The sequence below is a fragment of the Hydra vulgaris genome, chromosome 07 (assembly GCF_038396675.1).
Source record: "Hydra vulgaris chromosome 07, alternate assembly HydraT2T_AEP".
NCBI lineage: Eukaryota > Metazoa > Cnidaria > Hydrozoa > Anthoathecata > Hydridae > Hydra > Hydra vulgaris.
In genome coordinates, this window is record NC_088926.1 from 6,651,529 (window position 1) to 6,795,707 (window position 144,179).

General features: G+C 27.6%; 7 protein-coding genes across 8 annotated transcripts in view; 4 read left to right on the top strand and 3 right to left on the bottom strand.

The window, feature by feature from the left end:
* The window catches only part of LOC105849944 (synaptophysin-like protein 1), a 44,155-nt gene extending 28,798 nt beyond the window's left edge, over positions 1 to 15,357 (bottom strand). The window contains exons 1-3 of the mRNA XM_065800895.1: positions 15,159 to 15,357; positions 9,197 to 9,352; positions 1,407 to 1,577 (exon numbers count right to left, since the gene is read on the bottom strand). Of these exons, the coding sequence (XP_065656967.1) occupies positions 1,407 to 1,577; positions 9,197 to 9,352; positions 15,159 to 15,224 (393 nt within the window). The 5' untranslated portion in view covers positions 15,225 to 15,357. The remainder of the gene's footprint in view (positions 1 to 1,406; positions 1,578 to 9,196; positions 9,353 to 15,158) is intronic.
* A 6,816-nt stretch (positions 15,358 to 22,173) lies between these two features.
* Positions 22,174 to 79,721, top strand: LOC100212234 (thioredoxin reductase 1, cytoplasmic). Of its 2 annotated transcripts, none has more exons than XM_065800897.1 (12): positions 22,174 to 22,292; positions 44,430 to 44,560; positions 48,751 to 48,811; positions 53,358 to 53,575; positions 65,166 to 65,307; positions 66,088 to 66,397; positions 66,481 to 66,706; positions 67,320 to 67,489; positions 74,613 to 74,769; positions 78,175 to 78,378; positions 78,903 to 79,037; positions 79,133 to 79,721. In XM_065800897.1, the coding sequence occupies exons 1-12, from the start codon at positions 22,250 to 22,252 to the stop codon at positions 79,193 to 79,195; spliced, it is 1,860 nt and encodes a 619-aa protein (XP_065656969.1). In that variant the 5' UTR covers positions 22,174 to 22,249; the 3' UTR covers positions 79,196 to 79,721. The 2 variants fall into 2 exon arrangements, with proteins under 2 accessions (XP_065656969.1, XP_065656968.1); XM_065800896.1 differs by lacking the exon at positions 22,174 to 22,292 and adding an exon at positions 38,054 to 38,449.
* LOC136082268 (uncharacterized) lies at positions 67,821 to 70,341 on the top strand. The gene is made up of 3 exons (XM_065800898.1): positions 67,821 to 68,324; positions 68,591 to 68,807; positions 68,989 to 70,341. Exons 1-3 carry the CDS (start codon positions 67,909 to 67,911, stop codon positions 70,195 to 70,197), a joined length of 1,842 nt encoding a protein of 613 aa, XP_065656970.1. The 5' UTR covers positions 67,821 to 67,908; the 3' UTR covers positions 70,198 to 70,341.
* Positions 72,532 to 73,969, bottom strand: LOC136082189 (uncharacterized). Its single transcript, XM_065800705.1, has 3 exons — positions 73,727 to 73,969; positions 72,603 to 73,576; positions 72,532 to 72,549 (listed from the first exon to the last, which is right to left on the bottom strand). The coding sequence occupies exons 1-3, from the start codon at positions 73,941 to 73,943 to the stop codon at positions 72,532 to 72,534; spliced, it is 1,209 nt and encodes a 402-aa protein (XP_065656777.1). The 5' UTR covers positions 73,944 to 73,969.
* Positions 79,722 to 80,255: 534 nt separating the features above from the next.
* Positions 80,256 to 86,146, top strand: LOC100215831 (small ribosomal subunit protein mS25). The gene is made up of 4 exons (XM_065800899.1): positions 80,256 to 80,474; positions 80,621 to 80,727; positions 85,275 to 85,365; positions 85,799 to 86,146. The coding sequence occupies exons 1-4, from the start codon at positions 80,347 to 80,349 to the stop codon at positions 85,974 to 85,976; spliced, it is 504 nt and encodes a 167-aa protein (XP_065656971.1). The 5' UTR covers positions 80,256 to 80,346; the 3' UTR covers positions 85,977 to 86,146.
* Positions 86,147 to 95,992: 9,846 nt separating this feature from the next.
* LOC100200213 (store-operated calcium entry regulator STIMATE) lies at positions 95,993 to 102,666 on the top strand. The gene is made up of 6 exons (XM_065800900.1): positions 95,993 to 96,158; positions 96,277 to 96,325; positions 97,819 to 97,917; positions 100,585 to 100,706; positions 100,808 to 101,007; positions 101,128 to 102,666. Exons 1-6 carry the CDS (start codon positions 96,047 to 96,049, stop codon positions 101,371 to 101,373), a joined length of 828 nt encoding a protein of 275 aa, XP_065656972.1. The 5' UTR covers positions 95,993 to 96,046; the 3' UTR covers positions 101,374 to 102,666.
* Positions 102,667 to 129,185: 26,519 nt separating this feature from the next.
* LOC124806498 (aquaporin-9) lies at positions 129,186 to 131,061 on the bottom strand. Its single transcript, XM_065800901.1, has 6 exons — positions 130,909 to 131,061; positions 130,518 to 130,644; positions 130,305 to 130,442; positions 130,060 to 130,166; positions 129,762 to 129,979; positions 129,186 to 129,602 (listed from the first exon to the last, which is right to left on the bottom strand). The coding sequence occupies exons 1-6, from the start codon at positions 130,990 to 130,992 to the stop codon at positions 129,416 to 129,418; spliced, it is 861 nt and encodes a 286-aa protein (XP_065656973.1). The 5' UTR covers positions 130,993 to 131,061; the 3' UTR covers positions 129,186 to 129,415.
* Between the last annotated feature and the right edge of the window lie 13,118 nt (positions 131,062 to 144,179).

The following is a 144,179-nucleotide window of genomic DNA, read 5'->3' on the forward strand; positions in this document are numbered from 1 at the left end:
GCTTCAGTTGTCATTCTTACATACTCATTATAATTAAGGTTACTTGTTTCTGTTTTAAATACTAATTAAAATTAAAAAACCCACTCACTAAACATTATCAGCAATATTGTGAATCACTTCTGCTTCCTACTTAAAAGTATTTTTAACCTTTTTAGTTGATTTCTATCTAATTAATTTAATTTCTCCAGTAACTCAATGATTTAATTATTTGATTTGTTCATCTAAGAAGAATTGCTTCAAATGTGTTAAAATTTTCACGCGGAACATAAAATTGTTATTAAAAAGTTAACTTTTTTATTTATAAAATAATTTAGCTTAAATAAAACTTAAGCTAGCGTTAGTTTTATTAGAATCTTGTTAGATTTTTTGGGGCTGGGGGTTATTTTTATATTGGAGGCCTTTTTATGTGCCAGAGCGTAAAAATGATTAAAAAAAAAAGTCTTTTGACTATTTCGGGACCCGTAACATTTTGGGGCCCGAGGCTATAGCCCCTTTTAATCCCAACCATCCTTAATCCAGCACTGGAAATAAGACACTAGTATATAAACAAAAAATTATATTAAACTCTTTAATAAATAAAAGAACATTTGTTTCCTTATTAAGCAATGGTAAGATGTTACTTTATATAAAAAATGTCGCTTAATTTTATAAAAAAATTTATAAAAGAGCGATGTTTCGAAATTATTTGTTCTAAACGTAATTTATTTTGCTTTAATTTTTTTCATGTTAGAAGTTATTTACTTTTTCTAGTTTATTTTTTTACATAATTTTCTCTCATCGGTCCAATTAATCTTTTTTGCGCTTTTTTTTTGTTTTTTGAAATGTTTTCAAAACGACTAAAAAATCTGGCCATCTGTTCGCAACTAAATATTATTCCCGTATTCAGTTATCTAGAGTTACCCTGTATAAAGAATAAGTATAGAAATAGTCAATGTGGAATAGACTTGATACATATTTTACGGGTCATGATTACACATATCCATTATTAGAAATATTTTTAGGTATTTCCACAAGTTTTTCAAACTTTTTAAACCAAATATAATTAGTGGAAATTTTAAATATTATTTAGACCAGTATTAATATTCAAACCGCTGATAAATATTATATATATATATATATTATTTTTCTACCGCTTATTAAAAAATACTGAAGGTATACATGTAAAAATGGTTGGTGTGGAATAGTCCTACCAAGATCTCTATTTTATGGGTTTGGCCAGCTAGTACTCATCAATAATCAAATAATGAAATGAACTAATATAGTGTAGATGCTTTTTTTTTTTGTTAAGTAAACTGTTATCATCCAATCATTACTTCAAATATATTAACATGCTAATATGTTAAAATAGAAAAAAAAAAATAACAAAAAAAAATTAAATTTAAAACAAAAAAAGTTAACCGACTCACTATAACGGGCAGAGAAAGCATTCCTGTCGCAGTGCTTGATTGAGCATTTTCCTCTTCAAACATAACATAGTAAACCAAAATAATCAAGCAATACAAAAAGCAGAATACACCAATGACAACAAAGAATTCTGATGAAGATCGTTGGTTAAAAATAAGTTCTAAATTTGTAATCTATAATAAAAAGAACTTGTCTATAACACTACATAAAAACACTATGCCTGAAACTATGACCTACTTAAATTACACAGCCTGATTTGTTTCATTTTTTGCTAAAAAATAAAAGGTCAGTTTTTTTAGTTGTGTTTGCACTACAAATGTTTTATTCTTATTTTATCAAAATGGTTTTATAATAGTTATTCTATTATTTTGCTCTTATAATATGTTATTCTATTATTTTGATTATATTTTATTTATATAATTTTAGATTTTATTTATAAAATATGTTATTTTATTATTTTGCTCTTATAAGATGTTATTTTATTATTTTGCTCTTATTTTATTAAAATGATTTTATAATAGTTGCTGATTCCATCAACAGCTGAAAAATATCAAAGTATTAACAGTGCCATGTTGCGCATGGATGGTGTTCCTGTTTGTACTTTTGGTGTGCATTGCGGAGGCCACATTTGGAGCCCTTTGTTATGGCTTAAGGTTTATTAGTAGTAGTAAGGCAATTGCTTGGGCTATTAAACAGTGTTCTGAGTACTATCTATGCTTTGAGTCAAGTTCTTCAATCTAATTTTAAAATGAATAAAGTACCAAAAACTATAAAACACAAAAAACCATCGTCATCACCAAGTTCTCTAAACCTATCATTCACTAATATTCGTGGTTTTCGAAGTAACTTTTCTTCTGTTGAGACTTATCTCTTGCAAAGTTCACCGGACCTACTTGCTCTTTGTGAGACTAATTTTAGTTCAGCTGTCTCATCTTGTGATCTTAGTGTTGATGGTTATCTTCCTTTAATTCGTAAAGACTCCAATAGTCACATGCTTGGTATGGCCATTTACATTAGAATTTATAGCATTACGTAAGAATTCACCCATTTGTCGTGAAACTAGGTTTGAATCCACAAACTATTCTTTCATGTGCTTTCGTTTAGCACCACTTCAATCTATCTTCTTTCTCTTTGTTTTATATTGCTCTCCTTCATCTCAAGACTGCACTCTTTTTGATGTTATTTCTGATCATATTGACCAAGCACTCTCTCTTTATCCATCAGCTAATATACTTGTTGTCGGTGACTTTAATGCTCACCACTCTGAATGGCTTGGCTCTAGTGTCACTGATTCTCCAGGCATTAAAGCCCACAACTTTTGCCGTTCTCAATCCCTAACTCAAACAGTCAACTTTCCAACTCACTTTCCAGACAATCCGAATCATTTACCTTCTCTACTCAACTTATGTCTTGTTTCTGATCCTAGTCAGTGCTCAGTTTCTCCACATTCACCCTTAGGTGCTTCTGATCACAGTTTGATCTCTCTAAAACTAATATCTCATTCTTATTCATCACCTGAATCCCCCTATTATCGAACCTCTTACAACTACAGTAAAGCTGACTGGGATTCTTTTCCATGATTTTCTTCATGATGGCCCTTGGGTAGAAATCCTTTGTCTTCCTGTCGACAAATGTGCTTCTTAAATAACTTCAAGGATTCAGGCTGGTATGGAATCTTTTGATTCCTCTCGACGATTCCAGATCAAGCCTCACTCTCCTCCAGGGTTTTCCTCACACTGTGCTGCTGCGATTGCCAATCGAAACCGTTACTTCCATATTTATCAGCAAAACAATTCTCCAGAAAACAGACGTCTGTTTATTACTGCTAGAAACCATTGTAAAAAGGTTTTGTCTAACGCCAAAACCCGCTATTCTCAGGTTATGAAATCTTGTATTTCATCACAAAAATTAGGCTCTCGTAACTTCTGGAGAATCTTTAATAATATCAATAAATAAACAAATCTTTAATTCCACCTCTCTTGTATTGTTCAGACTTTGTCACCTCACCTAAAGACAAAGCGGAATTGCTTGCTAAAAATTTTTCATCAATATCATCTCTTGATTCCACTAGTTGCGTTCTACCTGATATTGCCAACAAACAGGTTGATCCATTGCTTGACATTCGTATCACTCCAGCTTCTGTATCTAAAGTGATTTCCTGTCTAGATACTTCTACAGCTTGTCGCCCGGACAACATACCTGTTATTGTCTTGCAGAAGTGTTCTACAGAGTTATCGTCTATACTCTCAAAGCTATTCAACAAGTGCTTATCAGAGTCTTGTTTTCCAGCCTGCAGGAAAGCGGCATCTGTTATACCTATTTTCAAAAATTCTGGAGAGTGATATGATTTTTTAAACTACTGTCCCATTAGTCTTCTTCCTATCATAAGCAAGGTTTTTGAATCTTTAATCAACAAACACTTAATTTCTCATCTTGAATCTAATAACTTATTTTCTGATCATCAATATGGATTTCGATCTTCTCTTTCTACAGCTGATTTGCTAACAGTAATAACCGATAGGTTTTATTGTGTATTAGATAAAGGTGGAGAGGTTATGGTCATCGCTCTTGACATTTGAAATGCTTTTGATAAAGTTTAGCATGCTGGTCTTCTCCATAAGGTTTCTTCTCATGGTGTATCTGGCAACATCTTTAAGATTATTGAATCCTTCCTTTCCAATCGTAGCATAAAAGTTATCCTCGATGGACAGCACTCTTCTTCTTATTCTGTAACTTCAGGGGTTCCTCAAGGTTCTATCCTTGGCCCTATACTCTTTTTAATTTACATCAATGATCTTCCAGATATTCTCACATCTAAGGTGGCATTGTTTGCTGATGATACTACCATTTATTCTTGTCATGATAAGAAACTAACACCCTCTGATTGCTTTGAGGGGGCATTTGAGCTTGAAAAGGATCTCACTTCTGCTACAGCATGGGGTTCGTAGTGGCTGGTGAACTTTAATACAGATAAAACTCAATTTTTTTCAGCCAATCGTTATCGCAATAATTTAAACTTCCTATATTTATGAACAGTGATGTACTCGATGAGTCATCTACTCTTCATCATATAGGATTAACTCTTACTTCCAATCTTTCTTGGAAACCATATATCAAATCAGTTGCAAAATTAGCATCTGCTAAGGTTGCATCTCTTTATCGAGCTCGTCACTTTCTTACTTTGGATTCTTTTCTCTATCTCTATAAATCTCAAATCCGGCCTTGTATGGAATACTGTTGCAATATCTGGGGCGGTTCTTCTAATGATGCCCTTTCTCTTTTAGACAAGGTGCAAAAACGCATTGTAAACATAGTTGGACCTGCTCTTGCAGCCAACCTCCAACCATTATCACATTGTCGTAATGTTGCTTCTCTTTCTCTTTTCTACAAATACTATAATAGGCACTGCTCTAAAGAGCTAGCGTTTCTTGTGCCATATACTAAAATTCATTCTTGTGTTACTTGTCATTCAATTAAGTGTCATCCTTTTTCTGTAACTGTTCCTAAGTGCTCCAAAAGCCCTTATTCGTCTAGTTTTTTTCCTCGAACATCAGTTCTTTGGAATTCGCTTTCTTCATCTTGCTTTCCTAATTCATATAATTTGCAATCCTTTAAGCCGTCTGTCAATTGTTATCTTGCTCTACAATCTTTATCTTTTTCCTTTCAGTAACTTCCAACTTTAATTAGTGGCTGCTTGCAGCCTTGTTGGAAGCGAATAGATAGGAAAAAAATATATTTTTTTTGAGTACTTACATTTTTTTGTGCTGGATTTTTCACTAACTGATTGTCTGCTTTAGTTTATTCCAATAACATAGAATACTGTAACAGGTTTAAAGATAGCTATATATCAACATTGTACTAAAAATAAACTTATGTTGCTAAGATTGCCTAAAACTCTCCATTGAAAATAAAATCAAAGATTTGTAATTTTTTATTTATTATAATTGAAGTTAAAAAAAGAAATACATTTTTACTAGGAATATTTATTCGGTCTTTGACTTTTTTTAAATTCTTTCACTTGCTGAATATGTCATTTCTTTTTGATAATTATTATAAAAAATATTATTAACAATACAAAATCTATATTTGATACCCCCCTTTTTAGTGATTTTCACTAGTACACTGCTATGCAAATCTTTTTTACAACATTGCTATAACAAATCTTTAAAATTTGTTCTTTAAATTTTTAATTGAAAAAGAATGACTGCAAGGTTTGATTAGAATAGGAGAAATAATATATAGAATACTAAAAAAATGACAAATAAAATCAGACAGAGGTTGAATTGAATATATAGGTTTTCCTCTGCATAAAATAACATTTATCATAAGTTCAACATCCAAATTTTTTTTTTAATTTTTTACAAATGTAAATTGCTATAGTATATATATCTATGCTATCTTCAGAAAGTTAAAACTAGCATTTATGCAGACAACTGAGCAGTATCTTGCATAATATGTTTTAAGGATTATCAAATGTCTGATAAATAATTTCTCAGAAAATATTATAGTGCAGACTTCTGCCAAAATCTTTTCATTATTGTATATTTCTAAGACTCACAAAAAATCTACCACTGGTCATTTAACTATACTTACCTAGCTCCAAAGAATCAACAAGTAAGAACAAATGTATAGACATTTTCAAGCAAATCATTCATAACAGATACAGTAGCTCTTAGTGTTGTAATTAGAGCATGAGAAGTTTGTTTGGTTAATGCAAAATATTTACATTTAGATCAAATTTCAATACAGTTAGCTGTTTCTCTATAAAGTATGGGTTTGTTATTTCACCTTTCACAAGTTTCACAGTTGATTGGGTGAATTGAGTTTCTGCTTTAAATTAAGTGTGATAAATAACTTATATGACAATGATAAGCATTATTTATTTCAGGAAAATAAATCAATATTTCATTAAACATTGTTAATGTAAGGTTGACAACTTGTTCATTGTTTCCAAGATAAGTGACTTGATAATTAATTTTTCTTGCCTGTTTAGTAACTGATCTTTTAATAAACTATATGAAATATATTCTCTGCAATCTAACCAGCAGTAACACTCAACAAGTTGTTTCTTACATTTTTTATAAAACGAAGTATTTCAAATAATAATTATGTTTTAAATGCTCCTTTTCTAAACTGAATGATTAATAAATAATTTTCCATCTCTAGTATATGCTTTATGAAACTATGAAAATGCATTAACATTGATAGAATGGTTATCGGTAACTTATTTTAAGTTCAGATTGGTGCATTGAGGTAATATTCTCATCAATTTATTCTTTCAAACATAAACCTGTTGTGCAAAGTTTAGGTGGGGAATTCACAACATAAGAATAAAATTTTGAAACCCTACAATCATAAAAACAAAAACAACTTCTTTATAAATACTATTTTCTCAATCTTCACCAAATTATTTACAACTTTGATACTGGGCTGCTTTTTGCAAATACATTTTAACCACAAGAAGCAGGCAATTACTTATTACACAACTTTCGTCAATGATTTTTCAAACATACTACAAGTTTTTAATTTGTAATTTTCATCACTGTGAAGCTATTTAGGTAAAGAAATATGATTGCGTTTATTAGACAATGAAAAATTAAGAATTTTATTAACAGCTATTGACTCAAAAAACAGTTGGTATGTCTGATGTTGCTTCCAAAACAATTGGTATGTCTGGTGTTGCTTCCAAAACAGTTGGTATGCCTGATGTTGCTTCCAAAACAGTTGGTATGTCTGGTGTTGCTTCCAAAACAGTTAGTATGTCTGATATTTCTTCCAAAACAGTTGGTATGTTTGATGTTTCTTCCAAAACAGTTGGTATGCCTGATATTTCTTTTAAAACAGTTGGTATGTCTGATATTTCTTCCAAAACAGTTGGTATGTCTGATACTTCTTCCAAAACAGTTGGTATACCTGATACTTCTTCCAAAACAGTTGGTATGTCTGATATTTCTAAGTCTACTGTAAATAAATGGCCTAATTTGTTGAACTTTAATTGATGCATGTTTGAAACATAAAGCATAATACTATTATTTAATATTCAAAAAAAAATCCATGTTTTATTTCTAATAACTGCAATTATAATAAATAAAAAATTACAAACCTTTAAAATTATTTTCAATGGAGAGTTGTGGATAGTTTTAGCAACATCTAAGGTTATTTTTAGTAGCATGTTGATATATGTTGATATAGCTATCTAAAAGCCTATATAAGTATTCTGTCTTATTGGAATGAACTGAAGCAGGCAATCAGCAAAAAATCCAGCAAAACATAGAGTAACTACTCATAAAAATATTTAACTATTATTTAATCATTTTAATAAAATAAGAATAAAACAATTATGGTTAACACAACTCTTAACCATAACAAGAAATCAAGCTTTTATGCATTAAAAAAACTGGCCTCTTAATTTTTTATAGAAAATGCAACAAATCAGGCTGTTTAATTTAAATAGGCCATGCTGAAACAAATAGAAAATAGTTGCTTTTCCACAATAACTCCCTTGCAGCTTCATTTCTTTTCATTTTATAAAAGATAATATATATAAATATATTTTATAGGAGTATTTTTTGCAGAATTATGTAGAAGTCTCAAGAAACTTTTATAAGGTATAGAAACTTCTATAAAATTCTTGGCCAAATGTACAGAAATTTTTATAAGGTTCTTGGCCTGTCAAATAATAGTCACAAAAATATAAAAGCTAAACTTTTTTATTGAACACTGGTTGTGAGGAAGTCAAGCAAATGTGTAGTCTTGAAGTACTTGGATTGTCAGACACAAACAATGAATCATTGTTTCACCAAGACTTCAGCCAAAAGCTACACCAAACAAACGAAGGTTGTTATGAAACTAGAATGCATTGGAAAAAAGATGTTGTTAAACTGCCAAACAACAGGAATCTGGCTATTAAAAGATTGAAAAGAACAACAATTTGATTGGAAAAACTTAACAAACTAGAGCAGTATAATGATATTATGATGGAACAGATCAGTGAGGGAATTGCTCACTACATTCCTCATGAAAGGAAATAAAATAAAATAAACAAGTTCTAATGTTCTAAAATTAACCTTCTCAATTTACCTAAATAATCCTTTCGGCTATGGGAAGGTTAATAATAGAAAAAAAACGTGCATAGACAATTTATAAAGACCAAATCAATTTCCATTATGCAGTCTTCTCCATTTAGCCAGCGCTTTCGCGCTTAAGTATTTTTGCGCTCACCCACACATCCGCAAAAACTTTAGCGAGCGCATAAAAAGCGCTTGCCAAAAAAAATAAAAAAAACTTTTATTTTAATTTGCAACAAAACTATTTTGTTTATTTATTCAACTTTTATGAAATAAGGTTGTTTTTTTTACCAGTTCTTTTTAATTATTTCATCTAGCATTTATTCAAAGCAATATTTTCGTTATTTTTATTTTAATTTAAATAGCAGGAAAAAAAAGAATTTTTTAAATCACGCAGGCTAACTTAAAAATGACCATTCTGCCAGCACTTTTTTGTGCGCTGGCATTAAATTTCAAACGGAGAAGACTGATTATGTATCTATGAAATTGTTACATGGATAAGAGGTCATTAGAGATTTTTAAATAGTGTCATTTCTGATAAACATTCAGGGTGGTTTCACAAAATTGTCTTGTGTATGTACGTGTAGAGTGTATATAAAAGATTAAGAAAGAAATGTATATGAAATATTAAGAGAGTAGTGTAGAAAAAATCTAAAAAATACAAATTCCAAAAAAGTATAAAAAATCAACTAAACCTACATATGCAATATAAACAAAAAGTATACCGTATCATTATATTTCAGTGGTAGATCTACTTTGGTATCAAACGGATAACTAAACGTTGTTTTTGCACTGTATGGTGAACCTGCCCCAAATTCTTGAATAACTTCAATATGGCCTCGGTAGCCTGTAGCGCAAGAAAATGCAAAAATGGCTAACAACTAGAAAAAATTATTAAACATTTTTTAAGTAGAATACTTGTTCTAAAAGATGCATAGGCCATTTCAAAGAACACAATTTTTTTTTAACAATCTTTGATACTTTATCTTAATAAATAGAATTTAATATAAATAAAAATGAATTTAAGCTATCTGTAAAAAAATAAATAATATTTCAACATTTGAAGTTTTTTGAATTGTTTAAATTTTTTATGTTGCATAATATGCCATTATATACACTTAAGTGTAATTATATACACTTAAGTGTAATTATATACACTTAAGTGTAATTATATACACTTAAGTGTAATTATATACACTTAAGTGTAATTATATACACTTAAGTGTAATTATATACACTTAAGTGTAATTATATACACTTAAGTGTAATTATATACACTTAAGTGTAATTATATACACTTAAGTGTAATTATATACACTTAAGTGTAATTATATACACTTAAGTGTAATTATATACACTTAAGTGTAATTATATACACTTAAGTGTAATTTAAAATAAAAGCCCCAGTATCCATACTCACTAAAAAAAAATTCCAAGACTGTTATCAATTTTTTTTTTCTTTCTAGGACAGAAGGATAATTAACTCCGGGACATTTTCAGGATTAAAAAAAAAAATTAAATTTCACAACAACTTAAGACTTATCACATTATCAAATGTTAGTAGTGTATATAAATGAAGATCAGTTTTAAGGTGTCCTAACATGTACAGCTTCAATCAATTTTTTGCATAGATACTTCCTGTTAAATGTTCTTTACTACAATAAACGCAATATTGAAATACAAAAATTTTAATTATGCATGCGAAGTTATCATCACACAACTAAATATTATTTTTGTGAATTGTTGTTCAGTGTTTTTAAAAGGAAGATGCAGCAAATAATCCAAAATACCCATTACCATAAAACTGAGCCATTATGGTGCAGATAAAACTATTCTTAAAACATGGCTTAAAAAAATAAGACTGATTACCTAGACTGATTAGGTAATTCTAGAATGGCAGGAAATTTAAATGGTTCATTTAAGGAAGGTTAATAAATCATGACACAATTAAATCTTGCTAGATTTCTTGCCTACAGACAGAAAAAAGAAAAAGTATGAACCCACAAATGACATCACCAAGTAATAGAGAGTTTTAAAACAAGACATCAAAGCAAGTTGATATGTATATGATGGATTCATTTCTTCTAGCTTTTTAGTAAAAACATAGATTTTTGAAGCAATGGAGCAAAATTCACTTCAGATGCAGTAGTGGTGTCATGGTAGAGCGCTCGCTTTATAAGCAAAAGGTTCAAAGTTCGATCCCCACCACGTCCCTGGTAGTACTGCGCTCAACTTGTTTCTCCACGCAGCGGCCTTGTTCGTCGAGGTTCGTGTTTCAGAGTTATAGAGTTGAGAGAGGGTTATAACCACAATTAAGTAGTCTCCTCGTCTGTAGTGGCTTTCTCGGCCTTGGGAAGGTGAATTAACAAAAAACAAAAAAAAAGATCAGCACTCTAAAATTAACTAAAACCATTTAAAACAATTCATGTTAAATGTGTCAAGCAGTGTGACCATGGTCAAGGCTGCTAGAACATTGATAAATAATATTTCTTTAAAAAAAAATATTAAAAAGACGTAGTTACGCGTGGCTTAAAAATACGATTGGGAAACAATTATGCGATTGAATGACCAATGCAATTTGTGTGTGACCTGGAAATCGATTATAAGGCAGAGAGAATAATTGAATCTAAAAAGAATGCGGAAATTGGAGAAAAAATGGAAACCCTAAAAAGAGTACAGAAACGGGCAAAATTAGATGCAAGACAAAAAATCAGTTGCATCATAGAAGACAAGATGCCTGATTAAAGATGAAGTCTCAGCTTTAATTGGGGGAGTGTGTTGTAAATTACGCCTTACAAGAAACTAGCAAACAATTAGCAGTTGTATCTTAATATTAACATTAATGTGTTTGTAATGATGCGGTCTTTGTTAAGGTATTGGGAAATTATTATAACGTTATTACATGTATTTAAAGTTATTAATATAATATTTTGTGGTTCTGAATTTAATATAAAAAGGATGATATTTGTAAATAATATATTTGCAGTCATATGATAATAAAACAATTATAAACAAACGAGTGAATTCATTAGTGTCACTGGGAAATGTTTAATAATTCCCCACAAACCAAAGCTTTTTTGCTTTTAATATTTTAAATAAATATGAGTAGGGGAAGAAAAGAGGGTTGATTTTGTAAAAAAGAAGTGGGGGAAGAATGTTCTGAATCAGTGGTTTTATTGTGTATGTACTTTATAGATGCCCCCCCCCCCACACACACACACACAAACACACATACACACAAACACACGATGTATAACAACACCTTAATAAAAACCTTAAAGTTGAGTTTAATATCAGCTATTATTTTAACTAGATTATGAATATTTAAAATATTCTAAATTGTATCTAAAATAAAATTAAAATGGATGAGATATTAAAATGCCTAATTTTTTAGAACTATCTGCGTGTTTCCTCAAAATGAAAGGTTTTAGTTCAGCAAGAGCACACTTGGCCAACTGTTAGGCAAAAATTATTTTGCCACAATTATAGTTATTTCAGGTCAGAATTAGACTTAACAATGGATATGCTTTGCAAAGATTTGTTCATTTAATGGTATGGAATAACCTGACTTTTAAATGGATAACTTTCTTTTTGAAGCGACTAAAATTCATGGAATGAAGCTGTTCTCTTATTTAGCAAGGAATTTCAATTGAAAGACTAAAATCAAAAATCCTTTTAAAACCTATATCCTACCAGCAAGCTTCATCTATAGCCTAGCACATATGAAGCTTATTACATTGTCTTTTGTATAGGATTTTGAAAACTGGATTTTATTGACTCGACTTATGGGTTTTGAGTTGCATTGCCTTTTCGGTATTGGCAAGGCAACTCCTTCTGTTAACACTTAGTGAGGAGATTGCTTTAAAACTCAGTTTAATTGTTCTGAGGCTGGATGGTAGTCAGGTTTTCCAAACTCTGTGATAGCTCTAAGAGAGGCTGATTCCATAAAGTACTGTAAAATATCATTGCATTAAAGTGGCATGTTGCACATAAAAGTTGTCATTGTTTGTGAAAGCAATATAAGGAGACAAGTTTGGGTCACAAATATAAGGTCATAGTTTTGAATTGATTAGTGAGAAAAAGGCAACAGCATAGGGGGTACAATAGGACATGGGACCATCTCATACTTTTTGTCAAAGGATTTTATAAAATCGATGTCAGATTCACCATACAATCACACTTCTTACAACAACCTTAAGTCTAACCAAGATTCTTTTCATGATTTTCTTCATAATGGTCCTTGTGTTAACTGTTTTGTCTTTCTGCAGGAAACTGTGCATTCTTTATAATATTATGGATTCAGGCAGGTATAAATGTTTTTATTTTAAGTTCTCAGGTTCCAAGTTAAGCCATAGTTTTCTCCTTCTCAGGGATAGTAAGTAACCAAGGTTGAAATTTGACTGGAGCTGGGTTTGATAAAAAATAGCAAGGACTGGATGACACATGCACATGCCATCTGCTCCTCTAAACAGCATTTAATGAGAGCTTTCAATTTTTGGGCAAACTTTCTGTTTATTTATTAAATAAATTGCTTATAAATACAAAATTTTACTCTTGTTACAACCATTTGCTTGTTTAATGTTACAAGCATTTGCTTGTAACATTAAAAAAATCTTTAGTCAAGCATTTTCTTTAGGTTTTCACACTAGCTACTCATTGATTCAATTGATTCCTTTACTTCCTTTACTAAAAATAAGCAATCACATTTTGTAATCAAAAAAAATCAATCTGGAACTTTTTTTTTGTTTATTTGATGTAGCTTGCACAAGAATTTTTAACTTCTCTAATCAATATCTAAAAATAGAGAAGAAAAGGAAGCAGTTTATATTTATGAAAAAAATTATACTTTTGCAAGAGCCGTAAATTGCTCTCGTAAACTGCTTTAGAAGAGTGTGCACAAGTGTTCCTCAGTGGGAAGCAAAAAGGCAAGGTCTATATATAAAAATATATATATATATATTTATATTTATATATATATATATATATATATTTCAGTATTTAGTAAATAGTAAATGTATGCATAAACTCATAATATTGAAGATATAATAAATATTTTTCTAGCCCCAGCTATCAACCCCTGCTGAACCTTATAATTCTACTGGGCCTGGCTGTTAAAAGTTTTATTTTCAGCCAGGGCCAAGACCCCGGTCACTTACTACTTACTGTCACAGCTTTACAAAAGTATTCTCCAGATTTTTCCTTATTACTACACACCTTATTTAAATGCTTATCAAGTGCATAAAGGAATCTTATTTTCTTGAATTATAAAACTCTAGAAATCACTCTGAACTTTATAGCTATAAACTTTTCAGTCTTCTTACTTTTATTAGCTGTCTAACATTTTATTTAAAGTCTTTGATTAACAAACTTCTAATACATCATCTTAAGTCTAACAACTTACAATTGATTTTAATTCTCTTGCTCTACTGCTGACTTTTATAAAAAAAAATGTTTATTGAACATTAGATGAAAGCGGTGAGGCAAGGACAATTACTCTTGACATATCAAAGGCTTTTGTCAAAGTCTGACATGTTAAACTTATATCCATGAGCTCATTTTATATGCATGTGGAAAACTTTATATAACTTTTTGAATCAATTTTTCGTAACTGCAGTATTTAAGTTATCTTTGATGGATAACACTTGTGTTGTTCTTCATCTATATAGTGCTGATAATCATACATTCAAAGTGATTCTATTTGCTGATGATGTAACTATATACAACTTTTTAATTGCTTAGCACAGGCAGCATTATTAAACTCTCACCTAACATATCGCTATTTATCTTAGGGGAAAAACCCATCTAATTTAATACAAATTCATTCAATGATCTTCTAATCTTAAACTTTTACAACCACATTAAAATTGAAAACTGTTTCTTTATATAACTGGCCTAAAGCAAAAGCTTCCATTTTTTTTAATGGATGGTTTTCCTTAATAAGTTGCATGCAAAATTAACAAGGTATTCACATAGAGGTAGATTAATAGTTCCATCAATTAATACTAAGTTTTATAGCTAACCTTCAGTTGTGATTGGTTAAAATTAGCTAAAGTTATCTAAAACCAAGTTAAACGCATGTTTTTTTTTTACAATTCAAAAAAAACAAGACTTAAAAAACGCACTTAAATACTCTTTTATAAATCGAAAATTTATTTGGCTTTTATGGTGGAATGTATCTTTTTTATGTTTTATTTTTGTTTTTGTTATATCAGATGTATCATTAATTTTGTTTTTGTTATTCAGATATATCATTCTTTATAATATAAAATTTTTGTTTTTTTTCTTTTAACCCATTTTTTTCAAGTTCGAAATTGTTCTCCTTGTTTTACCCATGCTACATGAAAGTGAACCATAGATATTGATATTGCTTTCTTGTATGTAGACCAATGTAATAATTTCGCTGGTGATTATATTGTTGTTTTTGTATTGTATGTTGATGTATTTCGTGTGTGTTTGTTTCGTGATTGTGTGTGTGTGTGTATGTGTGCGTGTTTAGGTGTTTTTGTGTGCGTGTACATGTGCATGTTTAGGTGGGGTTTTTTTTGTGTGTGTGGTGTGTATATGTGTGTGTGTGTGTGTGTGTGTGTGTGTGTGTGTGTGTGTGTGTGTGTGTGTGTGTGTGTGCGCATTATATTGTAAGGTAAAAATTGTATCTAAGAAACCTTTTGATCAGGATAAAAAACATACCACTTCCAAAATTTTAATAAAACCTCTAGGTTCATTTAATACTCCAAAGTTGGGACTGTTTCTCATTTTTAGTCACAGGTCGTAGTATGCTCGCTGCGGTTACTACAGAGAGGATTAGCCGACAAATCTTCATCAGTTCATGGTAACAACAATTCGGCAATTTATAAAAATGGTTAATAATTGAAAAGCAGTAATTATAACTGTACCGTAAAACCGACTACAGCGTGCAAAACAGCTTCTTGTTTGTTAATGGCTTCTTGTTTTGTTTTTTGTTGTTGTTTTTTTGTTGCTGTTTTTTTGTTTTTTGTTTTGTTTAGGTATTGGCAAACGGGACTTTTTTAGGTGTTAAATATTTAAATAAGGAATAATCGCTGTTATTGCAGCGATTATTCGTTTCAACAATTTCAGTATTGTTAAGTACTTGCTGTTTTCGGGAAGTAGTCATTTTTCCTTTTATTAACGACCCAATATCATTTAAAACTCTTACATTAAAAAGTGCTATTATTGCCACATTACGGTTATTTAATGCCTATGTTCACCAATTCTTTAAAATACATGTGTATTTCTTTGCACAAATTTGAATCTTTTATGAAGTAGAGTCAGTGGTTTCGCTTGGTGTCACCCATAGCGGTAAACTTTTGATGTCACCCCTCTAGACTAACAGGTGAAACGTAAAACTAGAAAAATTCCTGTATACCTAAAAATTTCTAAAAAATAAATATATAAAGGCCTTTAAAAATAATTTTCTGCCATATTTGTTTTTTTATTTCTTTTAGAGGCCCGCACTCCGAGTTACGCCACTGAGTAGATTACTGTTAGGAAGTCTGAAAGACGTAAAAAATGACTCACTATGTTACACCATTTCCTGTTTGTCTCCTTGAGATTCAACGGATTGTAGGCTGTGAGGAGTAGATGGCGCTCCAATATTATCATCCTTCAATATTAACATTCTTAGTTACCAATTCCTGAGATTCATTTACACATTGTGCAAACAATTTCTTTGAAAAAAAATGCTTTATTAAGAAATTGTGTTATTAACATTATAGAAACTTGCAGACTAGTTTAGTTTTTTTCTTTTTAGAATTTGTTTTTTTTTTGTTTATCACTTAAAGAATTGCACAGCATCCTGGGGCACTTGTCTATTCTGAAACAAATTCTGAAGAAAATAAAACATATGTATTTAGAAGCAAGACATATTTTCGGGAGTTTAAACACCATGACAAATTAAAAATATCCATTGAAATAGGACTAGCTCAAAATGTTTAAAATTGTTCTAATAAATATATCAAAGATTTTAAAATAATCTCTGAATTAAATAATCCCAAAAATTTAATTAACTTGCCATTATCAATCATTTTATTTAAGAAATTATTAAAAGGGAATGACAAAAATAAAAGATATATTTCAGATATATATCTGTTTTTTTTTTGTTTGTTTTTTTGATTTTGAAAATTTCTACGAGACTGCGTGACAAAGAGTCTAAATATTGACTGTTTGCTACGTAAAATATATGTTGAAAAAATGCCCTGTTTAGAAGTCATCTAAATATAGGGCTTCACTTTCTACGTTAAACTTTTGTTAATATGAAGTCTAAACTATGAAACTCACCCGCTGTAATATATATATATATATATATATATATATATATATATATATATATATATATATATATATATATATATATATATACATATATATATATATATATATATATATATATATATATATATATATATATATATATATATATATATATATATTTATGATACTTTGCTAATATATTTTTTACTTTCTTATATAGCAAAATATCAAGCCACAAACAAAACAATCATGAATAAAGGGTCTTTAATCTGATGCTATTCATTAGTTATATTGGTATTATCAAGCGTCATCAGCTGTGTTGATTCATCTTAATGATTGGAAAATGTATTTTTCAGTATTTATATTATATGTATACATTACAGTATTTATATTATATGAATTTTTATATGATATTTTTTGTGTATATATATATGTGCTAAAATATAAAACAAATAAATTTAATTTCGATAAAAGTTAAATATAACATAGTGTAAACGTAAAATATAATGTTGAATCAACTTAAAATACAACGTTTTGCCAACGTAAAATACAACGTTTTGCCGACGTAAAATACGACGTTGAATCAACGTAAAATATTACGCAATGCCGACTTAAAATGCAGCGTTAGATTAACGTTGTTTTCTGGTTGTTGGCAACGTCGCATTCGTAACCAAAATGATATAAAAAAAAACGTTAGTGGTCGATGTTGGGCCATCGCAACGTGGAACATTGTTCTAACGTTTTATCAACGTATGTGTGCTAGTGAGATATGTATATATATAAAAATATAAATATATACATAAAATATATATATATATATATATAAATATATATATATATTTATATATATATTTATATATATATATATAAATATATATATATATATATATATATATATATATATATATATATATATATATATATGTATATATATATATATATATACATATATATATATATATATATATATATATATATATATATATATATATATATATATATATATATACATATATATATATACATATATATACATATATTTTTTGTATAACAGAATGTGATGAAATATAGGTTGATCTATAAATATTTTAAAATTTTTACAAGCAAGTTTGTAATCGTTACAAATTTAAACAACAGCTTCATCAGACCAGGTTGTTTTTTTTAATATATATTTTACCTTCAATATATTACAAGTTAATATAAATTTAATAATACATTATATAAATAGTAAGATTTTTACATTTTTTTTCTAATATTAAGAATGCGGAGACTTGTAAAAGACCATAAGGTCTTGTCATCGATAACCGCTAGAATGTTAAATTTAAATAAAATAAGATAGAAAGATAATAACATAAATAGGCTTTGACAAAGTAAAAATATCAAACAGTGGTCAAATTTGTTAAAATAAAAATGTAAGTTTAAATGTTTTAAGAAGCGATTAAAAGCAACTATTTTAAAATATAGAAAATCGCGAAAATGATTTTTATTAGTATTCACGAATAAAATCAAAATTTTTCAAAACTATTTCGCTCCATAAAAATGGTCAACGGAGTGGAATGCAAGATTTGCCATTATTTGATTTAAATTTTGGTTGGTGTATAAAATTATGATTTTCGCAATACATTTCTTTTTCTTTACATGAATATAAATCACCAAAAGAAACTGGACACGAGTTAACATGACATTTAAACATAAAAGAAAGTAGGTTGAAGATATTAACTTCATAAATATTAACTATGTTCATTTTAAATAAGAGAGGCTTTGCATGAGTAAAACGATCTTTTTTAAATTAATAAGACGTGCTACATGCTTCTTTAGACTATGTAGAGGCTTTAGCTTACATTTGAGGGTATTCTCTTAGATAAAAATGCCATAACTAATATATATATATATATATATATATATATATATATATATATATATATATATATATATATATATATATATATATATATATATATATATATATATACATTTTATCTTTACTTTAGGTGCACCACAAAGTCCTTACGGTCTTATCACAGAGCACTGCAGAAGAGCATTTGAAAGGAAGTTTACGCCCTCTTCCTTACCGATGTCATAAAACTTGCCCAGAGGTGGCGTTGAGCCACGGATCTCATGCTTCTGAGGCAAGCACGCTAACCACTACGCTACAACTGCTCAATGACAATCAATCAAAAAGTAATATAGTTGGTTTAAAGTTTGTCTCTTTAATATGTTTTTCGATTTTTAAATAATTGAAGGGCTTATTGTGAAACAATGACAAGCCACATTTTTTTCAAAAATGAGTTATTATCATTTTTATAATCATAAATAGAATACGCAATAGCCAAAAAGATATTAAGGCATAATTGTTAAAATTGGAGCTATAATTATAAAATCATCTTACTGTAAGCACTGATTATATAGATTTAAATAAAACTTAAAAGTCATTTTTCTAAAATATTGTCTTTGTGTCATTGTTTCACAATAAGCCTTTCGATTATATTTTTCAATTTTTCAAATCAGTAATTCTATTTTTAAATAATAATATGTTTCGATTTTTCTAGTTTTCGATTTTTGAATAATTCTAATATCTTTTGCAATTTTATTGTATATGTTACCAATGTGGTATTACCATGAAAAATTTTTATCTATAATAACTCTTAAAAAGTTTTTATACATGACAGTTTTTTTATGAATGTTATCAATGATAAGCACGGACATTTTACACGGTGGGATATGTTTTTTTGAAGCTGGGTGAAAAAGAATCCATTTTGTTTTTTTGATGTTTAACAAAAATTTTTAATTTAAACTATTTTGTTTTAATATGGACAAATATGAAATATTCAGGTCCAGAAGTAGGGGGTGCGTGGGGGTGGGAGGGTGTGACACCTTCCCCCTTAAACGCTAAAATTTGAGTCGGCACTTCAGTGACCTGAGTCGGCAATGGAATTGAGTAAATAAATTCTTTTTATAAATGATATTTTATACAATGTTTTTAGAGTTAAACTTATCAATATCAATAATATAAAAATAAAATTTTTTCGATTATAGAATATTAGACGATGTCTAACAACATTCTGTTAGCACTTTAGTAAGTGAAATCGAGCAGAAAACAAATAAAAGAACGGTAAAAAACGACCATTTTGAAATAAAATATAAACTAGTAGTTATATTATTTGACGTTTTATTTACTACATGTTATTTGACGTTTTACCAGACAGGATCAAGAATTTTGAGAGATAAAAAATAAGAAAACAGCAGTTTTAAACAAATTTTGTTATTGCTATCAAGACATAATTCCATAATATAAAAATTATTTGAAGAGAAATAATTTTAAAAATAAAATGTTACTTATCTTTATGTTGAATCATAAAATGAGTCTATAGACTTGTTAAGAGCTGACGTAACGGAAAAAAATATTGCAAAAATAAAAAAAGGCAGATATCTACTCAGTTATGGCTAATACCACTCCAGATATTTCACATCAAGACCAATTATTAGTCTGTATTGGATATATTGATAATAATGGTGAGGTATTAGAGAGGCTAATAGAAACAGTTGAAGATCTAAACAAAACTGGACTAGGCATAGCTGAATTAAAACTATTTGATCTTTTTGGTCACCTAATTCCATTTACACCATGCCCGGCCCGTTGGCTTAGTACATTCTTTGAACACAAATGCAATGCCAGTATTATTGTTGGAGATATATTTTATGTGTTGGAACAATTATTTATTATTTTTTCTTTAAGCACAAAAAAACTGGACGTGTACAAAAAGTGAACCATTGATTAAAAAAAACAACCTTTTCTAAAGTTTTAAAAAGCCTTACAAACCCATTCAAAATCTTCTAAGGCCTTGAATAACAAAGTAAATCATTAAATCTTTCAAAATATTAAATATAATATTAAATATTAATATTACAAAATTTAATATTAATATTACAAAATATTAATTTCTTAAAAAAAAAGCTCATGAAAATGAAATCAACTATAAAAATTGTTAGCTTTTAATTGAGTCAATTTTGAGACTTACCAATAAAATATGGGTTAAAATCTGACCATTCGACCAATCATGCAGTCTTTTATCTAGTGCATGAAACACTTAAACTCTTTGATGAAAAAAAAATACTTTAGGTGTATTATTGACCTAACCAAAGCTTTTGATAGGTAGATCATAATATTCTTCTTTACAAACTTACAGTCGTGGAATCAGAAATTCTAATATTATTTAGTTTAAGAGCTATTTGACAAACAGTAAACAATACGTTTTCATATTATAATAGTAAAAATTATTTAAATAATATAAATATATGAAATATTTATATTATTTAAATAGTAACAGTAAAAAGAATGTAATGACAATAACTTACGATGTCTTTTAATCAAATCTAGGGCCACTTTTATTTCATATTTATATAAATAACTTGAGTAAATTTTCAATAATTTTTTATTCCATTGCATTTCTTCATGATAATGACCTATTTTAATCTAATAAAGAAAGTATTATTTAATACAGTAATTAAAGAGCTTGAGAATCTTTATGGATGGTTTTCATCAATAGAATTTAACAAACATAAAGTACTCAATAAATTAATGTTCTTTGTATGAGTTTTGTATTCATTTAATATCAAAAGAATCTTATTTTCAGTGGCTCTTGTGTGCTTTGCAAAATGTTTCATAATGAAAATGAAAATATCAGTGTATGATACTGTATATCATTAATATAGAGTATATTTTGTTTATAGTTTACGACAATAAACTTTAAATTGGTTTTAAAACTTAAAATCAAAAAAAAACTATACATTTTAAATGAAGTTTTACACTCTCTTTATTTAAAGAAAATAAAGTGACAATCGTTTGAAATGATTATCATTCTTTTTGTTTTTTTTTATTTCAACTGGTGGTATTTTTACTTACCCTAAATGATTTTAGAACACAACTGAACTTTTAAAAATCTTTAAAATAATAAATCTTGAGACCAGCATTACGATAGATATGATTTGCAATCGTTTTCAAATTGTTCGTTTTCAAAATATTTATTAAAAAATTCTTTTTTTTTTCATGTTACTTAATCATATTTTCTTCGAGTATTTCTCAGCAAATTTTATAGCGGATTTGGAATAGTAGTTTTTTGTATTTTAGTTAGTAAGTATTTGGTTTTAGTTTGCTTTTTTAATCTTCGGTAATAAAAATAATTTTATTTCTACAGTAATAAAAATAATTTAACAAAAACAAGTTTTATATTTTTTTATTTTATTTCTATACCTTACACTTATTAGTATTATATAATTTTGCTTTACTTTTTGCTTTATAATATTTATGTTCAATTTTTTTTTATTCAAGTTTAACTTCGTTTTTTCTTTTTTTTTTTTTTTTTTTCATATAATTTTTATTAATATTCGATTAATACATTCGAAACCAAATTTTCGATTAGTTGAAACTTAAAACAAAAAATGTAGATTATCTATAGAATAAACGTTATCTAAATATATTTTTAAAAAGTTCTCGAAGACAGATTTTCAGTATGTCAATCTTTACAAGATTGGGTTTCCGACGGTTCCACATCTGTGAGTTAATATTTTAATCAAAAGTTCGTATTTAGTAAATTATAATTACATATTTTTAAAATATATGCAATATGACTACAATAAAATTAAAACAAACACTTTATTGTTATTAGGGGCGGATCCAGAAAATTGTCTGTGAAATCAAATTAAAAAAAAAATGGATAAAAAAAACCTGATTTTTTTATCCTCTTTTTTGCAATTTTATTGTATAAGTTACCAATGTGGTATTTCCACATTGGTAACTTATTTTTTTGATATCTATCCCTTTAAAAATAATAGATCTTTAAAAAAAATAGACCTTTTTCTATTGTCTATTGTATCACACCCACAGAGCTTCGAAACTCATCATTCAAACCATTAAATTGATTCTGGTGATCTCTAAGTTTGATAAAAGCATTTTTATTAAAGTGTTTCTATTTATTTTTATTCAAATAATTATGTTTGTATTAAACACATAAGTCGAAAGAAAGTTTTTAACAGTTCTTTTATTGATGCCTTAAACTACATTGTTTCATAACATAGGGGGAGGGGGAAGGGGGAAGGGGGAGGGGGACTGGGTGGGTCAAATTCTATATTTTTTGTTTAACCAATTATTCTTAATTAGTTTAAAAAAAAAAATTTAATAAACAATTTAGCTTTTGCTATTTTTTTGTGTTTAACCATCTAGGTAAGCCTACTTCAATTTTTAACATTTTAAAAATATTTTAAAAAACTTAAAAATTTTTAAAGAAAAACTTAAAAAACGTTTAAAGATACGCAACTTTATGTTAAAATTTATGCAATTTAAGTTTTGATTGGGTAACTTTGAATAAAAATGAATGAAAGTTGCGTTTAAGCAAAGATAATTCTTAACTTGTATAAAAATTTGTTTCACTAGCAAATACTTTGCTATTCATTTTGCAAACTGAATTCAGATACCGATTAAAAATGAAACTTAAATTAAACTTCTTTGAAAATCTTCTAGTAATAGACGAATTTTATCATACAAAGTTGCCTTTACTTAGGGTTTTTTTTGTATTTGTCTTTAATAAAGTCAACAATAAATTATCTTTTGGAAATTTTCATTAAATATGATTGACTGTTCAGTAGTCGTATAATCAGTTCATATATGCATCAAAAAACTTGGATGATTGTACCATTCTTGCAAATAGTTTAGCAAAATATAGCTATATTTCTTCAACAGAAAATAAAAAAGTATTATGGGTTTGGAAAAAGATGCAATAATGGAATAACTGATGAATTATGTTTTTAATCAGGTTTTTGCAATTTATAAAACAATTACAAATAACATTGAACTTTAACGTCAGCGTGGCACTCATTCCAATCGGCTTCGGATATGCCGTCGATTACAAAAATTCCTTGTTTTAAATATCCAAACTATTGTGAAATAAAGATTTAGGTAATTTAGAAATATTTCGCGAAATGTGTCTCATTGTTAAAAAACTTTAAAATATAAAGCACAGTTGGAACCAGTGACAGAAACAACTGCGACAGAGTGGGTTAGCAAAAAAAGAACTGCAAGCTTTCCATTACGCGTCCGAGAGACATTATATTTTATTTTGCTTAATATTACAAAGCAGCCCATTTACTTTCGAATTAGATGTCGTTAAATATATTGAAAAGAGAAAGGTCTGTTAAATCTCAAAAACGATTAATGAATAGGACTTTTATTTTAGTAATAATCAAAAAATAGTAGATCATTGCAGCAAAGATCCATTTTATTTAAAATCATAATTGTTGATAAAAATACAAAAAACGTCGTCTTATGTATACAGAAGAACTAGCTAGTAATTCAAAGTTTCTACTAAACTTGGTCTTCATAACAATCAACAATCACCTGCAATAACTTTTTTTTTAGTTGTTAACGTGCTTCAAGAAGAACTAAGCGTCTTACCATGGAAGAGCAATTTAACTAGAAAGTTTACACCTCCTTCCTTACCAATGACGGTTATCTGATCAATGCCAACATCGAACCTCAGACCTCTTTATTTTTGCAATCAAGTTATTTCACATTTTCACGAGTAGTTGTTACAAATAGTTTCTTATATGGAGTTATTTCATGTATAATGCCTAATTTTTTGTTGTATTTTTGACTACACATAATGATTATGTATTAATAAAACGAAAGGAAAAATATTCACCACGAATTTTAATTTTATGATAATAATGATTTCATTTAATTTAAAAATTGGTTGTTTTTTTCAAAATAATAACTTTTATTGAAATTTAAGTAGAAGGCCAAATATTTATGATGAAAAAAAAAGAATTAAATAATTCAAAATCAGAATAAAAAGTTAATTAAGAAAAAGTGGTTAAACTACACAAAATCAAAATAAAAGATAATTTTCGACACCCCTTAATTAAGAGTGCCCAAAAAATATTTATACTAACTTCGTATACGGATAATACTAAGATATTTTTTTCAAAAATAAACAGAAATAAAAATTCAAAGCTTAGCAAGTTTCGGAACCTTGGGAAAGCTTATCGGGAAAATTGATTGTCATTGGGACGCTGGGACATCTAAAATCGTACAATCCCGGACTTCTGATCACCTTACTCAATGCAAAACAGAAAAAACATTTTCAGCAGAGCTCTCTACCCTAATGAAACAAATGCCAATAGAAAAGAACATACTTAGTTTTTCCTTGGTTCACTAAATTTATCGTGGGAAAAGTGACCTAGCATGTTTTAACTGAGAAGTACGGGCATCAAATATCCTAGATTTTAGAAAGACATTTTCATTTTTTTTCCAGGTAAAAACCAAGAGGCTGTATGTCTCACTGTATTTAGTGTTTTATCTGTTTATTATATATTAATATTCGACTAGTGGAATGCATGTCCACTAAGATTGATCTAAAAATTAATAGAACTTAAGAAAATGTTTAAATATTCAGGAGTGAGCTCATTATATTACGATATATGTTTCAAAAGTAATATACAGGGCCAACGACACGGGTTTTAAAGTGGGGGGGGGGTACAATTGTCAATTTTTTGAAAAAAGTTTCCTATATCTAAAATTTTCTTAAAAAAATTATAAAAAAAGGTCCTTCAGAAAAAAAGTGGGGACACTGCACCCCCCCTCCCTCCGTGTCGTCGGCTCTGATATACTGTAATATAGTGTTTTAAAAGTTAAGATTTATAAGTATTAACAACTAATTATTTAATTATTTAATTAATTAAAGTCTTAAACTAATAAAACCTAATTAAATACTTTTATAAATATACTTAATTAGGTTTTTAAAAAATATATAGTCCATAAACTAGCCCAGAGGAGTGCAAAGAAAGCGAATGCTTCCCTTATTACAAAATTTAGAAATGGTGGCGTCGCTGTGGCGGAAGTGTCGCAAAATTTTTATTGTCGTAAATTTTTAATGTCGCAAATTTTATTGTCGAAAATGTAAAAAAGGAATAATGTCGCAAATTGTTGCATTATTGATTGTCGAATAACAGACTTAGGAATAGTATCGCAAAGGAGTTTAATGAATAGTGTCGAAAACAAAAAAAAGGAATAGTGTCGCAAATGAATTTAATGAATAGTGTCGAAAATAAAAAAAAAGGAATAGTGTTGTAATGAATTTAATAAATAGTGTCAAGTATAGTAAAAAGGAATAATGTTCTAAAGGAGTTGAATGAATAGTTACAAAAATAAAAAAATAATGATAACTATAAATCTGTATTTAGATAGAATGTCTTATGTCATACTGAAATAGCCTGCTGCCAGGGGCTTCAGTACATATATCGACTATCAAATAGCCTGACCCGTAAGGGAGTGCTGCTACATCGACTGAGGGTTTGGCATGGGGCAGCAATCTTTTCTTTCTCTATTCTTTATTTTTTTTATTTTTTTTTAAAAAAAAACAATGAAAGAAAAGATTACAAAATGAAAAAGCAATTGCTGAAATTAACTGTTCGGGACACTATTCCGCTTTTACTATTTGCGACACTAATCCTTTTTTTTTGTATTCGACACTAATCATTAAATTCGTTTGCAATATTATTCCTTTTTTTTATTTTCGACACTATTCATTAAATTCATTTGCGACTCTATTCTTTTTTTTTTGCTATCGACACTATTCATTAAATTCATTTGCGACACTATTCCTTTTTTTTGCGACATTAGGCCTTTTTAGTATATTTGGCACTATTCTAAATTTCATTTTTCGACATTATTCCTGTCACCCGTGGCGTCTTTTTGAAATTGAGTGACTTAACGCTTTTATATTTTAAGTTTTAAATAATATGTAATACTATGAAGCACTGTAAAATAGGGTCAGTATGCAGGGTCGGTTTAAGTACGTTTTTTTCCTCCCAGCATTTTAAGCTTTCTGGCCCCTCGTAGTCTTATAGTATTCAAACTTAATAGCCGTTTAAAATTACAAAATATTGTATAATTCTTACGCTAAGGCTTTCAAATATGTTTTGCTTTTGTATTTAAACATGCACCGCATGTTATTTTGTGTAACTCTACAAGAACAATCACTCTTACGAAGCTAAAAGAGTGGGTAGCACATGGAACAAACTCGGTGAGAGAATTGATCTTTTTGATTCTTGTTATATATTATTTAACGATGTAAATGGAAATTTATTTACGTAGTAATTAAATGGTAATTGTTTTTTTAATGTTACTAACACTTTAAAGAAACAGGAAAGTATTTTATCATATTTGGCTGGGCAACCAGTTTGTGTTCTACTCAGTTTAACAAACAATTTTATTTTGCTGTAATTTGTATCTACTTTGAAATTGTCTGGTAAGTCAAACACTACACAATGCAAATGCAATGTAAAGTATTAATTGTAATGTAGTAATTTTTCAGAAGTTTTTTAAAGTTTTTGCCCTATATTTTCTATGATTAATAATATTCTCTATAGTTTCCTATATGCTTTATTTTGTGTTTTATCTAATTTAAAATTAAAATAAATGAATTTTTTCTGTTTGTTGCTGGACATTTGTTAGGTAGGCCTAACAAACAAAGTTATTTTTTTCTAATTCAGAAAAACTAAATCACTGTGTTACTGACTGGTGAAATATATTTTACAGGTCAGGCAAATAAATTAAGGGGCCTTTTCAATATAGATATATTGATGCCCCGGTCCGCAACTTTCCAAAAAAAAGGCAATAATATGAAGGCTGAAATCACAAACTAATTAATATATAATTAATTAAAGTATAATAAATTTAGGTACAAAGTCATAAGGCATATCAATAACTATTCTTTAAGCCGATCGCTCAATTCAGAACACAAGATGCATATCTTTGAAAGATTGTACCACACTCAAAGTTATTAAATACACTTTTCTTAACAGACATCAACATAAACGACTTCAAATGGTAAGAATTTTGCAATCTCGTCATGATTAATTTTAACTTTGAAAATGAGCTTTCACATTTAACTTGTGTTACAGAAATAATATAGATAATCTTATAAATGTAATACAAATTGTCATAGAGTTTGTCATAAAATATGATGCAGAGGTCTAACTTTTTTCAAAAATTTGCAGGTAGGAAAAGGTTGTCAAAATAGTGTGAAATTTCAGGAACGACATGAGCAATGTCTTAGTTTAATGGCACGTCTTTTCATCAAAGTTTCCTGCTTCACTTATAAATGACAAACAAACTGAAAAATACTTTCGAAAATGGTTCGAAAACTGTTCAAAATATCGTTGTTGCAACATTTTATTTACAAGACCACCTTGTTTCACCAATCAATTTCAATCGTTTCATCTTTTCTATTCCAATTTGTGTTTCAAAAAGTTTAACTCATGTTGATATTTGCTTACCCGACACTTTTATGAGCGTTGCAAAGCGTTTTGCAGAAGGCTGACAAATTAAACCGTATGAATGTTCAAAACTGGGATTAAACAAAAAAAGTAGATAACAAAGTCCAAAGTCAGTCAGGGTTAGGGTTAGGGTTAACCCTAACCCTAACCCTAACCCTGACGGACCGGTGAGCCAGTCACAAATAGCTCTTGCAAAAATTACACATAGTGTGCCTATATTATTACACAATTAAAAAACTTAGACTATGTTTTTTAATAATTTAAGCTAAGAAAAAATAATTTTGTAATTTCGAAAACGAAAAAAAACCCTCGTTTCTAATCGTCATTTTGTTTGTCTGTACGTATGTATGTGTGTATGTATGTATGTATGTATGTATGTATGTATGTATGTATGTATGTATGTATGTATGTATGTATGTATGTATGTATGTATGTATGTATGTATGTATGTATGTATGTATGTATGTATGTATGTATGTATGTATGTATGTATGTATGTATGTCTGTATGTATGTATGTATGTATGTATGTATGTATGTATGTATGTATGTATGTATTTATGTATGTATGTATGTATGTATGTATGTATGTATGTATGTATGTATGTATGTATGTATGTATGTATGTATGTATGTATGCATGTGAGAGTACATACAATTGAGAATGCTCCGGTAATCTCAATTATATGCAAATGTTCCTTATTTGACATAAACATAAACTTATAACTGTTTGGAGTGTGCTCCATGTCTGAAAGTTACCTCAAACAACAAAAAAAGCTTGCTACGGGCCTGCATCTTATTAATAATATTCTTAACTCATTTGATTAAAATAAATATACTCTAGTCGTTTTTATTTCTCTGAGCAAAGTTTTGACACTGTCAATCATTATACTTCATTACCCAAACTAAAAAAATTACGGTAATTAACATACAAATTTAAAATGGTTTAAGAGCTACTTGTGAGATCGTCAAAAATATATTTTTTACAACTCTTGGAAAACTAACAATATGCAATATGAATATAAATACTAAGACCGCAGTGACGGATCTAGGGAGTATGAATGGGGGGGGGGGGGGGAGGGGGTTTATCTAAAAGTCCTGAAATATCTTAAAAATGGAGAAAATTTTTTTTTTATTATTATTAGGGGACGCAAAGGTGGTATAAAACACAAAAATGTTTCAATATCCTCCCCCTACCACCACCACCAAGGTTTCCTCGATCCGTCATTGTAAAACCTGTCTTGTTCCTATTATATATTAATAATTAAAGTAAATCTTGTAAGGTATTAAACACAATCTTGTTTGCTGATGATACAGATCTATTCTATGCTTATAATGATATCAGTAAATTGATTAGAAATCCAATGTCTTGCAGGATTGTTTAGAGCAAACAAATTGTCGCAAATTTAACTAAAACAATTTTTTCCATCGTTATTATGAACGAGACGAAATTCCTTTAAAACTTCCAAATAATTTATTAATGATTGCGATATAAAAAGATTAGTTTCACTAAAACTCTTGGCACTTTTGACAAAAATACAATATACAAAGCTCACATAAAGTATCTGAAAAGTAAAATCTCGAAGATAATTTATCGGGCTTCCGTAACCTTACGTAAATCCACTTTGTTTAAAAGTCTTTTATATGCCTCCTTTATTCACTGCCATCTTGATTACGTTAGGATTGTTTGGTGCAGTAACATATCCAGCGTAAACTACTTTACACGTTCTTAATCACTCTTTATAAAATTAAATATACCAAATAAATATTTATTATCTTCTAATTTTTATGTGCAAAATAAATAAAAATGTTAGTCGTAAAATTTCTTCTCCGTTATTTAAAATAAATCAGAATAAATACTTAACCAGGTATTCAAAAAACACCTACACACAGCCAAAAAGGTATTTTGGCGCTATATAATTTTCAATTTCAGTTAGAAGACCAAAGGTCCATACCAAATAAAATATTTACAAATGAACTTAAAACAATAACGAAGTTAGGGCGAAATTAAGACAGTGATTACTAGTAATGAAATACTGCAAAGCAGTGTTTTAGTAATAATTTCTATGTTAGTGTGAAATAATCAAATAATTTCTAAGTTAGTGTGAAATAATCAAATAATTTCTAAGTTAGTGTAAAACAATCAAATAGTTTTAAAGTTAGTGTGAAATAATCAAATAATTTCTAAGTTAGTGTAAAACAATCAAATAATTTTTAAGTTAGTGTAAAATAATCAAATAATTTTTAAGTTAGTGTAAAATAATCAAACAATTTTTAAGTTAGTGTAAAATAATCTAATCATTTCTAAGTTAGTGTGAAGTAAGCTTCTGATTATCAGTGACGGATCCAGCATATTTGTTGTTTGAAATAGCTAACTTCCAGACATAAAGCAAACTCCAAACATTTGTATATTTATAGAGTAATTCCATGTCAAAACAACCAGGCCATGCAACCCTATGTCCTTGGATTTTGAAAAAATCATTTCTGCCAAATACATAGTTTAAAAAATAAATGAAAAATATTACAAAAAAAGCAAATATAGTATATTTCCCTTATCGTAGTATTCAAAATAAATAAAAATGATGCATCCTTGAATTGATATACAATTTTTTATAATTATCCATTAAAAATTATTGATTTACAAATATATAATTATTAATTTTGTTAAAGTCGTATTTTGAAAGATCGTATTTGTCTGATATTATTGTTGGTGCACTTATTAATGTTATTTCATTGGTGATTGGTATCCAACAATGATCATCCCTTTTCAGCCAGTAAAACTGTTCAGATGGACCGTGTGGATGCATAAATTTCATTTTTATATCATTATATTCTTCATCTTTTTTCTTCGACGACTGCAATCCACCAAAACGAGTCATATGTACATGCGTAATATTCGAAATTTATTAAACTTAAATTTTGGTAACTTGATTTTTTAGTTATATTAATAGATTTTTGATTTAGATCGTTACTAGTTTTCTTAAATAACATAGATGCTTTCGAAACTGGTATGCAATGGTGAAATCCTCGAGTTCCTGGTATTGTTTTTCCCTTCACAAATCGTTTATTTTGCGTAGCTCTAACATTAACCATAGTTTCTTTATCAATTTTAAAGAACTTTATTGTGAGCATTTTTTGAGTGCAAAATTCAAACAATGCATCGATTGTTAGTATTTGATTTTTCTTTGGACGTTGCAAACTTGCTTTTGCAACGTCCAAAGAAAAATTATTCGTTTTACTGTATCGCCTATTGCATCACAAGAAGATTTGCCGTGACTGGTTGCAAAAAGTATCCATTCCGCTTTCAATAAAAAATCTTCTGATGGCATAGATTTAGAAAATTTTTATAATTTTTATACTGTCCTCCACATCCATCAGAAAAGTAATACAATTTGAAAATTAAAGGAAGGGTTTCTTTGATATAGTTACATAAAATAGTCTGAATTTGATAGACAAAACAGGTATCTTGCATCGTATCGTCAGACTTAAAACAAAGTGATTCGTGTAAAATAATGCCATTTACTTTATAGTATAAAACAACTGGGTGAAGGGTGCATCCAGATTTACACCAATGATAACTTTGGATCTCATCTTGCACAACAAATTCATAAAACTCTTCTGAAAAGTCACAAATCACGATACACTCTTCTTCATTCAATTTGAGTTTTAAATCTTTAAGAAACTTTGTTTGGCATTTAGAAATATACGAGTGAGCTGTTAGTTCATCAATACACTTCACTACTAACTCTATATAAGTTTCAACAGTTTCAGTTTGTGTGACAATTTGGATCCTGTCAGTACCTTGCCATTGATTAAAACTTAACTCGTCATCAAAGTCAAGTTTTTCAAGCTCTTTAAGAAGAAATAGCTGTAAGGCATCTGTTCCTGGGCAACTCAAACATCTATGAACCATACACTCATTTTTTGAAATGTCACAAACCACCTAAAAAACAAGTTTATTTATCATAATTTACTATTAAATTTTCTATTATAATCATTTAATAATTGTAATAATAACTAAAATCATGATAATAATAATTAAAAGTAAAAGTAATATTAAATTTTATAAGAACAATGGAGACAACAATAAGTGGAACACTTTTTCCAATTTTGTCCAATGGGAGTGAAAGTATGCCACTCTCCTGTTTCATACGACGTGCTGTTCGAATAGCATTCACACTAACTTCAAAGTAGTTAGAAGCATAGTCTCTTGACCAAGATTCGGGATTTAAAGTGAGAATTTTTAACTTTTTTTAATATTCAGAAGCATTTATCTTTTCTTTCATCAATAGTGTCAGTTTATCCAGATCAGATGCTTTATTTTGATCTGTTTTCGAATAAGACGTAGTAGAATTATCTATAAAATGCGAATTATTCATTCCATAATGGGCTGCTAAATCTTCACCAATCTTTTTTATTGATTTTTTATATTTTTTCATTGCAGATGCAACACGTTGATGTAAAGCAACAGAATGTAAATTAATAGAAGATTCTCCTAAAATTTCCAGAGATAAATTAATATGAGTAAATCGTTCATCTTCTTCTGTCGATATTTCATCTATTTCATTTTCACTAGGGTGTTCTACTGATAAAACTGCCTTTAACTTACAGCTAGTACATAACTTCCACCCAGGTAAAACTCTTAATCCTAATGACTCAAAGTGTCTAGCCAACATTAAAGATATTTTATATTTACCTAAAAAAAAAAAGGATATTTAAGATACGTGTTGTATACTTTTACAGATAGTATTCATTTATTTGAAATCAAATTACCTTTTATTTTTTTTTTTATGCACTTTATAAACATCACAACAATTGCCATTTTTCTTTTCAAATCTTTTTTGAAAGTAGTGAAAACGGTGATTACAAATGCTGAATAGTTCTTCACAAGCACACAACTCAGATCTCCATAAAATGTTTTGACTAGTATCAGTGTCTAGGTCATGTAGTAAAAAAATCTCTTTATTTCTAGAATATGTGGTTTTATGGAATTCTGACTTCAAAACTTTACCAATATCACATAAAATCATTTTGATAATGAATTTAAAAATGTTATACTTGCAAATTTAAAAATGCATAATGTATTAATTACATTATTTATGTAGGATTAATTGAAACATTTAAATTAGATGAATATGTCTGAATTCAGCAATAAAACTTTGATAATTGGGAACTACAAGGAAACAAGGAAACAAAAAGGAAATAAAAAAACACATTAAAAAAACATAAGAAACACTTCGATTTAGATAGGAATTATCATTTTTCCTAAAGTACTATGACAATTTATATACATTTGTAGTACAATATTTACAAAACTAAGTAAAATATTTACAAAACTATGTATTTGGCAAAAATGATTTTTTTGCACAATGTTCTTCAAACATACAATGATCTAACTTGAAATTTTAAGTTTAAAAAATTTACCGCGCACCTAAAAATTTTACTGGGGCAGATGTCCATTGTTTTAACAATTATAATTGAAATTTAGGTATTTTTTAATTATAAAATGAGCTTTTTATTTATATATTCAAATTCCTCACCTTGAGATTAACTAAGTCACTTATTTTTAGAATTCACATGTTTAAAGACTTGGTTTTATAAGGAGAAATGTAAACTTAAAAATGGCGGAAAATGACCAAAACAATAATAGTAGCCAAAATTAAAACAACCATTACTCACGAACCGATGGGAGTTAGACCTTGAAGTTTTGGGATTCATCTTATTTTATAATGTACTAACTATGGTAAAAATATATAGAAAATCCAAGGACATAGGGTTGCAATTTAAAAAAAAAATTGGTTGTTTTGACGTGGAATTACTCTATACTTATGTCAAATAATGTAGTACTATTTTTCAGCGTTCAAAAATAATGACCATATAAAGTTAGTTGAGAATAGCAAAAAATTATTTTATCAACCAGATGTTCCCAAGTATGATATATTTATATGGCAAAAAAAAAAGAAAAAGTTAAATTACACGGAACGGGCGGCATATTTTGAAACCGTATACAGGCTCAGAATAGGCAGAAAAATGAGCAATCTGATTCGCTGATTTTGAAAGAGAGGCAAGTGCAATTTTGTTGAAAAATATAATTAAATTCAAAACAAACAGATTTTTGAAATAAATTTCAAAGAAATGATATACTAAGTTTATCAATACAAGTCACGTGTTACTATCAACACAGAAAATTCATTTTATTTTAGCACTCTAGAGTATTTAAAATGTATCAAAATCTATTTGTACAAGAAAATTTTCACTCGTAAAAATGTCAATAAAGTTTATCTTGGTGATGAAGATTTTATCTATTATTTAACAATAGATAAAATCTTAACAATTTTAACAATAATATTAACAATTTGTTAATTTTAAGAAACGAAAAAAAAAAGATGTGTTGAAGTAAATTTGAAAAAATCTACAAATGTGTTTCTCTTAAAATATGCTCTTGGCCTTAAAGCATTCTCAAATACATAGTTTATATAAGAATGTTGTACGAGACTAATAATGAAGCACTTTTGCATACAAAGTTTATACTGGTGAAGAACTTTATTTGTAAACTGATTTACATGTTTATTATAAAGAGTTGAAAATTAGAGTTTTTTAAAAAAGAAAGTTTGTACAATTTGCAAAACTAGCTCACATGTTCCATGTCAATACATGATCTCTGAGGAGATTTGGTTTTCATGCCTTTCTATAACATAGTTTGGAGGAGGCTGATATATTTTTTTATTACGTAACTTTAATAAAACATCGTGTTAAACCATTAAAAACTTTTTAAATTTATAAAAATTTTGGCAGGCTACATTAAGTTATAAAATGTTTGAAAATTTAACAAAAGAAGTGATGTTTATGTTTGTCAACAGAACAGTAATTTTTGTACAGTTACATGTAAACACTGACATTAAAAGCAAGAAAAAGTATTGAAGTCAAATAACTTAACCAAATAAAAGTGGATTATGGCATAAATAAAAGTGGATTATGGCATAAATAAAAGTGGATTATGGCAAATGATTGTGGCATTTTTTGTATTGTATTAATGAAAAAAAAAAAAGATTTAAAAAACTAAACTAAGTGGTTAAAATCAAACGTTTTAATGAAAAAAGAGTAATAAAAAATTATCAAAAAAAATTATCAAAAAAAACAAACAAAATATGTTGTCATGCTATGAATATTTTTGCTATTATAAAATGTGTTTTGTATGTATAAACTCTTGAAATATTTCACTTGAATTTGCATGTGTGCAATTTTGCAAGATTTCTAAATGTGTTTCTCATCAAATATAATGTCCATGTTCTATAAAGCATGCTCGATACAACTTTTATATGCAATTGCACCAGACTACTGGTAAAGTACTTAAAATATGCAAAGTATAAATTTTAAGCTGAGGCAGAGGTTGTTCTAAGCTTGTTACTGCATCTTTATACCAACTTGTTAATTATAAACAGTTTAACATTTAAAATTTTGGAAAAAGAAAATTTTTACAGATGTTTTGCCAAACTAGCTTACATGTTCCATATAAATCTACGAACCCTGAAGAAGTTACTGCTCAACCTAAATTTTGAGAAGGCTGATAAGGCATACATCAATATTTTTCTATATATATATTATAATGGATGAACATTGGATATAAATCTAATGGAAATAATTTGAATAATAAATTGGATTATAATCTATTGAAAAATTTAACAAAAAAAGTGATAATTGTTTTTTTACTGAACATTAAAACTTTACTGAGTATTAAAGTCAAAAAATTTAACCAAATAAAGGTGAATTATGGCAATTTTTGTAAAAAAAATAACTTCATCAAAATTAGCTTTTACATTTTAAAAAAGCAAGTTTTCAAAAAAATTATTAATATTACATCAAAATAAAACATGACGCATCTCTGTTTTTATATTAATAAACAAGAGATATTCACAGAAATTTAAAAAAAGAACACTTGTTTTTATTGTTTATACCAAAAATTACATAATGAAACTATTTATAAAATTTGTAAATATGGAGTACATTTTATTTAAGGTTTTTTTTCTAATTTATTTAGAGCAGACTTTTGGAGTATAAAATGTAAAATAAATTATTAGCATTATAAATATATAAAATTTATCAAAGTTTGCTGCTTTATTTAATATTATTTACCATCAGTTGCTATTAAAGGATACACATTTTATAATAATTATAGAATACAATAGCGAGTATTTTGTTCAGGTTTATCAATTTGTTCAGGTTAAAAGCTATATATCAAGAAACATGAATTGAGTTTTGAAATTTAAATAAACAACAATATGAACTTGCATGTTTGCAATCTTTCTTGTTTCTACCTTTTTACACTTAGTTTTTCATAAAGGTGTGGTAAGTTGAGAGTTATTGCTTTTGTTAATCAGTTTACTATATCAAAACACACTTGTAGACATCAGGTTATAGATTTTTTCTAATAGCTTATTATTATTATTATCTTTTATTACTATACATTACCAAAGGATATCTAAATTCACTCTTGCCTACAATTGCTTTTAATTTAAGAGTGTTGCAAATCATCTGGGCTAGCTATAACAACAAATAAGCAATATTCTCAAACTTTTTTAGTGTTCTATATAATTTATATATGGGAGTAATAGGTGTAAAGTTCTAAAAAGAAATTAGGCTATTTTTTCAAAATACTTTTCTTGCTAAATGATTGGATAAATGGGAACTTAATTTGAAAAAAAATTATACCAAGTTAATAATAGTCTATTGATATTAGTTGGTAAATTTTATAACTGTTTTAAAAAATCTACCGTATGAGAATCACAGCACAGTCAAGTTTTACCATCTGGTTTATAGTTAGTTACAATGGTTGTCTTTTTTATCTTAGAATTATAAAAACAATTAGAAAAACAAACTAATTTTTTTAAACCTTTATTTTTAAGAAAAAATTCTGAAAATCACGGATGTTTTGAGTTGTGAGGGTTTGAATAAGTATTTGTACTATATTGCACAAAATTGGATAGAAAAATCATAATTTTTTTTGCCATTATTATTTGGTTTTTTATGAAATTACTCGAATTCACTTTTATTATTCAATACGTTTTTAGACATTTGTTTTGATTTAAACATACGCGCAAAAGCCTCTCTTTCAAAATCAGCGAATCAGATTGCGCATATCTCTGCCTATTCTGAGTCTGGATAGGGTTTCAAAATATGCGAACGGGCGTGTTCCGTAATCCCATCAACAGCTAGCCGTGCTTGCTCGTGCGAAATTCCACGGAAGATGATGTGCTGTAGTAGCACTGACAATTTTGTTTAGCAGTGTGTTCCACTGGTGAGCGACGGGGTTATTAAAGAAATTATAACGAACGAGGCGGTTGTTGTCTATTTCACGATAAAAGCGCTTGCGATGACCATAGCTTGGTGGGATGTTTGGTGGATCAATATGCCAGCTAACTGAGTCAATATTGTTTTCAATTTTGTATTTTTGTATGAGGTCACCGCGTAAACGTCTATTTAGTAGAGAGCTGAGGCCAAGTTTGATGCATCTTGTCTTGTAATCGAAGCGCTTTATTTCGTGCGGTACTTTGGTCGCCCGATGCTGGGTGCGTTCTATGACATTTATATCTTTTTCAAGATGCGGGCACCAGGCAGTGACTGCAAAACTCAAGATGTTGACGTATATAGGTGGTGTAAAGTTTTTTCCTCATTTTGGTGTCTCTGCTGATAAATGAGTTTTTCAAGATTTCAAGGACTTTTTTGACATTGGCAGCGACTGTTTTTACTTGCTTCTTATGCTTTAAGTCGTTAGAGATTTGAAACCCTAGGTCTTTTTTGGATGTTGACAACTCGATATCATATTCTAGGAAAATGTCACGTTGGGGAAGAGGAGAAACAAACAAACAATTAGTAAAAAATTTTTAACCCGTCATACTGTCTAATAATTAGAGATCCGATAAGGTGCTGAGGTCCGGTATGATGTTTTTGCGCACCGTTTTATAAATAACAGTTTAAATGCTTTACAAACGGAAACATGACATGATGATTTTCATGACGCGATGAATTTCGCAGTCATTTTGTAATGATAGTTCATAAATGTTTTTTTAAAGAATATTTTTAAAGAGTATATTCAAATTAATACGATATCTTACAAACAACTCAAAGTAAATAAATATCAAGTTCTTTGTGTTAATCAGATAATATTTTAGTCTTATAACTTTAGGTAATCTGTATAAACTTTAAAAGCATATTTAAATGGAAGAGCACCTAACCTTATGTTTCTTCTAAGATCGCTTTCTACTCGGGTACATAAACGACTTATACCAGCGCATTTTAATTACAAAAATAAATCAGCTTCAATTTATCCACGTAAATTATTAACTTCGTGTTATTTATACACCAGAGGTTCTGCAATCTTAAGTAAGTCACCAAGTTGTAGTTACATTTCAATTTTTTTTATATGTATAGTTTTGTATAGTGACGTTTTGCATTAAATAAAAATGTGCAATACCAGTAAAAATATAATATAATGCATAAATATATAATATATAAAGTTCTGATCTGATTGAATAACTGAATAAGTAAGTAGGTAAACATAAAGAAGTATTGCAGAGCATATTTAGGCTATAAAGATAACTGGCTTATGTTAAAATATTCATATATATATATATGTATATATATATATATGAATATTTTATATATATATATATAAATATATATATATATATATATATTATATATATATATATATATATATATATATATATATATATATATATATATATATATATATATATATATATATATATATATATATATATATATAATATATATATATATAAAATATTCATATATATATATATATGAATATTTTATATATATATAAATATATATATATATATATATATATATATATATATATATATATATATATATATATATATATATATATATATATATATATATCTTTGTGTGTATGTGTGTATATATACACACACACATATATTTTCTGGAATTCTTTGATCTCATAAAAGAACTTCAAACTTCTTATTCATAACTTAAAGTAACTTAAAAAAAGTTAGTTCTAAAAATAATGCATTAAAAGATTTTTAGGAAGACATGGAAAAATAGTTTCAAATGTTTAAATTTATCATAAAAATTATATTCCTACATAAAAAAACTTTATATATAACATTTTTTGTTAGTTTACACATGCATTTATGTAAACAATCATTGTAATTATATGGTTTTATTTAAAGCCTAAAATAAAAAAAAAGATCAATTAAAAATTATTCATAAGATAACACTTTTTATTGCATTTAAATTGTTAAAACATCAAAAATAGCTGTGGTCAACTTCTAAAGAAAAAATTATAGCGTGATCAGTTACAGAGCGCGATCGCATGCCATTCCTGTCCAAGCCTGTGCGCTCCTGCAATTATCCAATGTTTACTTCTCTTACTCATATCATCAAAATCCATTTTTGGTCGGCCTTTTATATTTTGTGCCAATTCCAATGACAAAAAGTGTATTTCAAACTGATTTAACTATTTTTCGTGTTTCTTTTAAAAAAAAACTGTGTTTCTTAATGAATCTCTCCAAAATCTTTGGTAATTCGATTCAACTCCATTTAAGTTTTGTACCAAGTTTTCTTTTTTACCATCACTCATACAAACTCTAGAAGTTATGAAAAGTAAAGCATAGTTTATATTTTCTTCTTTTATTGAATATTTGAAACAGCTAATATTATCTTTAGTTGTAAAATCCATTTAATTTTAGTAGAATATATAACTTTTTATTCTTTCAACAAAAAAGCCCCAAATATTTAGTCCCAAGCGTGAGAGCAACAAGTTGATGAAACATTTTTTTTTTATTTTCAACTAGACTTATATTTTTTGTTCCCAAGCTCCAATCATTGCAATTTTTTGCAAAGCATCCTTATTTGACATAAGTATAAAATATAAATGTTTGGAGTTTGCTCAATGTCTGGAAGTTTGCTATCTCAAAGACCAAAAAATGCTTTGGGCGCCCCTGGATATAACATTTAATTTACCGTAGGTGTATTGAAAATCTTGAGCTAGCCAATTTTCATTACTTCTCTCAAAATGAGTATTATCACTGTTTGCAGCTATTAGCTTTTTACATTATAATTTAATGAAGTTTTTACTCAGAATCCTCTAGTTTAATATGAAGAACCTAGAACAGTTAATATCAATGAAAAGAATGGTATATCATTAGGAACTAGTTTATTTTGCTGTAAAAGTCTGTAAATGTCACCAATTTTTATTTTATTACTAAGCAAAAAAGCAAAAAAATTGTTAGGTAAACAGTGCAATTTGTATTGAATTAAATAACAAACAAAATAACATGTATTTTTGTTTACAAGAAATAAAAGTTGATTTCAAGCAAACAACATAAGTTACAAGTCATTGTTTTAAAATGTTAAAGAAACCCAAAAGGGGAAGTTAGGGGCAATGTATTTAGTTCAAATAGGTTGTATACATATTATATTTACTAGTTCAAGTATTTAATATAGGTTCTCGTAGGTTCCCTAAATTATATGACACTTTTTGTAGAAAATAAAAGTAATAAGTGTTAAAAATTCACCTCGTTATTTTAAAGCCAAATTATAAGTGTATTATAAAGACTGATCTTTACTTTAGATTTTTTTCGAAAAACTTTACGGTTAAATATTTTAAATATATAAACTAATTCCGTAAGCTTATAAAATTTTAAAAGTTACTGTTTATTATAGCTATGTATAAAAAAAAAAATATTTAAAAGATACTATTATACTCAAAACTTTAAATTACAGTATTACAAATGTTTTAATAAATGGTTTTGAATATAATAAATATTTATTTTTTAGGTTTTGTCCACCACCTGGCCCACTGTGCATAGTTGCAAAAAGTTGCAGCTAATTTTTTAAAAATAGACTCAATTCCACGTTATTTAATAATAGTTTGGACGATACATTTTGATACTATATTTTATGCGAGTTCACGGAAGTTGGAAAGTGTGATTACTTGGGCCCAAATCAGAGCCAAAAAATTACTTTAAAAGATGTTAGAAAAATTCAGTTAAAAAAATATACATTTCTTATTTTTTTTACTATGAAAAGAAAGCTTTCAAAAAAATAAATAAACTTTTAGAGGAACGTATTTTATTTCAATTTTAAAAAGAAAATAGTATTATAATAAGCAGTTTACTTAGAATTTTAAATAGTATTTAAAATTGTGTATTAAAAAAATAATAACTTTAAGATTCTGAAGAAAGCATCAATAGCAGTTGTCACAATGTTTAGTATTTAAAATTGTGTATATGAATATTGTAATGTAAAAACATAAGCATTTCTCCTGTTTCTGGAGTTAACCTATTTCGTCTTGAAGAGTAAACTTGTCCTCCACAACTGAAGGAGGGCATGATAAATACTTCTGAGCTATTGGAGCTAATTGCTTGAAGTTATTTCTATTTGCTCTCCACCATACTATCGGGCTATCTTGTTGCATGATAATGTCTTGGCTCAAATAAATTAAAACTTCATTTTTCAATTTTAAATAATGCTTGTTTTCTGTTTCTTGCAGAACTTCAGATATTGATTTGGTTTCGATTAAATTGTTTTTATCTTTAACAAAATTTTCAAAGCATTTTGAAAAATCGAAATCTAGATTTATTGTACTTGATGACAAACTGACCTCAGGTTGAAATTCCATATGATCTTTTTGTTGAAGACTTTTTGAGCAATATACAAGCCATTTAATAGTATTTTCAAAATAACTATCAGCTTCTTCATTTGGAAAAAAGTTATTTTTATACCTCGAATCTAAAAATGTGGCTAAAATGAGATTTTTGTGATTGAGATATTTTTCAAATCTTTCTTTCGCTGATTTTTTACATTCTTTTAAAGTTGCCCCCTAATCCTAAAAACAAGGGAGACTTTTCAGCTTGAACCAGTATGGGTTTTATAACTTGTATAGTTGGAATTATAGCAGATGCAATTGCTTCACGCTCACTTGGAATTATAGCAGATGCAATTGCTTCACGCTCACAATTTCTTATATCATTAAACATTTTTAATAGTCGTAGTAATTTTTCTATAATAATTCATTCATTGTTTTCCAGTGACTTTAGTTTAGAGTTGTCATTATCACAACTAAATGGGATCAAAGCACACTTCTGTTCAAAAATTCTTTCAAACAAATTATTGACTATTCCATCTTTTTGTTATGTCTTGTTTGAACCTATTTTCTGGCACTTGATAACTAATTTGATATTTTTGATAAGCTTCAAAAGAAGATGGCAAATGATTAAAATGGTTTACTATATTTTTAAAAGTTTTTGATATATTTTTTATGTATTTCTGGGCAAATACAGCATCATTCAACACAAGTTGCAAAGTGTGTAAAAAACACCGCAAACTGTTGTAACCTGCCTCTCTTATGCCAGCTACCATATTAGCTGCATTGTCTCTAGCAACTAAATGTACCTTTGAATTTGGAATAAGAAAGTCATTCATAGAACTTTGAATTGCTTCACTTATATTTTTGGCAGTATGCGATAAATTGAGTTGACAAACTTGAAGAATTGCTGATTTTTGTTGAAATTCATTAGTTAACAAATGAGCTGTCAGGCTAAGAAATGAGCATTTTCCATTGGTAGATGCCCATCCATCAGTTGTAAACGAAATATATGAAGCATCATTAGTTTCTTTTTGGACCTTTTGTCTGACCTTGTTGTATATATTTTGAAAAACAGAGTTTTTAATGTATTTTCTACTTGGAATGCAATAGTTAGGACATAAATGGTTTAACAATCTTTGAAATCCGATGTCTTTTACTATAGAAAAAGGTTGAATATCAACTGCAATCATTTCTGCAATATATTTACTAATTAATTTAGACCTGTGATCATTAATGTCCCAGGGCTTTTTTCTCTCAATTGTTTAAAACAAAGTTTGTTGAGACTGTTTTGAGCAACGTGCATGAGTTGACTTGATTTTCTTGAATACGTTTTGTTCACTTTCTGCTCTTCTTTTGTTTTCTTCATTAAGTTTAAACTCTTTGCTTGCTATTTCTTTATGTTTTGTGTTAATATGAGACAACATATTTGTTGTGTTAAAAGACTTAGATTTTTTTTCTTTGTTGCCTCTTGTAATCTTCATTTTGCATAGGCTACATATTGCAATTGAAGCATCTTCAGGAAAAATAGTAAAATATTTCCACACCCAGCTGCGTAATTTTATTGGAATATCTTTTCCAAACAAAGCTGCTGCCATTCTAAATATATATTTGATTCTGCAACTTTATTACCTTATTAGTAATTTAGATATCTAAATAACAATCATTTAAAAATATAAACAGCAATACTTGAATACATATAGATAACAATGCTTAAATAAGTTACTTTTAAATATAACAATAAAACAATACAGAATAAAATTATACTAAAAACAAAATTATCATCATTTTAAGAATAAATAAACTTGCCTGTAAACAAAGTCAAAATAAACAATTTTTCTAAAAATTCTAAGTGATGCATAAAGTTTAGATTATTTATTATTTAATTATTATCAAAATGCAGGATAAAAGAATTAAAATGCCATCAGTAATGCATATCGGTAAGTTAATAAAAAAAGGCTGATACCGATTCCGATTGTACAAAAAGTGGCCAATTAAGCCGATTAATCGGTACATCACTGATAAATACAACTTATTGTTATATATATGTATATATATATATATATATATATATATATATATATATATATATATATATATATATATATACATATATATATATATATACATATATATATATATATATATATATATATATATATATATATATATATATATATATATATATATATATATATATATATATATATATATATATATATGCTTATTTTCTTAATATATATTTCAATTAATTTAAAGGACATTTACTTTTTAACAAAAATATAAATCAAGCATCCTCTTTAACTATAATTTAATGAAAATGAGGCACTTATTACAATTTCTAAAAAGGTTTTAAGTTATCTTATGCTCAATAATTTTTGGTTTATCAGTTTTTACAGAAACATAAAATTTTCAATGTGGTTTGCTATCATTTTGTTATAAAAGTATTTATTGTTTCCATAAACACTTTTGTAACAAATTAAAAAAATGTAGGAATATTAAATAATAAGCAATTATACAACTTATAGTGGTTATAATAGCTTTTAATTCAATTTGAAAGATAAAAATTGATAAAGATAAATTGTTCTAAATATAGAAATAGTTTTTTATTGTGATTATACAAGTTTAAACATGGTAAATTGTACTTATATCAACATTTGTTTATTGTTTGGTACGCATGCTTTTTAGAGTTTTTATAAAAAAGTAATGTTTTTTTTTTTGCAGCTTTTCAAAAAACAGTTTTAAAAAGAAGTTTCAGCACAAAAATGCCGCCAATAAATAATTTTGTTGAGAGTTTGATTAAAGATAATAAAATAATGGTATTTTCAAAATCTTATTGTCCGTACTGCAACAAGGTTTGTTTTATTTATATTTATGACATAATCTTTATATTTAATCTTCATTAATGACATAATCTTTATGTTTAATCTTCATTTACGAGATAATCTTCATAAATAACAACAAGTTAAGAATATGCTAACAATAAGTTGTATTTATTAATGTTTTTAAAATAATTTTTTTGACTTTCTTATTCTAGGAAGTTCAATTGTACAAAATTAGTTATACAATGACTTAAATAATTAATTTGACTTATTGACTTTTTTTATTCCGATTGACTCCCAACAAGGCTGCAAGCAACCACATTAAGTTGGGAGTTACAAGAAAAAAATAATTATAGAGCAAGAAAACGGTTGACAGAAGAATTAAAAAGTTGAAGGTTTTATAAGTCAGATAAACATGAAGATGGGAGTGTGTTCCAAGGGTTAAAGTGCAGGGAAAAAAACTAGAAGAATAAAAATTTTTAGAACATGCAGGAACAAATACAGTAAAAGAATGAGACTTTGCTGAATGATGAGAAAAGCGAGAATGAGTTTTTGTTAATGGAACTAGAAATGAAAATAGAGAGGACTGCTCCTTTAAGCAGCATCCATGCTATCATTTGTAGAAAAGAGATAGAGATGTAACTTTACAATGATGGAAGAGAAACTCAAGCTTAGCAGAATTAGCGGGTCCAACTGCATTTACAATGCCTTTTTAAATCTTGTCTAGAAGAGAAAGAGCGTCATTTGAAGAACCAGCCCAAATATGACAACAGTATTCCATACAGGGACAGTTAAGAGATTTGTAGAGGTAGAGAATGGAATCATGTCAGAGAAAATGGCGAGCATGATAAAGAGAAGAAACCTTAGCAAATTTAGGAATCCATTGTTTATATGGTCTCCATAAAAGGTCAGTAGTAAACAATAATCCAAGAAGGTGTAAAGAAGAGGGCTCAGTAAGAGGGTTGATATTGCAATACTGTTGACATTCATTAATATAGGAATGTCAACAGTATTGCAGTAGTTGTTTGCAGTAAATAACTGAGTTTTGTTGGAGGTAAACTTTACAAGCCACTGTGAGCCCTAATTTATTACAGAAGTGAGATCAGATTCAAGACCAACTGCTTGTTCTAAGCGATGAAAAAGAGAAGACAGGAGTATAAAGTTGAGTCATCAGCAAAAAGAGCTACTTCAGATGTAAGGTTGTTGGGAAGATCACTAATGTAGAAACAAAACAGGACCAAGAGTAGGACCTTAAGGTACCCCAAAAGTTACTGGAAAGGAAGAAGAGTGTTGGCTTTCAATGATGACTTTAATAAAAGCGGTTAGAAAGAAACAATTTGATAATCTTAAAAATTTTTCCAGATACACCATATGAAACAAGCTTATGGAGAAGACCAGCATGCCAAATTTTGTTGAATACTTTAGATATGTCAAGAGCAATAACCCTTATTTTATATGAAGCAGAATGAGGCTTGACTTGGAACTGAAGAGAAGGAATAAAAGCTTCCATTCCTACCTATATCCAGGAGGTTACATATGAGACACATTTTTCAGCTGAGAGGGAAAAAGACATCAGCCTAAGGACTGTCACCAAAATAATCCTAGTAAAAGAATCCTAGTTAGTTTTAGTAAGTAGTGCGATGACAGGGCTCAATTTAATTTTTTTCAAAGTCCTGAACCAAATATTTACGGTTTTATGGAACCGAGTTATGCTATCAAAGTCTTTGTCATTTTATTCAGTTTAATTAACGCTAGTCTAGTGAAGTTGTAGTTTCTTTCCTTATTATTTAGAATATTTCATTGCAGATTTTTGTTTTTTAATAAAATAATTTCAATTTAATATTGTATGTTTTTTTAGTTAGACTTAAATTTTCATGCTGTAACTGACAATGCTTTTTTTTTTTTTTTTTTTTTACAACATGACAACAGCTGTTTTTTAAAATAATTTCAATTTAATATTGTATGTTTTTTTAGTTAGACTTAAATTTTCATGCTGTAACTGACAATGCTTTTTTTTTTTTTTTTTTTACAACATGACAACAGCTGTTTTGATGTTTTAACAATTTAAATGCAATAAAAAAAATGGCTATGTTACAAATAACTTTTAATCATTGATCTTTTTTGAAGTTTTTATTTTACGCGAAGGCTTTAAATAAAATCAAAAATTAGTTATAATGATCGTTTAAAATAAATGCATTATGTGTAAATTAAATGTTATATTTAATTTTTTAAGTAGGTATGTATTATGTTTATAATAAATTTAAACGTTTGAAACTATTTTTATAAAAGATTATTTTTTTAAGTTACTTTAAATTATGAATAAGTTAAATTAAATCTTCCCGTGATTTAATTGCTTTATTTTTTTTTTGTTTCTATTTTTACAAAGAATTGTTTAAAAGTTTTTGTTTTTTTTCAACTTGACTTACTAATTAAAGCTTTTTAAAAAAATGTTTATACAACTTAAAAATATTATATATATTTTTTTCAATAATTTAAATAAAATTTGTTCATTTATTAAACAATCAATAAAAGTAATTTGTAAAAGCGTTTTGCGTAACTCTAATTAAACGTAGTAAAAGATAATTTTTAAAGTAATTTTTTTCAAATGCAATTAAAAATGTAACAAAAAGTAATTTTTACTTCGAATTTTTTTAGTTTTATTTTAAAGCTAATTTATTTTCTTTTTTGTAAGGAATTGTTTTGCTTATTCTTTAGTTTTTTCAATTTTTTTCCTTACTTAAGTTTAGCTTTGCGTTTCTTTTTTCAGCACCATTAGAAACGTTTCTCTCAAATCTCAAAGCGTTTAAACAGTCGTGTTCAAGTTGTAAACATAAAAAATCATTTGCATGTTTAGCAATAGCATTCGATTGTTCGCTATTCCTGTCCAAGCTTTGTTTTGTAGAATTAAGTTCCTGTTGGTCAAAATGTCTGATTACTTTCTAAATTGACAATCTGAGGTTTTAGCTTGACAATGTACGATGTCCAACCATTAAATTGAGCCCTGCGATGATGTGATGATTGGTGAGTCCGAATAGGAAGAACGAGATAAAAGATTTAATGAGATCATGGCATGGTCAGAACCACCTAAAGGTGAAAAAGGAGAAACTGAGTTCAAGCTAGGTTCAGAGACCGGACATAAATCAAGGAGCGAAAATGAGTGATTTGTGTTCTCAGGAAAACTAGTCACAAAGTTAACTATCTGTCAATGGCATTAGAGCCAAGTCATTCAGTATGATAAGCATTTTTTTTTTGTTTAATATTTTGGGTTACTTTTGGCATGATTTAAATTTAAAGAGAATTTGACTCTTTCAAATAGAACAAGGTCTCCTATGGAATGAGCTATGCAATTTTCTCAGTCCTGTTAATTAACCTTAAGTTGTAACGTAGGCTCTTTATGTGGCCTTGACAATGTGCATTAACACGGACACCATCCATGCGCAACATGGCTTTTTTAATACTCAGATTTTTTGCAGCTGTTGATGGAATCAACCTCTCTGAGAGCGAGCACAGAGTTTGAGAAACTTTACTACCAGTCGGCCTCAGAACCATTAAACTGAGTTTTAGAGCTGTACCCTCATTCAGAAATAACAGAGTTGCATAGCCATTATCAAGGAGGAAAAACCTATGAGAAGAGTCAAGAAGACCCAGCATTTATCACATTAGACAGGAAACAATGTAACACAGATTTATATCTATGTCAGTCTAATAGATGAATAAGGGATTTGAAGCTGATAAGCAGGATTATTCTGCTTACCCCTAAAGTCTTTACTTAGGAGGCCTCCTACAAGACAGTAGCTGGATGTAGTTAACCTCTGCCCAATATGAGTATTTTTATTGAGACACTATCTCTTGTCTTTACTCAACCAAGAGCCCCAAGGAAGGGAGATTTTAGCTGGATGCAATTAAAATCTGCTTAAAATGAGTATTTATATCGAGACACCATCTCTAGCCTTTACTCAACCAAGAGCCCCAATGCTGGGGGTTATTAAGTCAGAGTTAGTTTCTCCTAGCCTTTACCTAAAAAAGGAATAAGGCAGGTAATACTGGGTTACATAATACCAGTAGCAGGATGATAGCGATTATTTTGAACCAGACCTGACTGGAGTAATTAAAGTAAGTATGGACTTATTAAGGACACTTATTTGACCTATCTAGACTGGCAATATTGCTTTATCTTTACCACAAGATGAATACTAATCTTTATAGTTTCTTTATTATTACAGGTTAAAGACCTGTTTTCAAAGTTGGGCTATGAATATAAAGCATACGAACTTGATTTAGAGGGTAAAAATGTTATTCTTTTTTTATTGTTGTAAGAAAAAAAAACACTTTCTTTAATTTATCTTCGGTAATAAAAGATTGTATACTTAAAATTAAACTCTGTAAAAAAAACTTTTTTGTTACTATAGTTTTTGAGGTTGTTTTTGTTTTAAAAAAATAAAATTGATTATAATTTAACAGCTAATTTGTTCAAATAACAAAGTAATATTGGCAAAAAATTAATTGACATATTTAAAATAACACAGTAATTAAAAAAAAATTTATGTTTATTTAAAGTTGTCATTATATTTTCTTTCTTTTTTATTTTCTTTAATTAATCTGTATTTTTATAATTACTCTACTCTATTTTTTTTTTTTAATAATATGAGTTTATAGTAGTTGATAACAGTTATTGCTAATATTCTAAAAATCATGTTTCAACATGTACATTAGAGACTTTTAAGGAAATTTTAGAATTTCAATATACTCCCCTTGAAATGTGGGACAATGTGTAAAAACTGAATTAGAAAAAAAATAGTCAGATTGCAGGGCTTGTGATGAAGAAAATCGTCAAGCGTGTTATATCGCGCTCGTAAAATTAGAATATGTTTTCATCGAGCGTGATTAAGTGCGCTCGAGATAACGTCGGCGAGCGCAACCGTGAAAATTGCTGAAGGCGATGCTCATAAAAAGCTTTTTATATTTCTTTTTTTATTTGTTACATAATTCTTTCGTCAAAAAATGTTTGAATTAGTATCACACTCATGAAACTACTTCAACGAAGTAGATATTTATACTTCCAAACTTCTTGTATATTGTCAGTCGCGACTTTATTTTTAACTATTTATGTTATAAAAAAATAATATCAAGCAAAAACGCAACTTCTTATTGATTTAAGTATTGAAGTATAATTTAGTGACTTAGTTTTGCTTCGTTGTTTTGATATATGTATTTTAAAATGTTACGCAGTAAACTTAATTAACAGTTAATGGTTTTTATATTTCTTGATATTTCTTATTCAAATTAATTATTTAATTTTTTTCTAAAATTTCTTTTTTAAATTACGCTTTTTTATCTTAAAAAAATAACACAAGAATAATTTGAAATATTAATAAATAAGAATAATAACTTTCCATTTAATAAATATTGACGACATTACTTTGTTTCCTTTTCGAATGTCCTTGATTGCGAACATTCTAAACAACAGAATCGTTTTAAATTTGAGTTGCAATAAATAATAAAAAAATAATAAAAATGTTAATAAAAAACCTATACTATGAACAAAAACTAATTTTAAAAATTACTCTTTTATTAATATTTATTTTTATTATAAACGGTGTGTGGAATATTACAAACAATAAATCAAATAAATCTTACTTGATATTTTCACAAGATTAAAAATACTCTGCAGTTTCAATTCTCTTATAATGGTTTTCTAACTTTCTATTCTTATTTTATTTGCGCATTTTTGTATTCACATTGTGTTTCCACGTGCACATTCCATTATTGAAATTAGCGATTATAACGACTTTAAACTGCTCATTCATTACGTTAGTGCAAAAGAAAACGACGTTGTGCTTTTTATATTTTATATCAGTGCTTTGATAACAGAACATCTTTAATAAAAAATCTTTTTTAAATATTTTATGAAAGTAAAAAAATAATCCCGAACTATTGGACGAGCGTTATTTTATACGCTCGTTATAAGCTGAACGCGCGTTGTTTATCGCGCCTAGAACGTTTGAAAAGACCGTTTACGGGCGCATTTTACGAGCGGAGCGCGATCGCGCTCACTTTATCACAAGCCCTGAGATTGGATCACTCTTATGCCTCCACCAGGACTCATTTACAAAACGGTCATAAAATGTATATATTAAGAGATCATGGAGGAAAAATTAATGTAAAATTTTACTTTTGCTGTTTTATTTTAAACACAAAAAAAGTAAATTATTTTGCAGACCTCTCAAACAAATTTAGTTTGATTTAAAATTAGTTGTAGAGATAATACATTGCATCTCCAAGGAACATTGCATAGTGAACAGTTTCTAGTTTCTTAATTTTTATATTTCCAAAATTTAAATAAGCAACAATTAGCTCAACTAGTTCCTTTCTATCATCTCTTAAAACTTATTTACTTTAGATGTATTGATTTTGCAGAAATTAGAAGAGATTAGGAAGTAGAGTCTCAACTGAAGCTGCCATAGAGCAGTGATTTAGAAGCAAGCGCTTTAACTACTGCAAGTGCTTTAGAGATCCCAGGTTTGAAGTGAGATCTGGACATTTTTTGCGCCATTGATTAGGAAGGAGGCATGGACTTTCTATTTAAAACTTAAAAAAAAAATACAAAAACTGCAGCATGTTCAATAATAGTACCTTTTGCCTTTAAAATTTTTTATAACATTAGTATCATAAATCTTTGATTTATTTAAGTAAAGAATTGTTTGGTCCAGAAATCTTTGTCTCAACATTCCCAAAATAAAAATTTTTAAACCTAGTACATGGTGTCTGTCTTTACAGCATTCATAACCAAATAATACAGGCAAGATATATAAAAAGTATATTATTTCAACTTGACTTGATTTAGGTTGAAGTTTAAAGATTAATATATACAAATTAATAATAATTAATATATACAAATTAATAAAACTGTGGCAGTTTTTTTTAAAATTGTTTATTTTAAGTGCATCAAGAAGTCCTAAAGGTCTTATCACAGAGCACTGCAGAATAGCACTTAACCAGGAAAATCATGCCTCTTTCCTTACCAGAGCTGGCTTCGATCCCGAGGACCTCCAGTTCTGATATCACAACTCTATTTGCTACACCACAGCTGCATTCAACTTTAATACCTTCATAATGTTTTCTGAAAGCAGTTCTTCATGTACCACAAATGCCTTGGGAAACTCTTGTGTTGTCAAATTTAATTTGTTGACCATTTGACAATTTGATTTCTTGAAACACATAAGACATAAAACTTTTCGATTTTCATCATGATTTTTTACTGAATCAGGTATTTTTGTATTTTTTTACAAGAGCCTCTAAATTGCTTACTTCAAAGATTTTGTCTCTGGCCTTTTTTACGAAATTTTCAAACTTTTAATTAGTAAAAAGTTATGGAATCTTTTGTTTTATTTATATTAAAAAGTTTCATTGTTGATAAATACTTTAAAAATGTAAATTTTTGGAGATTTTTTTTGCACTCTATACATATGTGCAATAAAGGAAATTTTCAAAACTGGTTTTGAAAATTTCCTATATTTGTTATTCCTATATTAAATTTTCAAAATTGAACAAGCATAGGAAGATTTTTTAAATTTTTATATTTTTGGAATCCCAGTGATAAGGTTTCATGGGTATATTGTGGTTTTTTTCATGGAATGACTTGACTGTTAAGTTTTTATCTAAAAGTGTCTCTGTTTTGTTTACTTAAAACAAAATATAAGTTTATATATTGGTTTATATTTAAAAAGTGAGTTTTCTTATTCAAGACATTATTTCTTGTTTATAAACAGTTGCAAATAGTTTAAAATCTGATTATTTTGTTGTGCCCACTAAGCTAATAATAGTTATAAAAGTTATAAAATAATTATTGGATACATAAAGAACATGTGAACGCCAGTTAAATAGAAAAAGTAAAAAAAGGGAGTATATTGTACAAAAGTTTATTTATTTAATGTAAAATGTTTTCTGATAATGGTGCTTCTCCGTTGAAAAAAAATTCTTGATTTAAGATCTTTTTTTTTCATCTCTGTATATTTTTTTAATTTTCAATATAAAACCTGTATAAAAGACTAAAAAGAACTTTCAAAAAAAAAAAAAAAATTCGGCAGATTTCTCTCGATATCTGCTATAAAAAAAAGAAAAAAAAAGTTATTTTTTTGTTGTCAAAAAAATAACTTTTTTTTTCTTTTTTTTATAGCAGATAAATATGCGCTATATATCATAGTCAACAAAGAAAACAGCAAAAGTAATTCTTAACTGCTGACTTATTTCAAAATATAAATTAACACTCTTTATTATACAATAATAAAATAGTCCTAAATTTTTGTATTATCACATCCCTCAAGACCTATAGACATTTTTTGACTAGGTTCATTTAATTTAAAGTTAAATAAACGCTAGGGGCAATGCAAGAACAGTTACCCAAGCTTACATGAACACTTTAATGTATAAAATGTTAAGACAATTAAAAAAAAAAAAAAACGTTTTATCTACAGAAGAAACTCTAACAAAAATCTACAATTTATTTATCAATCTTTTGCTGTGGAAATAGTTCAGAGTTACTATGGAACCAATTGCTAAAACATATTTTTATTAATAAAAAATTAAATTAAAAACAAATTTAAAAAACTTGGAATGAAAAAATAAATTATTAAAAATTATGAAAATCTTTTTATATTTATTTTGCAATTTACATAAAGCTTTATTGTTAGAGTGGCTGTTTCTGTGATTAGTGAATGAATGGTTGTCACTTATATTTCAATTAATATTGATGTTTAACCCTCAATGGAAACTTTATTTTTTAAAGAAAAAAATCCTGCCATAAATATAAATGTTTAAAATTTTTTTTTAGCTAATGGCCCTGAAATTGAACAAATTCTTTTTCAAAAAACAAATCAAGAAACAGTACCCAACATATTTATCCGTGAAAAGCATATTGGTGGATGCAGTGACACAGAAAAAGCATATCAAAATGGAAGTTTGCAAAAACTTTGGCAAGGTGATGCTGTTAAGTATGACTTTGATTTATTTGTCATAGGTGGTGGATCTGGTGGTCTTGCTTGTTCAAAGGTATTCTACATACTTTGTACCTTCATTACATATATATGGTCATGAACTATAGGTCAAATTATAAAAGACTTGTGGTCAGCATCATCAGTTATATATATATACATATATCATATATATGTATATATATATAACTTAAATTGCTAGTTTAGATGAGTACTCAGGTGTCACACTGAAATAGCCTGCTGCCAGGGGCTGCATCACATACATCTACTGACAAATAGCCTGACTTGCAGCGGAGTGCTGCTACATCAACTGAGGGTTTGGGATGGGGCAGCAATATTTTTTATTATTCTTCGTTTTTTCTTCTTTTTCAGAAAATACTGTATGCTATAAAGATAAGCAAAACTAGTGAGCAAATGCTTATTAAATCAGCTATATATATATATATATATATATATATATATATATATATATATATATATATATATATATATATATATATATATATATATATATATATATATACATATGGGCAATTCCACGGAAAATGAAAAACTAGTCAAACTTTATACTCTTTTTCATCAACTTTTAGCAAATGAATATTGATGTAGACACATGAAAGTTTATTTAAAATATACCTCTAATACTGAAATTAATTTATTTAAGTCATTTTTATACCCCCAAAAGTTACGGTTTTCTAATTGTCGCATGATAAAAAAGGTATAATTGTAAAATGTTATTTTAACCATGAATTTATTTGCATAATCGGAATTAATTTAGCGTAAAAATGGAGCTAAATTAATTCCGATTATTTTATACTTTATAAAAAATGTATCTCTTAAGAAAATAACGAAAGAACTTTTGCAATTTTTATGTAATGTAAGTTAACAAAAATATGATAAAGTTTTGTTTTTTCTAAAATTTAGTTAAAGAAGTTTTTAAATAATATATGAGAAAGAATATTTAATGTTACGTTTTTACATTTAAAGTTTTGAATAACGATGCTTAGTAAAAGCACATTTTTATTTTAAATTTGTGTAACGTAAGCTAAACCTACATACATTTATTAAAGTTCTGGCGCTTTTTGTTTACAAAATGAATTACGTTATTAAGTAATTCACGTTGGTTTGACAAGGTTCTAACTGAAACTTTTTATATTAGGAAAATTTAGAAAAAAATCTTTTATTTTTTTTTAATGCTAACTAAAATTTTTTGAGGTTTTTTATTTTTTTTTTATCTAAAAAACATTTTTAATGAATGAGTTCAATACTTTTGCAACTCTTTTGTTACATAACTCTAACTCTGAATAATAGGTAAATAAAAAATCCATGATAAGTATCGCTCAGTAATGTAATTGATGTAATGTAAGTTAAATATATAGTATCAAAAAAACAAGTTTATTTTTCTTAGCTGGTAACCTCTGATAAAATTTTATATATTTTTTAAATTGGCATAGAATTCTTAACATCTTGTATAAGTTTCTAATACAAACCGCTTTACTGATTCATAGAAATCTGACCTAAAAGTTAAAACAATTTTTTTACCTTGTTTTCTGTGTAACGTAAGTTGAGTGGCATTTTTAGTAATAAGTTTGCCCTTTTTTGGCTAGACTGAAAACTTTTTAGCTTATTTTGTTTTTTAGACTAACAGCTTCCATACAAAATAGCTCAAAGTTTAATTTACAAATTAAATAGGCAAATATTTGATAAAGTTGTTGTGTGTGTAGCGTAAGTTAAAAATGGAATTGCCCATATATATATACACACATTTATATATATATATATATATATATATATATATATATATATATATATATATATATATATATATATATATATATATATATATATATATATACATATATTATATATATATATTATATATATATATATATATATATATATATATATATATATATATATATATATATAATATATATATATATATAATATATATATATATATAACATATATATTTTATATATATATGTATTCAAATAATAATGTAAGTTTGATGTCATAAAATTCTCTTAATTTTATTTTTTAAGCAATTTGACTTTTTTACTACTGCAAAAATATTAATTACCGGAAAATAAATGTTAAATGTAGAAATGCTTTTTTGAAATGTTTATTTTCTCTCAATTTTTTTAGTATTAAATAATTAAACTTAATATTACATTTTTAAAAATGTTTGATATAAACAAATTTCTTTTCTAGTTACAGGATTTGTAACTGTGACCAAGTGGTCTTCAGAAAAATGTTTTCTTAAAACAACTTGATCACAGCATGCAATGTATATCTATATTAATATATATATATATATATATATATATATATATATATATATATATATATATATATATATATATATATATATATATATATATATATATATATATATATATATATATTAATATAGATATACATTAATATAGATATACATTAGTATAGATATAAAATTATCAAAGATACTGTTATATAATAATAACGGATGATGCGGAAGTTATCGGACAAAATAAAAACGTCAATAACTTATTTATAAATAAAAAAACAAACTACTATTATATTTTTTTTAAATAAAGCATTTATCTTTTAATAAAAATATATTATTTTTTATATGAAAAAACACCACCATCTGCAATTGATCTCAATTTTGCTCTGACGCCTTTTATATGCGACTGTAAAAAGTTTAAATCAATTTCTTGTAGTTTTAGTTTAATGCGATCAATCAAAACTTGCTCTGTTGAAGCTTGCCAATCTCCCTCGTAAACCTTCTGTGCCAAATGTCCCCGAAAATTTTCAATTGGTCGTGCTTGAGGCACATTTGGGGATTGGATTCTTTATCAACGTAATAGACATATTGGTCCATCCAATTTAGAGAATCTTTAGAATAATGAGAACTTGCTAAATCTGGCCAAAATAAATAGTTAAAGTCTCCATGATACTTGTGAATAAATGGATGAAGTCGTTTTTCTAAACATTCATTAATATAGATTGATAAATTGATCGCTACAGCCTTGGAAGTGCGAAACAATGGCTCGGACATACCAAGGTCAGATATGGCTATCCACATTAATAATTTTTTTGGAAATTTCTCTTTTCCTATAAAACAAACACTTTCTGGGCATGTCTTTTTGTTGTTTGTGTAGTATCCAGAATTTCCAGGCATGTTGTCCCCTGCAAAACAAAAGTATTTTTCATCATCAATGACTAGAAGCGATTTTGTGTTATAGAGTTGGTTAACTGGTTTCCTGCTTCTTTTCTTTGCCTTTATTTGTTGTTCTATAGTGTATTTTGGAGTCTTTTCACGTTTTCTATATTTAATATTCATTTTTTTTAACTGACGACCAATTGTCGATTGATTTACACCGAATTTAATACCGATTTTTCTCTGACTGACCCCTTTTCGATTGTTGACAAGTCTCATTAATTCAGCTTTCTTTTCTCTAGTCCAGGATGTCGGACGACCAGGGTGCTTTCTATCAGAAAACGATTGAACAGTTTTAAGTCTTTTTAGGTTATCATATATTGTACTTCGAGCAAATCCTTCCTTTTCAAAATGATTTACGATTTTTTTTTTTTATATTAGGTTTATTTACAAAAAACATTTTTAGTCGCTTTCGAAAGGATTCTCGTTCAGCTGCATTTTAAATAATTGTGTTTCAAATAATAAAGTTTATATTTTATAGAACGTTTATGCCTACACATAAAACCACAAAAACTAATTATTATGCTTAAATAATGAAATTAGGATTTGTCCGATAATTTCCGCATCACCCGTTATTAATATTAAATAACTTAATACTGCTGCGTCATTATTTATTTGTGTGTTTAGCACGGAACTCATGGCAGCCATTACACCTGAGTTAATGACAAGAATGAGTTGCAGCAATTTTTTCTCAATAGAAACTGAACAAAAGTTTATACAAATGTTTAACTTATTTAAACTTTAAAATATTTAATGTTAAAAATTATATCATGTTTTACTTTTACTTAAAAATTGCATTGCAGCAATATCTCCTTCATTTGAATTTAAAGCATTTATTTGCCATTTTATAAAGTTATAGTTTTATCTTTAACTTATTTGCTGTTTTTTAAAGTTATAGTTTTTTACTAAATAAATTATGTTAAAAACTATTTGTATTGTATGCCTATGTGGTCGAATTGGTTAGCTTGCTGTGCTATGATTGTACATTGCTAGGATTCGTGATGTACAAATGAAGCAATTTTTTTTTTTTAATTTTTAAAAATTTTCAAAATGAAAAATAAAACATTTTAAAAGTTCTATAGATATTATAACATACACAAAGATATTATATATAAGATATTATATACTATAAAAAATGAAACGGAAAGAATTTTTTAAAAAGTTTTATATTTCTAAAAATATCAAAACATCTGAAGAACTTTGTTGCGCATAAATCATGATAGTGATACTTATATTACTAATGTGCTTAGGTTATAAGTTAAGTCTGCACATTTAACAGAGTCCTTTTAAGCTGCAGATGGTCTGGAAAAAAATAAATTAATAAAAACTTATAAAAAAGTTAAATTAAGTTTCTTAAGAATTGAGAAAATTCTTAACAATAAGGAAAATTCTTAACAATTAAGAAAATTTTAAATATTAATTATTAACTCAAAACAAAGATTTTAAAAATTTTTAATTTCTACTACTTACTAAAAATTATTGAAATAAAATGACTATGTAAAGAATAAGTATAGAAATGGTGTGGAATAGATTTACCTTTCTAAATATTTTAAAATCTATTTTCCACATGTTTTTAAAATTTTTTATACCAATTGTAATTACCACATTTTAAGTATTGTAGATATTATTTAGGCTGGTAACATCTGAACTGCTAATAGATTGCTGTTAACGCAAAGTCTACCAATGTCTTTAAAATTTTTAAGTTAATTAAATTATAAATTTTTTTCATAACTTTAAAAGGTAGACAATATGTATGGTTCATATAGATATATTTTAATAATAATAATTTTAATATAATATTAATTAATAATTAATATAATGTTAATTTTAAATTTAAATTTGATATAATATTAATAATAATATTAATATTTAATAATAATAATTTTAATATATGGGTCAAATCATTATATTTCAACCAATTTAAAGAAAACTTTGTGGGGCACCATCTCTGATTTTCCTGATTTTTACATATTGTTATGTGCATCATGTAGATAGGTTAAATTTGAAATTTCAGACTTCCAAGTACAACGGTTCGGAAATTATAGCCTTACAAACATGACACAGTGGTCCCCCTCGATTTACAACCGGTCAAAACAGACTACTTTAGAGCTGTATAACTTTTTTCTCACTTTCAACAAGTGTCTCATTTTTTCTAGAACTATTTTCTGGATAGTTCTCTCTTTAAAAAAGTGGTTTTTATTAACTTGTGTTAAAATAGAAAAAAATTATGACCTCCTCAACTTTGGAAAAAATCATAAAATTGTTAAAATATGCCAAAATGAAACTAACTGTAGCATTATTCTGTTCATCCACAAGTCTTTACAGATAGCTTTTCTGAGCTACTACTGTCTGCAATAAACGGGCAAAATATATGCAGCTTGTTGCAGCTTAAATATATCTAAAAGCAAAATGTCCTCTCGCCTAAAAAGTCCAACTTTCAGCCATTTTGAGATGCTTGTAAATGTTTCTAACACTTGTTTTGATCTAAGATTAACAGCATATAAGACCATTAGACCTAACTATCTGAAAATGCAAACATTATAAACTTGTCAAATCCACACCAAAAATGCCAGCATTTTTAAATCACCCTATTTTTTAATCATTAACGGTTGTATGTGTTACTAGAAACCAGTGCCCCTCTAATCTGCGAACTGGTCTATGTAAAGGGTGCAACTAATTATAAGTCATTTCTTAATAAAAGGAAAGATATGGTTGGTTGTCTTCTCCTTGATCTGATCTTTACAGTAGATAGGAGCACAAATAAATGGGGCAGTAACTTTTTAGAGACCTTCATTATGGTTCAAATGAAGGTCTTTAAGTTAATATAGATATTTAGATACCTAATATTTAAAGATCTAAATTACTTTCGAAATGAAACCATTATTTCTTTAAATTCTATTTTATTATAGGTAATCAGTGGTGTTTATGTGGTCTGGACCCCTCCCCCCCCCCCACTCACTCACTAAGGTGAGGGGGAGGGGTTTGGGGTGGCACCAATCAAATTCAATTAACTTTTAGTAATTTAATTAACTTTTGTTAATTCCCTTTTAAGACCATTACATTGTATATTTGTTGGAAAATCTCGCACACATTTTTGATAGTTACTATGAATATTTGAATCTTATGGTAAAAGCATGAAAAAATGCATAATTTTGAAAAAAATGATTCTTACGCCAACAAATACATCACTTTTAATTACTTTTGACTTTGGTCCAAGATTTGCGTGTTGTCAGAAAGTAAAAACCATTAATTTAATTACAAATTAATCATTTAAATAAAAACCCGCAAAAACGCAAATTTAATTGACCAGAATGTTTTTAAAAACATTCTGAATGTTTTTAACAATATAAACAATGTTTTTATTTTTATTTTTTTTAATAAAATTTATATTGAAATCAAAAATCATTTTTTTAAGACTTAGACAACTGAGACATATATATATATATATATGATTTTAATGATATATATTATATATATATATATATATATATATATATATATATATATATATATATATATATATATATATATATATATATATATATATATATATATATATATATATATATATATATATATATGATTTTAATGATATATATAATATATATATATATATGATTTTAATGATATATATAATATATATACATATATGTGATTTTAATGTACTTTTTTAGGTTAGGAAAAACTTCAATAATTGCATTAAAAACATCCAAGTTGGTGTTAGTTTTATTAGGATGGCTATAAAAGTTAATTTAAGGAATGTTAACAAATTTTGATTATAAAGAATTCATTTGAAAGAAAATAAGTTTTTAAACAAAAGCTATTAAAGTTGCAGTGTTAAATATATATGTCTCTGCATATACTGAAAAGTCCTAACCAGAGGTTATCATATACCGCCGACAAGAACAGTTGTTAAATTTTGGTGTGGTAATATTATTTCCCAACTTATTTCTCACATTTGCCAACTAAGGTCCAGGGCTCAATTTAACAGTCAGACATTAGACATTGTCCGGCTAAAACCTCAGATTGTCCGATCAATTTACAAAGTAATCTGACATTTTGACCTTAGGGAACTAAATTCTACAAAATAATACTTTATTATATATATATATATATATATATATATATATATATATATATATATATATATATATATATATATATATATATATATACATACATATTCAAAAAATTATAAGTAAAGTAAACTAAATATAAACTAAAAGCTTTAAAATAAAACTCAAAATTACTTTTTAATAGGTTTTTAATTGCGTTTGAAATCAATTACTTTAAAACTTATCTTTTAAAATGTTTAAATAAAGTTACGCAAAACGCTTTTACTAATTATTTTTATTGATTGTTTAATAAATAAACAAATTGTTTAATAAATGAACAAATTTTATTTAAATTGTTGAAAAGTAAATTATTGAAAAGAAAAAATATAATATTTTTTAGTTGTATAAACTTTTTTTTCGAAAAGTTATTATAAAAGGGCAACAAATTGTTTAAAAAATAATGTAGTCTTTTTAAAATAGTAATTTTTAATCATTTTATGCTTTGATTAGGAAGTCAAGTTAAAAAAAAAAATTTTTAAACAATTCTTTGTAAAAATAAAAACAAAAAAAAAACAATTAAATCATGGGAACATTTAATTTAACTTATTCATAATTTAAAGTAACTCAAAAAAATGATCTTTTAAAAGATTTGTAGAAAGACTTTTTATGATAAATTTAAACATTTGAAACCATTTTAAAAACAGTTTCAAAAATTTAAATTTATCATAAAAAATACATACCTACTAAAAAAAAATTAAATATAACATTTAATTTACACATTATGCGTTTATTTTAACCAATCATTATAATTAAATTTTGATTTTAATTAAAGTCTTTATGTAAAATAAAAACTTTAAAAAAGATCAACGATTAAAAGTTATTTGTAATGTAAAGATTTTTTTTTATTGCATTTAAATTGTTAAAACATCAAAACAGCCGTTGTTAAGTTGTAAATAATCAAATAAAATAAGTGTTATCAGTTACAGCATGAAAATTTAAGCCTATCTAAGAAAACATACAATATTAAATTGGAACTTTTTAATTAAAAAGATGAAAAATCTGCGTTGAAATATTTTGAATAACTAACATTAAATAAACGAAATAACATGACCAAGATTTCGATTGCATTACTTGGTTCCTTAAAACCATAAAAATTATATTAAAAAAATGCGCGGTCGTGGCACAGTGGTTAGAGCGCTTTCTTGAGAAGCAAGAGATCCAGGTTCGAAATGAGCTCTGATTGTATTTTCACAGTAAGGAAGGAGGCGTGAACTTCTTGGTTAAATGCACTTCCGCAGTGCTCTGTGACAAGACTGTTAGGTCTTCTTGGGGCACCTAAATAACAAAAATAAATAAATAAAGAAAATAAAATAAAAAAATTTGAAGAAAAAAATTTTGTTTGGACATTTTGTCTGGATTTTTATAAAAAATTAAGTTGAACCTTGAAGGTCCATTTTTGATGACTGTTTCAAATGAAATTCATTGTTTAGGGGAGGGGATGTAATTAACCTTTTTTTTACAACCCTGGCCCCAACTACTTTTAAACACTGCCAATTTTAAAAAGATTTATGTGAACATTTGACTTGAAAACTTGAAAATTGCTTCATAACAAAGTATTTTAGAAAATACTTAACTCTTACTATTCGGAAACACAAAGCCAATGTGTTTAGGAAAAAAAAGTGTGTTGAAACAATGGCCTAAAATATGTGTGTGTATATATATATATATATATATATATATATATATATATATATATATATATATATATATATATATATATATATATATATATATATATATATATATATATATATTTCAATATTTTATGTGTGTTGCTAGTGAGTGCAATAGCTAATTATACTCACTACCAACACACTTTCAACTTGTCTTAAAGTAGAACACCTTGTACATGTATAAGAAGGCACAAATGGATTCTTCACTGAAACATAACTTACCTCCACCACACCTAACATTGTATTCAGTATTCAAGAGTTTTCAAAATAACTAATCACTTTTTAAAAATGCAATTGTTATCTGAAAAAGGATTACCTAAAAGGCAGGTGGAGTTGTGATAATAGTCATTCATAACTATAGAAGTACCATCAAGAAAATATCCCCTACACCGATTTTCAGCCAATCCTGGCATACTACTAAATACCTTTAGAAGCGTGGAAACTTTGATATAGTAATTGCTAAATGTTACTCACATAGGCTTTAATGTGGATATTCATGTGTCTTAATGGTTGGTGTTTATATACCAGATTGGTATATAAACACCAACCACACAACTATCAACTCAACAGTTTAGCTCTATCTTACAACTTTTACGCCCTTAAAGACCCAATCCACCCCTGGTTTACATATCTGGCAACTTTAATAGTTGTGATAATACTACTTATGACAAATAAACCATGAACCTACTCAAGTATTGGTATCTAAATTGTCTTGCCTTGACATTATTTTAACAAATGCCCTAAAGTGTTATATTTTTGAAACTCTCAAACCACTGGGTCCATCCTCATTTCAAATTAATCTAAATTCCAATATTAATCACATTTTAATGCAGAGGAACGCTAGAAATGCTAGCAATCACAATGCTGTCATTTCTTATTCCCCTCAAGATATGTATAAAATACACAAACATAACCTAAATGCATCTAAATATGTTCTTGGGAAGATAAGAGACACAGTTGCTGCCATACAACTATTTGACATGCATAGTATCATAGCAATGACCCACTGGGATCATTCTCAGCTTTCCAGAATGCTATAATTGACACACAAAATAAACATCACCTCTGCATATTATTGAAACCTGCTGTGACCAAAAATCGATGACTGCCAATATTCTACAATGCATAAAACAATCCCGATTTTCACAAAAATTTAAACTTTACAACCAACGCAACACCTTGGCTAGTATTATTGTCCACTCTATTGCCACCCAGAAAGCATCTTACTAGAGAAATAAATATATGTATCCCACTAATAAGAATAGTATGTGGTCACATAAACGATGACTATAAACCCTAACTCCCAGCTTACCCTCAAGTACTGAGTTTTATACAAAACTAAAATGTATTTCTTAAATGTAGTTTGGCAAGGCATTACTAAATGAAACAATGCATTGCAAAGTTTAAAAACCTCAAGTTTCATAAGGCATAATGAAATAATAGTATATTGATGTTATATGATGGTATATTGTTTTTTAAGTACTTAAATGTGCCAGTTTATCATAGATTATATCAATAGCAAATATGATGAATACAGTTGTCATAGGTTTATTTCATTAATAACTAAATTATGAAATTATTTTAGAATACAATAATTTTAAGTTGTAAAGATTAAGCAATTTTTAATCAAAGTAATCATATTATTCAGTTAATTAAAACTTAATAATAAGCATTAATAGTAATAAAGTAGTCTGTGGTCACACTGAATGTAGAAAGTAAACAGCTAAAAGTGTTTGTTATTGAATTTTGAATTCAAGTTTTTTAAAGAACAACATTTTAGAGAGAAAAAAAACAACAGAAAAATAGTTAACCATTATAGCAATTACAAAATTTTATTAACTCTCATACTGATCTTTCTGTTCACACTTTAGTAAAACTTGATTCTTATCTAATATAGAAAGAAAAAAAACCAAGAAGAATACCTACACAAAACCAGAACAAAACAAAAAAAACATTAAAAAAACATATTTTTCTGCAATTCTATTTGCAGACTTGGGTGGTTTGTTTAGGTTTCCGTATTGGCTGATTTATTTAACTATAGTAATAATTATAAATTGGCTAAAGGTTTGGGTTTGGACAGGCTGTCTTGTGATATTTTTCTCAATCTAAAATTTCTCGAAGAAAGAAATAAAACTAGAAGGAAATAATAATCTTAAAATGATAAAAGCTTCTTATGTATTTCCTGTTGTTTTGTAAACATGCTATCTAATAAGTTTGCAAAGTTTTGCTGAGTTCAGCAAAATTATATTTTATAGTTTGATATTTCAATAACTAAAATAGTGGTTAATGTTATAGTTCTAAACAGACCAATAGAAAAATGCAAATAAACAGACCAATAGAAAAATGCAAATAAACAGACCAATAGAAAAATGCAAATAAACAGACCAATAGAAAAATGAAAATAAACAGACCAATAGAAAAATGAAAATAAAAAAATAATGTGAAGATTATCTGAGTTTTAATTATAAAAACTCAATTTTTATAATTAAAATGTTTATACACATTTTACTTAGCCAGACCACATGGAACAAAATGTGGCTTCAACATTCAAAATCTTTTAAAATATAATTTTTTTCAAATTCAAGTTATTGTTTCTGTTGGCAACATATTTAGCTTGTTTACATATAAGTTTTTTTTTCTTTCTTATATAAACAGGAAGCAGCAGATCTTGGAGCAAAAGTTGCAGTTGCAGACTTTGTAGTGCCATCTCCAGCAGGTTCTACCTGGGGATTAGGTGGAACTTGTGTTAATGTTGGCTGCATACCAAAGAAGTTAATGCATCAAGCTGCTCTTCTTGGTAAAATTTTACTGAATTATTTTGTTTTTATTTTGAAGTTTTTCTTCGAATTTGTAATCTTTCACACAAATTAGAGTTTTAAGTTTTGGTTACATCATACATGCATGCAAGTATGATTTAACATGCAACCATGAGCCTAAGTATATTGTATCTTAGATATAATTAAAAAAATTTTTTGTATTAATGCACACATAGGAGTTTTAAAATAAGAATACTTTATATGGTTGTTAATACTTATTAACTAAAAGTTAGGAACTTGGTTTTGTTAAATTTTTGTTTATTTTTGTTTGTACCCAATTAACAAATTTATTAAAGGTTGTTTGTTTTTTTGTTTTGAAAAACTAATAACATAAAAAAAAATTATTAAAATTTTAAAAGTTAAAAAAAAATTTTTAAAACATTAAAAAGTTATTTTTTTTATGACTAAGATATTTGTTTAAAATCATTGGCTTCACTACCTACTTTTTATCTCTATTTTCCCTTGATTAATTCTTTTTTAATTAGTAAACCTTGTTCTATATTGGATTCTATGTAAAGTTGACCAATCTTTATGTAAAGCTTATTTAAAAAATCGAATTTTTTTGCACTAATTTTACATTTTATTATGCTGTTGATAAGTATTCCATTTCTGTTTCTCATTTTTTTAAATTCACAATATTTCTCTTTTTTGTTTACAGAAATTAAAAAACTTAATATACAAATATGCTTTTTTTTTTTGACATTGTTTAGAAATATCAAAGTTTTTTCTAATTGTAAAATTAATCAGCAGCTTTGTTTTAGGTGAGGCTATCCATGATTCTCGTCATTATGGGTGGAATATTGAAGAAAATATTTCTCATGACTGGGCTAAAATGGTTGATGCTATTCAACAACATATACGCAGTCTTAACTGGGGTTACAAAGTTAATCTTCGTCAAAAAAATGTGAAGTACTACAATATGTATGCCACTTTCTTAGACAACCATACATTGCAATTAACTGACAAAAGTGGCAAAGCAGAAACTGTTACTGCTGATAAGTTCGTTTTAGCTACAGGTGGTCGACCTACATATCCTGACATACCTGGTGCAAAAGAATGTGCCATTACGAGGTTAACTTTATTATTATTTTAAATCTATGTAAAAACTATACTTTGATCGTTATAGTTTTTGAATTATATATTTTTAATTATAGTGATGATATATTTTCTTTGCCTTATGTTCCTGGAAAGGTTCTATTTTGTGGAGCTTCATACATTGCTTTAGAGTGTGCTGGTTTTACACATGGCATAGGGATGGATACAACTGTTATGATGCGATCAATTCCTTTGCGTGGATTTGATCAGTTCATGGCAAACAAAGTTGTTGATTACATGGAAACTATTGGAATTAAATTTCTGAAGAAATATACGCCAATAAAGGTAAACAAATATAAGTATTTTAACCATTAAACTGTTTTAGGTTTTTAAAATTTCAAAATTGATTTTAAAATTTATTAAAAAAAAAAAATTTCAAAATTCTTCTAAAAAGGAAGGAAAACTTTCAGTTTAAAATAAAGAGGCAACATTTTTTGATAAAATTTCTGTAAAGGTACATGCAGTAAAAATATTTGTTTTAGAAAAAGTAGAACATAAGGCAAAGAAAAAGTCAAACAAAACATGAACTAAATGTAAATTATATTGTATATAGATAAAAGTCATGTGTTTTATCTGGTATGGTAGTTTTACAAAGTTGAAATCAAAATTTCAGAAGAATAAAAATAACATTAGTTCACAAGAAGTTCAAATGATAGTTAGAAGTTCAAGGGATTGTTAGAATGGACTTAATAATTTATTTAGTTTCTTAGGTGCTATGAGTTCAATACTTTGGTTCATTCCCTGCTGATGTATTTTTTTTTTTTAATAATATATTTTTTATACATTTTTATTATTGGCAACATGATGTTTAACTATTATGGCAACATATATGAAGTTTTATGATTATGGAAACATGAATGATATTTTATTACTGTAGACTGGTTAATGTTTATTTTAGATGGAAAAAGTAGAAGAGGGGACCCCAGGTAAAATTAAAGTGACTTATATGAATCACAATACTAATGAAGAAGAAAGTGATATATTCAACACAGTTGTGGTTGCTATTGGTCGATCTCCATGTACTAAAGGCCTTGGTTTAGAAAACTTAGGAGTTAAGCTCAATCCTTCGTAAGTCAAATTTAATTGTAAAAACCAAACTCAGTTAATTAATTAAAAAGTTTAAACTGATAAGGGGTAGTCCATAAATTACGTCAACACAAGTCCTGTATGAGTTGTCACAAAACCACCAACCTTCCTCCTCCTCCTTAGAATGTGACATGATTTGGACCACCCCTAAAAACAAAAAATATTTTGACTATTCTTTATATATATATCAAGCATTCTTAGGAGACGCGTGCGATCCTTGGGGTCGCGATCGCGTCACAAAACGAGTTACCATCTTTGTAAGGGGAAAACATTGAATAAAACGCGTTATTAGTGCGTTTTGTTTTAGGTTTTAACCCGGCGTTAAAATATTGAAAGCACTGAAAAAAGATATTAGTGAAAACTTTTGAAAATCACAAAGTTTTGTACAAACGATCGATAGCATGTCGTTATATGAATATTGCGATAAACTAGATTTTGAGGCTTTAGAAAGATATATTAAAAAGTTGGAAGTACTTGGTATAAAGCAGTGCCCATACAAGTTTGCTGCTGACAAATGGAAAAATGACCCAACAGAGTGGCCTCCAATACAATACCATGATCTGTATAATTATTTAATTAAAAGTCCGAAAGTTTTTTCACCGGGAGCAATGGAAAACTATAAGGCGTTGGAAGCATATAAGTACTTTGTTTCTGGTTGGGTACAGCCTTTATATCATATTGTTTTAAATTTTGGTCATGTTCTTTTAAAAGGCGAAGTAAAGCCCTCCTACAAAACCAACAATTCTCCATATACTGCATGGGTTGCTCTTACAAAAAATGGATCAGTAGTTTCTAGCCACTGTAATTGCATGGCAGGGTTAGTAAATGTGATATACTTAAATATTTTTATTTACAGTTTGAAAGCTATTACTATTTATCTTTATGCTCTATTAAAACAGTAGAATTTTAATAGAATTCTTTTACAACATCTAGTAGATTTCTTCAAAAGTTTGTCATAACATAGTTGAATTCTACAAGAGTTCTACTGTTCGAGAACATAGCAAAACAATAATCAGTTAAACTTTTAATGATTATTTGTACAAGTTTTAATATTTATTTATAGTTATTAATACAATTTTTTAGACTCGGTGAAACATGCTCACATGTGGCTGCAATTCTTTTCAAAATTGAAGCAGCTGTCCGATTAGGAATAATTTCTAAAACCTGCACTGATGTACCATGTCAATGGAACCAAATATTTACACGTGATGTAAAACCTGCTCCAATCACAGGAATAAATTTCTATAGCGATAAGGCTAAGTGCAAGCTACAACTTAGGATGCGAGAACCTGTTGTTGCGGTAAATGTTTTTGCACAACTTTTTTATTCATATTATTACAAATATATTATTTTTATTTATATTATTACAAATATAAATATTCAAGTTTTTAGAAAAAAGCTTGGTTTTTCTATTTTTAAGATATATAATTAAGATTTTTATTGTTTATTTATATTGTAGAGATTTATATTTTTTTAAATAGGCATTAGCAGAAGATCAAAATCATTTTTTGAAGTCTCTTGAACAAAGTAACCCAAAAATTGCTGTATTGTCATTGTTTAAAGGTTTTCAAACCCCATTTTTAAATTCAAATGTTAATCAATTGACTTTAAAACTTCCACAAACTTTAAGAAGCTTTTATCAACATTCATACCTTAATCTAAGTGAGCAAGACTTTGTTATAGAAGCTAGCAATCTTGCTAAGTCACTGAGTATAACAGCTAAAGAAGTAAATTACCTCGAAGAAGCAACCAGAGCTCAGTCAGCCTGTGTATTGTGGCATGAGCATAGAAGTGGAAGAATAACTGGCTCCTGTATTTATGATGTTATGCGAGCATCTCTTAAAGCTCCATCAAAATCTTTAGTTTTAAAGATAACAAAACCTAACTTTTCTTCAATAAATACTCCTTCCTTATTATGGGGAAAAGAAAAGGAAGAAATTGCTCTAGCGGAATATATAAACATTTGCTCAGTAGATGGTTATGTAACTGAATCAATTTGTTTATCTCCTACAATGGTTCATAAAGATTTTGAAGTCATTCATATCGGTTTTTATGTTTGTCAACAAAAACCATGGTTGGGAGTCTCACCAGATGGCTTTGCTTTTTGTTCGTGTTGTGGTTATGCTGCCATAGAAGTTAAATGCCCTTACAGTTTGAAAGAAAAAGGGTTATCAGGTGCTATAAACAGTAACAGGTTTTACATAAAAACACAAAATTCAAAATATTATTTGGATTCATCCCATTATTATTATGCACAAATTCAATGTGAAATTTTTATTTTGGAGGTAAACTATTGTGATTTGATTGTTTGGACACCAACAGAATTTGTTGTGTGCAGAATTGAAAAGAATCTAGATTTTATTGAAAACATAATAGTAAAAAGTCACAGTTTCTGGAGAGAAGTCATCCTCCCTGAATTAATGACACGCAGGATAGAAAATGCTGAACCTATTTTGAATCGAGAAAAGTCTAAACTTAGTTATTGCATATGTAACAATGAACAAGTGAACACTTCAACTGAAAATGATGGAGATATGGTGGGTTGTGATAAGTGTGATCAGTGGTTTCATTTAAAATGTTTAAAACTTAAAAGACTTCCAACTTCAAAAGTTTGGTATTGCCAAAAATGCAAAAATGGCATTAAAAGTAAATATTTATATTTTATAGTTGCTTGTATTTTTTTATATTGAAAACAAGTTATATAACTAAAGAAATTTTTTATAATCTTAATAGTTTATTTCAGGAAGTAACAAATTTGTGTGCGATGTGATGGTGCATTCTAAGAAAAGAAATCAAGATTTATGCTAAGGTGCTGCGCTACTTATAAAAAACGGTTATTTTCATAGCCACATATTATTAAAAACATTATAGCATAAAATTTAATTGGTAAAGCTTGGTATGGTAAACTTTATAAGTTAAATTTCACATATAATTTTTTAAGATTAAAAATAAAGCAAATTAATAAAAAAATATATATATATATTAAATGGGCTGTTACTTTCAGTTATAGTTTATTTATAACACCTAAACAAATTTAAGAAAAATAATTCTATTATTTTTACTATGGTGCAGGATGGCCCAGAACATGCGTAAGTAGGCAAAAAAATTTTGCCTAGTTACACATGTTCTGGGCCACCCTGAGATTTTTGAGACTAAATATTTAAGATATGACACTTACAAGCATTATGCAAACTCCAAACTTAAGTATGCTCCTGCTTATATAAAAATGTTTGCAAAAAGTTGCAGTGGTTGGAGACTAGAAACAAGAATATCCCAAATGTGGGGAAAATGACTTAAACTTTATTTTCCACTGCAAAATTCTAAATTTAAATTCATGGATTGGTTTAAATTTAGAATTTTTTTTTTTTTACTTTTAATAAAAGATTTGACCAATTTACAACCCCTTCATTTTGGGGAGAGTGGAAACTTTACAGGTTTTGTCTGTGTCAAACACTTAAGGACTTTACTTTTATTACTTTAAGTTTAAAACCTATTTATGAATTTAGGTATAGTATAGATAACTTTTAGGTTAGTAAGATAACTTTTGTTCCCAGACTCCAAATTTTATTAACCTGGAGTTCTTGTGTCTCCATGAAGCTTAAAAATTAACTAACAGATTTAAAAAAGTGATTACTTGGTAAGGGCTATAGACATGGGCTCCTTAGTTTTAAAAGCCTCTACTTTAATAAACAAATAAATCTCCAATTTTGGTAAAAGATCTTGTTTTCAATTAATTAATTACCCCTTCAATCTAAAAATTTTTTATAAATATCCAACCCCTCCTAACTATTGACTCCATCTCCCAAAACAAAAAATATATATGAAAAAAACAACAAAAAAACAAAAATTAAAATAGAGTAGAGACTCTCGAGTCCTTAATACAACGGGGGGAGGGGGGGGGAGGTTGAAGGGGAGTGGAATTTTAAGTCTATATGTAATAAACGGGGGGTGGAGGGAATTACAATATAAGTATTTTTATAAAAAAATCAATTTAGAAATCCAAACCAATATTTTTTACAAAACACGCATTAAACTATTTAAATCTAGCGTGGCTCGCGGTCAAATGTAAATGTCAAATTAAAAAACCCCTACCCATTTATTAATTTTAAAGGAATGTAAATTTGTTTCAGGATTTTCTATACTTTAAAAATCACCTGTTTATTAAATTTTAAAAATTTCTGGAAAACTTCTTGTTATTAAGATCTTCCCTGTTTATTAGCATAAAAAATGTAAACCTATTGACTATTCCGCACCCCCCCCCCCCCCATCCCTCTAAATTTATGCGAATTAAAACATATCTCTGCCCATCAAAACAATTACAACTTTTTAAAGTTATTTAACCACCTTTTAACTAGGTAGGTGACATAGGCAAAGGAGTCAAAATCAGAGGTTTCCCATAATTCTTGATTTTAAAAATTATATAAATAACCCTTCCAAAAGAAAAAATGTAACATTTTAAGATTTTGAAAAACTCTATAAAATATATATTTCAAATGCATAATTAAAGTTCATGCTATAATATTTTTAATAATATGTGGCTATGAAAATAGCCGTTTTTAAAAGTTGCAATTAATTTGCTCAGCACCATTCTTGGTTTATGATCCATGATATCCATCGGTAACTAAATAATTAAAAATAAAGATAATTATAGGTTTTATTATTATGACAGATTAATATAATAAAATAAAACTTTTAAAAACAAGTCTTGATGAATTTTCAATAATTTTTTTTTAATTGATTAACTTTAAGGATTTCAAAAACAAGATTTACATAAACTAAAATAATACTTAAAAACGACTTTTATATATATTTAAAATAATAGTTACAAATGCATACATTATTTAAATACTATACTTTCACCCAAATTAGTAAGAGCAGCACAAACCACGACAACTTTATCACAGCTTGCTTGAATTAAACATAATGCTTCCTCTTTTATATTTTTTACAGTTCGAATTGGCAAAACACCTTTTAAGATAGTATATCGATTTTTTATGAGTCCAATTACTCTCTCAATATGAATTCTAACTGATGCTATTTTCCTAGATGTTTCAACCTCATCTGCAGAGAGTTGTAATTTATTCCTTGTGAATGCTAGAATTAAAAGCTCAGAACTAGAATTTGCAGCAAAATCATCTTGTAGGGTAAAACCTCTATCAGCTAAAATTTGATCACCTGGACAATGGTATTTCAAAGATGTAAAATTTGATTCACGGACAATCTGATTGTCAGAAGCTCTTCCACCCCAACATTTTGAAACAAAATTGATAACACCTAATGGTGTACATGAAATAAATACCTTTAAAGTGCTATGTTTTTTATAGTTACTGTAACATTGAGCTTTTGCCAAAAATGGCCCAGGTGATTCAATATATATCTCAAAACAGTCAATAACACAAGTTAATCTAGGAAACTTTGACTTAAATACTGGTGGGATTGTATCAAAAATATGCTCCCTGCACTCCATTCTAATTAAAAATAATAATTTCTCTGCCATCACATCTAACCACTTCCAAAAATATTTTATAGCTGAAGTTTTGCAAATATTACATATATGAGCTAACATTTTAAAAGTAATATTATGGCGCAGCTTAACAATAGTTAATATTATTTGGTCCTCCATATTTTCTTTGCTTGTTAGTTGATCGTTTTCATAACCTTTGCAAAGATAGTCCGTTAAATGTATAAAAACTTCAAGTTTAAGACCAGTCAACATAATACAACTTTGAGGGTTCACTCTCAAGGCCTGAGAGGAACAGGAAGAAATGTAATTTGACTGTTGTCTGTCATTTAATATTTTAATTTCAGCTCGTAGACTATCCATTTCAGCATAAATACTTACACGCTCACTATCCATTAATTGAGATTTTACAAAATTAGTTGAAGATGACAAGCAAACAAGTGGTATTTCATTAACTTCCATTGAGGAGCATTTTAATGTTGAATCCACTGAAAGGGAAGAAACAATTTTCTGCTTTTTATTAGACAAATATTGTATTTCAGGTTTATTGAAAGCTGAAAACAATGTAGGAATGTAATCTGGATCATTTAATGCATTTTTCTTTTCACCTAATAGAAATAATTTATAATTTTTTAGACTTTACTAACATATATATATATATATATATATATATATATATATATATATATATATATATATATATATATATATATATATACATATATACATATATATTATATAAGTTGTTTCAAACATACCAGAAATAAAATGTTTCGAACAGACATAATGAAATCTTGACTTTGGTGACCATAGCTTGTTTTTAATAATATTCCCTTCTTTGTCAATATCATTACGACTAATTGCTTCAATCCAAAGTTTACGACGTAATTGATCTTTTGGTATCAAATAATATTTTAGCTCTGGAGAAGTTTTAATATTGCTTGAACATCCAAAAGCACAGCAACTCTTAGGCATTTTTAAAAACTTGACTTGGTGTTTTTTCTATTTTAGAGCCGGGTTAAGTTATAAAACAAAACGCGCTAATAACGCGTTTTGCTCAATATTTTCCCCCTACAAAGATGGTAACACGTTTTGTGACGCGATCGCGACCCCAAGGATTGCGTGCCTTTTATGACCATGTATATAATATTTTGTTTTGATAATTTGGCCGCATTACTTAATTCAAGCTCATATTATTCTCAATAATATGAGATTGAATTAATCAATTATGCCTCATAAATGCTGCAATTGATCAACCTAAGTGATATATCAATGTGACGATATAAGAAAAATTATTAGCTTCAAACTATCAATTGAAACGCTTTTAAGTTAAAATTAGTTTTATGCTTTTATTTTTTCTGGTTTATTTTTTATTTATTTTATCATTTGTTAAGTTTGTTTCTCATTTTAGTTTATGGTTTGTTTGTTTTTAATTTTCTCTTTAAAGTAGTTTGGTTTTTTCAGCACATTTTTTTAAAACACGCAAATTATCAAATTATGCAAAAAAAAATGTGTCAGGTTGTAAAAAAAAAATTGTTGACATGGTCATATAAAGCATGCGATCACATGTGTCTCCTGTGAAGGCTTGATATATATATATATTCTATTGAATATTTTTGTATCTTTTTGTATCATATTATGCAGGAATGGATTTTTAATATCAGATGAGTATGATAGGACAAATATTGAAAATATATATGGAGTTGGAGATATTTTGGATGGAAAACCAGAGTTGACCCCAGTTGCTATACAAGCTGGAAAGCTCCTTGCAAAGCGACTTTTCAATGGCTCAAAAGTTACAGTAAGTTTTTAAACAACTTATAGTTTGAATTAACTCCAAATAACACAATAGCAACATTTTTTGTCATTATTGTACACTCACCTATAAGTACACCATTACACTACTACTATATAAATTAGAGGTGTACAAGTAAAGCGTTTACATTGTAAATAGTGAATCCAATTTTTATTGAAAAATGATTTCCGGAATTTTCAGAATTGCATGAAATGAAATTCGGAATTCCAATATAATTCCAGAATTCCAATATAATTCCGGAATTGCAAACAAAAATTTGATGAAAAAAAAAGTTCCATAGTTTTTCAAATTGATTAAAATTAAATTTGTTTTAAGTATCTCAGTGAAACAAAACAAATTCAATTAAAAATAAATAATATAAACAAAACAAATTCAACATTAAAAATAAAATAGTATACAAAAACATTTTTTCTTTAATTCTGAGTTTAAAAAAAGCTTTTTAGCATATACAAATTATCCAATTTTGTATTATTAAGCCTTGACCAAATTTTTGTTAAAAATGTTCCAGCAGTAGAAAAAGCTCTCTGCTTCAAAAATGGTTGGAGGAATGCACAACAGATTATTATAAATATTTTTTAAAAATGGTCTGCGCGACCCATTTTTGTCTCAAAATTTCATTTTATTTTGTATTGCTGACTGAATTGATGGTTTATTTCTTCTTGTTTCTTGAGTGTAAAAGTGACTGCTGGATTTTTTTGCGGTGGCAATTTTGCCAAGCAGTGTTGTTCAGTTTTACTTTTGTTAGGTTCAAGTTCAGTATCTATATCAGGATCAGACTCAGAATTTGTTGAATCGACTTCTGGAGAAGTTACATTTTTAAGGCGTCAGGCTAGGGTTAGAATAAAATTATGGAAAACTTTTGAGATTTTATAGATATTTTATACATAACATATACATAACATATATAAAGATTTTATGTACTAGAGCAAACAAAAGGGAGAGGTTTTATTTTTGTTTTAGAATGAATAGAAATACTCTCATGAATTTTTTTTGTTCCCTTATCTTCATTATGCAGATACTGTAAAACATCAGATAAAACAGTTCTTCTACGTTAACTTGGATTTCTAACTCTTTTTTTAATGCAAGGCCAGTTTTATTATCCTTACCTAAATTTTGTAACATAAGCGTAAATGTTGCATCCACAGAAATTAAGTTAACATCAGCACGGCATAACAGGTCTACAGCTAATTTTACTGGCATCAAATTTTTTGATATCTGTGATACTGTATTCCATTCTGCTTCATATAAATGTCCGCATTGATATCAGTTAGTGCTTTCTTTAATGAAGATTTTAAAACATTTAAACAATCTAACATGAATAACATACTGCTCCATCTACTTTTCGAATCAAACACAAGGTTTAACTCTTTTTTACAATCTTGCTTCACATATTTTCAAGGAAAATTATTTTTAACTCTTTAACTCTTTAACTCTTTTTTACAATCTTGCTTCACATATTTTCAAGGAAAATTATTTTTCAAAGGCGTTGGAATACTTTAACAACTTTTTGTACTTTAGTGATCAATGCTCGTAACTGGAAAGTTTTGTTGGTTTTTATAACATCAGTTTCATTTCCCATATCTACCCGCATTCCATTATCATCATCCTTGTCATCAGTAAGATTTTCTTCATTGGATTTAAGATTTAGGTCACTTTCACTATTATATTCCTCTCTTCTACTTCAGTTTACTTTTTATAGAATATATTCACAGTAGCAATTTGTTCAGAAGGTAGCAATCTATCCATTTGAGGCAGAATCTATTGTTAAGGCACCCTGAGTCGCAATGCACAAAATATCATGTGATATTGTGACATTGTGAATATTTACTTGGCAAGTTTTGAGCTTCTTTTTCAACAAGTTTACACAACCCTTAATCGCAAATTGGCCATTAAAACAAGACACCTCCAAATTTTAAACATGACTTCCTGATCTATGTACGTTAACATTCATAAAGTGCTGGTTACGATAAGTCTACTCGTCAAATGTGACACTGAAAAATGCTTTTTCTTTGTTTGGGAAATTATTTCTACAATTATTGACTTGCAAATTTTTTTGCTGAAGTCCATTTCAACCTTCTGTATACTGGTGGGTGATTTAGGAACATCAAATCTGCGAATTATTAAACATTTTCTTAAATCATCTGAAGTACAAAAAATGTGAAACGATAATCCATTCGAGGCGACCATTCTAGATTTTACTGCAATAAAACTTTCGTCAACTTTTGTATTATAAAAATCTTTTAAAGTTTTGCTTTTACTATTTAAATTAACTTGTACCAGCAATACTTGAATCATTATCAATTTTTCGTTTGTTTAATACCTTGTTGTGCTTTGCTAGCAAATGGGTATGCATTGGTGTTGTACATCCGTCCAGTATTTTTAAAATCTGCTTACACTGTATGCACTCTTTTGTCCTTAAAAAACAATTCTACACTAAATTTGATGAGTTCTCTTTAAGTACATCTACAAAAATTTCTTCTTACTGATCCAACATCCTAGAGATTTAAATTAAGTATACACAATAAATGTATACAGCATTAAAAATGATAAAACTTACCTAATATGCATTGAACTGGGTTTATATAATAAATGTTATATAATAAATATTAAAACTAGTGTTAACTCACGCAACCTGCTTGTTCACAATTTCACAATAAAAATTTTTTTGCTGTTGTTTCAATAAAAATAAAATGTGTTACAGTTTTTTGCTTTTTGCGTTGGTTTTCACTTTTAAGCACAACAAAAAAAATTTGAATTCGAAAAACGCTAATGATATGAAAATCTGATTTATCCTGAATTTGGTTTCTTTCTATTCTGAAATTTCAAGTTTAATAAAAACAAATGAATATTGAAAATCCAAAATTCCAAAATCTGGGTTTAAAATCCTTATTTGTAAGTGAAAAGTTTGAAGTTTAATACTCAAAATGTCCTGTGATTAATTTGTTTTTCTCTACAGCGTACTTGATTATCAAGTAAGTTTTTGTTTTGAAGTTAAGAGTCAATATCTGGTTAAAATTAAAATAAAATTAAAAAAAAAATACAAATTGGAATGCTACTATATATGTAATTGTATAAATATAAATTATAATAATCAAGCATAACAAGATGTATTATAGATCAACGTTCTAAGAATTTCAGAGTTGTAATATTATTTTGTATTTATTTGTACTTTTTATTGTAATTATTTCATAAAATATTATTAAACAAATTGACAATATGGTCAACAGCATAATCAAAAAGTATTGATTTTTTGTTAGGACTAAGCACATTGTTTTGTCACTAACAAATAACATCACTTTAGTAATGTTTTGTTTGTGAGTTTGTTAGATGCATTATTAAAGTCAAATATAATTTTTTTTAAATGTCATTTAAGTGTAAACTTCATTTTAGTGTGATTATACCAATGTTGCAACTACAGTGTTCACTCCTCTTGAGTATGGGGCTTGTGGTTTATCAGAAGAAACAGCTATTGAGAAGTATGGTGAAGACAATATTGAAGTTTATCATTCTAATTTCACTCCTCTTGAAGCAACTGTTCCTCATCGACTAGACAATGTTTGTTATGCAAAAGTTGTTTGTAATAAAAACGATGAGGTTAGTTTCCTTAAAACTTTCATTTTTAATTTCATTCTAACTTATTAAAATATAAAACATTATAAAAATGTAAATGCCGTAATGGGCTAGACGTAGACTGCTAGCTTTAATCCCCACCGCATTGTAGCTTGTTTCTCTGTGCAGCATTATTTGTCAAAGTTTGTGTTTCAGAGTTAAAATGTTAAGTGAGGATTATAACCATAACCAAAAAAAAAAAAGTAGCTTCTTATATATAACTATAGTGGGCCCCTCAGCCTATGGGAGGTGAATAAAAAAAACAAAAAAAAAAAACACTATTGTACAATTCTATATTAACTTTTTTAATAGTCTTAAAAACCTGTACTTTTTTTACAGTGTTTCTTTTAAGTATCTAATAGTTATATTAACTTTTTTCTGACAGTGTTAAATTAATTTTTATATTTAGATGTATTCTTTTTGACACAATATAAGAATAAGTTTTCTTTTCTAGCAATAATAAATACTAGCACCTATTTCAAGTTTAGACTTACAATTTTATACAATAGGAGCGTATTTTGGGTATGCATGTTCTTGGTCCAAATGCTGGTGAAATAATACAAGGTTTTTCTATTGCTTTTAAAGTTGGTGCAAAAAAGCAACACTTAGATGATTTAATAGGTATTCACCCAACAAATGCAGAGGTTAGTGGCTTAATTACAATCTATTTTAGTATTACTGATTTCTAATAAATAAATTATGATAATGTTTAAGTTACATTAAATTTTAATTTTTGTAGATATTTACCACTTTGGAAAAAACAAAGCGATCTGGTGATGATCCTTCTGTTACTGGTTGCTGAGGTTAAACCCACTATCATCTTATAAACATATTTTGTTTTTCCTAATGATGATGGTGGGGTATCCATAGATTTATTTTAAAACATCTTTTGTCTTTTTTATAAGACGTATGAAGACTTATTTATCAACTACTAATGTAGCATTGTAGGTCTGATTTTGAAGATTTTTTAAATGTATTTTGTAATAGAAAAAAAGCATTTTATTTAATAAAGTTCTTACTTTTCTTCTTTATGTTAATTAAATTGAGATTTATTTTTTCTTTTTTTTTCTCATTCTTTTTCCATGCCTATTAAAGTTTTTTATTTAACATCAGTTGTTCTAAATTTAACGTAATAGACATGTAAACAATTTTTTTCCCAGCCATTTTTGAATGCCCTTTAAATATTTCTAATATTTTTATATATTTCTTTTCTGTACTTATTTAGTTAAGTATTAGTATAAAATAATAATTTATTTAAATACCACAATTTTAAGTGTAGTTTCAGCTTTATTGTATGAAATTTATTGATAATAACTTTAGATAATAAATTAGCACTTGTTTTTCTTTTTCTTATGTGCTTACAAATACAAATCTTGTAAATGTTGAAATGTATAAAAGATCTTCGTACTAAGTGTAGCACAAAGGGCTTCTCAGCTAAATTTGTTGATTATTTTAATATTTATTAAGTTAAAAAAATTATAATGAATAATGAATTTTTTATTTTTATTTTTATTTGTTATATTACTGATCATGATAATAAAATGATTTACATGGGAATAAAAGAAGTTCCTTAGCTGTGGTCTATCTTCTCCTTACCTAGGAGAAAGATTTCTTATATAAAACTCCCAAAACTTTTATTTTGGGTAAGGTAAGAGTAGCTTGTCAATCTAGTGTTAGTATTACAATAAAAATACTCAGATCTAATCTGCAAAATAGATTAACACCAGGAAGGACATCCAGATGTAAAAAATTACTTAAACTTTTTTATAATGTCATTAATTACATTAAAAAAGAACCTGTCAAAACTACTCAATTGTGGAAACATGGATGTTAAACTTATATTTAAAAAAATAATAGTGTTTTGTTTTATTGGTTATTATATTTATATTTTCAGAGTTTTTTTCCTTATACTACTTATTTACATGCTCAAACATTTTTACAAACCTCAAAAATATGGCGAAAGGAAAGTTTCCCTTCCGACGTACAATTGAGTTTTTGAGCAGTGGTACTATCATTTTACAAAAACGAATTCAAGTCATTTCAGTATCATTTACAACAGATAACTCTGGCAAGGGTTTGCGGTAAGGTGCAACTTTATTTAAAAAATTTATGTTGAAAATAAAACTTTTATGGACAAGTCATTCCTATTTAGTGCATTTTAGTATCGGTTTGGTTGGATGGATTTATATTATTAGAGAATGTTAATAATTATTATAAATGTTTTCAGAGACTTTGTACTTAGAGATCTTCCTCGTCTGCAATTCAAAAATCCAACGAGACAGTTTGTGTGTTTTCGAAATAGACACGAATTCCCGCAAATAACATTTTACTATAGTAAGTATTGTGTTTTGTATTTTTTTTTTTTAAATAAGTTTAAAATTTAAGTTAAGTCATGAACTAAAGTTAAAATTAAGTTTAATGAGTGAAAGTTCAAGAAGTCTCTGTGGTTACTATGCTGTTAGCCCTGTTCCAAAATGAACACAATTTTATGAAATCCAAAAGGAAAATAACAAATGTCACAAAATAGCCACATGTTTAAAAGATATCTTTTTCATAATGTTGAAATTGAAATATAGTAAGTATAAGTTTATTGTAGGTGTTGCATAAAACCTCAATTTGTTGTAGATGTTGCATGCTGCATGACAACATTGTATGCTGCATGACAACATTGTATGTTGCATGACAACATTGTATGTTGCATGACAACATTGTATATTGCATGACAACAAACAATGTTGTCATGCAACATGTAACATGCAAAATAATTTTTTTTTTAATACCAGCAAATTTATCTCTTCAACTTGGCAAAATTGGACATCTAATTCTTGGTTTTTACCCCTATTTATTTCAGTTTTCATCGTCATTAATAGCTCTCTACTTAAATTACCATTGGATTCTTTTAATTTTCTTAACATAAAATCAATTGCTAATCAGGCTGTTGCAAGATTAGCATCGCCTCTGCTAAGAGCTTCAACAGTTAATTTACTTGGCTATATTAATATTTTCTATTAAATGTACACTTCCAATATCTTGAAAAGCTTAAATATAAATATAATATTAAAAAATCTAGATTTCGAGCAATGAGTTCCAACAAGTTCTTATGTCTAACACAAGCTTAAGTTCATTTCCTAAAACTATTTTGATCTTTTCTTGCAAAATATTATTTTGCACAGAAGAACTTTTAAAAAATTTAACAATTATATACACACTTTTTATATTTTCTTCTACATTTCCTAAATTTGTTAATTCAACATGTTTGTACTCTTTGACGTCATCGCAGCTCTTGTCAGAATAATAGTTTTTATCTTGATCATCATCAATACCATCTTGACCATGGTCATCACCATCAATATCATCTTCATCTTGCAAGATGGCAAATTTTTTTTACAAATTTTATCATTTTGCTTGCACCGTCGCTGATTGAACCAACTATATGTTTTTTAAAATTAATATTATATGTGTTTAAATGTTGTTCTACTTTTTCAACTAATTGTACAGCTGTACACAAGTTAAAAATTTTCACTAAATCCAGATTATACACTTTACAGTCAATTCCATGCAAATTGATATTTAGATATTTCTGAATTTTCATACTCGTCTATTCATCAAGTGTAATGCTAAATCGTCGACCTTCTAAATTTTTTTCTTGTAACAATTCTAATATTTCCAACTTCTTTTTTTCATAAAATTTATGAATTAAATTCATAACATCTCTTTTTTTTTTTTTTTTTTTTTTTTGTTATTCACCTCCTCAAGGCCGAGAAGGCCACTACAGATGAGGAGGCTACTTAATAGTGGTTATAACCCTTTCTCAATTCTCCAAAACACGAACCTTGAGGAACAAGGCCGCTGCGCGGAGAAACAAGTTGAGCGCAGTACTACCAGGGACGTGGTGGGAATCCAACTCGGAACCTCTCGCTTATAAAGCGAGCGCTTTACCACTACACCACTACCGCATCTCTTTTGGCTTTAGCAAGATTATAACTTCATTTTACTAAACTTTCACGTATAAAGCTAGACTTTGTAATCGCCCTAACTGATATACCATCAAGAGCGTTAATTTTAGCAACGATTTCTTCTGAAGGCTTTCTTGCAATGGAAAAGGAAGTGTTGATAGTTTTAAATCGTTTGGTGGTGGAATTTTCTTCTATTTCTTCTTGTGTTGGTAAAGAAATTCCATGTTTAACTTTTAAATATTTAATCATTGATGAAGTATTTCTTTGTTTGATATTATTGTTGAACACTTATTGCATTTACCACTTTTCAAATTGGTACATTCTGTGAAAAAGTCCCACACTATTGAATTCTTCGGCATAATGGCTGTATAAAATGTTACAATAAAATTACATTTCACTTTTTTCCTAAATAAAGAAATTAATAAATGAAAAGTGTTTGTTATTTTTAAAGTTTTTTAAATATGCGCTAAAAGAATTAACTTATTAACTTCAACCTTTCTAATCAAAAGTTTTTATATTAGCGAATGCTTTTAAAACAATCGCGAATGTAAAAACATTTGATTAGAAAGTTATGAAGTTAGTGTGTATTCGAACATACATGGAAGCATACATAAACTGGAATGTTCTTAAAACATCTAAAAAGTCAAGTTTAAGTTTTAAGCTAGATAGGTCAAGAATTCACTAACCCTACTACTCGCCAAGTCCGAGTCCAGGTACCCGAAACCGAAAAGTCCTAGTTGCAACCTCAATTTTGCTGTAGTTTATTTGAAAATTAAAATTTATTGAGGCATAGGATTTTTTTTTAATGTTTGATGTGACTCAACTACAGTAGTGGTGTTAGAATAGAGCACTTGTTTTGCAAGCAAGAAGTTCTGATTTTGATCCCCACCTAGTCTCTGGTAGTGCAGCGTTTAATTTGTTAAACGCTGTTGCGCATTGGACTTCTTGATCAAGATTTGTGTTATGGAGTTAGAGTTAAAAAAGGTTGTAATCACAATAAAAAATAATAGATAAAAAAATTCATCTATTGCAACTACATTCAAGAAAACTTCTAATGCTAGAAGGGAATAAAATCTGGGAATGAGAATTGAAGCAAGTTTTACTTCATTATTGGATTTATTATTGATACAAATAATAAACCCACACACATAAAGAATTTCAAAAAAAAGTATGGAATTGTAGAATCTATTTTTTGGAACTAAAATTCTGATAAAAAAAAAGTATTGGAGACAATGGAATTGTTTGTAAATTTAATGTTTAGTAAGAGGCATATGCAACCAAATAGATGATGTAGATCTTTAAATTTGTATAGTGAAATAGACATTACACTATTGTTTATTGCAGGAACCAAATAAAGGAATATACCAGATTGTTTATTGCAGGAACCAAATAAAGGAATATACCAGATTGTTTATTGCAGGAACCAAATAAAGGACCAGATTGTTTTGAGTCACTATAAACAACTCTATAAACAACACTATAAACAACTATAAGAAACAAAATAGTTAACTTTGATGAACTGACTACCTGTAGATGTTTGTTATAACATAAAATTCTAATTTTGAATACTAATTAAAAATGTTTCGTAGATGCTTTGGAACCATTTTTCTCATTATAATTTTACATTTCATTGTATACTAAAAGATCATTTTGTAGAAAGACAATGTTGTGAAGCAAAGCAAGATACAATAATGTCTATAAAATGTTTTGGTTTTATTTGTAAGGGGATATTGCAAACAAATTCCAAAACAACATTCCACTGTCACACCTGTGCTGATAATATGGGGCGTTGTCCCCTATAACATGGATTTGCTGATGAACTTCTAAAACCTGTTTAATGGCTGAGTTAGTAAAAACTTGTGGTCCTTGAACACATCTAGTCAATTGAATACAAGCAGACAAAATTTCTTTTGTTGGACCTTTAATTACATGGCAGTTCAAAGAAAAATATCATTTTGTTTTGATACAACGATATTTTCTCCCTCAGAACCTGTTATAGGATATGTTCCATCTATTGTTCCAATATATTATAGAAATCGTCAAAGTTCGTAAAATCTAAAAAATTTCAAAATACTGTTTATAAATAAAGTTTCAATTTCATAAATTATTATTTATATATATTTATTCTTCATATATTATTTCTTATGCATAGGAGAAACAGCAAGTCGAAGGAAATATAAGATAAATGTTTCTACTAATTTATATATGTGTATATATATATATATATATATATATATATATATATATATATATATATATATATATATATATATATATATATATATATATATATATATATATATATGATACTATCATAGTTATGATAATATATATACTTTCTCAGCTGAAATGAACCAGTAGCATAAAACGATATACAATTGACAGTTGTTGTGCTGGTGAAATGTATTTATACAGTATAAAAATAATGATTCATTAGTAGTTTACTCATGAAATGAGTTAACTGACAAAAATTATATATAACTTTTTACCACATATTTACAAAATGATAATGGCGATTGGTTTTTTAAATTTAAGTTTGCTTTCGAGACTGGTTTTACCGAACTTCAAAAAACGACATGAAATCTAGTTTTTCAAGAATAAATTTCAAGTTTGTTTCTTGCATTACACTTTAGTCAGACTTCAGATTTGAATTATAACTTGAAATTTCAAGTTCGCTTCTTGCATTCGGAAAAGATTTTTACTTTTCAAGTCTAACTTGAAAACGGCCGGTTTTCAAGTATCGCTTGAGTTCAAGTTTGCTCTTTGCATTTGTTCAAGTCAAATTTCAGGCTTGAAGTATGACTTCAAACTTCAAGTTCGCTTGTTGCATTCCATCCTTAAAACTAATTGTAATTGTATTTTTTGCTTCTTAATAAACTTTTGTGAAGGCTTGTTTGTGAATCGCTTATTTTGTTACATTTTTAGAAGATGGTGGTAAACAAATGATTGCTGTAGATAATAAACCTGCGGATGAAATTTTAAAGCTCGTCGAAGTCGCAGGTGCAGCTCCTCATAGGTAAACATTTTTATTAAGTCCTATAAAAATTCGAAAATTGTTTTAATTTTTTTTTATATACATATAGATATAATGGATATTTAACACTTTCAGGTTCTTCACTTAAAAAATTGTTTCGAATCAGCTACATCTGCTTTTTCTGCTTTTCTACGAATAAAATGAGGGGAGGGGGGGGGAGAGTAAATCTTTAAAAAGTACCGACTTGTGCCATTAAAAAAAAGTCCTCAAAACTAAAATTCACCCGACTGAATGATGTTAAATACCCGACTAGCCGACTAAATTCGTAAAAAAAAACCCGGCTATAACTTGAAAATCAGCTTCTGGAGGGGGGAGGGGGAGGGATGGTTCCACACCCCGTAAAATCGCCTCTGGTTATGTTTACTTGTTTATCTTTGTTTTAGTGTGATTTTAGTTTCATAATTTTATTTTTTAGTGAAATATTGAAGTCAGAAGAAGTTGAATATCCAGGTAGATTAAACCCGGCTAATTTTGGTAAATACGGACATTGCTTTTGTATTTGTGAAAAACCTGGACAGGTACCATGCACGGCTCGGGTTTGCATGAAAAAATCCGTCAAATGGTGGCAGAATAAGGAGAAATCGACAGGTTAATGTCTGCAATGAATTGATGCGTCAAAAAATACGATGTATTACTGTTTGAAACAACGTGTACTGAACGCAATGGAGAAATATTGATGATGGCTATATATTTAGAACTCGATTGTAAAAGACTTTTCTTAAGCTTTTCTTTGTATCACAATAAATTTGAATAATTTTACAAAGTTTTATAATTTAACCAGTAAAAATTAAACTTTTTACTTCATAACCTTAATTTTTACTTCTTAAATTTAACTCTTAAAAGTTGTCGATCGTGTTTTGAAAAGATATTGTTTTTGTAGATATAAGGGCTGTTCATTTTTAACCCGGGTCTACGAAACGAATTTTATAATTTTTTTAAATTAAAAAGTTAATGATTTTACGCAATAAAAACTAAATTTATTCAAAATAAATACTATTTTTGAAATATGCTCTGCGTTTTCACGTTTGATCTTCGTTATAACTTCCAATTAGAATTGTCAAAACTTGAGAAAATCAATCTAAACCAATCCAAGCTATTGAACCAGGAGTTAAAGCTCCGTAACATTTTTATACGCATTTTGCTTTATAATAAAAGTATTGGAAATCCAGTAAAGTAAATTTATAACACTGGTCAACAATGAATTTGCACCAGCTTTAATTTTAGGCTTACTAGATGTAGTTTTTCACGCTGATTCCAAATCTGTGTTAAGTTTTTCTCCAGCACGTCTGAATCTTGAAATAATGTATGTGTATTTTTTGCACTAATATATAGTTTCAGTGTAAAATATACTGTTTCTTTATTTTCAGGGCAATTATTTCAATAAAATTAACTTATATAATGCCTAAAAATTGCAAAAATTCATCAGACGCCTTTTGCTACATTTGTAGGAAATTTACATTGTCAGGGCAGCGAAAGAAAATCACTCCAGAAATCTTGAAAATTTACAAGCTGTATTTCGGTTGTCCCTTAGGAGATTAAGATAAAACTTGGGCACCACATGCGGCTTGTTATAGTTGTTGCAGCTTATTACGAGGTTGGATCAACAAACGAAGGTCTTTTCGATTTGTTATACCGATGATTTGGAGGGAACCAAAAGATCATTACAATGACTGCAACTTTTGCGCTGTCAATACTGCTGGATTTTCGTCGAAAAATAAGCACCAAATTGTGTACCCAAATTGTGTACTTCCGACGAAAAAGAAGCGTGGAAAGCGTTTGTATGGGTTTGTAAGAACTTCTTGGGGAATCACAAATTGTGTGAATATGAAAATTGTATTCAAAAGCTACTCGATTCTTTCCAAAAAGTGGGCTGTCGTATGTCATTGAAAATGTATTTTCTGCATTCGTATTTGGCATTTTTTCCTGAAAATTTGGGCGCTGTGAGAGATGAACAAGGTGAACGATTCCACCAAGATATTCAAGTGATGAAAAAGCGTTACCAAGGATTCTGGAATGAAAGCATGTTAGCTGACTACAGTTGGATGTTTTATCGTGATGAACCAGAAAAAGTCTACAAAAGGAAGTCATATTTTTTTTTTTTAAATATAGAGCAATCAATAAAATTTTTATAATAGAGAGCAATCAATAAAATTTTTAGGTGTGGTTCTGGATGAAAATTTAACCTGGAGGGACCACATAGGTCTAATTGAAAATAAAATATCAAAAAATATAGGTGTTTTGTATAAAGCCAAGCAGTTTTTAAATCTATCTTGTTTAAAAAACTTATATTTTTCTTTAATTCATTGCTACTTAAATTATGCAAACGTTGCTTGGTGCAGCACAAAAGCAACAAAAGTAAAAAAACTGTTTAGTAAACAAAAACAGGCTATAAGGATAATTACAAACGTAGACCGTTTCTCTCACACTCAAACATTATTTAATAAACTTAATATTCTAAATGTATATAAACTAAACCTTTACCATATTCTTATCTTCATGTTTAAACTTGATAAAAAAATATCACCAATGTTATTTAATTCACTTTTTGAAAAAATAAACCACATATACCCTACCAGATTTTCAAAAAACAATTACATTCAATTCAAAACACATTATTCAGCAACCAAATTCTCAATTGCTAACCGAGGTCCTAAGCTGTGGAATACAATATTAAATAATGAGCTGAAATCTAATTATTCTTTAAACCAGTTTAAAAAAAAACTTAAGCAATTACTGATGATACATGAAAATGAATTAAAATTCTTCTAAAAAGCTTTTTAAACTAGCAAACAAAAACAAAAATTAACCTACTAATTACTCTTTAATATTATATTTAATATTCTAAACAATAGTCTGCTATTGTAAATGTATTTCTTATCTTATAAGTTTTGAATTTACAAACGATTTTTTTAAGTTTTATTATTTGAAATACTAATTACTAAAAATATTGTAAAATTTTACAATTTCAATTTTTATTAAAAAAAGTTATTGTAAATTCTTTTTGTAATATTAATACTTATATATCATCTTATTTTACTAATCAGTTCTTAAATATAAATACTCTTTGAATTACTAAATATTTTAAACGTTATATATTTTATTTTTTGCATTTTGTTAAAACATTTTATTTGATGAATATGCATTTTTTTGGGGGGGGCTTAATGATAAGATGAATTTTGTCTTCTTCAAGCCCCAGTCATGTAAATATTTGTTTTTATAAATTACGAGTGTAAATTATTTTCAATCGGCAAATACAATACTAAAAAAAAAAAAAAAAAAAAAAAAAAAATATGTTTATTTCGTCTTCTACGATAAATACAATTTTCATATATATTCAACAAAATAAGTAATGGCTTCATATTCACAGAGATTTTAAGTGATTTATATGCTTTAGTCAACAGTCTTTAAACTATTAAATGTGTAAAAATGTTTACGAATAAACCTAGTCACAGAGACTTTGACTTATTTGTATAGAAACATAAGTGGTGCTTGAAATATTGTATGTTTATCAATATATATGTATAGGGATAAAGTACATTCTGTACTTTATCCCTATACATATATAATCCGAAAATAAAAGTTCCAAATATCTCAAGAACTAGACGTGCTGGAAGAAAACTTAAAGTAGATTTGAAATCAGCGCAAAAAACTGGTTTAGAAAAAGCTATTTAGATTCATGGTGCATTCAAAAAGTATTTTTTTGTTGACCAGTGTAATCTATAAAATGTTAAAACTATAAGCAACTTACAATATTAATAATTTAATACACAACCCAACTTTAAATATATATGCAACTTGCAATATTAAATCAACATGGCTTTTAAAAAGCATATTTCTTCAAAATAAAATCTACTTAAAATTTTTTTATTGCTCTGAATAATTTTTTAGCGGTTGCTTGGAACTAGTATAATAATTACTTTCGATTACAATTACTTTACTCTGGTTGAGATAAATTAAAACATTTTGACAGCATTTTAGCGTTCGATATCTTGAAAAACAACAACACTCACTGAATAAATAGTGATTCGAAAAACTCAAGTTATTTTTTTCGAAACGAATCGAAGAAACACTTAATTCGCAAATCGATTCGCAGGACCCCAATATATATATATATATATATATATATATATATATATATATATATATATATATATATATATATATATATACATATATATATATATATATATATATATATATATATATATATATATATATATATATATATATATATATATATATATATATATATATATATATATATATATATATATATATATATACATACATATATATATATACAATATATATACTGGATACTATAGACCATAAAATTCTTTTTAAAAAACTCAAACATTACGGAATAACTGGAAATGTTCTTAAATTCCTTCCCCTAAAATTACAAAACAACCCTCATTCTTCCCTAAAACTCCCTCCCTTTTTGCGGTTTAAAAATAAAATAATATTTTATACTTTTTTAGCTGCTTTTAGTGAACTATTTAATACATTTCAATACATAAAAGTTTAAGTATAAAAAATTTTAATTTTTATAAATTTAATTTAATTTTGTGCACTCTTATAGCTCCTTGCTTCAATATAAAATAAGTTCCATATAAAATTATTATTAACATTATTATTAATAACATTATTATTAATAAGTATTAATTAACAGTGACTAAACAGACAAATGACAAATTAACAGTGACTAAAAAGACATGTCAAGTCAGGTTATCCTGCTACTGGCAACATGTAACCCAGTACAATCTGCTTCATGTTCTGCTGCTTTATAGGATACGCCTTTTTAGGCAAAGGCTAAGAGCTGCTAACTTCGACTTAAAACACCCCCTGCCTTGGGGATCTTGATTGAGTAAAGGCTAGAGATGGTGATCGGATGTTAAACGCATCCGGCTACTGTCTTGTAGAAGGCCTTCCAGGCAAAGACTTAAAGGGTAAAAAGGTTCTATCTGTTGACCAGCCTCACACCCCTTCTTTATCTATTATGCAGAAGCAGATGTATTTTTATTACATTGTTTCCAGTTTAGGATGTTGAATGCTAGATCTTCTTGACTCAATGTATGGGTTTTGCTTGTGTCTCTGTTTTTATGACTAGGCAACTTATTCTACTACCTCCTAATGAGGGTCCAGCTCTAAAACTCAGTTTTATGGTTCCGTGGCCGGCTGATAGTCAGGTTTCCCAAACTCTTTTGTAGCTCTCAGAGAGGCTGATTCCATCAACAGTTGAAAAATGTCAAAGTATTAACAGTGCCATGTTGTGCATGGATGGTGTCCCTGTTTATACTTTTGGTGTGCATTGTCAAGGTCACATTTGGAGCCCTTTGATACTGCTTAGGGTTTATTAATAGTAATGAGATAATTGCATGGGCTATTAAACAGTGTACTGAGTACTATCTATGCTTTGAGTCAAGTTCTTCAATCTAATTTAAAAATGAATGAAGTACCAAAAACTATAAAACAAAAAACCATCATCGTCACCAAGTTCTCTAAACCTATCATTCACTAATATTCGTGGTCTTCGAAGTAACTTTTCTTCTGTTGAGTCTTATTTCTTTCAAAGTTCACCTGACCTACTTGCTCTTTGTGAGACTAATTTGAGTTCAGCTGTCTCATCTTGTGATGTTAGCGTTGATGGTTATCTTCCTTTAATTCGTAAAGACTCCAATAGTCACATGCTTGGCCTCGGCATATACATTTGTAAGAATTCACCCATTTGTCGGGAAACTAGGTTTGAATCCACAAACTATTCTTTTATATGCTTTCGTTTAGCACCACTTCAATCTACCTCCTTTCTCTTTGTTCTATATCGCTCTCCATCATCTCAAGATTGCACTTTTTCGATATTATTTCTGATTATATTGACCAAACCCTCTCTCTTTATCCATAAGCCAATATTTTTGTTGTCGGTAACTTTAATGATCATCACACTTAATGGCTTGGCTCTTGTGTCAGTGACTCTGCAGGCATAAAGTCCCACAACTTTTTCCTTTCCTAATCCCTAACTCAAAGAGTCAACTTTCCAACTCGCTTTCCAGACAACCCAAATCATTTACCTTCTCTACTTAACTTATGTTTTGTTTCTGATCCTAGTCAGTGCTTAGTTTCTCCACATTCACCCTTAGATGCCTCTGATTACAGTTTGATTACTCTAAAATTATTATCTCATTCTTCTTCATAACCTGAATCCCCCTATCATCGTAACTCTTACAACTACCTTAAAGCTGACTGGGATTCTTTCTGTGATTTTCTTTGTGATGGCCCTTGGGTAGAAATCTTTCTTCTACCTGCTGACAAATGTGCTTCTTACATAACTTACAGGCAGGCATGGAATCTTTTATTCCCTCTCGTCGATTCCAGGTCAAGCCTCACTCTTCTCCATGGTTTTCTCGCATTGTGCTGCTGCAATTTCCAATCGAAACCGTTACTTCCATATCTATCAGCAAAACAATTCTCCAGAAAACAGACGTCTGTTTATTACTGCTAGAAACCATTGTAAAAAGATTTTATCAAACGCCAAAGCCCGCTATTCTCAGGTTATGAAATCTTGTATTTCATCACAAAAATTAGGCTCTCGAGACTTCTGGAGAATCTTTAATAGTATCAATAATAACGGCAAATCTGTAATTCCACCACTCTTGTATGGTTCCGATTTTGTCACCTTACCTAAAGACAAAGCTGAAATGTTTGCTAGGAGGTTTTCATCAATATCATCTCTTAATTCCACTATTTGCGTTCTACCTGATATAGCTGTCAAACAAGTTGATCCATTGCGTGACATTCGTATCACTCCAGCTTCTTTATCTAAACTGATTTCCTACTTAGACTCTTCTCTAGCTTCTGGCCCGGACAATATACCTGTAATAGTCTTGCAAAAGTGTTTTCCGGAGCTGTCGTCTATACTTTCAATACTATTCAACAAGTGCTTATCAGAGTCTTGTTTTCCAGCGTGCTGAAAAGCAGCATCTGTTATCCCTATTTTCAAAAATTCTGGATAGTGATTTGATTTGCCTAACTACCGTCCCATTAGTCTTCTTCCTATCTTATGCAAGGTTTTAGAATCTTTAATTAACTTAACCTCTCATCTTGAATCTAATAAGTTACTTTCTGATCATCAATGTGGATTTTGATCTTCTCATTCTACAGCTGATTTGCTAACAGTAATAACTGATAAGTTTTATGGTGCATTAGATAAAGGTGGAGAGGTAAAGGCCGTCGCTCTTGACATTTATAAAGCTTTTGATAAAGTTTGGCATGCTGGTCTTCTCCATAAGTTTTCTTCTTACGGTGTTTCTAGTAACATCTTTAAGATTATTGAATCCTTCCTTTCCAATTGTAGTATAAAAGTTGTTCTCGATGGACAGCACACTTCCTCTTATTCTGTCACTTCAGGGGTTTCTCAAGGTTCAATACTTGGCCCTATACTCTTTTTAGTTTACATTAGTTTTAATGTTTAACTTCCAAGCTAACACTCTCTGATTGCTTGGAGGGGGCATTTGAGCTTGAAAAGGATCTCACTTCTGCTACAGCATGAGGCTCACATTGGCTGGTGGACTTTAATTCAGATAAAAATCAAATTTTTTCAGCCGATCGTTATCGCAATAATTTAGATCTTTCTATATTTATGAACGGTAATGTACTTGAGTCACCTACCCTTCATCTTCTAGGATTAACTCTTACTTCCGATCTTTCTTGGAAACCATATATCAAATCAGTTGCAAAATTAGCATCTGCTAAGGCTGCATCTCTTTATTAAGCTCGGAACTGTCTTACTACGGATTCTATTCTCTATCTCTTTATATATCAAATCCAGCTTTTTATGGAATACTGTTGCCATATCTGAGGCTGATCTTCTAATGATGCTTTTTCTCTTTTAGAAAAGGTGCAAAAAGGCATTGTAAATACAGTTGGACCTACTCTTGCAGCCAACCTCCAACCATTATCACATCGTCGTAATGTTGGTTCTTTTTCTCGTTTCTACAAATACTATAATAAACAATGGTCTAAAGAGCTATCGTCCCTTGTGCCATCTACTAAAATTCATTCTCGTGTCACTTGTGATTTAATTAAATCTCATTTTTTTTCTGCGACTGTTCTTAAGTGCTCCAAAAACTCTTATTCGTCTAGTTTTTTTTCCTTTGATTTCAGTTCTTTGGAATTTGCTTCCTTCGTGTTGCTTTCCTGATTCATATAATTTGCAATCCTTTAAGTTGTCTGGCAATCGTAATATTGCTCTACAATCTTCATCTTTTCTCTTCCAATAACTTCTAACTCTCATTAGTGGTTGCTTCCAGCCTTTTTGGAAGCGAAGATGTTTGAAAAAAAAAAAGAGTTTAAAAGTTATTTATATAATCGCAAACCGTTTTTATCTGTTGGCGCTCCTTCACCAATGAATTTGCTAAAGATTACCTGTGGTGTTCCGCAAGGATCAATTCTCGGACCGCTTCTTTTTCTCAACATATAAATCAAAAATCTTTATAAAGTATCCAGATTAAAGACAATAATGTTTGCTGATGATACAAACCTATTTTTATCTCATAATTTATCCCTACAGTGTTTCAACTTATGAACCTAGAGCTAAACATGATTTCTTCCTGGTTTAAATCAAACAAATTATCACTTAACATTAAAAAAACTAATTAGATTTTCTTTCATCCACCTTATTAAAAAAAAATATTTCCTCATAAAATGCCATCCCCTTTTCAATAATGTCAAAATAAACAGAGTAAATGTTAAAAATTTTTTTGGTGTTTATATTGATGATAACCTTACTTGGAAAATTTATGCGACAAAACTTCAAAAAGTATAGGAATTATATATAGGGTAAGAAGGAATTATATATAGGGTAAGAAGCTTTTTGAATAAGAAAACTCTAACTCAATTATATTTCACTTTTATTCACTGCCATATGCACTTTTATTCACTGCCATATGCCTATGCAAATATTGCACGGGCTAGTACCAACAAAAGCAAACTCGAACCTCTTCATCGTCATCAGATGCATATAGCACGTTTAATAAGTTTTAGTGAACGTTTTACCCATGCAAAGCCTCTATTAAGAAAAAATTTTGCACTAAATATATATCAAATTAATATTTATAATATTCTATGTTTTATGTTTTTATGTAAAATCAATTCTTCCGCGGTTTCTTTTCATAATTTGTATTTGTCTAAAGATAAAAATAAATACATTCTACGCAATGATAAGATTTATTAAGCAGCCATATTTCCAAACAAATTATATATATATATATATATATATATATATATATATATATATATATATATATATATATATATATATATATATATATATATATATATATATATATCTGGCCAAACAAACGATATTGGTAAAATAGGTTGCGGGAGCTTCCTGCTAAACTGCGGTACTCTGTGATAAATAAATTTTTGGAATGTACAGCATTTGAATTTCAAGAATCTGTAACTTTGTATATTGGATTTTATCAATTTTTTAAGTAGAGACGACCGAACAATCATTTGAACCGATACTCAAATATAAGAACCGTCAAGAATCGGACCGATAGGAACCCAACAACATTTAACTTAGTCATTACTGAAGAGCTACTTCCGAATGTGATTTTATTTAATCTATTTATATGTTATTTAAGGTTATGTTTTCTAATTTTTTTGGTCACTTGTCGCACCAACATTTATTGTTTTTCAATTTAAATTTGTAGAAACCGAACCGTTAAATAATATTTGAATTATTAGTATTATTATTAGTATTAGAAATTTCACATTCGGGGGTGCGTGTTTTGATTTCACTATCAATCTATAAGAGATACCAGAGTTAAAACTTGTATAACCTAGTTTCTCAGACATACAATTGTGTATGCCTTAATAACAAGGTTATACATATGTAAACTCTAAGTTTAAACATCTACTGTTGAAACTAAGAGTTTTTAAATTATGGTTTGTAAACTTTATTACCGTTTCTTTTTATCAATTTATTTAACCAAAAAAATAAAAATTACAAATTTAAATATAATTTACAAATTTAGGTTCGGTGTCCCTCATATCGTCCCCTGAGTATAATCTTGCTCTATCTACAAATGCAATAAATAAAATGTTCTATTTAATATATAAAATAAATACAAAAAGTATATATATGAATAAATACAATGTTCTACCTAATAAAATATAATATATTGTACTACATAGAACATTGTACTTATTTATATATAATTTTTTTTTGTATTTATTCTACATATTAAATAGAACATTTTATTTATTGCATTTTAGATATAACAAGATATACTGAGGGGACGATATAGTTAAGAACACGTCAATGAAGTGACCCCTTAATAAAATAAACAAATAAGATAAAAAAATATTAAGACAAGTAAATTATATAGAGAGTAAACTACAATAATACAAGTTATAAAAAAAAAAAAATTTTTTTTAAACTTGATTAATAATTTAATTATTAATCAATTAATGTTGCAGTTATTAACTGCAATACTCATAACAAAGTTCTGCCAAGAAATATTTCTCTCAATATTTTGTGTAATTATGGCTTCTCTCAACTTATATATTTTAATGTTAGGAAATATATCAAATTGTATAAGTTATTATTTATTTATGTTATTTAGTAATGTCAAAGTAGTTAGATATATGTGCAAAGAATATGGTAAATATAAGTAGAGCCAATGAAGAAAAAACTGTGTGTAGTTTAAGTAATCAATTTGGAATCGAAGTTCAAGCTTTACTAGCTTTTACAGCATTCTGTATATTAATCTGTAAGTTGCAAATCTAATTATAATTTTAACTAATAGAAACAAAAAATTAAAACAACTTTTTGATAAAAAAATTTTTAATTAAATATAATAATTTTTTTATTTATGATGTAATTTGCAGTGAAGCGTTATAGAGAGCCTGTTGCTGAAAGGCGTTCACTTCAAATATGGTAATTGTTAATATGTTTAATTTTGTAATCATTAAATCTTAATTGTTAAATCTTAATTTTCTTTTTTATGATAATAAACAGCACAAAACATTTTTTTTGGCTCATTTAAAAAGATTAAAAAACCCTTAAGTTTTTCTTGACTAATAGAACTCATAAGTTTCTTTGTGTAATTATTTAAGTCTAAAAGCCAGGGTTTTTACAGATTATTGGTTAATTAGTTTTATCAATACCCAAGAATTATTTGTTTTTCAATGCATTTAAAAGCCACTTGGTTTTTCTTACTTATCAACAATCTCATCTTCTTACAAAAAATATATATAGCATTTAAAAATACAAAAAATACATATAGCATTTAAAAATACAACTTTTGACTCTTGTCAACAACTAATAATCATTATAAAAAATGTTATAATAATCAAAAAATGCAACATGTGGCTTTTATCAATAATTAGCAAAGCTAATTAATGAGGCACATTAAAATCACAACATCTCCCCAAGCTCTACAAGAGCTCATACATAATCGTGATTCTTGACTCTTTTTGACGTGACTCTTCTTCCATAGCAAGTGAATCGAACAGACTGTAATCTGATGGATAGTTTTGATTAGTGCTGTCCATAATATTGTCAGCTTTGCCATCATCCAAAGAATTTATTTAAAAATTTGGATCTTCACTGATGACGTGTTTAAAGTTTGTTTCAGGAGGTTTAAATAGTGTCAGATCGTAATCGCCATCAGCTGTTATATCTTCTTCTTTTTTGTCTAGACGATGATGCTGCAGATAAGAAAAATGTTACGGTAATGTATGATCATTGACAAATTCAGCTGATAAACCATTATGCAATGCCGCTATACTTACTTTCAACCATCGTTGTGTACACAGCGTCATATGCTTGGGCTTCACACACTTTATCACCAACTTTCCATCCTTGAAACTTAGTCAAAGACTTTTGTGTTGATTTGACTTTAGTGATTCCAAGAATTCAAATGTGTTTGCTATGCTATTAATAAAATTAGCTATGCTAATTAATGACGCACATTAAAATCGCAACATTATTTTTTAACATTTTTGTTTTATTTATCACAGAGTTATTTTAATTTATTAAAGAATTATTTAAACATATTTTTAATATTGTTTTATTTTCATCTATTTAACCATAAGCATTAAGTTTTGTTACTTCCTCAAGGCTTCAGAGGGGTACACTACAGTTAAGAAAACTAATTTTTTTCCATTATCTTTTTATATGTAACTTATTTTATTAACCCTGAACTTTAAAACATGAATCTTGTTAAAAAAGTTCTACTATTGCATTTAAAGTACATACTATAATCTTTTATTGCATTTTAAAGTCTTGCTTTATTGATTAAAGCATGGAGGTAAAATAAAAAGTTTTGTCCATTAAATGGGCACACTAATAAAGTTATTTGACTGTAATTTGAAAATGATATATAAAAGTCAATTTAAAGTTAGTTTAAAGTCTTTTGTATTTTTTAGGTTTTGTGATACATCAAAACAAGCTATTGGTGCTATGCTAATTCATTTTGCAAATGTCTTTTTAGCAGAGTTAAGCCATGAACAGGATCCTTGTACCCTGTAAGTTTTGATTTAACATATACATAAGTAATTTCAATTTTTAATTAATCTGTTCTTAATAATCGTTAAATGCAAATTTATGATTATTTATACTTTATATACTTTTTATATACAATAGGGTGTGTCGAATAAGGACTTATTACTAAAAAAATTATTACTAAAAATATGGGGTGTTACCAAAAGTTGCAGATTTTTATGGAGAATTATGGTTTTAAATTATGATTATAAAATTTGAATTAAAATAACTTTTTCTTAGGTGATTTTGTCTGTTTATGTCACTAAAATTTTGACCTGGTTTCTCAATAAAACCCAGTTTTTATTTAAGTATTGAGTCTTTTTTATTCAATAAGTATATACAGTTGGGATATAAATGTTGGTTAAAGCTAGTTTTGATATCAATATATATTTTACTTATAAATTTTAATAAAATTCAAAAGGAAGATTTTTATTCTAAAATTATACTTTGATTTTAAATTTGTATATACATGTTAATTTAAAGCTAAAAGAAGTAAAATTAAAAATTAATTTTTCAAACCCATTGCTTTTATATTTTATTAAAAACAAATTTTCGAATCAATTTTTTCTGATATTACTATTTTATTTTATTAACATTTGGCTGTATGTCTGTGTAAAAAAAGGCATCTTTAAAGAGACATCCATAAAGTATGTACGCTGTAAAATCACTGGTTTATGAAATATTTGTACTTTATGTAAGACCTCAAATCAAACTGATCTTTGAATCTTTTTTCTGAAATTTGAGTTGTTGCACCTGGTAAAGTATATGTTTAGGACCTTTTTAGGAATATTTAACTTTGATCTTAAACCATCATGGAAAATAAACTCCTACAATAAACTCAGTGGTAGACCTTAAACTTTCAAATTTTTTACCTTAAATTCCATGTTTAGAAATCCATATTCTACATATTCTGTTAACAGTAGTTAACTGTGAAACAAGCCCATATATGTAACAAATAAAGTTTTGGTGGCAAGATACTTCTTCTAATAAAATTAAAACTGATCTGCAGTCAAATCATTTATTATATTATCATCAAGAAAAATAAGTTGATTACCAATTTTAAAAGTTTTAAATTATGGATTTATATCTAGATCTGTAGCCAGATCAAGCATGGACCCAATAAAACCAGACCATTTATTCTATATTTTGTTACACCATCTAAGTTTGTTATAAGATGCCTCAGTGGCAATTCGTTTGTATGGAGATGACATATAGACCAAACAAGTTTTTTTCCTAATTTTTTCTTCTTTATTTTTGATGACTCCACCCTCCTAAACAGTGTTTACACTTGTGGACCACCAACACCCATTAAAGATTTGTCAATCACTTAGTCAACTATTCAATTATTTGCTATTATCTCTACATGATTAATGCTGGTGTTGTTTTTCCAGGTTCATTACAAACAAATTTATATTTGTCTTTCACAGTAAAAAATTTCTATTTAAGTCATCAAGTTTAATCATTTGTTTGGTTTGAATCTATTATCTCATTTCCAAACAATTCTCTCATTTCCATCAAAACCAATTCCAACAAATCCATTAAAAAATATTTTGCTTCTCCATATTTTGCTATATTATCAAAATCCTTATTAAGATCAAAGATGATTTTTTCTTGTGTTCTTAAAACTTCACACTGGTAATTCTGAAGCTAAAAAGTGTTTTCTTGTACCAATTGCACACTTAATTCTGAAGTTAAAAAGTGTTTTCTTGTACCAATTGCACACTTAATTCTGAAGCTAAAAAGTGTTTTCTTGTACCAATTGCACACTTAATTCTGAAGCTAAAAAGTGTTTTCTTGTACCAATTGCACACTTAATTTTACTAGCCTTTTAGGTGTCATTATTCCTCTAAGTTGTAAAATATTTGCATAAAGTTTATATTGGATCATTAATGAGAAAACGTAAAATATATTATCAGAATGAAAGAAATTTAGGAAGAGTTTTTAAACTTGTTCCTAACAATATACATTTAACAGTTATGTACATACTGTGGCAATAAAAAGTAAAATTTTGTGATTATCATTTTAGATTTATCATTTATAAATAAAATGTTTCAGTAAAACTTTTTGAAAAATTAAAATTTATTTTGCACATTTGTTACAAATATAGTTTTAAAATTTCATACATAAATATAAAGTCAAACTTATGAACAATATTGTCCAGTAACCTCATTGTTCCATGTAAAAGAAAACAAAAGTTGTTTATATTTTCAAAAAATTTTAATCACCTAAGCAAATATTTTTCTAATATAAAAAATTAAATTAGATTTGGATTCACCATAAAATTTGACAATTTTTATTTATATCCCCAAATTTTTTTTAACTTTTGAAGTCAACACACTCTAATATACATACTACTTGCTACTACACCTGTATGTAAAGACTAAAGATGCCTTTACATACAAGTCCACCATGCTACTTTAATAATAAGAACCTGTTTGGATTTGAAGTTTTGAACCTCTGCTTTTATATTTTTGAAATTTTTTTAATTTTTGCTTACTCTTTTTCTTTTATTCTTTTTTGTCTTTATTTAAAGTTATTATAATATGTTACCTAATTTTTATTTTTTTAATTAATCTTTACTTCATCTTTGCTTTCTTTGTATGTTCATATTAGATTATTTTTAAAACAATTCTTTACCAATTTTATTTTAGTTACTTCATTAATTTCCTTCTTGATACAACTGTTGGTTTACTTGTTATTTGGTTATTTCTAAAGTTGTTGGAGTATGTAGCTATGAAGAGAGGTTGGGTGCGGCTTAGAATGGGGGAGTATGGTAAATAAGCATTTTTTCCCCCCATTTTTTAATCTTTTTTAAAATATATATTCTTGGAATTTATATTTTATTTATTTTGTAGAAATTTTTCTTTTCACTAGGAAGACCTGTAGAGTTTATGACATGGATGTATCAATGCATTGTATATGTTTTTGTAATGTTTATAGAAAAAGTAGTTATAATCCTTCTTTTTCAATTTAATTTTTGGACGACAGTAAAGAAGTTCATTCTAAAACCCATTAGCGCTTATCCTAGATTCGAGGTTGTTCTTGTTGTACTTATTGTCCCGTTTTTTATGAATGTAAGTATTTTTACATAAAAATAAAAATTTAATAAATGTTTTATGTCTATTTGTTTTTAATTTCATTTTCACGTTTTTTAAAAGTCTGTTTAAAATTTAGATCTAAATAAACTTGTTTAGGCGTTGATGTTTTGGGTGATTGACAACTTTTTAATGCGAAAACACTTGCGAATGAACTACAAAGATAAAGACCTGGAACCTGTACTTTTTAAAGGAGGAAGTTCAAAGCATTATAGTCATGAAGGTGAAGTTAGCTTACAACTTCTCTCCAATGATAGCATGGATAGTGATGACATTTCTAATAATGATGTTGAGTGCCGTTTTAAAAATGCTGGTAAAACAATTGTTAAATCACGTCGTCAGTAAAACTTTATTGCACCTAATGTTGCATGCTAAAAAACTTGATTGCATCTATTGCATGCTAAAACATATAATAGTTACAACCCAACAAGTTTTAGATCTGTTTTGAAATAAATTGAGTGTGATAAAAAAGCTGTAAATAGAAATAAAAGAACTGAAATGAAAGAATTTAAAAAAAGTAATTTTGAAATTGAAAGTAATCAGGCATTTCTGAATTCGAGCATTTTTAGTAGTTCTATTTTTAACATAGATGCGGTGACATACTAAAAAACAAGGTAAATTTTTTTTCTCAATAGAAATTGAATAGGTTATTATTTGATACTTGGTAACTTAGTATATTACAGATCACCTGTTAAATTGGAAAAAAGAAGGTCCCTCATTAACTTGAAAAATCAATCAAAAACTATTTGGTAACTTGGTATACCAAATCTCTCTCTGTAACTTGAAGAATTACTTATTATAATTCACAGATCTTTTCACAGATCTTTTCAGCTTGGTAAATAATAAATGTTGTTTTATTGATATTTTGATTCTTAAACTTTAGTTAAAGGTTTTCTCTTTAAACCTTTTATAAGGTAGATATATTTAAAATACCCTAAGTTGCTTGATTGCAATTAATATTTAAATCTTATGTTATCCATATTTAGGGCTAATAGTTTATTTAATATCTAACAAAAAATTGTAGTAAAGTTAATAAAATTGTAAATAAAACTAATAAAAATAAATTAGGAATTTTTTTTTTTCAAAAAAATAAGTTTTGTATAATTTTTATATAAAATTTGTTTTTATATCTAGTATGATTTTTATGTTTGACATCTTCGAATCGTTGATATTTTATGTTCTATTTAAATATTTAAAGATTCAAAATTTTAAACATGCTCAAACGTATTTTAAACATTGCTAAAGCCTTTAATTTATTATTCTGAGTGTTTGAAATTTGAATGGTATTTTTTTATCAATTTTAAAATCTAGTCGTGTCGATGTCAGTAGTGTATTGTAATAATATGAGAAGAATAAGTACTAGAAGATGCTGTTACCATATTTATAGCATTTTTGTAAATAAATATTAATTTTACATTTTCTAAAATGATTTTACGACCAATAAAAAATCTTTTTATTAGTTACTTTTAGTTGCTTTTTTTATATTTTGGTTTGCTGTTTTCTATCTTTTGTTTTTTTCCTTTTAGTTTTTTTCCTTTTTATTTTTTTATTTATTTGTATTAGCAATTAGTGTTATTTTTAGAATGATGTTGTATTCAATATTGTATTTCACAGATTAAAAATGTCTGCGACGTGAAATAATGCTTGTTTTGCATTTGTTTTGTTTTAAACATGAAATCTGAATATATTTGTAAATATCATTTTTTCATGTTTTCAAAAAGAAAAATTTTTAATAATTTTACGTCTATATTCTAATCTCATAAAACATTTAACAGATAGACATCTGATTTAGTTAAAAAGTTTCCGGTGTTATTATTTTACGGTTTCCCCTTTCTGCAAAAATTTATGTTAACTTTTTAAACCACTATTATTATTACTTTAATTATTATTGTTATTAAAATGAAATTTACCTTATTTAGGACTCAAGAATTCTTTTTAGGATCATATGAGATGCACACGTATTTAAAAGATTAAACTAATTCTTAATGATTGAATTATAACTGGTTGACTCACTTTTTTCTTTTTTCGGACATTTTCATAAGTATTAAATTTATCTAATTTTAGCAACTTCGCACTAAAAAAGGTAGAAATTTCTACCTTAGAGTAGGATATGTGATATACCTTTAGTAAGGTATAGTTTTCTGCCTTTTAACGTAGGAAATTATATTAAAAACAATGATTTCTTATACAGTTTTCTACTTTAAAGGTATAATTTTCTACTTTTAAAGGTAGAAAATTATACCTTACTAAGGGTATTACCACATATCCTGCCGTAAGGTAAGAATTTCTACCTTTTTTGTAGTGTGTAGCCTACAGACTTTTTCTGAAAAGAATAATTCAATTTTACAATTTTTTTAGCCCTAAAATTAGATCTAAAATTTTTATGAAATAACCGCTTCATATCTTTTTTGACGGCATCATTACCGTCATTTTAAGCCTAATTTGGAATGTTTTGGAAACTCCTAGCGGTCTCTGATAGGTAGAAGGTAAGCCATTTACCGAAAACTGTTTTTTTTTAATATTTCTTATTTTTGTAAAATAACAATAATTTGAAAACGCAAAATACGAACAAATAGAGTCATGCGTAAAAAAAAAAAAAAAGGAACGAAAAACGTTTTTTTAATTAACTTTTAAATTAATTTAAAGATTCAAAGAAGTTTTTATTTTTATTTCTTTTTTCATCGCAATTAGTTTTAATAACAAAATGGATAAATTTAAAGTTTCCAAAATCTCAATACAGTTAGTAAAGCAAATTTTTGAAGAGGTGTTTCTGAAACAGCAAAAGGATATTTTGAAATTGATAAGCGGTAACTTGAAAATTACTAATGAACGAATCGACGGGTTACTAAAGGATATTAATAATTAAAGCCACTTGCGAATCTTGTAAAAAAGAAAATGAAAAGAGAAAAGCTGATCAAGTAAAGTTAAACAGTCCGTTGCAAAAAAGTACGAAAGGACATTGAAGAAAGTTTATCGTTTCATCAAGATTGTCACGATAAAAAGGTTAGTGACCTAGAGAAAAAAATCTATTCAAAATCTAGTTTAGGTAGCGAAGACAAAACAAAAATACAACAACTCGAATATCGGCAGAGAAAAAAAAGTTAAGGTTTGAGGGAATAACTGAAAACGAGTCGGAAAGTTGGGATGATTCGGAAATAAAAATAATAAATATTCTTGAAAATAATCTAAATGTAAATGGAGCGAAAATAGAAAGAGCTCATCGTACAGGTAAACCTAATACCAGCAAGCCAAGAACAATTGTGATCAAGTTACTCATTTTTTACATCTTTTTTAATATTTTTTTTATTTACAATAAATGTGAAGTGCAAGGTATTATGAAGAATACATATATATTAATCTTTTACACGAGTTAAACTGTAAATAATATAAACTAGCAAAATATTGTAAACAATATAAAATACAAAACGTGAGAAAAAAAATAAGAAAAAAAAATTCACAAGTTAACTTAAAATAACAAGAAATTAAATTTTTTCAAGTGATTAGTAATATTGTAAAATGTTATCTTGAGAAAGAATAAAATTTTTTGCTTTGTTTTTAAAAAGATGAAGAGAATTACTTAGATCAAAATCATTATAAAGATTATAAAGATAAAATAAAAATTCTGGAAAATGCAAACAAACTTAAAGGTTCGGGAATATTTATAAACGAGGATTTCTCTGTCGAAACATCGTTAATACGAACAAAATTATTTGAAGAATAGTTACAGAGGAACAACGGTAAGTATTGTATTGTTATATATGATAAATTAATTGTAAAGGATTTTAAAAGATCAAATATTTGAATTATTTTATTTTATTTGTTATTAAAATTACTCTTATTTAAAATGGCTGACGAAACTGACAGATTCAACTTTGAGTTTAAAACGTTTGAAATTAATAATTCAACACTTTTAAATCAAAGTTCGGATCCTGATATTAATTTTTATAAAACGATGAAGTAATTAAAAATATTAGCCCATTATATTATAATTCAAACTCAAAAAATATCACGGAAGGAATGGACAATAACTCATTTTCAATTCTCCATATAAATATTAGGAGTATTCAAAAATTTTGAATCATTAAAACAGTTTTTATATAAAATCAAAATTAGTTTTAACATTATTTGCCTTAGCGAAACATGGTGTCATGATAAAAATATTGAAAGCAATTCAAATTTCCAAATACCTAATTATAATGTGGTACACTATATTAGAGGTTGGGGCAAGGAAGGTGGGGGTTTATGTATATTTATTATTAACACATTATCACACAAATTTATTCAAAATTTAAGCTTAACCACTAATGACTACGAATCATTATGCGTGGAAATTGTTAGCAAAATCTCAAGAAATATTATTGTACATGTATTAACCATGAGCGAGACCAGGTTTTTTCAAACCGAGACGAGACCTAGACGAAAAGTTAGTACTTCTCGTGAAACCGTGAACGAGACGAGACGAGAAATTTAACAATTTTTGAAAACAAATTTATTAAAATCCAAGTAAAAAAAAAAATGTAAACATGGTTTTGACAAATAGACACAAATGACATTTGTCAAATGTAAACAACTTTTTCAAATATTAATTCAGAATTTTTTTGCCAAACTTTTCCAACAAGACAATGTTTTCTCTGATTAAGATGATTTGTTCTACTTTTTCTGGGTGTAAGCTGTGTCTGGATGATTGGACGACATTTCCACCTGAGCTAAAAACTCTCTCTGATTTAGTTGAACTTGCTGAAATAGCTAAAATTTGTCTAGCTAATGAAGAGAGTTCTGGCAATGTAACAAATTATTAGGCATTTTGTAAACTAAAATAATTTTTAATTTGGAAAATTATGTAATATTTAAGTCTCGTTCTACTTCTCGCGAGAATTTTCTATTTCTCGTTTCTCACGAGAAGTCCCATTTCTCACGAGAAACGAGAACGAGACGAGATCTCGCTCATGGTTAACATGTATTATATAGACCGCCTAAAGGAAAAATTAATGCATTTAACGACCACATTAAAAAAAAAAATTAAAAAAAAATCAAGTTTAAATAAAAATGTGTATTTTATTGGAGACATTAACCTCAACATTTTTGACAATGACGTTAAGAAGCACATTAATAATTACTTTAATGTCTTTTATCAATCTGGTTGCATACCATTAATCAATAAACCCACGCGTGTAACTAAAACTAGTGCAACATCAATAAATCAAATTTTTACCAATGAATTTCTTACATCAAAAATAAAAACAGGAATATTTAAAACGGATATTTCGGACCACTTTCCGATTTTTATTATTTAAAATAAATGCAATAAGTCTTATTCTCACATAAAGAAAGTAAAAATAACAACTAATAAACGATACCTCCATTAAATCTATTCATAATACTATATCATTTGAAAAATGGGACGAAACTCTATTAAATGCTGATGAAGCCTATGATATTCTTCTTAACTAAGTTTCTCAAATATTATAATAAAGCATTTCCCAAAGATACAAAATTATTAAAAGAAAAAAACCTTTTAAGCCCTTGGTAACAAAGGGAGTTGTTAAATCTTCAAAAAAAAACACAGCGATTATATTGCAAATATCTTAAAAAAAGAACACTAGAAAATGAAACTAACTTTATTATAATTAACTTTTATTTCACTGATTAAACAATGTTACAATTTTTCATATAAAATAAATAACATCGTAAACATAAAAAACCTTGATAAAAAACGTTTTTAATTTTTTTATTTATAATATATATATATATATATATATATATATATATATATATATATATATATATATATATATATATATATATATATATATATATATATATATATATACTGTTATAATCAGTCAGGGACTCAAAGAAGTTAAGGATGATACGTTTACCATCTTTACAACGTTTACCATCATTACAACCTTTTCATAGAGCCCCTTTAGTCACTCATTAAAAAAAAAACACTTTAATTTTTAAAGTAAAATAAAAATTCAATAAAGCAAAACCCATTTTTTTTTTAGTGTAAAAAATTGAAAACAAAAAAAATATTAAAACACATAAGAAAAAAATATATATATATAGAATATCTGAAAACAAATATTGTAAACTATAATATATATGTCAGGAATTAGGGAGATGCAGTTTGTCGTTTAAACGATGAAATGCTTTTTAGGTCTTTAATACTTTTATTTTGGAAATAATTCCATATTGATGGACCACGGTTTGTAATTAGAAGACTTGACTGCTGTGATTTAATTTTCCCTAGGTGATAGTCGTACTTGGTATTTGAATGCAGATTATTTTTTTCAGAAAATGATATCAAAAAATTATCTGAAAAAACGCTTGGTAGAAGATTGTTTTTATACTTATACATAAAAATTAATATTTGTAATGTGTTAAGTTTCTCAATATCTAGAACCATCATGCTTTTCATCACTGGGGCCGGGTTTACTAACCTATTTAAATAATTAATTGCTTTGCATGCATGGTTTTGCAGACTTTGCAATTTTAGAAATTTGGTTTTATGGGTGCTGGCTCATACAATATTTGCGTACAAAAGCTGACTATATACAAGACTTAAGTAAAGCATATTACGCGATTTACTATCGAAAAAAGGTCTTAACTTATACAAAACACCTATTACAGAGGACACCTTTGTTTAACTATAAAAATTATAAACGTTTTTTTGAGTTTATTTTGAGACGTTCGAAAACTAATTACTGTTCAGATCAAATAATAAAAAGTAATGTTTCACAAAACACAAAAATTTAGGCAGAAATGCTCTGCCAAATAATCTCAAACTCAATAATAAATTTGTTGTTGATAAATCTATGCTAGCAGAAACGCTTAATAACTTTTTGTTAATGTTGGTAAAAGTTTAGCCGCTAAAATTTAACCATCTAAAATAAGGTTTAAATCATACTTGACATCAAATAATGCTATAATGCCTAATCATGAACTTACGAAGGAAGAATTATTAAATTCAGTATCAATGTTAAAACCTAACAAAAGTTCAGGTTTAGATGATGTCAGCAGTAATGTCGTTATTAATTCACTAAAATATATAACAATACCAATTTTACATATTCTTAATTTATTTTGATACATGAAGTTTTTCCTGAAAAACTAAAAAGTGCAAAGATTACACCAATTTTTAAAACGGTGATCCTTCTGATGTTTCCTACTACAAACCGATCTCTGTTCTTAATTGTTTTTCCAAGATTTTGTAGCGTGTAATGTATAAAAGACTTTATTCCTTCTTAAATATAAATATTATTATTTACAATAAAAAATTTGATTTTAAATCTGGTCATTCGACCGATCATGCAATAATTAATCTTGTACAAGAAACATTTAAAGCCTTTGATGAACAAAAATTTACTTTAGGTGTCTTTATTGATCTAAGCAAAGCGTTTGATACCGTAGATCACAATATTCTTCTATATAAATTTAAAAACTATGGTATCATAAATTCTAACTTAGATTGGTTTAAGACTTATTTGAAGAATAGAAATCAATGCATTTTATATGATGGCGAAAAAACAGATTTAATGACAATTAACTGCGGAGTCCCCTGAAAGATCAATTCTAGGACCGCTTTTATTTCTCATTTATATAAATGACTTGAGTAAATTTTCCAATATCTTAAACTCAATTTTATTTGCCGACGATACTAATGTATTTTATTTTAATAAAGATATGAGTATTTTATTTGCAACAATGAACAAAGAGCTCGCGAAACTAAGCGAATGGTTTATATCGAATAAACTGTTCATAAATATTAAAAAAAATATATATACTTTTTTCCAGCGTCTTCATGATAACGACAACGTTCCCTTAAAACTTCCTAAGCTTTTTATTAATAACTCTTATGTCAAAAGAGAGCGTTCTTTGTTGTTTCTAGGTGTAGTTTTAGATGAAAATGTAATGTGGAAAGACGTATAATCCATAATAAAATACGTATAATCCATAATAAAATTTCAAAAAATATAGACCTCTTAGATAAAGCCAAACAGTTATTAAACCAAACTTGTTTGAAATTTATTTATTTTTATTTTATTCATTGTTATCTAAATTACGCTAACGTTGCTTGGTGCAGCACTAATGTATCTAAAAGTAAAAAGCTTTTAATTAAACAAAAACACGCTGTAAGAATTATTGGAAATATGGATCGCTTCTCTCACACTAAATTTCTTTTTAACAAATCCAAAATACTCAACGTATTTCAACTTAATTTATATCATATTCTTATATTTATGTTCAAAGTAGATAATTAAATGGCACCCATTTTATTTAACTCATTTTTTGAAAAAATAAATCATTTATACCCAACAAGATTTTTAAATAACAATTATATTCAACCAAAAGCATATTATTCTGCTACTAAGTTCTCGATTGCAATCAGTGGACCTAAATTGTGGAACACGTTATTGGATGGTGAGTTAAAAAAAAATTCCTTACCTTGATCAATTTAAAAATAAAATAAAAAATAAACTTTTAATAATTGACAACGAACTAGACTTCTTCTTAAACTTTTAAATAGGAGTAATCACTCTTATTTTTGATTTTAATCTGAATCTTTACCTTTTTTTGATATTCATGCTTTATCTCATTTTTATTTATTTTTAAATTCGAAATCTTAATAAATAAAAGTTTGAAAAAAAATAAAATTATATATATATATATATATATATATATATATATATATATATATATATATATATATATATATATATATATATAGTACTTTTTATATTTGTGTTTATATATGCATTTTATGCATATATTACATTGTGATAACGGTAATACTTTTTTTTGTTATTTATATTCTTGTTTTGAAGGGGCTTGGCGATTAGACTGATTTTGCCTTCTTCTTGCCCCAGCCGTGTATATACATTTTGTATAAAAATTCTTTATGGCGAAATACATACATACAATAGAGAGAAATAAATTAAAAAAATTAGAATTTACAATTTGATTTGTGGTCAGTATAATTTTGCTTTCATTTAGGTTCCGAATTTGGTACTGATTATTTTGATAGGTATTGGTACCTATCAAAATGCCGATCAATACTGAAATTTCAGTACCGTGACAACACTTTCTGTTTTCAAAGATTTTGATGAAGGTGATAAAAATACGAAAAAAGTGAAATAGCTGCATAATTAATATAATTAATATAATTGACTTAATAAGTACTAATAAGTTTAATACTTTATTTTGTTAATAAAATTAAATTAAATTCACTTTAAAATTATTTGAGTTTTTATTTTCCCTTTTCGAATAATTTTCATTATTAAAAAGCTTAAAAAGTACTATATATATATATATATATATATATATATATATATATATATATATATATATATATATATATATATATATATATATATATATATATATATATATATATATATATATATATATATATATATATATATATATACATATATATATATATATATATATATATATATATATATATATATATATATATATATATATATATAATTTTATTTTTTTTCAAACTTTTATTTATTAAGATTTCTATTAAAGCAGAAATCATAGTTATTGTATATAATTTATTAAAACAAATCATTTTTAATAGTGAACATTTATTAGTTAGCACTTAGTTAGCATTCATTAAGACGTACTCTTTTACTTTTTTTTGGTTAAAGCAAAGTATTATTACAATACGGTTTTAATTTTTTCAATAATAAAGAAATAATAAACAAAATAATAAACAAAGTGCTATGCTAAAGCCCAGGTTGATGTTTATTTAGTTGCAAGTTTCTCTATCTTATGTTGAATATATTTTACTTCTTGACTAAAGTTTGTAGTTCACACTTAAGTAATACTGTCAGTGTTTGCAAATTCTTTCGGTGCACGTGAAGTTTGCACGATCCGGTAAAATGAATGTTTGTATTTAAAATTTTTTTTTTTAGGTACCCCAAGAAGTCCTTACGGTCTTATCACGAAGCACCGAGGAAGAGCATTTGTAAGGAAATTCACGCCTTAAAATAATATGTTAAATGGTATCAAAGTTACTTAATAAAATGGGAGCAGTACGTTGCGTATATTGATGGATGTTGCAATGAAATTACTGAAATAATATGTGGTGTTCCACAGCGTTCTATTTTAGGACCCCTTATATTTGTAATCTATATAAATGACCTTAACAAGGCATTGGAACTAAGTCGCTTTATATTCGCCGATGATACAAATTTATTTCTTATTAAGTGCCCACATTGATGAACTATTTTCTTATGTAAACAAAGAACTTAAAACCATCTCAAACTGATTTAAATGCAATAAATTAACCATGAACGTTGAAAAAACAAAGAATATTCAGTTTTACACTTTGAAAAAATGCCAAAGCCAAAAATCTAATTTAATCTAATTTAAACTTAAATTAATTATTGACAAAGTTGAAATAAAAAAAGAATCGTCCACAAAGTTTTTAGGAATTTATCTAAATGAAAATATCACATGGAAACCACGTATTAATTACATCAGCTCTAAAATTGCTAAAATTGAAGATTTATTTAAAACCAGAAAATATTTATACATAAAAAAACTTATGAAAAATGACTGCTCACTTATACATAATTATATAAACATTATGTAAATATTTGTTGGGGAAATACTACATAAATACTAGATAAATACAAGCAAAATAAATTGTGACTTCTCTATCATTGGCAGAAACACGCCATACGCCTAATATATTTTCAAATCTGTTTTGTGCGTACATATATATATATATATATATATATATATATATATATATATATATATATATATATATATATATATATATATATATATATATATATATATATGTATATATATACCCATGGGTACAGTTTCCAATATTCTTACCTCAGTATTTTTCAAACCGTGAAGTAGATAATATAAAGAAATTTTATTTTAGATATATTGATGATGATTATATAATCTGGTCAAAACATCTTGACATCTTGAATTGAATTAAATAATTCAATTAGTTTTACAACCAATTTTGGCAAAGAGTTTTTTAAAAAGGATAACACCTACAGTATAATTAACTTTTTAGACATCCCAATTACTCTTGAAAATTTCAAAAAGATTCAAATAGACATTTATTATAAAGAAACTTACACTCATTCCAGTAAACACAGATTGGTTCAGAATAGGTCAAAATTTAATCAAAATCGGTCAAAAAATGGATAAAACGTTTAGCGACCTATTATTGACTATAAATCGACGCTTGATTTGAAATGCATATTTCAACCTTTTTTATATATACGTTTACTAAACGTTGATCTAACGTTTAGAATATCGACCTACATTAGTCAATATTGTAAACCTTTAATCGACCTTAATTAAACGTAAACATTTATAGATTTAAAATCTACGCTTTAAATCTTTTAATTTATACGTTTATTAAACGTCAATCAAACGTTTATAATATTGACAAATATAAGTTGTTATTTTAAACGTTTGATCGACGTTTAATAAACGTTTATTATATCATAATATAGTAATATAGCCATTGGTCAGAAGACTCACATAACAGCTTAAGTCACGCGGTTTAAATAGACATAATTAAAACGAAATAAAAAACTTATTAAAAAATTATTTTTTATTGGCTAAATAATTAAATTAGACTAAAATGTATTTTCAAGATTTACTTTCTTACAACAACTGAAAGCAAAACGACTGATAAATAAATAATAAACGAGTGTCGGGTGCGCCATTTTAATTCATAGAAGTTAAAAAGTTCTTATCACGACTATCTACCTTCCTAAAATGCTAACAAATCAATAGACTCCGATGTTTTAGAAATTATTAATGGCGACATTGACACAGTTAAAAATATGAGTTGCTGGTCTCTCGTTATGAAAGACCTGCTGCAAGAACTTTTTTCGTAAGTTTTATAAACAGTTTAAATTCATTTTGTAAACGCTAGTATTATTGTGTAACAGTAGTTATTCATCTTTGCAATAATCAAGAGGTTTAATAACTAATTAAACATTTTTTTATTTTAGATGTTTTTTAGCTTAATTTAGTTACATTTGCTAAAGAAAATTGGTGAAACAGAGCTGGTAAAAACCACTGCATATGTTATGTCGCAACGATACTAATTTTTTAATGTCAAAAATAAACATGGATGGCGCAGGATATTTCAGAAACTTCCATTCAGAAAATCCTCTATATGTAAAGTTGTTCTGTGTAATTCCAATTTTGATTTATGAATGTACATTTAAAATGCTAACTCTTTTACCTTCGTTTTTTGCGGTTACGAATCAAGTTACGAAATTAGACAATCAGGGTACGAATCCATCGAAATCAGACGATTAGGATACGAATGTAGAAGATGATGTTGCACAAACAGGTGCATGCTGAACAAGCGGTAGACGGTATTTTAGGAAGATTTTTGATAATGCATAGACCAGAGAAAACAGTGATCCAAAATATTTGTTTATGAGTTCATTAATTTTATTAGTAATCTTTAACTTAATATTAATGCAAATTTTTATTTTCTGCCAATGATATTGAATTTAAAAAATATTTGATAGAAATTGTTACTCAAAAATTTCCACTGCAAAAAGCTTGATCCTTTGATTTTTCTAAAGTATCGAAACATAAACAAGTATAGTGTACAAACATTTTTCTCTAAATTCCCTCTATATGAAAACGTTTTATATAAGGTTATAACTTTATATATAGTTTTATATAATAAAAGTATAGTATAAGTAGTATTGTATAAAAATATATAATCATATTAAAATAGTTATAAAAAATATAAAAAATAAGACTAGGTTTTTTATAAATATATCTTATATATAAATTTCATTACTTTTATAACTATATCTTATATATAAATTTCATTACTTTTATAAATATATCTTATATATAAATTTCATTACTTTTATAACTATATCTTATTTATAAATTTCAAGACCTATAATGCTATGTTACTTATATAAAGTTAAAAGGCGATAGCGTAATTTTAATTTATATTAGTTTTAAAACTTAAATAAATTGAAATTACGTTAACTAAATCAAAAAAACTATTAGACAAGATCTAAAAGTTTAATATACGATTACAAAGACTAAATCTAAAAGCTTTATATACGTTAATTAGACTTGATTTAAACGTAAATTAGACAAAATCTAAACGCTTTATATACGTATAATAATCCTATAATAGACGTCTAAAATACGTTTGAATATAAACGTTTTATGGACGTTTGTTCTAAACGTCAATCTGGATTTCATTCCAAACGGATAATCGACCAAATTTAAACGTTTTGTCAAAACATTGTTTTGACGTTTATTAGACGATTGTGTGTTTACTGGGATGGCTACTTAAACTATAAAAGTCATTATCCATTTCACCTCAAAAAGAATATTCCTATAATTTAGCTAAAAGAATAATTGTTTTTACATCTAATTACGAAATTGGAAAACTTTGTCTAGCAGAACTAAGGTCATGGTTGAAAGATTGTGAATATCCTGATGTAATTATAGATAAAGCATTCCATAATGCAAAACTACAAGGATCAGCACAACAAAAGAAGTCTAAACAGATATTTCCTTTAGTGAAAACATTCTACAGCAATCTCAATTGTCAACCATTAATCTCAGAAGCTAACCTTTTACTCAAAGTATCTCATAATGAATGAATCAAAACTGTATTTTCTAATATTCATCCGATATTAACCTCCTAACTTAGTAAAAAGACTTTAACTTCTTCAAAAGTTAAAGCAAATAATAAGAAGATTGGCATATTTAAATGCAAAGACATTCGGTGTAAAATATGCAGACTCTACCTTCAAGAAGTAGATAAGTTTGAAACATCTAATGGTACTATCTGGAAAATAAAAAGTTACATCACATGCAACAGTAAAAATATAATTTATTACCTTAAATGTTTGGCATACAAAAAACAAGCCACATATACTGGCATAACTAACAATTTGCAATTAATAAGTTGCAGAACTAGCCTATTAACTAATAGATTTGACAACCATGTTTATACCTTTCAACCATGTTATACCTGTAAGTTCCCACAAAAATGTAATTGAACCTTTTTTTAATATTTTGTTTGTGTTGATGAAAAGTATTTGCACAAACAATAACATGATACTTTTAATTGATACTTCCTCTGTATTATTAGAATTTAATCCATCATAATAGTTACTCATAGAAATAATATGCAATTTAAATTATTTTTTTTTTTGTTTACAAAAATCTTGCTACCATACTAAAACAGCATTATTGATGAATTTTTGAAAGTGCTTAAAGTTTATTTAATTAATTATATAAAAATACTTTGTATTACCCCTATATAGGGGTAATACAAAGTATTTTTATATAATTAACGCTAATTAGCGTATTCTTTGGAAATTAAAAAGTATTTTTAATAATAAATATTTTGAGAAAAAAAGATTTACTTTTGTTTACTGGTTGACTATCTTTTGCTTTATATATATATATATATATATATATATATATATATATATATATATATATATATATATATATATATATATATATAAATATATATATATATATATTTATATATATATATATATATATATATATATATATATATATATATATATATATATATATATATATATATATATATATATATATATATATATATATATATATATATATATATATATATATATATATATAAATTAAATTAGTGAAAACACTTATCTAACTTTTATCTTCTACTTTAAGTTTCACTATTGCTGGATCATCAGGAAGAATTCTTCCTGATGATCCATTGCTGGATAATCAGGATCATTATTCAGAATATTATTGCTCTGTTCTTTAAGAACATTGAGCACTCTATTTGTAAAATACACTAACATAATTTACATATATATATATATATATATATATATATATATATATATATATATATATATATATATATATATATATATATATATATATATATATATATATATATATATATTTCCGGTAAACGGTAAGCTTTATAGAAAAATAGATCAAGCAAAAGTTTTAGAACATGAAGTTATCTACAAAAATTGTATTTACACTTTTTTTCTCTAAGAACCATTATTCCATATAGCAAATCTTAATATTGTAAAAGTATTTTAAAAGTTTTAAATGTTAAATATTAGTATCATTACTTTATATTATTATATATATTAGAACGCTATATCTTCTTCGATTTTTTCTCCTTCACTTTCTTTCTCTTCTAATTTTTTTTCCTTTTCTTTTTCTAGCGGGAAAATAAGAAAAATATATATTTAAATGATATTATCTCATCAATAATATCATCAAAATCTTCATTTGTTGAAATTGGTTCAGCATTGGAGCAAGACTGGCCTCGACAATTACTACATACTGGTGAACACAATAACCCGACTTTTTTGCAACCACATTTTGCACTACAAATTATTTTGCAACTGCAAAAGATGGTGTTTAGAGGTATTTCCGGAGCAGGTGGGAATAAAGTTTGAATTGGCTCCAATATATTACCTACTAATTTCCAACTCCAGGATGCTGATTGCCTATCTATACTTGAACTTGATATTGTGCTGGACATAAGTGTTGACTAGCAGAAGCAGGTGTTGGAAGAAGACAAGATAGTTGCACTCTTTTATTGTTCCGTATATTTTTTAGAAAACTTATATATCGATACTTGTCTATAGAAACAATTTTTTTGGAGTTTCATACAGAGCAAGAAGATGCTCTGCTCAATTAAGCTTACCAATCTCCCATGAGTTCAGTTTTTATAAACTTCTTTGCAATCGACACCATATTAAAATATTATTTCCATAGTTTTGCTGTAAGTCTTCATTTTTCAAATTCTTTTAGTTTTTTATTGAACCGATAGAGTAATCCTTCACGTATTTCATTATCGTAACCACTTTCGATATCATAATATGAAACTATGTTATTTATGGCATTTTCAATGGTAATATTAAGATCTGCAACTATCTCATCATTAATAACAAGATCTGTTTGTGGTATTTGATCTCCTTGTGTAAATGAAATTTTCGGGGTACCAATTTGAATGATATGTGAAGCGTGTTATTACCCTCTAAAGTCTTTACATTCATATCAGCGTTGACTGCAACATATTGAATAAATGTGCCAGTTTGTGGTGGTAAGATTGGTAAGAAAAGGTGAATGGTAAAGAACTGATGATGTCTCATACATCACAGTGTAAGATGCATATAATCCAAAAGTTTTGTATAAGGCGTTTTGAACCATACCGTTGTTGAAGAAATACTGAGAGACCTAATTTTAATTTCGATTTAAAAGATGTAGGCCTAACAGCAGACATAATACTGTTACTGATACTTGTGCAAACTAATTTTAGACGTTCTAACTTAGATTGTTTAGGAGACAGTGGGGTATTAACGAACAGTTAAGTGGAAATGCGAGTTATAGATACCAGTTACTCAAAATTGAATATATTTATTGCTTATCATTTAGTCTAACTATTGAGTCACAAATCCTTATGATAAAATAATAATTTAGTGCAAAAACAAAACCAATGGTGTTCAGAATTACTCTAAGTACGTGGGGTTATCCCGAACTCAGCGTGGGGTAATTAAAAAAACTAATGTGTAATAATAAAAAAATCCTAATTGTAAAAATTAAGGGCAAATATTACAGATAAAATCTGGGGATTCGCTTACTTTCGCCAAACTTTTCAATTGTAACACATAACCCAGTCTTCCATTTGGAGATCATGAACTTTTCATTGCAACTTAATACACCAACAGTCTTTTAAAATTAGTCTTTAATATTTTAATTATCAAAGTTTAAAAAAATTACGAACAAATATTACAAACAAAACTCCGGGATATGCTTTTACCAATTGTGCACTTCCCGTGCAACCAGGACTTGCATTTATGACACATGATCCAGTGTTTTGTGGGCGGATCCTGATATTTGTTTTTGCTAAATAAACAACAAATTTCACCTCGGGCACTCTTTTTTTCTTTACATAATGGTAAACTATCTCTAAATGATTAAAGTTCTTTTTTCTCTTTATATTTTTACCATCAGTATATATTATTGCTTTGTCCTTCCTATCTTTCTTTCGCTCTAAAGTATTTCTCATTGGCGAACTAGTAGTGGAATGGTGGAATTTTTCTTTATTAAACATTCTCAGTTTTTCATTTTTTAACAAATTAGGTACAGAGATCAATATTTAAACAATTTATTTGTTAAAACTAAATGTAAAAAAAGTTAGAAACAATAATGTTTTGGCCGCCTGATGTTAATTTGATTACATTTTACACGTTTGAAGTTACCCCACAAAAATCGTTCGTTATTACCCCAAGGATAAAAACAATTGAAATACAAATAATCTATTGAGGTTATATTAACATATCTAAAATATAATACGATTTAAAAACTCCTACATTATGACACTATGCAACAATTAGGGGAAAGTGGAGTTGGTTGTCACACTTTTTACATTTTAGACTGCTCAGCTTTTATTTTTCATCAAATCAATGTCAAACTTTGCACGAAAGTATTTTAACTATTTCCGGTAACTATTGCAATACTTTTATGACATTGAGTGAAATATTTTTTGCTTTAAAATCATTTATTAAAGGCCTCTTCCGTGTGACAACCAACCCCGCCCACGGGGTTGGTTGTGACTTTATATGGGGTTGGTTGTCACATTTCTTGGTATGTTTTGATTATATTTAAAACTGTTAACAATAAATTTTGTTTATATAATAAAAACAATGAATCTGAATAATCTTGGAAAAAAAAAAAAAGGCTATATATTGAAAAAAAGAAAATACTATACCAAAAAATGATTTTTTTTTTTTTAATATAACACTATAAACACATTTAGTTTAGGACTATATATGTGTTTTTAAAAATGATGTTTTTATAAATTGTTGGATGAAGAACACAATTGACATATAAATTGGTGTAAGCCTGGTGTGCATTCTTCATGAGTCTATTTTTTTCAAATTGTGACAACCATCCCCATATATTTTGTGACAAGCAACCCCTTCTATGTTAGTTTTAAGGCACCTGTAAATTTACCTAAAAGCGTGTGAATTTCATGAGAATTTTTTGTGGATTAAGTTACTCAAATGAATAAATAACTTTAAAAATGTACATTCAAAGCACAATAAATAATTTTCGTTTGGTAAAAGAAAATTTCCAAGTGAGCGAAATTTAACTTTTTCATATTAAAAACCTATAAAAACGAATAACTTTTTTCCTAAACGCTAAGAAAAGCTTTTTATATATATATATTAATATAGAATCATTTACTCTAAAAATAAGCGTGAACACGTCAAACCTATAATGAAAGATATGAAAATGATGGATGTTTTTAAAATAAATATCTATCAGCATTTAATTTTTATGTATCGATTCAACAATAACCTCTCTCCTACAAACTTTAATAACAAGTTTGAAATAAACATAAATGAAAACTATTATCTAAAAGCAAATATTTGTAACTCATATAAACTGCCTCAAAACTTTAATAAATATGGTGAATATAGCATTGCATATCGAGGACTAAATTTATGGAATAGTTATCAAAAAGGATTCAAATGTATGGCAAAGTCATTAAGTTCATTTAAGTTTCTAATAAAAAAGGAAATTTTTAAAATTTGAGAATCATTTGTGCTTAAAGGGATCACCAAATAATTTTAATTATTTTGGTATTTATTTTATTTGATCTTTTTTTGATTTATTGATTAGCACAGCAGTTTTAACCCCATTAGGGTTTTTAACTTAATATCTATATTCTATCAAAAATGAATAAAGAGGCTCTATGAAAAGATTGCGATGACGTATTGTCATTTTCATCTTCTTTGAGTCCCTGTCTGTTTAACTCTTTATTTTATAAAGATCATTGTAAAAAAGAAAATTTTTTATTTTTTATTGTATATACAAAAACGGTGCTTGTTGACAAGATTTTACTGTCTTCTTTGTTTCTACGGACATATTTTTTTTTCTTGTATATATATATTGATTATTTATTGTTAAACAGCAAAATAAATGTTAAATATATATATATATATATATATATATATATATATATATATATATATATATATATATATATATATATATATTTAACATTTATTTTGCTGTTTAATAATAAATAATCAACATTATATACAAGAAAAATGTCCGTAGATATACATACATATATATATATATATATATATATATATATATATATATATATATATATATATATATATATATATATATATATATATATATCAATGTAATAGCAACATAATAAATGTGAAAATATTTAATGAAAAAAATCACAATATTTTTTATTCTTGACATGTTTCGTAGTCTTACCTGCTACATTTTCAAAAGATTTAATTTACAATTAAAACTCTGGTATATAAATTTAAAAACTGAAGACAATACAGAGAAAAATTAACGGACAAATAAACTTGTTACAAACCAATTAAAAATTATATTACAAATTATAACAAAATAAACTTCCTAATATTAAAATATTAATAATAACAATAATATAGTAAGTTAGATAGATAAATTTATAATATAATGAGACGTTTGTTTATTTAAAGAAGGATGAAAATAATGAAGAATAATAAAGAATGGTAGAAATAATTATTCTCATACTTGCATGTATGAAAGTAACTATAAATTAAAAATATTTTGCTTATAAATTAATTATAAAAATATTTTAGTTATAAATTAAAAATATTTTACTATATTCCTGAACAACAGTTGGGCAATTGATTTCTACAAACTTCTTATGTTGTCGATCCCATTGCTTCACCTTGCCAACTGATTGTGGTTCACAATAGTATGTGAACCAACAGGATAAATTTTATTGTAAATGTTCGGAACCTCAGTGGACATAAACTTTCTTAAATAATTTTTAAAAATACATTTAAATTACGAACACTTTTGAAATCAGAGGAAAGTTAAGTGGCATTTTCAGTTATAAGTTCGCCCTCTTTTGGCCTGACTCAAAACTTTTTAGCTTATTTATTCTTATTTAGCTTATTTATTCTTATTTATTATTTCTTATTTATTCGGATTATTTGTAAATTCGGAACCTCAGAGGACATTTCTTAAAAACTGCAAGCTATTTAAAGTATACCCAAAGTATTTTGGATTTAACATACCTCATGCAAACCACAATGATATAATGTCGATAAAAAGAAGGTTACTCAAAAGTGCGTTACATAAAAGATCAAACCAACAAAAATTATTGCAAAAAGAATTAGATGAAATAAAGTGCCAAGTAAGAAATAATTGTTCAACCTTACAATGGTATTTTTTAATAAAGGTTATTAAAAATAATGTAATGAAAAATGAACAATCAATTATAAAAACCCACGAGAAAATATTATGTTCACTCTCTAAATTTACTAGCATTCATTATAAAAATAAAAACTTCGTACAAAATATGTCTTAATACACTTTACAACACCATGAACTGGATTTATTGAATAATGGTCTTAACTTTGCTTTACCACCAGCGTTTATAAAAAAGACGGACGATTTTGCTCAATTTGATAGCGTTGCACAATTTCTCAACATCCAACTTAGAAACAAGGATTCGGAACCTCAAGTTAAAAGTGAACTTTCACATTTAGCAAATAATTATGTTTACAAATATACGCCGTCTGAAGGTTGTCTGAGAAAACACAAAATAATAAAAAGACTCAGGAAGAATGAAAACATCGTAATAACAAGACCAGACAAAGGGAATGGTATAATTGTTCTAAATAAAGTTGACTATATAAATTCTCTTAATAATATTATAAGTGATAAAATTAAATTTCAAGAATTAAAAGATGATCCAACTATAAAAAGAGAAGTATCTTTACAAGGGTATCTTAGAAAACTTAAAAAACTTAAATGTTTTGAAAAAGACATTTACAATAAAATTTATCCTGTTGGTTCACAAACAGCAAGAATTTATGCTCTACCTAAGATGCACAAACTTAGTAAAGATTCTTCTCTACCATCTTTTCGACCAATTATTTCAACAACTGGCGCATATAATTATAAACTTGCTACTTTCAGATTTATTATCTCCATATTTACCAAAACATTATACCACTTTTGACTCATTTTCATTCGTTGAAGATTTAAAACAAGTTGAGGTAACTAACAAATTTATAGTTTCTTATGATGTTGAAAACTTATTTACTAACATTCCACTTAATGAAACTATAGATATAGCAACAGAATTGTTTTTTAAAGATGAAACTTGCTCAAAATATTTTTCTAAAACTCATTTCAAAAAATTATTTCAACGTCAGGTTCTCATTTCTTATTTAACGGAAAATTTTATGATCAATTAGATGGCGTTGCAATGGGTTCTCCTTTAGCACCAATTTTAGCTAATATGTTAATCGGTTTTCATGAACAAACGTGGGTTAATAATTGCTCATCCTCCATACCGATTTTTTATAAAACTTATGTGGATGACATCATAGCAATTTTTAATTCAGAGTTTGAAGCGCAAGAATTCTTTAAACATCTCAATAAAAGAAAAAGAAAAAGTCAACCAAATTCCATTTTTGGATGTTCTTATTAATAAGTCTAATTCACTCTCTACATCAGTTTATCACAAAAAAACATACACGGGTCTTTTACAAAACTTCTTTAGTTTTGTCCCTTCATGTTACAAAACTGGTCTTATACGTTGCTTGATTGATCGAACATATAAAATTAACAAAACGTGGTTTGGATTTGATAAGGATATAAAAAATCTTTCTTTAGTTTTAAAAAATAATCAATTTCCGCAAAAAGCTATTGACACTGAAATTAAATTATGTGTTGAAAAGAAGATTAATCCACCTGTTATAAATACTGTTGATAATACTAATATAAGATATTTTAAGCTTCCATTTATTGGATTTTACTCAAATTTCTCTAAAACTAAAATTGATAAAATTATTAAAAAGTATTGTTAAAATATAATAATCAAGTTTATATTCACAACCGAAAAATTAAAAAACAATTTTTGCATAAAAGATCCACTTCCTAAGATGCTTAAATCTAACTTTGTCTACAAATTTTCTTGTGCTGGCTGTAACGCCAGTTATAATGGAGAAACCTCCAGACATTTGACAACACGGATAAATGAGCACTTTACGAGTGACAAGCAATCGCATATTTTTAAACATTTAAATTCATCCATTAATTGTAAAACACTAACTAACTATGATTGCTTTCAGATTTTAGATACTGCCTCTACCATTAACAAATTAAAAATAAAAGAAGCACTTCATATTAAATGGGAAAATCCTTCTTTAAATAAACAAACATCTCATTATATTATAAATTTATCTATCTAACTTACTATATTATTACTATTGTTAATATTTTAGTATTAGGAAGTTTATTTTGTCATAATTTGTAATATAATTTTTAATTGGCTTGTAACAAGTTTATTTGTCGGTTAATTTTTCTCTGTATTGTCTTCAGTTTTTAAATTTATTTACCAGAGTTTTAATTGTAAATTAAGTCTTTTGAAAATGTAGTAAGACTACGAAACATGTCAAGAATAAAAAATATTGCGATTTTTATTAAAATTTTTACAAATTTATTGCTAATGCGATGTTCGAAATATACATATATATATATATATATATATATATATATATATATATATATATATATATATATATATATATATATATATATATATATATATAATATTTATTTTGCTGTTATATTTATAGTAACTTCAACAGGAATGTTTCTCAAAAAAAAGTTGCATGAAATTATCAGAAAAAGTTAGAACCAATCTATCTTGAACAACAATTGTAGCTTTATTACACTGCTGCAAGTCTGGAACTAAACATAGGGTTTCCTCTCAGCAGGTAAAAAGAAATTATCAAATACATTCGACTAGGCGAAAGATAATTGGTATTATCAAAGACTAATGATTAGACGTCCTCTCAAATGATTACTGCCACATTTTTTAAGATTCGAAATTTTTATCAACACTAGAATAAATTAAAGTCTTCATTTCACGATCAACAAGAACTGTTTCACTTGTTTTTTAATGTTTACTACAAATAAAACATAATGGCGACAATTTTAAAGAAGTATTAAGTAGTACAAATCGCTACGAAAAATATTTAACATTAACCAAACGTATTACCTGCAAAAGCCAGACGAAATATCGTATAAGATAAACTTAATTTGGTTTGATTTGATGAAATACTTTTAGCGTTTAAAAGTTAGCTTGAAAAAGAAAGTTTTGTTTAAAAAATCTTGCAGGGCTCATAAAAATGACTTTAAAAAAAAATTATGTTCAAAAACATTAATAAATAAAAATTATACAAAGTTAATACTTGTAAAATTTTTTTTAAACATATCACAATTATGAAAACCTAATTTTAATTAAATATAATTTATTTTAGAACGGCTAAACAAAAAATAAAACCCCCTTAAACTTAGCAATATTTATATGTTCTAATACAAGATCAGAGAAAAGCCGCAGAAACTTTTTTTTTATGTAAATAATAAAATGCGCTAGCTAAACTACAAAAATTTTTTATCCTTTTCCGTTGAATAACTTTTTTTGCAGATGTGGAATCGGTGGGGACTTTTTATATTTTATTTTTAATAATGTCCCCAACGTCTGTACCAATTTTCAGCTCTATGCGAATTATTGCAAACCTATCACTATCTTTTCGGTTATTTTGACCGGACTAAAAACATAATGTACATCAAAGAGTACTACTATTATGCAGACTTTTACATGTTTTTGTGCATGACTTTACCAGAAGATTGTTTTTTAAAATATTAAAAACACACAGGTGTCATATTGGAAGCAAAATAATTATTGGAACAAATATTTTATTTAGTATTTTTTAGATGTTTTGTGGGAAAAAAAAGTGGATAGCGGACATTTTGTACTTAGCTTTACTTTTGGTATTTATTTTTTGTATTAGCATTAATGTACTTTTTTATTAGCATTACTTTACTCTATATTATAATACAAAAGTATTAGCATACTATACTTTTGTATGTAGCATTACTATAATTTTTGTATTAGCATTACTGAATGATGATTTGCAAATGTTATATCTGGTTTTCCATTCATCTTCCGTTAATCCTATATAAACTTTGTTGGGTTGGTTTTTAGCTGCGTTGATGCATTTGTTTATAATGTTTGTGGATTTGCACTAACCATTCAGGGGACATTTTGCTTTATTTCGACAATTGCATTTTGAATCATTATTTTCGGTTCTTGAGAAGATAATTATTTTGTTGTGATTTTTCATAACTTTTTAGATATTTTGAGTGCAGCTGTAGCTTACCTTTACGTGTTTAAAGATTTTGTAAAGTGATAACGTGATAAAGATTTTGTAAAGTTTGTGTGTTTTAAGGAAGTTTTTTTATAGTAATTTTATTAACATTTTAGCGACATTTGATGAGACATCTTTGTCAAATAGGAGGTTGAATCATATGATATTGTGTTTATGACGTTTTTGGGGTGCATTTTGTTTGATCTGATATTTAAGAGAGCAGTTTTTGTATCCGCCATTTTTTAGTGCTTGTTCATATTCATTTCAGATTACTTAAATATAAATTCGTTCAAGGAATTTGGCGAAAGTCTGTTGCATATTAAAGTAGGTAAATGTTTAATAACTTGTGATGGGTAATTAGAAGATGTGTTTTTTTATCCACGTGTTGTTGTTGTAGTAGGGAAGAGATTTTCGGCTGCGTTTTATAATTCTAATTCGGTCGTCTGTTATTGTGGCTGTTGTTTTTCATAGGAAACAGCTTTATTAAATATTTCGGTAGTCATAGATGGATAAAATTCTTTTATGTCGAATTGGATGAAGAAACAACTATTTTTAGCTGCAATGCCGTTAAACCGATGTATAGCATCAGTGGTATTTTTCCATTAGTTTACTTGTAGGCTATTTCTTAAGTATGTGTTAGTCTAAGATATTTTGGTTATTATTCCGATTTCGCTTTTTTCCGGGTTAATGAGACGGCAGACAAATTTTCTGTATCGTGTTTTAAGGTGATAAATGCTGAAGATTTTGCTAGGTATTCTATTCGGCTACCTAAATTTAATTTTAAGGCTATTTACGCACTAAAAAAAAAAGGTAGAAATTTCTACCTTAGGGATAAACCCTTAGTAAATGTGATATACCCTTAGTAAGATATAAATAAAATTATATCTTACTAAGGGTATATCACATATCCTACCTTAAATAAAAATTTCTACCTTTAATTTTTAGTGTGTAGTTTGTTTCTAGATTGACTAATTTTTCTAAATTATCGGATGCTTTTTTAAAGGTTTTTATAACATTTTAGTTCATCAGCTTATCGTGACTTTCAGCAGACATTTTATATAGATTATTTGTTTTATCAGCAAGTATATGAACTTCTTTCCTGATTACAATTTTAAGAATATCTTTTTTAATTTCTTTTTCGAAATTGATTGTTTGTGTTTCTAAATTTGATAGACTTTACTATAATTTAAAAGGTCATTTTCAAAGTCGTTAAGCTCGGTACATTAAGGGGGTGTTTTGTTCGTTTTTTAGAAAGAAATAAGTTTTCTAAGTTTTAAACTCTTTTTATAAAACTTTCTATTTTTTCTACAACTTTGATATTATCAATTGTTTTTCCCGTTTTGGAAATGTTTTTAAGAGAATAATCAAACTAGAAGTTATCCATTATTGAACATACAAATATAGAGTGCTCAACTAAAAAAAATTAGAAGCGTTATACAAATATAAGTCGATGTAATTCGACTAAACTAATTGTATAGTCGACGTAAAAATATAAAAGTAAAACGACTAATAGTTTAGTCGACGTAACGTCGACTAAACTATTAGTCGTTTTATTATTACAAATCGTAGCAAAATTAAATTTTTACTACTTGTCTGAAGATTGTGGTAACACATAAAACTCAGAGTAGCAATATTATATTACATTATAAACATTAGCACTTAGCTAATTCCTGGTACTGAGGTAACAGTGACATATATATATATATATATATATATATATATATATATATATATATATATATATATATATATATATATATATATATATATATATATATATATATATATATGTATGTATATATATATATATATATATATATATATATATATATATATATATATATATATATATATATATATATATATATATATATATATATATATATATATATATATATATATATATATATATATGCAGGGTTGCTGTGCGGGATGGGCAAAAAGGGCATACGTGCCAGAAGAAGAAGGACAAAAAAAAATTGTTGAAGCGCCGAATGTTAAAATTTTAACTCTTTTTTGCTTTTTCTATTGTCTATACAGTGTTTTTGAGTGATAGCATTTATATCACAGGGGAAAATTTTTGGTTTTTTTTTATAAAACAAAAAATTTACAATTTATCAGCCAACTCTGCTTAAATTTAAATTAACTTCTAAGTGAGATACATGAAGAAATTTTCATTAAAAAAAAGTAAAAAAAAACTTGTTTTTGCTAATAAGGTAAATTTAATTGGTGATGGGTAAAGCAATTAACTTACTTTAGTTATATTACCAAAAAAACTAAGCTAAAAATAATTTATTTCCTTTCTTTGGTTGTTTGAGCAATTAAAAAAAAGTTGACTTCCTTTTATATTGACGACATTAAAGACACTAGATCTTATTCAGAAAAAAAACATATTATTTAAAAATTTTTATTGTTTAAGAACTTTGTCAGGTTATTTTAGAAAAAAAGTGTTTTATAATTACTTTATTTTATAACTTATGCTTCATAAACTACCGTTTGTAGCCCCCCCCCCTCCTTTTTATTTTTAACGATTAATTATGATAGAGAACTTTACGTTGATTAAAATTCGTATAAAAACATAAGTCCGAAAATTAACAGAAAGTGCTCTAATTCGATGTTGAAGTTTAAAAAACTACACTAAACTACGCTAAAAAAGTAAGACTTTATTTGCAGAATTGCCGGGGCCAAATTACGGCAACGATTCAAAATGGCTGGAATTTAAATTTTATTTACTTTGTTTTATCAACGAATTTTATCGACTTAGTCGAAGAATTCAACGCAATGTAATAGAACGACTTCTTTATTACGTTTATGATAGTGCAATTTGAGGTCATCTTTTATGCTGATTCATTGGTTTGCTAGCTAATAGACAACAAGAAGTAGTAATTGCAGAATAAACATTCGCGTGAAAAAAGATGACAAGTTGCCTCCCTCTAAGACCAGTTCTTGTATCACTGTTATTTTTGTTCTTCGTCAATGATTTGCCAGACTGCATCTAAAGCCATACCAAATTATACGCCAATAATAGCAAAATTATACATTCAGAGAAATTTCGTTAGATCCACTTACAATTTGGTACATATAAATGAATTCACAAATTTTTTTCATTTTTTTTTGTTTATAACAAGAATTATTTGGAACGAAACAAATAATATTATAATAGAAAAAAAATTACTATTTTATTTCGTAAAACTTAAAAGACAAAATTATTTCAAAAAAACATGCAAAATTTCAATAGTTCCATCAAAAGTAAAGCTTTATAATTATAAATATATGTATATATATATATATATATATATATATTAATAAAAAAAAATTAGTAAAAAAATTTCTTTTTTCTCGCGTAGGAACAATCGATGCAAATTACTTAAATAACAATTCAAAGCAGACGTATTTCAGAAGGTTGGAACTAGAAAGAACAATTTATTTGAGAAGCTATCACAAAAAACAGACGCAAACTTAGGGTATTAAAACTTACGGTGTTAAACTTACAGTTTTAAAACAGGTCTTACAACAAATCTTCCATCAATATGAAAATTGGATGAATTTAGATCAACCATTTATATAATTCTTTACGTTTAAGTGTAGTAAACCTCGACCCTCAACTAATTCTAAGTGTGGTAACCCTCGACTATTATGTGAAATAGCCAATATTGTTTTTTTTTGGGTTTTTTTTCTGCCTTCTTTTTTCTTTCTTAAAGGGTTGGTTTTACAATTTTGAGTCGAAAAATATTAGAAATACAAAATCATTTTGTTAAGTAAAGTGTAAACATTGTTAAGTAAAATCTAAACATATAAAGTTTAGAATTTATAATGGTAGAAAATTGAAAATATTTCAAATTAAATTTTATATCAAAAAGAAAAACAAATGTATATAATAAAAATATCTACTCTAAAGATTAAAAAAATTTCAAAAAAGTGAGGAAAAAAGCGAGGAAAAAAAATTTTTATATTAAATAGCTTGCAAAAATTAAATTATTCATAGTTTATATGTAATTTGCATGTTTTAAAAAATGTCTTAAAACTGATGTTTTGTATTTGTATTCTATAATATCGAATCTTCAATGATATGAAACCAAACAAACTGTAGAATTAAAATATGCTTAGCCAGAATGACTTGGAAACGTTACTTTTCTTACTTTCAAAGATATTTTGGGATCATCTTTTTCATCGTTAAAATGATTTCTTTCCTTATGGTGCATTTCAATTGTCACAATATAGATTAAGCCACCCATTACACCTCCGAGGAGCTGTGCAAGAATTGGGGCCCAAAAATAATAGTGTTGATAGCTGAAGTTCCAAAAAAAGTAGTCAATTTAATAAAAAAAATCAAATTAAATTAAAAAAAAAATTTTTTAAATAATTTAAAGCAACCGAATATATGTCTATACATATATAACAAAAACAAATAAATTAGGAAATTTATTTTAGTAAAATCATTAATCTTACGTAAATGGAGCCGATCCCCATCCAGCAAGTGATGTAAATATTCTAGGCATTAAATTACGCGCTGGATTTATGCCGTAGCCGCAATTAATTCCAAATGAAATTCCAATACCAAGCACAATCAAAGCCACACAAAGAGGCAATAGTTGGGGACTTGGACCACTATTGCGCTTATCTGTAAGTGCAAATATTATGCCAACTAGAAGTGCACTGCTCACAAACTACAAAACAGTAACCGTTTTTGACTAAATGTTAGTGAATCGTAAAAATCAATTTTTACATCAAATGTCAAACTTAATACCTGATCTGCAAATGCAGTAGCAGTTGATACTCCCGGATAGGGACGTGTTGCCCAAATATAAGCAGCGTCAGGTACAAGTTTTCCATTATCGTACGCCATGAGTAAATCTAAATTTGATTTAGTAATAAACAACTGTTTGATTTAGTAATAAACCAACTGTTTTACATAACTAATAGTCCTACATTATTGCAGGCAACTCAATAACTCAATTTAGTATTCAATATAAGAAAAAAAAATTAACTTACCGTAATATACTCCATACACAATAGCTGATGCAATAAATGCTCCAATACTTTGGCCTAGCCAATATATTGGCAACTTTTCCCATGATAATCGTTTAGTTACTGTCATTGCTAAAGTAACTGCTGGGTTTAAATGTCCCCCTTAATAAAATAAAATAAATAAAAATTGTAAGTATAAAAAATATAACCAAAAAAACGAAAAAAAAAATGAGCTACCTGAAACCCCTCCTGAGACAAATATACCAAACATTACACCAACTGCCCAACCAAAATTTACAGATAATATTCCACCAAACTTTCCCTTTCCAGTGAAAGTCTGTGCCATACTCCCAAAACCAAAAAGCTTAAAAAAATTTTAATAAACAATTAAAATAATTTACTTGTTAATTGTAGTCTCAATAGTCTTAAATACCTAAAAAAAAAAAAAATTAAATTAAATTGGTTAATAAGTCACCTTAAAAAACTTTAGTCACTTTTTTATTGGAAAAAGTAGTTTTATTCAATAAGATAATTTTTTTTAAATGGCAGACTTAAAAGTTTTAAATTTTAACTCTAATTTTTTTAACCCTTTGATTGAGTACAAAATAAAAAGATTTATTAAACTTACCAATAGAATCATTGTACCAATTGTTTCAGCAAGAAACTCGTGAAAGTACTTTGATCCAATTATCTCCCTAATTTTCCTTCTCATTTTTAATATCTAATATATAAAATAAATGTCAAAATCTAAAACCAAACTTAAAATAAAAACGAAAACCTTATATACAAGAACAATGCGAGAATAAAGAGCGAAAAAATAAAGTACAACGTGTATAACGAAATAATTTATCTCGCGTTTAAAATAATTTATAACGTTGTAACATGATAAATTATTTTGTTAATAACGCGAGATAAATTGTTTCACTGATTTAAGGAAACAGTTAATGTTGGTAACAAGTAAAACCAGAAGTACTACTCTGCTTAAAACAAACAATAAACAATATTATTCATTTTAAAATATTATACATATAAAAATTAAAAAGACGTAAGAAATAATTAAATCAAGTAACAAAACAAGGCAGATATATATTAAAACAAAGTAGATATATATTAAATTAATCTCTTTTTATTTATTTATTTATAAATAACTGCTTAATAACAAGCTAGCTTTAAAGCCTGAGATTGTACCTAAAACTTGGATTTCAATCCTGAATGAATTAAACAGATGGCGTTTAATCTATATTAGAAAGAAAATATTCAGCAGAGATAAACAATCAACTGCGACAAAAACAACACCAAAAAAATGACGTGTTGACAAATTGATTTTTAAAAATTAAAAAAGTTTGAAACACGTTTTTAAATTTAAATTACTTTTGATTTTAATTTGATTTTTTTTTTAATTTCACCTTTGATAGATACAGAATTTGATACAGGATGTATTTAAGCTACATTTAGCATGCTATAGGCAACAAATTCATGTATATTTTTTTGTCATTATTTCAAGTAATAACTTTTAGTCAAAAACTTTAATGATTTTATCCTAAAGAAAAGAAGGCGTCCAACACCTTAAATGTTAGAAACTTCCAAAAAAAAATCTCAAATTTAAATGTAATAAATTTCTACAATATATGTTCGTAGTTTTGAAATTTTATCAACATATTTTTTTTTTTTGTTATGCAGTTTTTTTACCATGCAAAACTTACTTCATCAAGGAATTAAACTTATACTGTTCTTAATTTTTTTTTACTTTAATTTTAATGATAAGCTTGATCTCACCTAAGGTTTCTTTTTTTCAAAAACCTATTTTCACACGTTGAAGCTGATAGCGCCCGTTGGTGTTTTTCTTTTTTTTAGACCTCACAATATATGAAAAATCTATCACCGAAACATTCTGGATCCAGACTTATGTTTTTAATTGTCGTCTCACTTTTATTTGAATTCTTGTAAAATTATAACCAACAAGTTATTGATGATCTATACAAAAAATACTATGAAAAGATACGCTTCTTGTTATAAAGTAACCATTTTCAATTTATCAACCCGATCTCGGGAAATGTTTTAGTTAGCATTTAGTACGATGAAAAAGTAATCTTGCGATAAAATCAATGTAATCTTAAGATGTGCAAGTTTATAAGAAAGCTCTTCTTATACAACTATTCATAAATTGGTTATTTGATTATATATATATTTTTTAATCAACAAAAATTGTTTATTTTACTTATTGTAACCCATTTAAACGTGACGTTGCAAATTAATAATACAGCTGACCATTTTTACTAGCTTCAATAAAACATTTTAACTTTTTAAAAATAAGTTTTAAAAACTCCTTTATTTAATGCTTCGCTGTCATCTTCTGTTTAAACTAATTTGAATATTATTTCCTGTCTGTAAGCATTCATTATGTTTACTTGGTTATGATTAATTTTAAGAAAACATCAAAAAGTAACAAGACAATAAATGACAATAAAGATACAGTTATACTGTTTCCTTGCCATATCAAATTACCGAAAAAAACAATTTTCATTGGTTAAACAATTTTTAAATAAATTTTAAACGTTAAAGATTGCAATACAATAAAATAAGCATATTTTAAAGAGCAAAATTTCTGTTAAGTAATAAAAATATATAATATATTGTTAAATAAAACGACAGCGATTGGTTAAAATTATCTAAAAATAATTCTCTAACATAATCTCCAACCTCTTAATACTATCAGTGGGGGGTAATAAACAGAAGAGTATGTCATTTTCTTAACTTTGCGTCGTACTTTTGCTTGGAAAAACTGTTTTAGGATTTCATCTAAAGAAAAGTTTTTTAGAATGTCAGATTCCATTTCAAGATTATCCAGATTAACAGGTTATTTAATATTTCATCATTGTCGTTCTTGAGTTACTTTATGTCCGTCAAAGAACAAAAATAATAATTGGTCTGACGAACACTTTATAATTTTGAATATTCGTTCTTTTTTGTATTACATAAACTGTATATAGATATCTTCATGACTAAAACGTTCGTAAATAAATGCATTCTTCAACAAGTCTTTTTTCAATAACGTTTTTGCAACACTTCTTTCCAGAAGTTCTTTATTGTTCAATAAGTTTTAATGCCTAAAATCGTCGCACAAACTCGTAGCAAATTGTCTTTTTTTAGCTCGGCTAATAATCTTTTGAAAATTCTAAAAAAAGTTTTAAATCGGTGTTTATCTTTGCTATTTAGAATTTCATAAACATACTTTTCTTTATTTGCACGAAAAAATGTTGTTTTCGGTTACGATTTTTATTTCCTTCGTGTTCCTTTTTTGTCATTTTGCTATTTTTTTTGAGTTCATCAAAGTTATTTCTAATACTATTTAAATAACCACTTTAAATAAATTTGATAAAATAAATAAAAGTGGATGGTACAATACTATTGCTGAAATATTCATATCGATACTTTGTATTTTTTTACTGGTCACATTTGTATTGTTCGAAACAGATTGTCAGAAAACTACCATTTTCGCCTACCTCTAGCTTCTTTCTTAGCTACGTTTTTTTCAAGAACGATATTTACGAGTTCATGAAGGGTAGTAAATATTTCTCTTCTAAATTTCATTAAACTTTGACGGGCTTTTTTTTTTTAGGACCAGCAAGTTGTTGCCTTTCAATGTTACCAGATTTTAGTTATCAGGTACTTTAACTTTTGCGATTGACGAGTTTACCCGGTCCGGTCGTATTCCAAAAATAATTGTCTCGAACTTGCTGAATAGATAAATAAACTTTCTTTGTGAAAGAAACTTACCATTCAGCATGTATCAGAATCAACATATTACAGAGTGTCTCTGACGGGTTTATCAAAAACTTTATGCAGATGAAATAAAAAGCAGAGAACTTGGTAGTAAGTTCAAAGTTTTATTCATGTACACATTATTACACTGGACCAAGAGGAAAGCGTTGGAGTGTTTGATGGAGGTTATCGTTTACGAATTTAATAACTCGTAATTGCAAACATGTAAAGTAGTTTTTTATTTTTTATGCAACTTTTGTGTTATTTGTTATAAGTTTACGTAAAAATGTATAAAAATCACAAACAAGTCGTTTAACCTCGTTACAAAATTGCAATCGAATCGTTTAATTTCGTTACAAAATCGTGCTATTAAAATAATCAAAGACAGTTTTTAAAGCTGTTTTTTTAAGTAACGTACAGATTGCTTAAAAATTTTTGAAAGCAAAAACGAAAGAATGTGTATTGTCTAATGAAATTTGTTTTTTTATTTAATATAATTTTTCTCAAATTGAACACTCTTATTCCAATGATCCTCAAATAAATTTATACAACTTCCGTATTGATTTTCAGGAAGAACTGAAAAATACTGTTCCACAGCTGCAATACCTTCTTTATTCAACAAAAAACGTATTCCAAAAAGAAATTGTTTCAAGTTTCTAAAGTAGTAATAGAGGGAGAGAGCCAAATAATGTGGATGTTCTAGCAATTCGTACTTTTGTTCGTTCAATTTAACCATCGTCAAAAAACTGAACACGCGCATTGGCTTGATGAAAAATGATTGTTTTCTTCTGTAAACCGGTTCTTTTTTGGATTTTTTAACCGGGTCTTTTTGTATATTCAAATTTTTTTTATCAAACTGGTCCAAAAAGTTGCAATAATATTCAGAATTAACTGTTTAACCATTTAAGATAATCAATCAACAAAACCCCTTTTGCATCCAAAAGAAATGAAGCCTTACCTTTTTTGCCGATCATTCTGGCTTCACATGTTTTGAAACTGAAGAAACAGCTGTAAACGTTATTTGCAATCATGCAATCCACTTTAAACGTTTTTTTTTTAGTTTAGGATCACGATGATTGAAGTCCAAGATGCAAACGACTGATTTATTCTGCTCAAAACGCTCCAAATTACGATGAGAAATTTGTTTTCAAATCATTTTTTGTTAAATTGTTAACGAACGCGGCACTAACTTTTCGAAAAGCTTTTTCATATGTGATTCTTCGAGTAAAGTATGGACTACTTGTTCATATGAGATGCCTATGGTATCAGCAGCTTTTAATCAAACTTGAATTTACCAAACAATATTATAGACTTGCTCAATGATTTCTGGCGTTGTGTCACTTTTGGGACGTTTACTACATGGTCCATCTTTAACACTTGTACAAGCACGTTTAAACTCTAAAACACATCGATACATAGTTGAAAATAAAGAGCAGATTGCTATAAGACCTTCATCATATTTTTTTTTTACAAACTTCTGTTGCTGATAAACTTTCCAAAACAAAGAATTTTTTCACTGCATGATATTTTGTTTTTTCCATTTTAACAATACACAGACATGTCAATTTCAAATAACTTGTAAACAAGGAATGAATTGACAAATCAAATTAGAATTTTTTGTTTTCAAATGGAAAATGAAATGTTTAAATAGCTTATAAATTTTAATTCCTCTATTGGTTAATTGTGTTGGTTTTAAAACTTTTCAACCAGCCTGTAGTTAACACTTATATATTCTTTTACGTTTGTCTAACAGGATATATTTGCAAAATGTTCATAAATTACTTCAAAATCGCATCTTGCAAACCAAATGCCAGAAATTAAAATCAAGTCAAAGTAATAAAAATAAGGCAAGAACCTGATAATAAAATTGTTATGGGTGCCCAAAACTTAATTTGCGGAACAATAAGTTGGGTTATATTGTGTTAATTTTTTTAACTTTTGTTTTAAATTTTTGAATTTTAATTATTTATCTTAAAAACATTTGATTTATACAATTTATTTTAACAGGGCTAGTTAGAATAACAATAGTTTATATTGAAGTGTATATCCTGAAGTAATAGGGGAAAATGGGGCAAGATGGCAAACTTTTTGAAAGGACTAAGTTATTGCAAAACTATCAGTCATGAATTAGTAATACTTTGTCAGCAGAGGTAATTTTGCGGGGGAAGGAGAGTAGGGGGTGTGTTACACCCCCTTCCCCTAAAGATGGTGATTTTCAAGTTGAAGTCTGTTTTTTTACGAAGTTAGTTGGCTAGTCAGATATTTAACACAATTCAGTCGGTTAAATTTTCGTTTTGAGGACCTTCTTTATTTTTTTACTTGAGAAGCCAGTTGATACTTTTTGAGGATTCACATCCCCTCATTTTATTCGTAGAATCGCCTCTGTTTGTTAGTATGTTTATGTTATCTTACTTATTAATTGCCTGCATGAATTTTCAGTTTTGCTATCAGAAAAAATTAAAATAAATATTAAAATAAAAAGTTCACAAATTTGTCATTTGGTCACGTGACGGGGCAAGATGACTTATTATGCAATTTATACCTCCAATTTTTTAAAATTTTAAAAATCTACCAGCTACTCTAACTAAAGTAATACAAAATAAACACGCGTTGCAAAAAAATGATCCTGAAAAAGTTATACATGAAGTACACTATCGATTATGAATAACCGAAACCGAGGTAATTTTGTTCAAAAAGTAAGCTTTTGCATATAAAATTGCGTTAATAATATTTTAAAAAACTAATTAGCGTTTCAAAATACAAAATGTAAATATAGTTTCGTTTTCACTCATTTTTAAGTTTTTTTGTTGAGATGTTATATGAAAAGCCATCTTGCCCCATTCGTCATTTTGCCGCGTTTTTCCTTATTTGTTATATTAATAACAATTATCATGTTAACAACCTAAACAATAAAATTGCTAGAAGTATGGGAATGCTATACAAATCAAGAACTTTTTTAAATAAATTATATTTTAATACTTATATTACATTAAATTTTATAAATAAATTAATACTTTAATTCAATTATATTACTTATTTATTCATTACCATATTAATTGTTAATACTGCCTGTAGTGGTGTAAATAAAAGTATACTAGAACCTCTTTACCGTCACCAGAAGCATATTTCACGTCTTATAAACTTTAAAGACCGTTTTACTCACGTCAGGCCTCTTTTACTTAAAATGAATATTCTTAATGTATATCAACTTAATGTATATAATATTCTTTGCTTTATGTATAAATGTAAAACTAACACTTCACCTTATTCTTTTTATAATTTATACTCACACAAAAAGAAAGAAACACAAAACGAAAGAAACACAAAAGAAATACTATCTTCGAAATAAAAACTTCATCCAACAACTTTTTTCTCATACAAATTTTGGTAGATCTTGTATCTCTTATCGAGAAGCTTTTTATGGAACAAAATAGTTTTGAAATATTTTGATTTTACTCAAGAGTGGAATTACAACACATATAAAAGAAGGCTTAAGCAGATAATTTTATCTCTCGATAATATACTCTTATATTTTTATTTTTTATAAACTAAAATTTTTAAAATTCAATTCTTAGTATTTACATATAGGAATATTATATATCCTTTACGTTTATTTATTTTTACTTTTGATGAGAATATATATATATTTAACACAATAAATGTAACGATGTAGTTGAAAAACAAAACGGTGCATGACGACAAGACCATAAGGTCTTCTACGAGATTCCACGTTCTTCCTCTTACAAACTTAATTAATCTTGTAATCATTCTATTATATTATTGAAATTATTATGATTGTAAAACGACTAATATTGTAAAACATTTAAAGAAAGAACAAAAAATTAATAAAAAAATAAAAAGATTGTGATTCATTATGCACTAAATTTATAAATAAAACCACAAAAAAAATAATAATAAATGTCACATACAGACCTCCATTTACTAGCTTAATAAAATTTAAAACTCATCTTAAACCATTCTTAACAAATATAAATAAAACCCGAAGTCATGCCTACTTAGTTGGGGATTTTAACATTGACCTAATAGACCATGCTTCCAATAACAATGTTAACAATTTTATAAACACTCTTCTTCAAAATACTTTAATTCGACAATAAACAAGCCAACGAGAGTGACTAACAACTCTTGTACACTTCTTGATAATATAATAACTAATAACCATCTTATTAACCGTCTTTACACAAGCATAATCAAAACTGACTTATCGGATCATTTCCTAACATTCCTAGTTACTAACAATATATTATTTAACAGTATTCCTTCTCAATCCATTATATTTAAGCGACAGATAAATGAAAACTCTGTAAAACAATTTCAAAATCAATTTAAGAGACAACGTTGATTGGAATCTGGTATTGCAATCACATGACGTTAACAACGCATATGATCTATTTTTAAATCAATTCTGCAAGTAATATGATCAAGCATTTCCTGAAAAAAAAATTATTGTAAAAACCAAAACTGTTTTAACTCCATGGATGTCTAACGGGTCACTAAAATCTTCAAAAAGAAAGCAAAAATTATATGATAAGTACTTTAAAAAAAAAAGTTATAAAAACGAAATGACATATAAAAATTATAAAAATATATTTGAAAAAACAAAAAGGAACTCAAAAAAGCTTTATTATGCAAAGCTATTAAGTAAAGCCACCGGAAACACTAAAAAACATGGAGTGTAATTAAAGAAATAATTTGAAAATATAATTATGCGAGAAATATTCTGCCAAAAAAAATAACTATTGATAAAAACACAATTTATGATAAATCAACTATTGCTGAAAACTAAACAGCTTCTTTACTAATGCTAGTCCAAATTTGGCATTAAAAATTCCTATGAATTCAACACCATTTGAATCTTATTTAAAAAATTACGATAAAGTTATGGATGAACCTAATTTAAAACTAATTGAATTGCAAACCGCCTTTTTTTACATTAAAACTAACAAAAGTGCTGGGTTTGATAAAATTAACGTTAATGTTGTACAATCAGTATATAATATAATAGAACCCTCGTTATTTCACATATGTAATCTTTCATTTAAAACAGGTATTGTCCCTGAAAAGCTGAAAATTGCACGAGCCACGCCGATATATAAGTTCGGTGATGACTCAAATATCTCTAATTATAGGCCTATATCTTTTTTACCTTGTTTTTCAAAATTACTTGAGAGAATAATGTACATTAGGCTTTTTAATCACTTATCAGAAAACGACATGTTGTATTCAAAACAATTTGGTTTCAAAAAAAAAACTAAACGGAACATGCAGTAGTTAAACTAGTGGTTAAACTTCGTTACTTTGAAAAGAATATTTGAAAAAAAGTCAACTTTATATAATTCGAAAATCTCTCTAATTCGAACTTTTATTTTCCCCCATAATATTCGAATTACAGAGATTGTACTGTATCTTATTTATTTTTTCTTATTCACTTGATCTTACTCTTTCCTTAAGTTTTGATTCTTTAAATTTTTCTTTAAATGACAACGAATTATTATCTATTTTACTTTTATATTTTTTTTAATAAATAGTTTGTTAACTATACCGATTTTTACATTCATTTTAAACAATCGTGATATCCATTTAAAATAGTGATCAGAAAATTTCGGTTTCGGCCGAAATTTTGCTTTTAACCGAAACCGAAATTTTGGTTTCGGTAGTTTTTTAAGTTTTGGTTCAAACCGAAATTTCGGTTTGAACCAAAACTTAAAAAACTACCGAAAATTATCGGTTTAATTTAAAAGTACGTACTTCGATTTTCTAATTTATCACAATTAACCAGCTAATCAATAGAAAAGTTACATTCTGACTAAAGATTCTAGTTTGCCAACATAAAAAGATGTATGGTATATGGAGTAGAGGGTATAGTTTTCCTCTATGCACACACATGTATGAGCGCCCTCAGAATTTTTTTGATGTTCCAGATAGGACACTTTCACACATCGTGCAAACTCATAACTTAAGTTTTCTTATACCTATGCCAAATGAGGAGGCCTTGCAAAATATCGGGATGGCGGAGGCCTGTGAACAAAAAGCCTTAAAACGCTTACCCTCCCCTGCCCATATGTGAGGGCACTAATGTAGTAAAATTTTCAATTTTACTATCTAAAACTAAGTTTAAATTTATTGACAGATTTTAATTTTTGTAGAAAAATATTGTAAATTACAAAAGTTATGACCATGCAAATTTTCCGACCCCCAAAATGAGAGGGGTGTAAATTTTGCATGGTCATAACTTTTTTGTAATTTACAATATTTTTCTACAAAAATCAAAATCTGTCGATAAATTTCAATTTAGTTTTAGATAGTAAAGATAAAAATTTTGCTACATATTTCCCTCACGTTTGGGCAGGGAAGGGGGGAGGCAAACGTTTTAGGGCTTTTGTTCCCAGGCCTCCGCCATCCAAATTTTTTGCAAGACCACCTCATTTGGCATATTAACAAACTTAAGTTTGCACGATGTATGAAAGTGTTCTATCTGGAACATCAAAAAATCCTGAGGGGGCCATGCACACATGCCACCCCTTATATACTGACCCCGAGTAAGACCCGAGGGCCGTGGTTGATGGGACAGAGTCCCCCCCCCCCCAAAAAAAAAGTGTCAATGGCGTCTCAAAATCTTCCAAATTTGACCGCTAGGTTTTGTTAAAATAAAAAGTTTCTTAAATTAGCAAAAGGGCACAAAATTTGTTGTTGCCCCCTCCCACTGGGTTTTACCCTTTGTTTTCAATATTACTGATCTCACGTAAGACTCGTTTTTTACTTACTAAAGAGGGGTGCCTGAAAAAAACGTCCACCTTAAGTATAGATTATTTAAATTTGATTTGTTATTAAAACATAAAAAAGGTTTACATGGATATCACCTGAAATCGAACCTGGTTCTTCGTCGACTATTTCCGCCGCATTAACCTCTCGCCCAAATACACATTAACCTTCGAAGTATTTTAAATTTATTTAAATTATTATTTGCATATATACTTACAGACGTTTTTAAAATGCGCAAACAAAGGGCTTTGGGGCCGTATAAAGTATCTAAGGTACCCTCCGTCTTTTTTTTTAAAATAAACTTCTTAATTGAGAAAAAAAATTAAAGAGGGATGGGGGGGAGGGGATATTTGAGGGGGGGGGGTATTTGAGAAACGTACGTACTTTTAAGAGGGGGGGGGGGGGAGATAAAGTACGCATGGCAACAGGGGGGAGGGGGGATGACACTTAATTGAATGACGAGTAACACGAGAATGAATTATAGTAGATGGCACAAGAAACGCTAGCTCTTTAGAGCAGTGCCCATTATAGTATTTATAAAAAAGAGAAAGAGAAGCAACATTACGACGATGTGATAATGGTTGGAGATTGGCTGCAAGAGCAGGTCCAACTATGTTTACAATGCGTTTTTGCATCTTGTCTAAAAGAGAAAGGGCATCATTAGAAGAACCACCCCAGATATGGCAACAATATTCCATACAAGGCCGGATTTAAGATTTATAGAGATAGAGAATAGAATCCGAAGTAAGAAAGTGTCGAGCTCGATAAAGAGATGCAACCTTAGCAGATGCTAATTTTGCAACTGATTTGATATATGGTTTCCAAGAAAGATTGGAAGTAAGAGTTAATCCTAGAAGATGAAGAGTAGGTGACTCATCGAGTACATCACCGTTCATAAATATAGGAAGATCTAAATTATTGCGATAACGATTGGCTGAAAAAATTGAGTTTTATCTGAATTAAAGTTCACCAGCCACAGTGAGCCCCATGCTGTAGCAGAAGTGATATCTTTTTCAAGCTCAAATGCCCCCTCCACGCAATCAGAGGGTGATGGTTTTTTATCACAATAAGAATAAATGGTAGTATCATCAGCAAACAATGCCACCTTAGATGTCAGAATATCTGGAAGATCATTAATGTAAATTATAAAGAGTATAGGGTCAAGGATAGAACCTTGAGGAACCCCTGAAGTTACAGAATAAGAAGAAGAGTGTTGTCCATCGAGGACAACTTTTATGCTACGATTGGAAAGGAAGAATTGATTGATCTTAAAGATGTTGCCGGATACACCATAAGAAGAAAGCTTATGGAGAAGACCAGCATGCCAAACTTTATCAGAAGCTTTTGAAATGTCAGGAGCGATGGCCTTAACCTCTCCACCTTTATCTAATGCACGATAAAACCTGTCAGTTATTACTGTTAGCAAATCAGCTGTAGAACGAGAAGATCAAAATCCATATTGATGGTCAGAAAGTAAGTTATTAGATTCAAGATGAGAAATTAAGTGTTTGTTAATTAAAGATTCAAAAACCTTGCTTATGATAGGAAGAAGACTTTTGGGACGGTAGTTAGACGAATCAGATCGCTCTCCAGAATTTTTGAAGATAGGAATAACAAATGCCGCTTTCCAGCAGGCTGGAAAGCAAGACTCTGATAAGCACTTGTTGAATAGTTTTGAGAGTATAGACGACATCTCTGGAGAACACTTCTGCAAGACAATAACAGGTATGTTGTCCGGGCCACAAGCTGAAGAAGAGTCTAGGCAGGAAATCACTTTAGATACAGATGCTTGAGTCATATGAATGTCAAGCAATGGATCAACCTGTTTGTTGGCAATATCAGGTAGAACGCAACTAGTGGAATCAAGAGATGATATTGATGAAAAGTTTTTAGCAAACAATTCGGCTTTGTCTTTAGGTGAGGTGACAAAGTCTCAACCATACAAGAGAGGTGGAATTATAGATTTGCCCTTATTATTGATATTATTAAAGATTCTCCAGAAGTCACGAGAGCCTAATTTTTGGGATGAGATACGAGATTTCATGACCTGAGAATGGCGGGTTTTAGCGTTAGACAAAACCTTTTTACAGTTGTTTCTAGCAGTAATAAACAGACGTCTGTTTTCTGGAGAATTGTTTTGCTGATAAATATGGAAGTAACGGTTTCGATTGGCAATCGCAGGAGCACAGTGTGAAGAAAACCATGGAGGAGAGTGAGGCTTGACCTGGAATTGTCGAGAGGGAATAAACGATTTCATGCCAGCCTGAATCCACGAAGTTATGTAAGAGGCACATTTGTCGACAGGAAGACGAAAGATTTCTACCCAAGGGCCATCACGAAGAAAATCACGGAAAGAATCCCAGTCAGCTTTACTGTAGTTGTAAGAGGTTCGATATTAGGGGAATTCAGGTGATGAAGAAGAATGAGATATTAGTTTTAAAGAGATCAAGCTGTGATCAGACCTAAGGGTGAATGTGGAGAAACTGAGCACTGACTAGGATCAGAAACAAGACATAAGTCGAGTAGAGAAGGTAAATGATTCGGGTTGTCTGGAAAGCGGGTTGGAAAGTTGACTATTTGAGTTAGGGATTGAGAAAGGCAAAAGTTGTGGGCTTTAATGCCTACCGAATCACTGACACTAGAGCCAAGCCCTTCAGTGCGATGAGCATTAAAGTCACCAACAACAACAATATTAGCTGACGGATAAAGAGAGAGGGCTGGGTCAATATGATCAGAAATAACGTCAAAAAGTGTGCAATCTTGAGATGAAGGAGAGCGATATAGAACAAAGAGAAAGCCAATAGAGTGAAGTGGTGCTAAACGAAAGCACATAAAAGAATAGTCTGTGGATTCAAACCTAGTTTCACGACAAATGGGTGAATTCTTACGAATGCAAATGCCGAGGCCAAGCATGTGACTATTGGATTCTTTACGAATTAGAGGAAGATAACCATCAACACTAAGATCACAAGATGAGACAGCCGAACTCAAATTAGTCTCACAAAGAGCAAGTAGGTCTGGTGAACTTTGCAAGAGATAAGATTCAACAGGAAAAAAGTTACTTTTTTTTTTTTTTATTTTTTATTTTTTTATTTCGTCATTTTCATAATAAGTTATTTACAAAATATTTTGAGTTAAGATATGACCGGAGCAGGCAGAAGACAAAAGTCTTATCATCTAGCCCCGTTGTATCGTTTACACTATCATAAATCTATCATAAATTTTTACAATATCAATAAAATAATATAAATACTTTAAAATAAACATTTTACATTTTTTTATACATAAAAAAAAGAAATATTTATACATTCATAAAAATATATATGTATAAAAAAAAAAAAAAAAAAAAAAAAA

Bases quoted from the DNA above. Each gene is read 5' to 3' on its own strand.
- LOC100200213 (XM_065800900.1), top strand. From the start codon at position 96,047: ATGGTAAATATAAGTAGAGCCAATGAAGAAAAAACTGTGTGTAGTTTA. The intron at 96,159-96,276 runs GTAAGTTGCAAA...TGTAATTTGCAG, and splicing joins AGCATTCTGTATATTAATCT to TGAAGCGTTATAGAGAGCCT. The intron at 100,707-100,807 runs GTAAATAAGCAT...TCTTTTCACTAG, and splicing joins GCTTAGAATGGGGGAGTATG to GAAGACCTGTAGAGTTTATG.
- LOC136082268 (XM_065800898.1), top strand. From the start codon at position 67,909: ATGTCGTTATATGAATATTGCGATAAACTAGATTTTGAGGCTTTAGAA. The intron at 68,325-68,590 runs GTTAGTAAATGT...ACAATTTTTTAG, and splicing joins CACTGTAATTGCATGGCAGG to ACTCGGTGAAACATGCTCAC. The intron at 68,808-68,988 runs GTAAATGTTTTT...TTTTTTAAATAG, and splicing joins TGCGAGAACCTGTTGTTGCG to GCATTAGCAGAAGATCAAAA.
- LOC100212234 (XM_065800896.1), top strand. From the start codon at position 38,305: ATGTTTCTTCTAAGATCGCTTTCTACTCGGGTACATAAACGACTTATA. The intron at 65,308-66,087 runs GTAAAATTTTAC...GCTTTGTTTTAG, and splicing joins GCATCAAGCTGCTCTTCTTG to GTGAGGCTATCCATGATTCT. The intron at 79,038-79,132 runs GTTAGTGGCTTA...TAATTTTTGTAG, and splicing joins TTCACCCAACAAATGCAGAG to ATATTTACCACTTTGGAAAA.
- LOC100215831 (XM_065800899.1), top strand. From the start codon at position 80,347: ATGGCGAAAGGAAAGTTTCCCTTCCGACGTACAATTGAGTTTTTGAGC. The intron at 80,475-80,620 runs GTAAGGTGCAAC...AAATGTTTTCAG, and splicing joins AACTCTGGCAAGGGTTTGCG to AGACTTTGTACTTAGAGATC. The intron at 85,366-85,798 runs GTAAACATTTTT...TTTATTTTTTAG, and splicing joins GCAGGTGCAGCTCCTCATAG to TGAAATATTGAAGTCAGAAG.
- LOC124806498 (XM_065800901.1), bottom strand. From the start codon at position 130,992: ATGAGAAGGAAAATTAGGGAGATAATTGGATCAAAGTACTTTCACGAG. The intron at 130,443-130,517 runs GTAGCTCATTTT...TATTTTATTAAG, and splicing joins TGTCTCAGGAGGGGTTTCAG to GGGGACATTTAAACCCAGCA. The intron at 130,167-130,304 runs GTAAGTTAATTT...AATCAAATTTAG, and splicing joins TGTGTATGGAGTATATTACG to ATTTACTCATGGCGTACGAT.
- LOC136082189 (XM_065800705.1), bottom strand. From the start codon at position 73,943: ATGCCTAAGAGTTGCTGTGCTTTTGGATGTTCAAGCAATATTAAAACT. The intron at 73,577-73,726 runs GTATGTTTGAAA...TATTTCTATTAG, and splicing joins TTCGAAACATTTTATTTCTG to GTGAAAAGAAAAATGCATTA.